General features: G+C 44.1%; 3 protein-coding genes, 1 long non-coding RNA gene and 9 other non-coding genes across 19 annotated transcripts in view; 3 read left to right on the top strand and 10 right to left on the bottom strand.

Moving 5' to 3' along the window:
- The window catches only part of TULP2 (TUB like protein 2), a 49,985-nt gene extending 20,288 nt beyond the window's left edge, over nt 1–29,697 (top strand). For 4 of the 6 annotated variants that reach the window (XM_072110207.1, XM_072110206.1, XM_072110209.1 and 1 more), the window contains 12 exons: nt 3,075–3,228; nt 3,876–3,998; nt 4,364–4,477; nt 11,076–11,189; nt 13,116–13,277; nt 13,833–13,960; nt 14,052–14,228; nt 17,857–17,969; nt 19,970–20,084; nt 25,499–25,597; nt 26,269–26,440; nt 28,634–29,697. In XM_072110207.1, the coding sequence (XP_071966308.1) occupies nt 3,075–3,228; nt 3,876–3,998; nt 4,364–4,477; nt 11,076–11,189; nt 13,116–13,277; nt 13,833–13,960; nt 14,052–14,228; nt 17,857–17,969; nt 19,970–20,084; nt 25,499–25,597; nt 26,269–26,440; nt 28,634–28,767 (1,605 nt within the window). In that variant the 3' untranslated portion in view covers nt 28,768–29,697. The remainder of the gene's footprint in view (nt 1–3,074; nt 3,229–3,875; nt 3,999–4,363; nt 4,478–11,075; nt 11,190–13,115; nt 13,278–13,832; nt 13,961–14,051; nt 14,229–17,856; nt 17,970–19,969; nt 20,085–25,498; nt 25,598–26,268; nt 26,441–28,633) is intronic. The other 2 variants (XM_072110208.1, XM_072110211.1) reach the window with 2 other exon arrangements.
- Nucleotides 28,767–40,346, top strand: LOC140063926 (trans-1,2-dihydrobenzene-1,2-diol dehydrogenase-like). 2 transcript variants are annotated; one of them, XM_072110214.1, is made up of 8 exons: nt 28,767–28,849; nt 31,346–31,482; nt 36,827–36,938; nt 37,356–37,519; nt 38,678–38,930; nt 39,007–39,131; nt 39,535–39,685; nt 39,773–40,346. In XM_072110214.1, the coding sequence occupies exons 2-8, from the start codon at nt 31,432–31,434 to the stop codon at nt 39,880–39,882; spliced, it is 966 nt and encodes a 321-aa protein (XP_071966315.1). In that variant the 5' UTR covers nt 28,767–28,849; nt 31,346–31,431; the 3' UTR covers nt 39,883–40,346. The 2 variants fall into 2 exon arrangements, with proteins under 2 accessions (XP_071966315.1, XP_071966314.1); XM_072110213.1 differs by lacking the exons at nt 28,767–28,849; nt 31,346–31,482 and adding an exon at nt 31,551–32,067.
- Nucleotides 40,347–63,545: 23,199 nt separating this feature from the next.
- On the top strand, nt 63,546–109,351 carry LOC140063922 (trans-1,2-dihydrobenzene-1,2-diol dehydrogenase-like). Its single transcript, XM_072110205.1, has 8 exons — nt 63,546–63,708; nt 72,938–73,049; nt 97,638–97,782; nt 98,197–98,215; nt 99,204–99,456; nt 106,511–106,635; nt 107,338–107,488; nt 109,104–109,351. The coding sequence occupies exons 1-8, from the start codon at nt 63,619–63,621 to the stop codon at nt 109,190–109,192; spliced, it is 984 nt and encodes a 327-aa protein (XP_071966306.1). The 5' UTR covers nt 63,546–63,618; the 3' UTR covers nt 109,193–109,351.
- Nucleotides 109,352–114,551: 5,200 nt separating this feature from the next.
- On the bottom strand, nt 114,552–123,427 carry LOC140063921 (uncharacterized). Its single transcript, XR_011847663.1, has 10 exons — nt 123,333–123,427; nt 121,758–121,800; nt 121,545–121,595; nt 120,744–120,790; nt 120,499–120,552; nt 118,385–118,408; nt 118,158–118,205; nt 116,368–116,426; nt 114,873–114,903; nt 114,552–114,694 (listed from the first exon to the last, which is right to left on the bottom strand). It is a non-coding gene; the product is annotated as an uncharacterized lncRNA (long non-coding RNA).
- On the bottom strand, nt 114,759–114,834 carry LOC140066576 (small nucleolar RNA SNORD34). The gene has a single exon (XR_011848416.1). It is a non-coding gene; the product is annotated as a small nucleolar RNA SNORD34 (small nucleolar RNA).
- On the bottom strand, nt 116,074–116,142 carry LOC140066590 (small nucleolar RNA SNORD50). Its single transcript, XR_011848429.1, has one exon. It is a non-coding gene; the product is annotated as a small nucleolar RNA SNORD50 (small nucleolar RNA).
- On the bottom strand, nt 116,486–116,569 carry LOC140066586 (small nucleolar RNA SNORD35). The gene has a single exon (XR_011848426.1). It is a non-coding gene; the product is annotated as a small nucleolar RNA SNORD35 (small nucleolar RNA).
- Nucleotides 118,262–118,346, bottom strand: LOC140066581 (small nucleolar RNA SNORD35). Its single transcript, XR_011848420.1, has one exon. It is a non-coding gene; the product is annotated as a small nucleolar RNA SNORD35 (small nucleolar RNA).
- LOC140066593 (small nucleolar RNA SNORD50) lies at nt 118,733–118,801 on the bottom strand. The gene has a single exon (XR_011848432.1). It is a non-coding gene; the product is annotated as a small nucleolar RNA SNORD50 (small nucleolar RNA).
- Nucleotides 120,610–120,696, bottom strand: LOC140066579 (small nucleolar RNA SNORD35). Its single transcript, XR_011848418.1, has one exon. It is a non-coding gene; the product is annotated as a small nucleolar RNA SNORD35 (small nucleolar RNA).
- LOC140066591 (small nucleolar RNA SNORD50) lies at nt 121,352–121,425 on the bottom strand. Its single transcript, XR_011848430.1, has one exon. It is a non-coding gene; the product is annotated as a small nucleolar RNA SNORD50 (small nucleolar RNA).
- On the bottom strand, nt 121,643–121,726 carry LOC140066583 (small nucleolar RNA SNORD35). The gene has a single exon (XR_011848423.1). It is a non-coding gene; the product is annotated as a small nucleolar RNA SNORD35 (small nucleolar RNA).
- Nucleotides 122,000–122,062, bottom strand: LOC140066596 (small nucleolar RNA SNORD50). The gene has a single exon (XR_011848435.1). It is a non-coding gene; the product is annotated as a small nucleolar RNA SNORD50 (small nucleolar RNA).
- Nucleotides 123,428–144,179: the final 20,752 nt, after the last annotated feature.

Below are 144,179 nucleotides of genomic sequence, written 5' to 3'. Positions count from 1 at the left end.
ACGCCGCGGTCAAACATGACCGCGGCGTGTAAGTGTGTTTGAGCTGTGGATCGGATCCCCCGTGCCGCTTACCGGGGGATCCGATCCACTTCTGGGCAGCTCCGAGGACTGGCATGTGCCCCGGAGCTGCCCAGTCTCCATGGCAGCCAGACCCCTTCCGGGTCTGGCTGTAAACTGTCTGAGCATGCGCAAGCTTGCTCAGACAGTTTACACTGCTCTACAATAAAATAGTATTGTAGAGCAGTGTATTGAACTTAAACCAGTGATCAGAGCATCACTGGTTCAAGTTCAAGTATGTATAAGTAAAAATATGCAAAAACACTTAACACTACACATTATAATAAATAAAAAATAAATACATAAAAATATAAGCCCCTAAAATGTCACTTTCCCATAAAAAAAACTTAATAAAGTATAAAAAACATAAAAACACAAAAAAACCCTGCATATTTGGTATTGCCGCGTCCGTAACAATCTGCATAATAAAACAGAATTGTTACTGGACCTGCACGGTAAACGCCGGAGGAAAAAAACGCAAAAAACATTCCGGAAAAAGATAATTTTTAATTAATACCCTATAAAAAATGCTCTAAAAAGTGATTTAAAAAATGTTATGCACTCCAAAATAAGCCCACTAAAAAGAACAACTGTTCTCGCAAAAAAAAAGCCCCTAACAAGATTTATCTGCCAAAAAATAAAAAAGTTATGCATATAAAAAGATGGTGATGCTAAAATGAATAAGATTTTCTCCAAATTAGTTTTTATTCAGTACAATTGAATAAAATACACAAAACCCCCACATATTTGGTATCCCTGCGTCCGTAACAATCTGTATAATAAAACAGAATCGTTATTAGATCCGCAAAGTGAACCCCGTAAAAAACAACCTAAAAAAACTCTCTCTGATAAAGATGATTTTTTATTAATGCCCTTTAAAAATGCTCTAAAAAAGTGATTTTAAAAAGTTACGCAATCTAAAATAAGACCACTAAAAAGAGCTATCATTCTTGCAAAAAATAAGCCCTTAAACAGATTTGTTAGGTGAAAAATAAAAAAGTTATGCATATGAAAGACGGTGATGCTAAAATTAACAACAATTTTGCCAAATTACTTTTTATTCAGTAAAAATGGGAAAAAATAAAAAAAAATATATAAATGAAGTATTTTCATAAACGTGGCGACCCATAGAATAAAAATAATATACTATTTTCATGGTATGGTTAACGGCCAAAAAAAAAAAACACATAAAAATTTTCCTAAAAATTGATGATTTTCATTTCCTCCACCAACAAAGAGTTAATTAAATCTCACCAATTAGCTATAGATGCCCCAAAATTATGTATTAGAAAAGTGCATCTCATGTGGCAAAAGAAATAAGCCCCTATAGGTCCTCAATAAAAAAAAGAAAAAAATTATAGCCTGTACAATGTGACATAGCAAATCTGATCTGGATGGCGCCTCCTTCCTTTCTATGCCCGGCCGTGCGCCCATACAGCAGGTTACCACCACATATAGGATATCGGTGTACTCGGGAGAAATTGGGTATCAAACTTTGTGGAGCCTTTTTTCATTTTATCCATTGTAAATGTTTAATTTTCCACCCAAAATGAGTGTATTGTGAAAAAATATTACAATTTGCAGACTCCACCTCCATTTTGTTTTAACCCCTATAAAACACGTAAAGGGTTAACAAACTTCTTAAAAGTGGTTTTTCATACGTTGAGGGGTGTAGTTTCCACAATGGGGTAATTTACGAGTCTCGCTATTATTTAGGCCTCTCAGTGTCAATTAGAAACTGAGCAGGTCCATCTAAATACGGGTTTTGGCGATTTTACAAAAAATGTGAAAAATGGCACCCAAATTCTGAGCCTCATAACATTCTAGTAAAATATGTGGAATCTGAAAATCCCATGCCAACATAAAGCAGACATTTGGGAAATGTAAGTTATGAATTTATTTGGGTGCTATGACTTTCTGAATCAAAAGTAGAGAATTTAGAACGTTGAAAATAAAGAATTTTTCAAAATTTTTGCCAAATTTTGTTTTTTTTCATAACTAAACGCAAAAGATTTCATCCAAATTTTTAAACTAATTTAAAGTACAATGTGTCACGAGAAAACATTCTCAAAATCCCCTGGATATCTCACAGCGTTCCCACGCTATAACCACTTATAGTGACACAGGCCAGATTTGAAAAATGGGGCCGCGTCCTTTAGGCCAAAAGATGCTGTGTCCCGTAGGGGTTATGGCTAATCGTTTAGCCTTGGTTTGAGCTGTTTTTGGTAAAAATATTTATAGCCTATGTGTATCGAGGATTACAAGGGCAGAGTCCAAAGTTACTTTGAGAATGTTTAGTGAAACGGTACAATAAAGATGCAGACAGAGAGATTTTTTTAAGCCATATAAGGATTGCCCAGCAATAGCAGATTAAAGGGAGTCAGATTTTTTGTTTGTTTTTTTCAAACGGTGGAAATATCATAAAATATCTAAAGATCTGATAATCAAAAGCAGCTCAAGTGTCAAGGTTTCAGGGTTTGTTCACTTGGAAGCAGAAATGACATCCCATCTACCAAGGGCGTAACTACAGTGGTAGCAGCTATACCAGCCGCCGTGGGGCCCGCAGTGTAAGGTGCTCATCCGTCTCAACACCAAGGAATGGAGGATGGGCACCGTATATAGGTATATATAGGTATGTCTGTGTATATGAGTGTAGTATGTATAGTTTTAAGCGTCAAGTGGGCCCCATTCAGAAGTCTGCTATGGGGCCCGCCTCTCATAGTTACGACCCTGCCATTTCTCCAAGTGATAAATGCCAATTATGCAGCCATTGACTTTTACAAGGTAGACAGGAAGTTGTTGCGAGAAGGTAAACAAAGATTTGAATGACCACCGCATCAGCGGCACTATAGTAGCATGGCGTATAAAAAGGTGATTATTGTCTTTGTTACTTTGCAAATTTTCTTCTCTGGCTTATTATTTTTAGAATATTGGATATTGCTTTTGCTATCAATTTTGTACAATCTAAAAATATTATAATCATATCAAGAAAGTTAACATGCGTTTTTTGTTACAAGCGAAATATTCATGAGAAGAAACAGAGGAGGAAGCGCATGGATCCTTTGATGCTTCAAGCCAATCCAGATATGAAAATAAAGCCACGGAGGTCTCCAAAGCCTGAGGAACAAGCACTAATGGTGGAGTCATGCACTGTGTCCAGCATATATACAGGTATGAGAAAGAAAATACACAATTTATTGGCATTAGCTAAATTGTCGCACTTATTGGTTCAATCTAAAGTTGGTGGCCACCCATGTCAGAATTCTATTATACATTTTTCTCTTGGGCTTTTAGCCTCAGCTATCTTTTATATTGTTTTTTGTGTAGACAAAATAAAACTGCAATAAAACATCAATACATGTACCTATTGAGGAAGAAAACCAGATATAAGTACAGGCGGTCCCCTACTTAAGGACACCCGACTTACAGACGACCCCTATTTCCCCCTGTGGTAAAGCTCTCTAAATGCTTTACTATAGTCCTAGATTGCAATTCTCAGCTGTAAGGTGTCTGTAATGAACCTTTATTGATAATCCTTGGTCCCATTACAGAAAAAAAATTTGAAACTCCAATTGTCACTGGGAGAAAAAAAAAATGTGTCTGGAACTACAATTATAAATTATACAGTTTCGACTTACATACAAATTCAATTTAAGAACAGACCTATGGAACCTATCTTGTACATAACCCGGGGACTGCCTGTAAAATACAAATGATGAAGTATGCATGAAAGTATTGGTGTTATAAAGTAGATGGCGTAAACTAATCTGCATTTTTTTTAATATATTTTTTTTAATTTTATCACCAAAAATGTTTAGGTATCACCAATCCTGCCCTATCAGAGGGAACTAATGCAAGTCCCTACCACACTCCTAAGATCTGCTCAAATAATATGAAGACTGCTTCCAAGACAGAGAAGAAAGAAATGGAATGTGATAGAGGTATGCTGGACCTGGGCAATACATCTTATTTGTTTTAATAATCTCCAGGTGGTTTATAATATTCGGTCCCATTGAAGTCACCATGCAAATTATTTCCACTACGGGTTTTTGTATTAATCCCATTTGTATGAATCCCTGCAGTGAAGTCATAAAAATTTTTGCCGTGAATAACCTGCATCACTTATGACTGGTTTGTCCCCGGCCTCAATAGGTTAACCATGCCAAATTCTTCACCCAAATTTTGAATGTGGTTGGCATGAATGTGCAAAACATATTTGCACAAATTCGCCCAAAATGTTGTAGATGTCCTATTTTGAACCTGGAATTCTGGAGAGTGATGGTTAATTGTTGTCAATTGCTTCTAGTAGAAATTTCTGATGATGATTTGGAAGAGACCATACTGGAAGACACCAGGCCCCTAACTAGTAAAAAAGAACAAGTACAAGCAAAACCAAAGCAGAAAACTAAGACAAAGACAGGTGTGTATCATAATCCACTACATAACCCTTTAAAATCCTAGGTGTATGGTAATGTGAATTTTATGTATAAGTTATGTCTCAGGAACCAGGATTAGTGGAGCCACTGGACCACCGCAGAAGATGACTTAAACCGACACCTGGGAGCAGAGTCTAAGTTGCACCTGGTTTTCACCAGAGACTGCCGCATAGTGAGTTGGCATAGTACCACCAGGTTGCTACACAGACGTGACTTTCTTCGCAGTGGTGGCCAAGAGAATCACAAGGCAGGCACTGAGTCGAGATCAGGCAGAAGGTCAGGACAGGGAGCACGGGATCAAAGTTGGGGACATAGCAGAAGGTCAGGGCTGGCAGTGTCACGGGTGCTCCCGCGATCCATGTTGCGGATCGCGGGTACACCCATGCTCTGCTGCCGCGGTCCCGCTCCCCCAGCCCTCACTTACCTCTCCTGGCTCCTGTCTGTGCTCCAGCTCCCGGTGTGTAGGCCGCAGGCCTCCTTGCCTGCAGTCGCACGCTCTCACCACTAGAGGGCGCGTGCGCGGACTTCTCAAGCCTTAAAGGGCCAGCGTCCTCCTGATTGGCTCCTGCTAATCGGCTCGCCCTTATAATCCGGCACCTCCCTTCACTCCCTGCCGGATCTTCTCCTAGGATTCCCTATGGTTTCCAAGCCAGGCTTCCCTAAGCCATTCCTGTGAAGAGAAAGCCCTTTAGCGTTTCCAGACGCTTTCCTGTTTTTCCTTTGTGTCTCCAGCGTTCCCATACGCTTCCTGCTGTGCCTTCCAGGGTTCCAGTCCAGCTGTGTCTGCAGTCCGTGCCAGCGTTACCAGTGTTCCTCAGTGTTGCTGCTGTCATTCCAGGCTTGGACTGTTTCCTGCACTTCCCTGTACCTTGGCTGCCACCGCAGGCCTCACACCATCTCCCGCGGTGGTCCAGAGGGTCCACTGGTCCACAGACTCCTCCCTCCGGACTCTTCCCATAGAGACTTTTAGTTCTGTTGTCTGTGTGACCCGTTACAGTAAGATCCGGCCATGGACCCCGCCAAGGCCATGGATCCCATCAAGGACATGGACTGTTCTAATGACTCAGACCAATTGCTGGCAGAGGTCCTCACCCAGCAGTCCCAACTGATTTTTTCTTGGAGAAAGGATCTGAGCGGGGTTACCACCCTGCTCCGACAGCTGCTAGACTCCCGGATACCGCAGACTCTTCTTCCGCAGCTTCCCAGTGCTGCTCCGGCTTTCCAAGAGCCACTCCAGCCTGCCTCCATGCCTCTGCAGCTGTTTGATTGCCAGCAACCTCAAGTTCGGCTTCCATGTCGGCCTCGCTTGGCTCCGGTGTTCCAAAAGCCACCCGCCGTGCTTCCTCAGCTTCCAAGCTCTCCACCGGCCTTCCCAGAGGTCGCTCCAGTGTCTCCACCGGCCTTCCCAGAGGTCGCTCCAGTGTCTCCACCGGCCTTCCCAGAGGTCGCTCCAGTGTCTCCACCGGCCTTCCCAGAGGTCGCTCCAGTGTCTCCACCGGCCTTCCCAGAGGTCGCTCCAGTGTCTCCACCGGCCTTCCCAGAGGTCGCTCCAGTGTCTCCACCGGCCTTCCCAGAGGTCGCTCCAGTGTCTCCACCGGCCTTCCCAGAGGTCGCTCCAGTGTCTCCACCGGCTTTCCCAGAGGTCGCTCCAGTGTCTCCACCGGCCTTCCCAGTGACCTCTCCAGATTCTCCGGCTTTCCTAGAAGCTATTCCGGCCTCCGGCTTCCAAGAGCCGCTCCAGCCTCCGCAGCTTCCTAAAGCTATTCCAGCTTTCCAAGAGCCGCTCCTGCCTCCGCAGCTTCCCAGTGCTGCTCCGGCCTCCGAAGAGCCACTTCAGCCTCTGGTTGTACTGCTTGCAGAGGAGTCTATGCAAGTTTGTCCTGTTTCTGCTTTTCTCCTTAGGTGTCCCGTCACCGAGATGAATTGGAGGAGGCGAAAGAAGAGGCTGAAGAAGAAGAGAAGAGGGGCCCTAAAGGGGGGGGTACTGTCACGGGTGCTCCCGCGATCCATGTTGCGGATCGCGGGTACACCCATGCTCTGCTGCCGCGGTCCCGCTCCCCCAGCCCTCACTTACCTCTCCTGGCTCCTGTCTGTGCTCCAGCTCCCGGTGTGTAGGCCGCAGGCCTCCTTGCCTGCAGTCGCACGCTCTCACCACTAGAGGGCGCGTGCGCGGACTTCTCAAGCCTTAAAGGGCCAGCGTCCTCCTGATTGGCTCCTGCTAATCGGCTCGCCCTTATAATCCGGCACCTCCCTTCACTCCCTGCCGGATCTTCTCCTAGGATTCCCTATGGTTTCCAAGCCAGGCTTCCCTAAGCCATTCCTGTGAAGAGAAAGCCCTTTAGCGTTTCCAGACGCTTTCCTGTTTTTCCTTTGTGTCTCCAGCGTTCCCATACGCTTCCTGCTGTGCCTTCCAGGGTTCCAGTCCAGCTGTGTCTGCAGTCCGTGCCAGCGTTACCAGTGTTCCTCAGTGTTGCTGCTGTCATTCCAGGCTTGGACTGTTTCCTGCACTTCCCTGTACCTTGGCTGCCACCGCAGGCCTCACACCATCTCCCGCGGTGGTCCAGAGGGTCCACTGGTCCACAGACTCCTCCCTCCGGACTCTTCCCATAGAGACTTTTAGTTCTGTTGTCTGTGTGACCCGTTACAGGCAGCAATGGAGCAAAGACAGGAATGGAGCCGAGGTCACAACAAAAAATCACTATAAAGGGCATAAGTGAAGAGGCTGGCTCTTTATTAAGTTACCAGGTGGACAGTGCCAATTAGTGGGGGGCTGGCCCTTTAAATCTCTGACAGCCTGCGTGTGCATGCCCTAAGAGGCGGGGACGTGCTCACTGGAGCGAGGAGACATCATTGAAGTGCAGCAAGGTAAGAGGATCTGCTGAGCTCCGGGGGGCACAGAGAGTGCACCTGCGACTCGGAACATGGGTCGCAGGGGGCACCCGTCACAGTACCCCCTTTCTGCCTCCCCCTCTTCTTGGTCTGGAGGAACCTCTGCAACAGACCACGGTCCATGATGTTGTCTTCGGGTTCACAAGACCTCTCCTCCGGCCCAAACCCCCTCCCGTTGACAAGAAAGAACAGCTTCCCTCTAACAGACTTCATATCAAGGACCTCTTCTACTTCATAGATGTCGGAGGAATCGATCTCAGGAGCAGGCTTCAGAAGAGAGACGTGGAATGAGTTCGGGATGGAGACAGAGCCTATAAAGGTTGATGCGCTTTAGCACCTCAAATGGACCCAGGAAATGTGGGCCAAGCTTGTAGCTGGGGATCTTCAGCCGGACATACCTGGAGGACAGCCATACTTTCTCCCCAGGAGCAAAGGTCGGAGGGGACCTGCGTCTTTTGTCGGCCTGGGTCTTGGTTAGAGCAGACGCCCGGAGCAAGGAGAGTCGAGGTTGCTCCCAGATAGACTTCAGATCCTGGGTCAACTCTTCCATGGCAGAAACATCTGGAGGCACAGAAAGAGGAAGGCGTGGGTGCTGTCCACAGACAATAAAGAAGGGAGCAGAGCCAGCAGATTCCAAGGAATTGCACACTGCACACGGCCTGTCGGACAGAGACAAAATTACGGAGACAGCAGCCCAGGGTCTGGTTAACTCTCTCCACTTGTCCATTTGACTGTGGATGGTATGCAGAAGAGAAGTCCAGTTTTACTTGAAGTTGACCGTACAGAGCATGCCAGAACCTGGAAACAAACTGAACTCCACGGTCTGAGACAATGGGGGTCATTTACTAAGGGGCGAATTAATGTTTTCCCTACCTTAGTGAATCCCAGCCGGACCCGAATCCACCTCAGAGAATGCACCACTGGATCGCGAACGGACCGGGTAAGTAAATCTGCCCCATTGTGCTGAGGAAGCCCATGATGCCGTAAGATGTGGAGTAAGAACAGGCAGGAAAGACGTGAAGCTGATGGCAGACGTGGCAGAGGCACAAAGTGTGATATCTTGGAGAACCGGTCTGTTACCACCCAGATGATGGTATTACCAGAGGAATACGGAAGATCTGTGATAAAGTCCATAGCCATGTGTGTCCACAGGCAACTGGGTATTGGTAATGGCAGGAGTAGACAATCTGGTTTGAGATGATTTGACTTGTTTCGGGCACAGAAGTGCAGGAACCCACCAAATCCTGTACATCCTTGAACAAATCTTGCCACCAGTAGAAACGGGAAATGAGAGTGACAGAGCATTACACCCCAGGGTGCCTACCCACACAAGAGCAATGGTCCCAAGATAAAATCTTCTTCCGAAGAGCAGGTCGGACGTAGGTCTTGCCAGGAGGAAGCTGCCGAAGGTCCACTAGAGCGGCAACAACCAGTTGATCAGGAGGAATGACATGCTGAGAAGCCGGTTCTTCCCAAATAAAATCACAGGTACGAAAGGGCATCAGCCTTGATGTTGTTTTATGCTGGACCAATGTGAATCAGGAAGTTGAAGCGAGAAAAGAACAGGGACCAGTGAGCTTGTCGTGGGTTGAGGTGCTGAGCAGTCTGGAGATATAGGAGGTTCTTGTGATCTCTTGTTCTTGTGATCTCTCCGCAGCAGAGATTGTCTTAGAGAAGAACCCACAGGTGAGAGTTCGGCTTTTGGGCCCTTTCTGGGTTTGCAGCGATCCAGCTCCCACAGAGGAGGCATCAAGCTCCAGCGGGAATGGGTTCTCTGTATCAGGCCGTGTGAGAACAGGAGCAGAGGCAAAGGTGAACTTCAGCTTGGAGAAAGCCTCTTCTGCCCTGGAGGCCAGAGTTTAGGATTAGCATCTTATTTTGTGAATGCCGCAATGGGAGAGACAAGAGAGGAGAAATGTGGTATAAATTGCCGGTAATAATAAGCGGAGCCCAGGAATCTCTGTGTAGCATGAAGTCCTACTGGGCAAGGCCATTGAAGCACTGCAGGATCCATCTGTAGACCCCTGTCGGAGATGATAAATCAAAGGAACGGAAGACTCTTCTGGTGGAACTAGCACTTCTCGAGTCAGGAATGGAGGCGAGGTCACAACAGGAAATCACCATAAACACAAGGGACATCAGGAGCAAGGTTTCTTTAAGGCACAAGGCATGAAGATCTGGGGACCCAAAAGGGAAGAGGCTGGCTATTTATTAAGCCACTAGGTGGCCAGCGCCAATTAGCTGTGCACAGGCCCTTTAAATCTCAGACAACCGACGCGCCCAAGGAGGCGGGGACGCGCGTGCCAGGTAGAGGAGACCGTCGCTGGAGCGTGGCAAGGTAAGAGGAGCCACTGAGCTCCGGGGGCACAGAGAGGCACACAGGTAGGCCTGTGACCCATAGGTCGCTGGGGCACTCGTAACATTATGTACTTGCTGTATATCCATAACACAACTTATAATACAAATTATTTCCAGAGTTATTTCCCAACTCTGTTGATTTCCCCATAATTGTTCAGTAACTTTAGTTGTTAATATTTAATGATTCTAGTTTACACATTGGTGTAAAAAACCTTCCATGCCACTTTCTAGAATTTGTCAATGGGCAAATTGTGCAAGAAAAGTTATTTGAAGCTTTCCAAAGCATAATTTCCTTCTGTATATTATGTTTAGCCAGAATATATGTTTCTTATATTGACAGTTTGCAGGCAGATAAAATATAGTGTTTGGTTGTTTAGTTTTAGTAAACATAGTGTAAGCAGTTTAGAATCACTGGGCCACATTTACTTACCTGGTCCTGTGGAGATCACGAAAGTGCATTGTCCATGTATAATGCACTCTGCCACGATTCACTAAGATCGTGCGCCCAATTACAGCACAAACCCCTGTTAAAACTGTGCAAATCGTGAAAACCGTGAACAGTCCGACGAAAGTACGATCCGCAACCCTTAGTAAATAAGCCCCACAGTCTTAAAATTCCCCCAGTCAGCGGTCCTGCGATTCTGTTCACAAAGAGGCACTTACAAATTGGGATTCATTTGGTTTCTCTCCGACAGAAAACGGGGGGAGAATCCATAATAAATTTCCCCCAATTTGTCAATTTTTGGACATGTTGGGGCTTGTTTACTAAGGGTCTGCAGATCGCATCAGGTTTTCCGACGTTTTCAGGGATCGTGCCACTGGGACAGATATTTAGCATGCGATTGTGTCACACACAATCGGATTTTACCGCAATCGCGCCGGCTTTCATGCGACGCAAATTGGGGGGACGGGCCGCCAGACAATCACAGATTCGGACAAACCATGGGATTTAACTTAAATATTCGCAAGACATGCACTTACATACACCGGGAGAAAGATGGTGAACTTCGGCGGACCTGAGCGGTTAAGCGACACATTCATGATATCGGGCTCACAATCTTATTGAATCGCGGCACTGCACTTTCGGGAACTCCTCCGGACCGGGTAAGTAAATGTGCCCCGTTGATTTATGATCCTAACTTTTTCATTTGTTTTGTAAAATATACAGTAGATAGTCATGAATTAGTTAAAGTAAATGAAAATTATCATTAAATTAAAGTTATGAAAATTACTATTCTCATCATGTGCTTTCTTTTTTTTGAGAAACATTTTTATATGAAAAGTATATCCAAATTGAGTATTTTTAATATATTTTTTTTTTTTTACTTTATCCAGGAAAACATGAAGTAAAAGAACTCAGGAAAATATCACCCAAGGTTTTAAAGAATCGTAGAGCATCAGCTTCACTCACTCATGACTGTGAGAAGGAAAACACACCCCAGAACAAAGGTAGCAACCTCACAAGAATATTTGTTGAGACCCTCAGCAGCTCCTAGTGCTAAAACAAACACAGCAGTTTTACAATGATAGCGTTATTGGAAACCTCCAATAATGCTACCTAAGACCGCTGCGGAGAGAGCGGTCCGGCGTATTCAGGAGGGGACGGTCCGAGGAGCTGCCTCTTCCCTAGACTACCCCGCTTGCTCCATAGCTTGGCGGTGACTGCAGAGTGTCATGCGTAGTCACCGCCCCTAATCCCGCCCCCTCATGAATCCGCCGGACCGCTTTGAGAACAGTCCGGCGTTTCTCTTGTACTCCGCAGTGTTTTAGATAGCGTTATCAGAGGTTTCCGATAATGCTATCATTGTAACACTGCTGCATTTGTTTTACACTTCCAAATGTCTGGATGACAGGTCCTCTTTAAAGGGATCACACATTTTTACCTAATGACAGGTTCCCAGGGCCTTTGTAATACTATTTCCCAATCTCTTTCTCTGCCCCCTTCCCACATGATGTCATAAGGCCTCTTGTAGGTCATGCTTAATATTTATGGAGCTGCCTTTCAGGTGGTGGTTTTCCTTATCCCATCCTGGAAAACGTTGCATATTTTCCCAGAATCCCCCTAGTGGAGCATCCATCCACAAGGCATACACGTCGAGCTTCATTGCCAGTCTGCGTAAGGAGAACTTTTACTTTCCTACCCTAATCACAAGCCTCTCACTCAGCCAAACCAGTTCCCTACGCTGTACTGAGGAGACCCAACCAGGTCAAAACATCGCTGTCTACAGTTGGGAGTCTGTTCCTTCTGGATTAGATATACTGGTTTGGTTTTAATCCCGCATCATGTTATAAGGTCATTCTAGATGTCAAGGGAGCTGCCTTACAAGGAGCTAAAAGAGGCATGGTTTTCCTTAACCCATCCTGGAAAACTTTGCATATTTTTCCTTCCCTCCTGCAGATGTGAGCTGATTTGCATGGAGCAAGGGGTCAGCTATTGGCTGCATGAGGGATGGGTGAGGGAGGGAGGAAGGAAGGATGGAGGAAGAAAGCTAGCAGAGCAGAGCAGAGCAGAAAACTGATAATACGTTTGCAAATGTTTGGACCCCTTTGGTCCCAGCGAATTGGGGTACCACAATTTATACAACATGTGAAGGAGGTCCATGGAGGGGAGACAAAATGTTTGCAGTATTCTCAAAGGTTAAAGTAGGGGGAGGGTTATTAAATATTACTGAAACTGAGGCAGTGTTTACCCATTCTGAAAGATAAGTAAGGTGAAGTGCTGGTTCTATGTTTCTCTCTGTGTTTAAAATTTAAAGGGGTTATCCGGGTTTAAAAAAATTCTTATGGCCGGGCTGGGGAGGGCTATTTAAACACAATAAACATGTACTTACTTCCTCCGGTGCTGCCGATGTCCCGCGCCGCGGCCGGTCTTCTCTGTGCGCCGGCTTCATTACACCGGCGCACAGGGAGCTTCCGGCCGGCCTGATGCTCCCATGCGCACCATCTCCCAGCGCTTACAACGCTGAGAGAAAGGGACGGATGGGAGGAGCCGTCCACAACGCGGACTGGAAGCTCCCTGTGCGCGGCTTCCGTGCCCCTGTAAACAAACAGGGGCACGGATGGAAGGGACCGCGGCGCCGGACATCAGCGGCGCCGGACGAGGTAAGTCCATGTTTATTATGTTTAACTAGCCCTCCCCAGCCCGGCCATAAAAATTTTTTTAAACCTGGATAACCCCTTTAATGGGGAAAGAGGTCAAAACATGTGTGACAGAGGCATATTTCTTTCAGCCCTCTTGAGGAAACATGCACACTTGGAAATGTATTGGGCATGCAGAAGAAATAGCATCTTCAGTTGTCTGCTACTTCATGGGAATGACAGGGCTGTGACCAATATATAAAGATTATGGGATACCTCATTGGTATTTTTGTGCAGGCGATGATATACAACCTCAAGATGTCATCCAAGAAATTACATCAGATAAGATGGTTGCCTTTAAGAATTCCAGCGATGAAGAAAATTCAATGAGCGTTGGGGACCGAACAGTTCCTCCTGCACCCATCAAACAACGCCATAAAAAGAAGCAACAGAAAACAGGTATATGTCAGTATATACATGTATCACTTTAACTCCCCTATTATAAGTGAGCTAGGTAAGAGGCCTAATTATAAAAGCTGTATATTAACCTGGATTGCTAAACAACAATAAAGTGTTGTAGTCCTTCTGTCCATATGAAGTCATGTTTGAAATGTTTGATTAACCTAGTTAGCTTAGGGTGGATAGGCAAGATTTTGTGTGAGCAAATATTTAAAAGACAATATAAAGCTGCTTTTTGAATCTTTGCTCCATCCAGTAACAATGTTTAATGTGAGTGGAATAAAAACATCTTTGCGGTGATATACAATGTTGTGGCAACTCTGTCTCTCTTTATAAAGACCCAGCTTTATAGAATCTCAATGGTCCATGGGAAAATCTATGCAGATTTATTCTCTTTCAAAAGGAAAAATGTCTTGCTAGTGCATCTTATTGAAGGTATATAAAAATCATCCCTACTTGAGTTTATATGTTCACTGTAAAGTCGGGATATTCATCAAAATGAACTATACATTGAAACCACTAAATGCTCTTCATTCTATTTTATAATGACCTCAGTGAAATCTAGAAAAAGACAGGATTCCAATGAAGGGGACACCAATGGGACAGAAGACAATGACTTTGATGAAGATTCAGATATCCTTAGTAGTGTTGTATATACAAGACCGATTTCATCTTCGAGTAAGGTAAATTGTGAAGATAGACCAATCCACTGTAGGAAAAACATAAGGATGTAAAAGCCAAACCTGAAGCCTAATCCTCTTCATGTTACATTAGGAAGAAGACTCTCAGATTGCTGCACCCCTTGAAATTGATGACCTGAAAGATTTTGCATTACGACCAGCGCCTCGTAGTATAATGTTTCAGTGCCGCATCACTAGGGACAAGAAGGGAGTAGATAGAGGACTCTACCCTACCTACTATCTTCATCTAGAGAGAGATGATGGGAAAAGAGTAAGTAAAGAGATAATTATTGGCTTTCTGTGCTCTTCTATCTTTGAGCTCTTAACCATAGTTATATTAGATAAAACACTTATTAACACTTATTTTTACATCTGTGTTATTTATGAGTATGATGAGCAGATGCCCTATGTTTGTATACACTATGTATAATGGATTGTGTTCCTAAACATATATTTTATTCATCACATGACTGAACACACTATTCGTAAGACTTCCCCCGTCTCCTGAATAAATTATAGCATCTACAGAATCTACAGCACCCATAATTTATTTTACTGTATATACCAAACCCCTTGAACTGTATAACCCTGCTAATTTAAATATATACCTGTTTAATTTATATACAGTTCCCCTCAGGGCCGATTCTAGCCTTTCTGCTGCCTGAGGCGAAAATGGAAATGGCGCCCCCCTCCCTTGCAACGGACCCCTGATCCCTGCTACATTCCGGTCACCAAATTTATTGACACAGATCAGTGGCATCTAGTACCTCTATTAATCTATTCCATCATACAGAGGAATTCATTACAATTTCTCCGTCCTATGGTTTATCACTGCTGTGTTAATCAACAGTTGTGTTTAGCTCCGTGCAGCACATTTACGCACTGTGCATCCAAATATACCACAGTCAATTACAGTATAATGTCCCCTGGATAATACACCCCAAACAACAAAACTGACAACACAAGTAAAACATCCTATATATCACCTAATTAAAAAATAGATAGTATATACAGCCATACCCCCTCACAGATATGTATATACATGCAAGACCACTCCCCAATTAAAGTATATACAGGCAGGCGCCCCTCATAGATAGTATATAGAGGCAGGTGCCCCTCATAAATAGTATATAGAGGCAGGCACCCCTCATAAATAGTATATACAGGCAGGATCACCACCACATATAGTATATACAGGCAAGGCCCCCATAGATAGTATATACAGGCAGGCGCCCCTCATAAATAATATATACAGGCAGGATCACCACCACATATAGTATATACAGGCAAGGCCCCCATAGATAGTATATACAGGCAGGCGTCTCTCACAAATAGTATATACAGAGAAGACCCCCATAGATTGTATACATAGGCAGGAACCCCACCATAGACAGTAAATACAGGTAAGTTCCCCAAAGATAGTATTCACATGCAGGACAACTCCCCAATTATAGTATATACAGGCAAGACCCCCATAGGTAATATATACAGGCAGGCGCCCCCTCATACATAGTATAAACAGGCAGGATCTGCACCATAGACAGTAAATACAGGTAAGATCCCCATAGATAGTATTTACATGCAGGACACACCCTATATACAAACATACAGTATATACACACATTTTATATAGTATATGTACATTATAAACACTGCATATACATAGAAATACAGTATATACACACCCTATATACAAACATACACAGTATAAACATTTCAATATAAACAATGCATATACATAAATATAGAATATACACATATATACAGTATATAGACATCATACACAAATATATATAGTATACACACATATAGCATATATACAGCATACACACACATATATACAGAATATATACTTACCAGATTTGTAGTCTTCGTCTGCACCATGCTCCACTCGTAGATGTTGCCCTGCAGGTCAGTTCATGTGACCAGACGGCGGGCAAACGAGGTGGGCAGAGATCCGGGCGGGAACGGATGAGGGGAGAACATCACTGGAGGCCTGGGCAGGGACAGACTATGCTCCCTCCTCCTCTCTGCAAGGGGGGGAGGGGTTGTGGGAGTGCCCGGGCAGCCTAACAGGAATAAACCTCCTCCTCTCCGACAGCGGATGCCGGGGGCGGGACCGGATGCGTGGGAGGTGGTTGTGGAGGGGTTTGATGCTCGGCGGGGCCGGAACGTGACAATGGATGGGCCTTGTGGGTGGAGACTCCTCTTCTCTACTGTCAGCTTTCCGCGGCCGCCGGCGACGCTGTTTGGGACCGAGCAGCTGTGGTGTTCATGACCATTAGGTGAGCGGCGATTGGTCTACGTGCCGCTTCTTAAAGGGCTCAGTAATCTGCCGCCTGAGGCAGGATTTTCATCCCGCCTCATGGCAGATGCGGCCCTGGTTCCCCTAATTTAACAGCCCCTGTATATTTACTCCCAAATTAAATTATATACAGTACTCCATACAAGACCACCCAGATTAATTAAAATACTGCCCCTAGATAGTATATAGCGCCGCACACAGTATACACAGCCTTACCCAGCAGTACACAGTCTCCCCCAGAAGCATACACAACCTCCTCCATTATACACAGCCGCCTCCCAGTATACCCACCCTCCCCCAGTATACACAGCCTCCCCCAGTATACACAGCCTCTCCCAAGTATACACAGCCACCTCCATTAGACACAGCCTCCCCCCAGGACACACAGCCACCTCCAGTATACAAAGCTTCCCTCCAGTATACACAGCTGCCCCCAGTATATACACAACCTCCCCCCAGTATATACATACAGCCTACCTAGTATACACAGCCTCACCCCAGTAATACAGTATATAGAGAACATGACACTTTTAATACAGTATATAGAGAACATGACATTTTTTAAAAACTTGTACTTACCTCCAGGCTCCAGCCCCAGCACTCCCCCCGCAGCTAATCGTTCTCTCCCGCTGGCAGCTACGTTCTGTGTGTATAGACACAGGCCCGGCGTGCTTGATGATGTTACACCAGCCTTTGTGCTGCAAAGCGGTGCACAAAGACGGAATGTGCTGCACCGCTCTGCCTGTCAATTACATTGGTGCCTTAAAGGCGCCGATGTAATTGCTTTTTCATGTAGTACGGACTTACCAGCCTTTGGTCAGTCCGTACTACCGGCAGCAATCCGCTGCCCCCAAAAGGGTCCGCAATCTGCCACCTGAGGAGGAGTTCAGGAGGTTATCATAAAACAAGCATTTGCTTGACAGCTATTTATTGTATATGACCAGCCTTTAATATTGAGGACCAATTTCATTAACTTAACAGCATATTTTTGGAGTGTGAAAAGAACAGAATCGAGAGCAAACCCACTCATACATAAGGTTATTAAACAAGCTCCACGCATCTGTTGCCCTTATTGGGATTCCAAACTAGGAATTGCGCTTCTCCAAATAGAATCCAACCCCACTAATCATAATAGGCAACTAAACATAGTAGTTACAGACATTACGAATGAACCTATGGAACCTTAGTTTGTACCAGGTTTTGTCATACACTTGTTTTTGATGCAATGCAGATCATCACAGGAAGAATGAAGAAACAACAAGAAGCAAATAAATGTAGTGCAAAATCAATCAACACAATTTGAAAGTTAAATCCCGCTGTTTGTCTGAATCATTCGGGTTGTCTGAAGGCCCGCCCCCCGATTTGGGTCGCATGAAAGCCGGAGCCAATGCGCCAAAATCCGATGGGGTGCGCCAAAAACCCCTGTTAAATGCGGTGCAAGTCGGAAATAGTCGGGAAACCCAACCCGACTTAGTAAATGTGCCCCAATATGTTTGTTGTGACAGCTGCTTGGTTTGTATGCCATTTACTTTAGGTGTATGGCATTTTGCTGCTCCTTTCTCATTTAGAATAAATTATGTTAACTCCCAAATAGCTTTTTCTCATGGCGGGAAGGAAGAGAAAGAAAAGCAAAACCTCCAATTATCTCATCTCAGTGGACCCCACAGACCTCTCACGAGGAGGAGAAAGTGTGATTGGAAAAGTCAGGTATCTGAATATCTGTAACATTTGATTATGTGTGTAGTGTTAGTTGGTCACCTGGCCCCCCAGATGAAAGCTACTTTTTATTCAGGACATTGGGGGAGATTTATCAGAAGTGTCTCAGAGAAGAACTGTTCTAGTTTCCCATAGCAACCAATCAGAGCTCGTCTTTCATTTTTCCATAGCTGTCTTGTAATGATTTCCACCCAGTCTAGTGGAAATCAATCAAGCCCCAAGGGCTTATCCTAATTAGAAGCTAGTTCCAGCATTAGGATGAGCATTCATGTCCTGGTGATCGCGCTGGCACTGTGAATATGCCAACCAAATTAGCAGCAGGAGAACAGCTGTTATACACAGCCTGGTCCCTGCAGCATCTGCCCCTGATCAAGGCCTCCATATCTACCATGGAAACCTATTATTCCCTGCCAAAGGCTCGGTCTGTCATTAAAAAACTGACAGTTACAATACAATGCAGTACAGATACCCCACAAAATGGCTAGCGCCGTATCTGTAACAACCTTGGCTAGGAGGTTGTTATGTTATTATAGTGGTACATGAAAATAAAGGGCATAAAACAATAAACAATTGCAAAATTGTCATTTTAGTGCTCCCTCTCAAAAATTGTAATATAAAGCAATTAAAAATTGTAATGTACCCCAAAATAATGAAATAATGATCTTATCTTATCTTGGAATAAACACCCTTAAACACCCAATAAAGCCCTTATAATAAAATTATAGCTCTTAGAATATGAAATTAAATAAACAACTGAGGTTTCCCTTAAAGGGAACCTGTCACCACTATTTTCACAAATACAGGTAGTGACAGGTTCCTACAGAGCTCTAGTAACTATCTGACACCCTTCTTGTAGCAAAAATTATTCCCCTGAGATTCCCATATATTCAACTTTATAGTTTTATCTGGTCACTAAGCATGGCTACAGCGAGTCCAGGTGGGCGTGGCCTCCTCGGGCTGAATCCATCAGCTCCTCCCCATCCTATATCTGTATGCTGCTATAATGTCATGTGACCAGGGTGACATCATCGCAGGTCCTATAGCTTTTGTAGCATTAGGAACTGTACACTAAGCATATATGTCATGAAATCACAGCATATTTTATCACATGAAATCACAGCAGGCTGCATGGAGAGGAGTAGAAGTCCATGGAGGCTGCTGTGATGGTTTTATGTGGTCAGATATGTACATGGGGTATAGTTTTCATATTAAGTAGCTCAAGGACCTTTGATGATGTCACCCTGGTCACATGAAATTAGGCCACGCCCCCCATGGACTCGTTCCAAAGCTGCATAGATACCAGGCAAGATTATAACTCTGATTTTATGGGGATCTGAGGGGAACAATTTTTAGCTAAAAGAAGGGTGTCAGATAGTTACTAGGGCTCTATAGGAACTTGCCACTACCTGTATTTTTGAAAATAGTGGTGACGGGTTCCCTTTAAAATGTGTTCTTATGTGCTAAAGTAGTAATACATAAAACAATCTGTACACTTTTGGTATATCCTTAATTGCACTAACTTACAGCATATTGTTTTATCCTTTTTTATATTGTCGGGTTAACTGTGTAGCCATTTTAATAAAAAAAGAAGTAGTGAAATATTTGTTTTATTCTGTTCTACCACAGGATACATCATTAAAAAACTAGCCCTCAAATGTCTATGTCAGATAAAAAAAAATTAAAAGTTTAGGTCTTCTGGAAATTGAGTATGGAAAAGCGAAATAAAGAAGTGCTCCTTCCTGTGCTCTATCCTGATAAAATAAGCCTTGACCTTAAGTGGTTAAAGATCTTTTAAAAATGTTTTTGTTTAACACCGAATTTCCAGAAAAGGACATTCTTTTGACCCGGGCACTATCCTAGATAACAGCTTAGTTTCTGATTGTAGTTTCTGATTGTTCAGCAAGTTTGTGGGAAGAAATAGCCTTAAAAACCTGCTAAGCTCCTGGACAGTTTTTTGCCCTTTTTGAATCCAGACACAATTTTTTTCATAGATCAAACATGCTTGGAACCAAGTTCACAGTATTTGACAGTGGCGTGAACCCTGAAAAAGAGCCCTTCGTGCAGGAGAGGGAATCCCTTCGGCAGGAATTGGTATCTATATCTTATGTAAGTGACAAGAGATATACATTTTTAATTTCAGAAATAACTGGAAAAAGGGTTCAACTATAACTGTGAATACATTGTCAAGATATGTGCTTGGCAACATGACAAATGAAGATGAATGAGATGAATGACTAATAATTGACCAAATATCCATAATCTGTTAACTCAGAAAATACTATTTTCAGATAACACTCTGTACATCACATTTTTAATTTATCAACATCAAAATATTAATAGGATGGCCTTGCTCATCCTGCCTGATGCCTTATGTCCATATCAATAGGAGCTGAGTAGGTACGCCACCTTGTGGCTTCTATACAGAAAGAACCAACAACCAGCCCCTTTTTTGTTTTTGCATTTTTCACTCCCAACTTCAAAAATGTACACATTTTTAATTTTTCCATGTAATGAGCTGCTTGAGGGCTTGTTTTCTGCGTAAAAAAATTACACTTCATAGTGACGGTTTCTAATATTTCATGCCCTGGAAGCGGTAAAAAAAAGTTCCAAATTACTTTTTAATTATGTATTTATTACTATTTTTCAGACCCCAATAGTTCTTTAACCCTAGGTTGTTTAATTGATCCTACCATATGCTGCCATACTACAGTATGATTTTCCAAAACATCTTTTACAATGTGCAAATCGCAAGTCTTTTTTATGACCTAAGGCTGTCATGGTCAGATCGCTGCTCCCTGATGATGTCACGACAAACTACAATCGAAACCAATATGGTGTCACCTACACACCGCCTAGCACCAGTCGATTGTGTTGCTGGTGGGTATTTGCTGTAATATGCAGCAAACACCCACCTTAAATGGAGAGGGATCAGTCCGTGAGCACTTTCCATACACCTGGAGCCGACATGTGACGTACTAATACGTCACACGTTGGTAAGTGGTTAATGAGACCCTGTCACCACTTATGACATGCTGTAGTATTAATCCCTTAATGCCACCACCTGTATTGACATTTTTATGAGTGGTAAAATGACAAAAAAAAACTTTAAAAGCTACATTTTATTCATGGGGGGTTATTTGCTTTCTCTGCATAGTTAGAATCTCTGCTTTTCCTCAGCATGTGAGCCCTCCATATACAGCCTTAACAATGCTTCACTATGCTATAAGTTGTTAGGGGTTATATGATTGCACTTTTCATTAAGTCACAATGTTGGATTGTAGTGCTCCACAATAGCATCATGTTTCTACAGTTCCCGATGTGCAGAACCCACAATCCCCCGTACTAGTAACACACACTTGGCTAAATTGAATTAGAAGGGGACTATAATGTGAAAGGGGGGTTATAATGTAAAGGGGTGGGGTTCAGAAATGAGGAGGGGCAAACAGAAATGGGGATATTATGAGGAGGAGTCTACAGAAAAAAGTGATGTACAATGTCCTCTCACTGGGGCCTCACCTTATGGCTTGGGGGCAGCTGGATTCCCCTGGTACCCCAGACACCTGTTAAATAACTGTCCAAGCCTGCAGACCCTGATAAAGGTGCAAAGTCTGACAAAAGTGCAGCGCAACCGTTATTAAATGAGCCACACAATTCCTTTATTCCAGAACATCAACACAGCAACATTAACAGACTGAGGTAGAAGTCATATCTGCCAAGGTCCTAGGTAGCTGGATGGATTCAGTCTGGTGTTATAGCTTACAGCCCAGATCCAGGAATATAGGGCTGGAGAAGGTAGAAGCTGCTTTGAAAGCAATGTTAGAGGAGGTTCTGGAAGGTAGAGTCCTACAGCAGGCGTGATGGTGTGACAGCAGCAGCAGGCTTGTTGTCCACAGGCTGTGTGTCCTCTCAAGACTCTCTAGGAACAAGCGGGAAGAACTCTCCAGAACTTCCAGCCAGAGGGGTCTAGATAAACTTCCCTCAGGCTGGAGTTTCCAGGTCTCCGCCAATAGCAAACCTCGAGACAGATCAAGGACTTACATCAATAACACAACAGTTCTGATTGGTTAACCCCTTAATGACCGCCCTATTGGCTTTTTACGGCGGTCATTAAAGGTACTTCTTCTGACTCTACCCCTTTCTACGGCGGCACTTCTGAAGAAGATTTCGGGACAACAGGTCCTGCAAGTGCCAGTGTCGGGCTGTGACATCACAGACCAGACCCGGCACTAACACCCGGGATTGGAAAAACGCAGATCACGGTTTTTAACCAGTTACATGCTTACACACAAGCATGACCGCAGCATGTAAGTTTGCCTCCCGGTGAGCTTACAAGGGATCCGATCCTGTCTGCCGCAGCTCTGGGGTAAGGCAAAGCTGCCGACTCCTCTTCGCGCCGGGTTTGTCCTCCTGGCAGGACCCGGCTGTAAGTAACTGAGCTTGAACAAGCAAATAAATGACACAAAAACACAAAAAAGCATACATATTTGGTATCACCGCGTCCGTATTAATATGTACAATAAATCTCAATCAATATTGAACCCGCTCAGTAAAAAACGTAAAAAAAAACACAAAAAACTTCCCGTAATGTACAATTTTTCATCACATACCATCACAAAAAAAGTTATAAAAAGAATGCTATTTTCTCCAATAGTGGTTTTGATCAGTAAAATTGAGCAAACATAAGAAAAACTATATAAACGAGTTAGCATCATAATCGTAGTGAACAAGAGAATAAAGATAAAATATAATTTTTCTGTTATGAAAAAAAGTGCTAAAAATCCCAAATAAAAATTGATGATTTTGAAATTTTACAACTAACATGAAGTACAATGTGTCACGAGAAAACAATCTCAAAATCACCTGGATATGTTAAAGCGTTCTGCAGTCTTAATCAATTATTGTGACTCATATCAGATTAAGCGTTGGTGATAAGGGGTTAATGATCAAACCCTCCCTTTCCAGGCAGATATAATACGGTTTATAACGGCTACATTGGCAGGGCCACTACAGAATTAATGCAGGGCTATAGATTGGGTGGATCATGTATGGAGGCTTCTTACTCATGCAGCTCAGACAGAGATTCCCCAGGCCACTCTTATGTGTTGTCATTCTTTTTATTCATTTTATGCTTCCATTTTTAGAAGAAATATGCATATAAATATGTTCACCCAAGTAGGAAAAGACAAGAAATGGCGGCACTCGCCCAAATAAGAGAATCTTCTTTATTCAAAGCGGTACATGGGAAAGGGAGGTGCTACACGCTGCAAACTCTAGCGAAACGGTCCGTTGCCGGAGTTTGCAGCGTGTAGCAGCTCCCTGTCCTATGTACCGCTTTGAATAAAGAAGTACAGAAAAGAGCAAATGCACAGTCAAAGAAAAAGGATTGTTATTAAAGGATATCTCTGACTACAGGAATATTATGTTAATCACAGGGTGAAGGACACTAATAGTTGCTGTTGTGGGGAATTGCTCTGGTAGTTGACAGGTAGCAGTGCAGGAAGCAGTGACACACGCAGGTTTAAAAGTCCAACTTAAGTGTTTATTCACACTTGCAAAACAGAACACAAATTCAGCCTTGGCTTAGGCACATGCAAAAACATTATAAAAGTAATTCCTGCCCGGCTAGGCGCTGTCTAATACATTTTGAGGACCCTAGCTATCCGGGTACCAGGCTGCCTGGCACACGCTCTTGGCCAGCAGCAAGACAGGAGATCCTCAGTTACCTTTGCTGTGAGAATGCAATCTCGCTTTCAGCTCTCCAGGTAGGGCCTCTCCTACTGCTTCTGGCCTGCAGACTAAATCAGGCCCTAACGAGGCCTGTGACCTGCACCTGTGGGCTATACAAAAGCCCAGGACCGAAGCCCGGGTGGAGTAGGAGTCCCACTACCAGCCTACCCCTACTCCATAATAAGCAGGCCCAGTACGGACATTACCAATGTGTCTGTGTTAGCTAGGCCAACACAGACAAAACAGACTATTCCTGCTTATCATGTCTGCATTAACCCTTGGGTTACTGCAGACAAACCCAGGGCTTTTACCACCAGCATTTCATCTGCCTGTAAGACAGATAGCGGTTTTCCCACACAACACCTCTCACTTTCTCACACTGTATATAAGTGAATGATATAGCTAACATCCAATGTGCACACATAAAATATAAAACGGTATTTCTTTAAAGCTGGTTATTTATTAATATCAGCACTATTAACTGGTTTATAGCACAATTGTCAGCATTGTTAAATCAACCGTAAAGTGCCCTTTACACCATGCCCATCACCAATTGTGTTTTTTATATCAAAGGTTGTCAAGAAGAATTGAGAAAGCGTTTAAAAATGTGCTGATCACACATCACATTGGTGAAATATTACACCCTCAGGCCCCTTCTCCACTGGCGTTTTTCACGCGCGAGTTCTGCGCGTGCATTTGACGCTCAGAACTCGCATTGCACTCTGTCCCATTGTATTCAATGGGTCTTTCTCCATTAGCGTGGTTTTTAACGCGCGTGCTTGCGTTCGTTTGCACGCGCGTCAAAATCGCAGCATGCTCTATTTTTGCGGGTCACGCGCGTTTTTCACGCCCCATTCAAGTCTATGGAGATGCATCAAGAACGCATTGCACTCGCAATCATTGCAAGTGCAATGCGAGTGCAATGCGTTTTAAACGTAAGGGTTGCTAGGTGACCAGAATAACATTATTTCCCCTGCTCGCGATCGAGCATTTAATTAAAAAAACACAATGAAGAACAGTGAAGAATAGAATAAAAACATTGTACACAGTGAACACAGTGAACACAGGATCATTTAAGATAAAACACAGTGCAGAACACAGTGCAGAATAGATTACAGATGTTCGGCACATCTGCTTACTTGTCGGGAGATACGCGCGGAACGGTGCGAACAAAATAGCATGTGAAGAACAATATATATGTGTGAAGAAGACATTGCAGATGTATTTAAACATCTGCAATTTGTTCTTCACACACATATATATTGTTCTTCACATGCTATTTTGTTCGCGCCGTTCCGCGCGTATCTCCCGACAAGTAAGCAGATGTGCCGAACATCTGTAATCTATTCTGCACTGTGTTCTGCACTGTGTTTTTATCTTAAATGATCCTGTGTTCACTGTGTTCACTGTGTACAATGTTTTTATTCTATTCTTCACTGTTCTTCACATCTGCTAAATTGTCGGGAGATAATATACGCGCGGAACAGTGAAGAATAGATCGCCGATGTTTGCAAATTATCAGAAGACATTATTTTTCAATTAAATAACACATTTTAATCCCAAACCATGGTCCCTTTGAAATATGCTCGAGTCTCCCATTGAATCGCGCGTCAAAAATGCGCCGAAAACGCAAAAAAAACGCAAATTACTCCAAGGAAAAATGGAACAAAAACGCAGCCAAAACGTCAGTTTTTCACGCATTGCACCCGCACGTGAAACGCAACGCTAGTGTGCAAGAGGCCTAAGACTAACGATAGCCAACATTGAATCTCCCTGTCTTATTTATCAAATAGGAAACCAATGTTTTGGGATTCCGGGGACCCCGAAAAATGACTGTCATTATTCCAGGGATGAACCAGGATTGTGAGAGAGTATGCATAAGGCCTCGCAATGTGGGTAAAAATGATCACTAATGGAATTGTATTATTGCTATAGTAAAAGCTTATTTGTCTGTCTATTTTGTTATTACATTATTGGGTAGATCCATTGTTATTAATCCATTATAAAAGGGGTTGTCCTGGAGGTGACCTGTACATACCTCCTCCAGCGCTCCAGGCCTCCTGCACCCCAGTTTGTTACAGCCTTGCCCCTGTTTGTAGCCACCTGGCACGCCAACCTGTTCCCTGTCCCCACGCAGGCCCTCCCCAGGCCACCTCAAGGGTGCGGTCACACGTTTCAAGAACGCATCGCAACAGCTGGAAAAAGATTAGCATATTTAAAAAGCTGTTAACATTTTTGTTTACAAAACACAACAGTTAACACGTGTTTACAAACATATTTGTATTTATTAACACTAGTGTTTTGTAAACACAAGTTAACATCTGTTGAATTATGCAAATCTCTCTTAAGATATTGCAATGTGTTTTGACATGCATGTGTTAAATGCCACGCGTGAGTGCACCCCAAAACAGTTTTTTAAAAAGATGGACAACATCTTTTAGCATCTATTCTATGCATTTGTTATCATTATTTTTAACTTACCCTTTAAAGATGCTTTTTAACCTAATTATTAGTAGATCATGTTCATATGTACTGTTGTGCTCTCTCTCTTCTCTATGTGAAGGAACATGAGACCCTCTCAGCTCGACTACAGAATGGGAATATGGAGAATATTTCAGTTCTTCACAACAAAGCACCATCATGGAATGAGGAAACTCAGTCTTATGTTCTGAACTTCCATGGACGTGTCACCCAGGCCTCTGTGAAGAACTTTCAGATAATAAATTCTGATGACCGTAAGTTTATACTGAAATTTAAAATGTGTATAGCATGGAAAACATATCACTTTAGTAATGTGTCTTCACTGTCAATTCTCAGCTGATTCTGGCTCTTCTTAGTGAGCTGGCTCCTTAAGCTCCACTCACTAAGAAGAGCCAGCTCTTCTTGCTCCTTGTATCAGGTTAAAGGTAAAAGTCTGATCCACTGTTAAATGCGGCGCAAAACAGAAATCGTTGGGAAACCTGACGAAAATGCGCTACGCGGACCCTTAGTAAATGAGCCCCATTGTATCTTCTTACAAACTGTGGTAGCCAATGAGGAAGAGAGCAAGGGGTGGGGAAATAATCAAGCACCCATTTGCAGTGTAGTGTTTCATACAAAATCATCCAATTCAATGCAATGTATGACTTATCTTACAGGTAGGTTTATCTTTGAGGTCTGTGGTGATAAGATTTCACTGGTCCAAGATTTACCCAGGAAAATATTCTAAGCATTATGGTTATACATGATGCAGGGTGTCCCTGTGCTGTTGTGCTGCCGTCTCTGCCACGTCTCCGTTAGTGTATACAGGCTGGCGCTGCCCTGTTGGTCTGTGTTATTATATACAGGCGGGCGCTGCCCTGGTCTTTGTTAGTATATAAAGGCTGGTGGTCCACTGTTAAGAGGAGGGGACCCTATATGACAGTAGAAGGGCACAGTATGAGAGGCGGAAGTCACAGTATGAGAGGAGGGGGCCACTATCAGGGATGGCTCCAGGTTTCAGTAGGCCCCTGGGCGACAGAGCCTCAATGGGCCCCTTTGCAGTAAACTCACATGGCAGCATTAAAAATTCAGAAACTAAAAAATCCTGCTCTCTAAAATATCCCCTCAACCCCATGGATTCCTTATGTACAGCCTTATGTGACCCCGCAGCTCTGGGCCCTGGAGGGGGCCAACGTATGAGAGAAAGGGGGCACAGTATGAGAGGAGGGGGCCAAAGTATGAGGGCCACTGTATGAGAGGAGGAAGGAAACTGTGTGAGAGGAGGAGGCCACTGTATGAGAGGAGGAGGCCCCTGTGTGAGAGGAGGAGGCCACTGTATGAGAGGAGGAAGGAAACTGTGTGAGAGGAGGAGGCCACTGTGTGAGAGGAGGAGGCCCCTGTGTGAGAGGAGGAGGCCCCTGTGTGAGAGAAGGAGGCCACTGTGTGAGAGGAGGAGGCCACTGTGTGAGAGGAGGAGGCCCCTTTGTGAGAGGAGGAGGCCACTGTGTGAGAGGAGGAGGCCCCTGTGTGAGAGGAGGAGGCCACTGTGTGAGAGGAGGAGGCCCCTGTGTGAGAGGAGGAGGCCCCTGTGTGAGAGGAGGAGGCCCCTGTGTGAGAGGAGGAGGCCACTGTGTGAGAGGAGGAGGCCACTGTGTGAGAGGAGGAGGCCACTGTGTGAGAGGAGGAGGCCCCTGTGTGAGAGGAGGAGGCCACTGTGTGAGAGGAGGAGGCCACTGTGTGAGAGGAGGAGACCCCTGTGTGAGAGGAGGAGGCCACTGTGTGAGAGGAGGAGGCCACTGTGTGAGAGGAGGAGGCCCCTGTGTGAGAGGAGGAGGCCACTGTGTGAGAGGAGGAGGCCACTGTGTGAGAGGAGGAGGCCCCTGTGTGAGAGGAGGAGGCCCCTGTGTGAGAGGAGGAGGCCACTGTGTGAGAGGAGGAAGGCAACTGTGTGAGAGGAGGAGGCCACTGTGTGAGAGGAGGAGGCCACTGTGTGAGAGGAGGAGGCCACTGTGTGAGAGGAGGAGGCCACTGTGTGAGAGGAGGAGGCCACTGTGTGAGAGGAGGAGGCCACTGTGTGAGAGGAGGAGGCCACTGTGTAAGAGGAGGCCACTGTGTGAGAGGAGGAGGCCACTGTGTGAGAGGAGGAGGCCACTGTGTGAGAGGAGGAGGCCACTGTATGAGAGGAGGAGGCCACTGTGTGAGAGAGGACATTGCGCCGCCATATGAGAGGAGGGGGCCACTATGTGAGATGAGGGCCATAGCTCACAATCCCCTTTTGATAATGGTTACTCTATGTAGCCTTATAGGTGTAACTTTGGTTCTATTACTCATCATGTGGTAAAGCAGGATGTGCGACATAACATGCAATTCAGTCATACCTTTCGCCATGTGTAAAGTAATGATGAATTCTGTATTGTATCCGCATCTGAGTAAGAAGTGTTACTTAATGAGTGTCTTTTCTCCTGCAGCTGAGCACATTGTGATGCAGTTTGGTCGCGTTGCAGAAGATGTTTTTACCATGGATTTCAGCTATCCATTGTGCGCTTTACAAGCCTTTTGCATCTGTCTGTCTAGTTTTGACAGCAAACTTGCCTGTGAATAGTTTGGATGAAACATGAAACTAAAGTATCAATGCAGATGGAAATTGAAGAGGAGCTGTGAGTCTTCCTGGCATTTCAATTAAAGTAAATGAATAAACTTTACAGATTATCGTCTGCTCCTCCTGGTACTTTATCCACAGTTGGATGTTACCATATTATCTAGCTTGTGTCTTTACATAGGTAAACATTGTACCTTATATAAACCAGGTACTATAAAACCCAATTGTCAATATCAATTTCAAAAAGATTAAACAAAGTAATGCCTCAAAGCAGAAGAAAGTTTTATTTAAAAAAAACTTATAAACTTTGGAAAAAAAATTATAAAAAAGAAATGGAAGTAGAACACTGTAAGGCTTATAATTTTTTTTTGGAAAAGTATATCTATGACTCGTAAGTTATAAATAACAATAATAATAAAAATGTATTTATATATAACACCATCATATTCAGTAGTGCTGTAAATATCATGGGGCACATATATAATTAAACCAAGACATGACAGAGTAATAACATAATCAGATGAAACCATAGGAGCGAGGGCCCTGCTCGCCAGAGTTTACAATCTATGAGGATAAAGGGGTAACATATAAGGAGACTTGTACTACAGTCCATCCGTTTTTTAGGGAATGAATAATGAAATACATAAATAGATAAATCATGGTTGTTGTCATCACTGTACATTGGGGGTTAATAGTCACCGTATCATAACATGTTTGTAGGGTTACAGAAGTACCCCTTCATATTAAACCCACACTGATACTGATTATTGTTATCACTGCACATTGAGGGGTTAATAGTCACCTTATCATAACGTGATTGTAGGATTACAGAAATACCCCTTTAAGCTGCAGTGCCATATTCTGTGTACAGTATTCTGGCAGTATAATGTTACATTTTGTAAATAAATCAATAAAGTTTATTCATATATTGTACTGGTCGGAAAGGAGATTCTCCAGAATTTAGGTGTGATTGTATGGTATTGTGGTGACCTAATTGGATACATAAAGTCACATGTGTATGTACTGTATTATATATTAGTAATAGGGGGATGGGCAAAAAATAAAGAGCCATTAAGCCATGAGTTCATGTAGCCCTTGGGCAGTGGCGTAACTAGGAGTGGCAGGGCCCCATCGCAGGATTCTGCATGTGGCCCCCCTTCCCACATAAAAATTATACATATTTTGTATACTCACACATGCAAGTTACAATCACACATTTATACACTTGCTCATATAGCGCATATACACACATGCAGTATATGCAGACACCATATACACATACAACATATGCACATCACAGATGCAGCATATATACATCACATATATGTTTTATACATATTATGCAGTACAATGTGCAGCATAATATGGATATAATGATGCACATCCTCTGCTCTTTAGTGTGTCAGGTCGAATGCTGGGGCCCCCTGACACTGCAAGCCCCATAGCGGCTGCTATGGCTGCTACCACTGTAGTTACGCCCCTGCCCTTGGGTTAACATCAGCAACAATAGTATTGCAAGGTGAATAATTGCATTGTGCCATTTAACCAATTTTGGTGAAGAAGGGAAATTAAAATGTGACTGACTGCAATTCGGCATCTTTAAACAGTAACAGCCCCACTCCATGCGAGCAATAATAGATCACATAAACAATAAAGACAAATGCACCAAAGAACATTTTATATTGATGCCATAACATTAACAGTTATTATTTAATAAAATTCCATATTCATATGAATAGTTTTGCACTTTTTTCGGGGATTGCTCAGCTCGGACAGGTATTTGACAGGTGTTTGCACTGGGATTGTGTGGCACACGATCGTTTTTGTGGTGCAGCTTCACTGGCTTCCATGTGACACAAATTGGGGGCGTGGCGTCAGATGATCCAACTAATTTGGACTGAGCGTGGGATTTATCTTTCAAATTGTGTTGCAAGACAATGCACTTACATGCCCTACGAAGAAGAAGGTGAACTCCATCGGACCTGAGTGGGGAAGCGCACAATCTTAGCATTATCGTCGGACAGTGCACTTTTGGTGAACTCCCCGGATGGGGTAAGTAAATGTGCCCCTTTGTGTGAACCTTTTTTTTTTTTGCACATTCTGCAGGATATGATCTATTACCATGTTATCATGCAAAGTTGCCCTGGATTTTTGAAGGAACTCCAATATATTTTTATAAATATTATAAAGAGAATACAGTATATTATTCATTGAGAACATATATCATACAGTATTTCAACTGTATATCGTATATTCTATGTATACTGTCCGTATGTGATTCTGAGGGCCCACCTACTGCTACATGGAAATGTTACCTATGCATTCCCAGGATGGATTCATACAATGCGCTTTCATCATGTTTTAAAATGCAATTCAAGGGCATTGTGAAAACATGGAATTAGTGTCCAGCATTAGGTAGTACTTCCTTTAAAAGCAATCTGTGCCTCTGCCAGCTCTACCTAATATTGTGGCTCCTTCCCCCCCTCCCCCACATATTGTCTCCCACATCTCCCTCTCTTGTTGTGTCCCCTTAACTTTCCCTCATATTGTGGTCCCATCTCATCTTCTTTCTCTGCTTCAGATGTGTGTAGTGATGTCGGCGGATGTGATGACACGATTACATTGCGTCTGCGGGCCACTGCAAACAGCTGCAGCGGGGGAGCAGTAATGATGCAGGGCCGAGCCAAAAGCTATGCAGGCCGACCAGTCGTTTCACCAGTAAGTACACCAGTGGGATCAATCTTACCCTGCTTGTATTCACTAGTTATCTTTCAAAACTTTTAGTGTATCTCTTAACATTATAAAGACACAAAGAGCTCTATTTTTTTCCATGAGTGTACCTATGAGTATAGCTAGCATCTTTTGATTCCTGTTAGAACACTAGTCATGAATTCAAAGACAAGAGGAAGTGTCAAAGAGATTACCGGAATTACCCAATAGGTAACGGCTGAGAAAAAAACCCTTAGGTTTGCAATTATGAGGATTTGATTTCAGTGCCAACAAATTCAGGAAAGTTGGCAAAGGGAAGTACAAGTCACAGATCTACATAACACAGTGAAACTATTTACCTACTGCCCAAGTGTCAATGTCAGCAAAATGTTACCAGTGACAAACAAGACGCTCCCACCTTCCAGCTAGTATAAAGCTAGGTTATCAGATCAATAGATCAGAGATCTTTGATGGATCTGAAGAGCTGAAGTTTCTTCTACAGCAATGGCCACAAGATGGGGCATCTGCTCTGCAGGGAAGATAAGCAATGATTTCATGGTAGCTTTGCAGACCCTGCCTGCTCAGGATCACAAGGTGAGTTCTAATAAAACAGGCAAAGTGGATGTTTCTTGGAAAAATAAACAATGACAAAGTTCTTATGGTGACTTAAGCCCTGTCACACTGCAGCCCTTTTAGTTGTTTTTTTAAATAATTAATAATAATTCTTTTATTTTTATAGCGAACACAGGTACAGTATTTCTACTTTGCACCGGTTGGTGCACAGGAACAAAAAAAAAAATGACCGCAAAAAAATTGGCGCAAAAGCAATAATAAATGCCTCACCCCTTATATATTTTTTGGTTTATTTATTTATTTATATTGTGCTCTAGAAAATGGATGTTTTAAACCCAGGGGGTCTCATCTGCTGTTTATCACCAGGAAGTGATCCCCCTATGTATACTTTTACCAACAGAATGATGTAAAAGTAAGCCATGCAAGGAAGGGGTTAATGATTATATTTGTATATAGCAGAATTTATTTTGATTTCTACAGTTTAAAATGATAACTAATTTCAGAATAATGTGTGCATTGATGAAACATGACTTTACATTTCCATGTACATGCACTTGCATGCATATACTCACTAATTTACACCTGCACCAACTAGCACATTCACTTGTACTGTACACTCACTAATGCACTTAATCATAGAATAACTACAATAGGGCCATTTTATTTTTCTTTAAAAAGTAAAATAGTTTGAATTCCAGAAGTATCTATTACTGTAGATAAAAGGAAGAATGATGTTCATGAAGGTACCAAATATATCTAAAGTTTGAAAGCACTGGCAAACTGCGTACTGAGCTGGAGAAAATGCTTAGTGCATTGTAAGTTGTAGTCGGAAGCACAGGCAAGCGAGAAGCCTTCTTAGCGGATGCCAACTTTGTCTACAACGGTGAAACAGAGAGCAGGCTTTTTTAATAATTATCATTATTTATATAGTGCCATCAGGTTCAGTAGTGCTTTACATTACGGGGAACGTATACAAATAAAGTAAGAAATTACAGAGTAACAACAGTCATATGAGACAATAGGATTGAGGGGCCTGCTCCCTAGAGCTTACAGTCTATGAGGATGAGAGGGGAGGGTGACAAAAGAGGTATAAGAGCTTGTATAATGGTCCAGCCAATTACTTTATTTATTTTTTTTTTTATAAAGGAATGGAATAAAAATAAATAAAAATAAAGGTTGCTGCTCGAACCAGCCATCAGCCTCCATCCTATATACATTTTTCAGATAACAGACAGGGGGAGTACCCAGAATAGGTTAATAAAGAGTTAAAGTTGCATGCAGTTAGCGGGTGTGATAGGCCTGTCTAAATAAATGGGTTTTTAAAACATGTTTGACGCATTGGGGGTTGGGTATTAGTCTGATAGAGCGGGGTAGGGCATTCCAGAGAAATGGTACAGCTCTGGAGAAGTCCTAGAGACGTACGTGGGAAGTTTGAATTAAGGAAGAGGATAATCTAAGATCCCTGGCAGATCGGAGAGCACGGGTTGGACAATAGACTGAGATGAGATAGGAGAGGTAGGGGGGTGCAGAGATAGGAGGAAAACCAAGAGAATGCAGTGTCCTTCAGGCCAATGGAGATAAGCATCCTAAGGAGGTGCTGGTTGTCCACCGTATTGCACACGTCAAGAGATCCAGAAGAACGAGGAGAGAATAGTGCCCTTTGGATTTTGCAGGGAGGAGATCATTGGAGACTTTAGAAAGAGCAGTTTCAGTGGAATGCATGGAGAGGAAACCAGATTGTAGGGATCAAGGAAGGAGTTGCTCCAGCAGTTTGGAGATGGAAGGGAGATTAGAGACTGGTCTGTACTTAGCAACACTGGATGGATCCAAGGATGCTTTCTTTGGTAGTGGTTGTAGATTCTCTTTAAGGAAAATCTACCATCAAAATTAAGCATGATAAACCAGGAGCACTTACTCATAGATCCACGCACTGGCCTTATGCAATAAGGGAACCATATATAGTTAGAATCTTGAATATGTAATAAATTGCCATAGAGTAATTTTAATAGTCTATAAAAGTGGTTGTCTAAAAAGGAACCTGTCACCAGGGTCCTCAGTTTCACTAAAGAAAGGTTGTAAAAGTCCATTACAGCTGGATTGCAAATATGCCCTCCTGCCTTTTTTATGCATTTGCATTGCAATATAATTGTGTGCTTTAACTTACCTTGCACCCTGACAGAATCCTGTGCCAAGTCCCAAGTTTGTTTTGGTTCGGCTGCCTTAAAAAAAACATGTGACTTGTCTGTGCTGCTTACTCACTCCTCATCTCTCAGCCCTCAACTTTCTGCTCCTGTACAGCTGCTCCTGTACACCTGCTCTTTCACTCAGACAAGGACAGAGCTCCCAGAGCGGTGAGCTGACATCAGTGGGGGAGAGAGGAGCTGTAAAGGAGTACAAAGGTGGGGGCAGAGAGCTGAGAAGTGATTGAGCAGCACAGACAAGTCAAATGTTTTTTTTAAATGCTGCCAAACCAAAACAAACTTGGAACTCAGAACAGGATTCTGTCAGAGTGCAAGGTAATAGCACGGTAATGAGACTCTTAAGCCATCGTGACATTGGGGAATGTCAGGGTGAGCTTCTGTTTGCGCCACCATGACATTCCCCAATGTCATGTGGATCGCAGGAGGCCGGCTATACATGACAGCAGAGCCTCTGCACAAGCAACCAGGATCACATGTGGGATATAAATACACTTACACGACCCAGAGCAAATATTTTCTAAAAAACATCTGTGGTGGTAAAAAGCTTAATATCAATGTAGATAAATTCTCTGGGTGGTTTAGTTTCCAAAATAGGATCATTTATTGGGGAAATTCATTGTTCTCATAGCTCAGGAACTTTTCAAATATATAATGGCACCTGAAAACAACGTCATCAAAATCTGCCCTTTAACAACACAATGGGTCTTATTTACTAAGGGTCCGCGGATCGCACTTTTGACGGATTTTCAAAGTTTTCGGGATTTGCGCTGCCAGAACAGATATTTAACTGGTGATTGTGTCTCACGTGGTCAGATTTTGGTGCGGCTGTGGTGGCTTTCATGCAACAGAAATCGGGGGGCGTGCCATCGGACGATCCGACTGATTCGTACTGAGCGCGTGATTTAACATTCAATTTGTATTGCAAGACAATGCACTTTTATGCACCCGAAACAAGAAGGTGAACTCTGGCTGACCTGAGCGGGGAAGCGACACATGCAGGATATCTGGTGCATGATCTTCATGAATCGCGGCATTTTATTGTCAAAATGTAAAAATTCCAAATAGAACCTCTATTTTGTTTTAATTCTTGTAAGAAGCTTAAAGGGTTAACAAGCTTACTAAAGGATGTTTTTAATAAATTGAGGAGTGCAGTTTTAAAAATGGGGCGATTTGTGGGGCATTTCTAATAAATAGAATTTTGAAAACCCTTAGATGAATTGTTTTAAAAAAATATTGAATCTGAAATGTAATTGAAAATCGCTGTTCAACCTGTAAGCCTCCTAACTTCCTAATAAAATAAATTGACATATAAAAAGTATAAAGCAGACATATGGTTAATGTTAGTTAGCAACCAATTTGGCTGGTTAGACTAACTGTATAATGAATATAACATTTAGAAATCAGAAAAATTATAACATTTTCACCAAATTTCCATTATTTTTCAAATGAGTGCAATATATTTCAACTAAAATATAGAATTAATGTGAAGTGCACCATGTCATGAAAAAACTGTCTGAAAATAAACTTGGTAAGATAAATCGTTCCAAAGTTATAACTGCATATCGTGACACAGGCAGCTTTGCAAAATCGAGGGTGAAAATGAGCTGTATCCTTAAGGGGTAAAACACACCATTATATTGTAATGCAAGTGCACAGAAAAGGCAGAATGGCATATTTGCACTGCACGTGTAATGGGGACAGGTTCCCTTTACGACAACAATCCTTGTCCATTTTCTGTATTACAGAGTATACATACATTGAGGAAGGATACCCATTGAAAATTACTCTGTAAATTTAAACTATTTAAACTAATTTAAACTATGCCCCATTTTATCTTTGTATAAGTGAACCTGCAGCAGTAATGTGGCACCTTAGAAAAGAACCATAAAGAGTCATGAGTTTAATTTACCAAATATATTTTAATTTACTTTAATCTACTTCCTGGTGTGCAATTAAAGATTCCCTATCACATTGAACTATAGTTGATCACAGCAAAGAAATTGGCTATGTGTCCATCTGTTTGTTGCTAGTTGATAAACTTTTTAGAAATAATGTATGATAATATGAGCAGCTGTATAAGCCAATTTGCCAATGCTGAACTGCAATTGTTCAAGCAGCAACTTCTACCTATTAGATAACTATCATCTCATGTTAGTGGGACTTTCCAACTGCTTATTCCAGTTGTTCTCCATTTATTACACATACACTTTTATCCCAGCCAATAGTATAAAGGAGGTGGAGGGGTGACCGTTGGCTGACGTTTGGGGTCTGAAGGATACATGGACACACCTAGGACTGAAGAAGAAATGTATGTGATCTTTGTATGTGATCACTGACTTATTCACTGCAATTGGCGAGTTGGGTTCATGCATATGAACTAACATACATAAATAAAAAAACATTGCGAGTGTGTAGTCTAATGAATATTGCAACTTTAAGACTGATTCATCAGCTTCTTCATTAGATTGTGAGACCTATTGGGGAACTAGATCGATTTGGCAAGCTCTGTGTAGCACTGCGTAATCTGTTATCTAAATAAAGGAATTATTATAATTATTATTATTCTTTGTTCTCTTTAGGCTGTGGCTGTTGCAGCTAAAGATCTGAAACGTGCTAAAGAATTTGCCCAAACTCACAATATACCAAAGGTTTATGGCTCTTATGAGGAACTTGCCAAAGACCCAAATATTGGTGAGGAACATCCCTAACATAGAAGTAACCAAATACTTAGCTACTAACACTATTTGTACTTTTTTAGGGGTGTGCCTGATGTTGACGTCTAAAAGGAAGCAGTGAAAAAGTAATGATTTCCTTCTTTTAATAGATAACTGTACTTGACAGAAAGGGGACATGGCTTTACAGGAAACGGCAGTTTTTCAACAATTATTCAAATGTGCCAACATTATTTGGGTAGTTTTCTGGTGTAACGTAGGCCAACTAACAGATTGTACAGAGTACCACTCGACAGTTTTAAACTTTGCCAGATGTACCATGTAGTATCAGACACAGTGATGAATCTGCTGTAGCAGAGGACTGTCTTGCCTATCTGTGCACTGCTCTAAGACACATTTGATAAATCATATTGGCTATGTGTGTTATATGTTGCAGATATCATCTATGTTGGTGTCTTGCATATAGTGCATCGAGAAGTTGTGATGATGTTCCTGCAGAACAAGAAAAACGTCATGTGTGAAAAACCTCTGGCCATGAACTCATCAGAGGTTAAAGAGATGATTGCAGCCGCAAGGAAGAACAGCGTCTTTTTCATGGAGGTGCGCTATGCAAATTTTCTAAAGATAATGAGCCCGTAGTTACAATTTTGTGAATGCACCTAGTTATGTTAATTTGGTTTAGGTTTGTGAATGATAGCTTACTGTCAAATAAACATTTTTCTTGTATTGTTTATTTCTTCTTTGTTGTCAGGAAGCTTCTCACTGACAGCAGGATATGCTCCCCCTCCTCTCAACTCTTGCACTTATCCAGAGATGTCTATAAATATTATCATTTTTAGAATGTGTCCAAGATGGGATTTTAAGTCAATACCCATGGTACTAGAGGCAGTAGTAGAGTATTGAGCCACAAGCCCCCTGATATTACCTTATGCTAGTATTTTCTGAAAAAGATGATAAAATACGACTTTAGATACAGGTGAGCTTGTGGCACTATGTTGCTTTCTCTGATCATGTTTATATCAGGTTTATAAGAATCTCAGTGTGAGTGCTGAGAGAATACTGTCCCTAGTGTAAAAAGGGAGTAAGAGCATCTCCTGCTGTGTAAGAGAGAAACTTCCTGTCAAGAAATAATACTATTTATTTGGTAGAAAGCTAGTATTTTCCACCAGATCTTTTTGCTGGACAAGCCTTTTAAATGTCATCCTTGACAGTGAGACTTGGTGTTTCAACTCATTTTCATGATCCAGTGAATTGTTCTATACAGTATTTTTTGCTAATTGTGTTAAACGGAACCTACCACCACAAATCTACCTATAAAGGTAGATCGGGTGGTAGGTGGATCAATGGGACGTGAGGATAGCCCTTTTAAGGGCTAATCCTCACGTCCCTGCACTTTTTTTAGTAACTTTTATTTGACTTTTATGCTAATTTTCTTATGCGGCTACTGGGGCGTGGAGTAGCCGCATCTGACGTTACACGAGGCGGCTACTCCACGCCCCGGTAGCCACTTTACCTTAATTGTAGAGAAACACAATTGTTCACTGTGGGGCAGATTTATCAAGTGTCTGAAAGTCAGAATATTTCCAATTGTGCATGGCAACCAATGACAGCTCCCCTTTAAAATATTCATGAGCACTGGTGAAATGAAAGCTGAGCTGTGATTGGTTGCCATGGGCAACTGGAAATATTCTGACTTTCAGACTGCTTGATAAATCTGCCCCTGTGTGTTTGATTTCAAGGTTTCCTATTAATTCACAGGCAATGTGGAGTCGCTTCTTTCCTGTCTATGATCAGATTCGCACTCTGCTATCCCAGAAGGCCATAGGAGATATTAAAGTTGTGAGAGCAGAATTTGGCTCCAACCAATATCATGTTCCTCGAGCAGTTGGAAGGGAGCTGGGTGGTGGAGCTCTGATGGACATCGGTTGTTACTGTATCCAATTTGCATTGATGGTATTCAATGGTGAAAAGCCAGAGTCTGTGACAGCTAAAGGCTTTCTTTATGAAACCGGTAAGTCTGGACAGAACATTAATTCATTACTTTTAAAAAACTGCTAGCTATTGCTTATTGCTTTTTTATCTTCTAGGGGTTGATGAAACTGTAACTATTATACTACAATACCCCGGGAAAAGGCAGGCCATCATCACCTGCACTATGATGGTTGGAATGCCAAACCAGGCTGCCATTTGTGGTTCTACGGGCATGATTCAGGTATTGCCAGCTTAGTTATGGATAGAAGGTCTGCTTCAAAGTTCTTTAAAAATAGGTTTCTAGCTCAGAAAATTCTAGAAATGTAACCATATGTAACATGGAAATTTCAGATTTCTTTCATGTAATCATCATTGTAGAACATAGACTGAAAAATGTATCTCCTTCATCCTCCAGATACCAGTAAGTGGTTCATCCATTCCATAACTTTTATCAGAGTTTGTTGTATAAGATGAAGTCTATTGCCATAATAAGTCATTTTGTGAATATTTCTTACATTTATAGTATTACCGTGGAGGTTATCATAGGAAATTTTGAGAAAAACACATGTATTTATGCTCTGCTTATTGAATGAACCCTAAAAAAACTAAAAATGAACAAAACTCAAATCATCCTGTCTCCTCAGGTTCCCTCATGCATGTGGTGCCCAACTTCGGTCATCTTTAATGCGAAAGAAACCAAATACCCTCTCCCTCACTCTACAAAATCTATGCATTTTACAAACAGCACAGGTCTGAGCTATGAGGCTGAACATGTCCGCCAGTGTCTGCTTAAAGGTAATGTCTGCAAGCATGTACAATTATACACTGACTGTAAGTCTAATATATGGTCCTCTGCTCTAACGTCCTCTTCTGGTGTTACAGGATCGAAGGAAAGCCCACTTATGCCCTTGGCTGATAGTGAATTATTGGCTACAATTATGGAGGAGGTCCGCAAACAACTTGGAGTGAAATTTCCCCAAGACAAAGTCTAAAACAACTACATTTTAATGGATAAAAATATTAAAGTTTAAGTAAAAATATAACATTATAAATGAAACCAATTGTCTTTAATTATTTTGACTAATTTAGCAGGAGAGGAGAGTTTTATTTTTGTGTGCTTGCCGTTGCCAAGAACTGCTCTATTAGAGGACAAGTAAGGAATCTATAAAATGATAGTGCCCCTGGCTAATGCTGGATGAGAGAGCCCTTATGGTATAATGCGAACATGAACTTTCTCTACTTAAATTCTTCCATAGGCATTATAAAGGAATTATTTAAAAATTGTTTGTGGCAGTCGGCACCACTAGAATTATATTCAATATGTCTGCTAGCAGTATTCCTTGATGATCTGTTTTCCAGGTTGCTTATACTTCGATACTTAGATTTCCTATAAGAATGAAACACTGTCTTTTGAATCAGATATATTGTTATAAATATGTAACTTTTGTTCGAATAAACTGGAATCATGTTGAAAAACACCAGAGAGTGTGATTTCTGTATTGGCTTTCTGAGTTTCTTGTCATTGTGACACCTTTTAATGTGTCTAGAGAGGGGTGTAACTAGGAGAAGCTGGATGCCATAGCAGACTTCTGAATGAGGACCCATTTCATCCAAACAGACAAAAAATATATTTACGGTATATACACATTTATACACTCATACATACTTTCCTACCTTTATACACATGGCAGTAGGGACATCTAGGTACTCACATGTGGCATGTTTTCTCAGGATGTTGGTAATTTACTGTACTTTAGCCCTAGGTTACAATGATCAGCTGTAACAATTATCACTGGTGTCTGTAATGGAGCTTTATTGTCAATCCTGGTTCTTATAGCAATGATATTCTTGTACATAGAGGGTGGTATTATAGTAGTTATATTCCTGTACTTAGGGGGCAGTATTATAGTAGTTATAGTCTTGTATATAGGAGGCAGTATTATAGTACTTATATTCTTGTACATAGAGGGCAGTATTATAGTAGTTATATTCCTGTACTTAGGGGGCAGTATTATAGTAGTTATAGTCTTGTATATAGGAGGCAGTATTATAGTACTTATATTCTTGTACATAGAGGGAAGTATTATAGTAGTTTTATTCCTGTACTTAGGGGGCAGTATTATAGTAGTTATAGTCTTGTACATAGGAGGCAGTATTATAGTAGTTATATTCTTGTACATAGGGGGCAGTATTATAGTAGTTATATTCTTGTACATAGGGGGCAGTATTATAGTAGTTATATTCTTGTACATAGGGGGCAGTATTATAGTAGTTATATTCTTGTACATAGGGGGCAGTATTATAGTAGTTATATTCTTGTACATAGGGGCAGTATTATAGTAGTTCTATTCTTGTACATAGGGGGCATTATTATAGTAGTTCTATTCTTGTACATAGGGACAGTATTATAGTAGTTATATTCCTGTACAAAGCGGGCAGTATTATAGTAGTTGTATTCTTGTACATAGGGGAAAGTATAATAGTAGTTATATTCTTGTACATAGGGGGCAGTATTATAGTAATTATATTCTTATACATTGCGGGCAGTATTATAGTGGTTATGTTCTTGTTTATCAGAGAAGGTATTGTAGTACTTTCTGTATATATAAGGCAGTATTAAGTTGTGTTCTTTTTCAGGGTCGGAAAGGGGGGCCAAGGGCCCACCGGTGAAATTGATTCTGGGGGCCCACCTTCTGCTACATGGACGTGTGAATTATAGGGCATCTTACAAATACAACTCTCTTGGCTGAAAAATATGTCTACTTTCTTCTGAAAACAGTGACAAACCTGACCATAGGTTGTACTTGGTATTGCAATCAAGCTCCATTAATTTCAAATATGGTAAGCTATTGTGTCACCCCCTTCATCCTCATAGACTGTAAGCTCTTGTGTTACCCCCTCATCCTCATAGACTGTAAGCTCTTGTGTCACCCCTCATCCTCATAGACTGTAAGCTCTTGTGTCACCCCCTTCATCCTCATAGACTGTAAGCTCTTGTGTCACCCCCTCATCCTCATAGACTGTAAGCTCTTGTGTCACCTCCTTATCCTCATAGACTGTAAGCTCTTGTGTCATCCCCTTCATCCTCATAGACTGTAAGCTCTTGTGTCACCCCCTCATCCTCATAGACTGTAAGCTCTTGTGTCACCTCCTCATAGACTGTAAGCTCTTGTGTCACCCCTTCATCCTCATAGACTGTAAGCTCTTGTGTCACTCCCTCATCCTCATAGACTGTAAGCTCTTGTGTCACCCCCTCATCCTCATAGATTGTAAGCTCTTGTGTCACCCCCTCATAGACTGTAAGCTCTTGTGTCATCCCCTCATAGTAATTCCTTTATTTATAGAGCACACACAGATTACACAGCGCTGCACAGAATTTGTCAAATCAGTCCCTGTCCCCAATGGGGCTCACAATCTAATCAACCTATCAGTATATTTTTGGAGTGTGGGAGGAAACCGGTGGACCCGAAGGAAACCCACGAAACCACGGAGAGAACATACAAACTCTTTGCAGATGTTGACCCTAGAACATATGTCCCGTATGATTTCTAAAAAGCTACGGAATAGGATGGCGCTATATATACAGAAGAAAGTGCTTGAGCAGAGGGGGAGGATGGGACAGTGTAACTGGCTGTGAAGCTGCAGCACAGAAGGGCTTGGGTAACACCTCAGGAGAACTTCTGGAACGTTAGCATAATTTTAAACATTGATTTTAGAAGGAACAAGGCCACAAATAACAAATAAAAGAAGAATACCACTTCGTCTCAGTGCCTGGATCTATTATTAAGGCTACATTCACACGAACATACGTCCCTCGTAGTCATCTGTCGTGCCTGAGCTTTGAGCCATGGTGCCAAAAAAGATAGAACATTCTCTAACTTTGTCTGTAGGAATGGCCGTGCGGCGCTATTCTCTATGGAGAAGTGAGCAGCGCTCATCCATTCTTCTCTCTAGCGCAGTGATTTTCAACCTGTGTGCCATGGCACACTAGTGTGCCGCGACACATGGTTGAGTGTGCCGCGGGGAAAGATCCCCGAACTATGGTGCCCCCCGGGCCGGCGCCAGCACCCGGCAAACCCGGGCAAGTGCTGCTGGGAGGGCCCACTCGTGGCCAGATCTCATTTCCCTGCAGACGGCCCGTGCCGGGTGCTGGCACCACAAAGTGGTGCTCCGCTTGCCGAAAGACGCTGCGTGGTGTAACCCCCATCCCCAGCAGCCTGGCTGTGCCGGGTGCTAGCGCCGTAAAGTGGCGCGTGGTATGCTGCAGGATGCTGCGTGTGAAGCGTTGTGCGTCTGCCGGCAGGAGGAGGAAGCTCCGGATCTGAGTAGAAGACTTAGGTGAGTACTATTCTTTTATTTTAAAAGTCACATTTACTAGTCCATGGGGATGAGAAGGAGCTGTATATAATGAATGGGGGGGGGGGCGTGAGGAGTGGGCCACATATAATGAACAGGGGGAGGTGTTTGAGGAGGTGGCCACATATAGTGAACGGGGGGCGTGAGGAGCGGGCCACATATAATGAATGGGGGGGGACTATGAGGAGAGGACTGTATATAATGAAATGGGGGGAATGAGGAGGGGGCTGTATATAATGAATGAGGGATGAAGAGAGGACTGTATATTTTGAATGGGGGGTGCATGCAGGGGGCTGCATGTAATGTTCGGGAGAAAAGGAGGGGGCTGCATATAATGGGCGATGAGGGGGATGCATATAATCCATGTGGGGATGCATATAATTAAACTATGGGTGGTGAGAGGGGCCTAGGCTGTATATAATTAATTCATGGGGGGCTGCATATAATTAAACTATGGGTGGTGAGAGGGGCCTGGGCTGTATATAATTAATTCATGGGGGCTGCATATAATTAAACTATGGGTGGTGAGAGGGGCCTGGGCTGTATATAATTAATTCATGGGGGGCTGCATATAATTAAACTATGGGTGGTGAGAGGGGCCTGGGCTGTATATAATTAATTCATGGGGGGTGCATATAATTAATTTATGAGGGTGAAGAGGCTGTATAAAATGAATCCATGCCGCTACGCCAGTTTACTGCAAAGGGGCACACTGAGGCTTTTTTTTTTGCCCAAGGGCCCACTGAAACCTGGAGCCGGCCCTGGGTGCCCCTGTGTGGATGTGCCGCCGCTAGGGGCTTTTTATCAGGAAAGCGAGGCCGCTAGGGGCTTTTTATTAGTAAAGGGAGGCCGTTAGGGGCTTTTTATTAGTAAAGAGAGGCCCTAGGGGCTTTTTACTAGTAAAGGGAGGCCGCTAGGGACTTTTTATTAGTAAAGAGAGGCCCTAGGGCAGTGATGGCGAACCTTTTAGGCACTGAGTGCCAAAACTACAAGCAAAAAAAAGAGATATTTTCACAAAGTGCCAAATGCCAATTTAAATATTTTCACAAAGTGCCAAATGCCAAAGTAACTCACAGGTTTCAAACGTATTGGCGCCCTGATTACACCAATACAAGAGAAAGAAGGAGAAATTTGGATTGTAGTTTCCCTCTAAAGTCCTCTTAACAGGATGAATCATGGGTCCGGAGAAGAGGCTACAATGATAATCAAGCTCTGTCCACACCTCCTTGATTCAGGTTTTGAGTCCTGAATGTTGAGCTTTGTACTGGGCAATGCCCTGGGTGCCCAAAGAGAGGGCTCTGAGTGCCACCTCTGGCACCCGTGCCATAGGTTCACCACCACTGCCCTAGGGGCTTTTTATTAGTAAAGGGAGGCTGCTAGGGACCTTTTATTAGTAAAGAGAGGCCCTAGGGGCTTTTTATTAGTAAAGGGAGGCAGCTAGGGGCTTTTCATCAGGAAAGGGAGGCCGCTAGGGGCGTTTTATCAGGAAATGGAGGTCGCTAGGGGCTTTTTATTAGTAAAGGGAGGCAGCTAGGAGCTTTTTTATCAGGAAAGGGAGGATATCCCTTTTGTGTTCATCAAAACAGGCCCAGGTTTCACACTGAGTGATTAAAATAAATTAAGAATCTATATTATTAACTATATGTATAATATGACTGTTTTAGTGTCATTTTGTGCTATTTTGGTTGGTGGTGTGCCCCAGGATTTTCTAAGTAGAAAAAGTGTGCCGCGGCTCAAAAAAGGTTGAAAATCACTGCTCTAGCGTGCTGACGCGTGACTGCCCGGCCGTAGCCAAGTGGGAATCCTTTACATTGACACTTGCATTCCCATAGAAACCTGTGGCAATATAAAAACTATGAATGCTACACTGGTGTCATTTAACATCATTGTAAACACAGCAGCGCCATTTTTAATTCTTCATAGGACACTTCCCCTTTCTTTTATTGGTCAGTACGATCAGGGTGATATACATTTTTTTACTTCCAAACAATAAAAAAGTATTTTATATCATCATCAACACCTGTATTTTATACTGTAGTGAGTTAAGATCATTTTTGTGGGACAAAGTAACATTTGTATTTATAACATTTTGTGTAATGTACATCTTTTTATTTACTTTTTATTCAAGTATTTGCTGAAATGATGGAAAATACGCCTTTAAGGCTACATTTACATGACCGTTGGTTGACTTATATATAGCCGCAATCTTATGACCATATATACGTCCCCCGTAGGCTGGCAATCAGCGCACGGAGATGTACAGTGCAGCACATGTGCAGAGTACAACTTGGTACCCATGGAAAAGATAGGACATGTCCTATCTCTCCCCATATTAAGGCGCCGTGCGTTTCTCTATGGAGAGGGGCGAGAAGCGCTCACCCCTTCCTCCTCTCCCGTGCGGGAAAGAAGGGGTTAAAGTAAAGCTCTAGAAAGTCAGAGTGGGCTGAAGAACTACAACTCTCAGCAGTTCTTTCAGCTGCTGGGAGTTGTAGTTCCAAGATGTGTAATTACTAATATTGATTGTAGTGCACTTATACTGCTGTACATACCTAGTGCTGGGTGCAGGAGGCCATTACTTGCAGCTTTCTCTCCCTTATGGAGGTCCCTCCGCCGCGCACAGCAGGGTTAGGAGGGACGTGCTGAGAGCAGGCGGTGCTGAAACATCAGGCCCCTTCTCATTGGTGAGTGCAGATGCCTGTCAGGACCGGGGGGTGGGCCCAGCCTCTGCTCAGAAGTTCCAGGGCTGGGAATACTTTAGCCCGGTTGCTCCGTGCAGGACATTAACTCTTTGTTTACCTGCTGGAGCAGAGCCAGGAGTCTCTCATCTTCCCCTGCACTCGGGCAGTGAGGTGTGTAAAGGTCTCCCAGCTTCTCTCTGTGCCCCAGCGTTGTGTGAAGATGAGAGACTCTGCAGCTGAAGGTGCTGCCTGCTCTCTGACCCCCTGCACTCCCGAGGCAGAGGCTGTAATCGCTGACAGTCCTGCTGGGGTCACTGTCCCTGCCTGCTCTCATCTCATGAGCCGCCCAGACCCAGAGCAGCTCACTGATAAATGCCTGAAGCACTAAAGTGTTCGGCATATGATAATGAGGGGGCGGGACCATAAGCAGTCAGGACCCACCGGGGGTTTTCCGGCTTCCAGGTGGCCCAGTCCGAGTCTGTTCTTTTTCAAAAAGAAGCTTTATTTTTTTTTTGCAGTATAATTCTCTTTCGCTGCACGGTACATGTTGATTTAGACCATCATATACTGTTAAGGAGGTCGCACTGGTTTCGGACACCATCTTGACTACTCTCCGCCATCTTAGATACAGTGGCCATGTTCCCTGACCATTGTCAAGTTAATGTCATGATCAGGGTCGGACTGGGGTGCCAATTCTGGGGGCCCACCAGCTGCTTCATCGATACGTGCGAGCCACCCCCATGTATATTTTCATTGCTGCAAATGCAAGGTGTGAATGCAGCCTGTGGCCATGTTCACACATTCCGTTTTTTGTTGCTTTTTCAACGCTTTGTAAAGAAGATCTGTTCCTCTTCCTCTTTTTGCAAAAAAAACGTAATGTGTGAACGCAGCCCAGGCTTTCTGCACACTACACTTGTGCAGTTCTTGGGATGCAAACAATGGTCCCATGGAATGTTGTTTGAGAGTTGCTTGTCATCGGGATGCAAGTACATAATAATAGCCTGAACATGGTTAGGACCTGCTCTGTCTATTGCAGCTCAGGCAGTTGGCTCATACACAGCTGTGATATTCATGAATGAGGACGTGTACAACAATCCTGCAGAAAACAGGCCTCAGGCCCCGTGCACACTTTGTTTTTTGATGAGTTTTAACTGCATTGGAAATCGCAAAAGGTAGGGGCTTTGTCAGAACACATATGTTTTTCTACTGAAACAATTTTGTTCTGGAATGAGCCCCTCCCAGTTGCGTTTTTAAATGGAATTAAAACAGATCAAGAACTGCAACGTGTGAATGGGGCCTGAGGCTTGTTATCTGTCGGACTGTTTAAATCAGTATTTAACATCTATCACCATGATGAAGGATTGTAAACCAAACATACTGGTGTGTGCCCCCTCTGGCAGGATCTTCTCTTTTTTAAGGTGGTTATGCCCCTGTTTTTAATTTTAAAAAAGGGCTTTTAAAAAATTATGCAAATTAGTCTGAGGGGCTCCAGGTTCCATTAACCTGGAGGCTTATTTGCATAATTTTAAAAGACTTTTTTTTTTAAAACCAGGGAATAAGAAGCTAAAAGAAGAGCAGATCCTGCCAGAGGGGGCGCACACCAGCATGTAAGTGTGCTTGGTTTACAATCCTTCATCCTGGTGATAGATGTCCTTTAACCCCTTAACGCTCTGTGCCGTAGCTCTACGGCGCAGAGGTATAGGGAATGTATAAAGAGGGCTCATGGGCTGAGTCCTCTTCATACAGAGGGGGGGGGCATATTGCAGCAAACCCCAACCGCTAATAGCCGCGGTCGGTGCTTGCACCGATCGCGGCTATCAACCCGTCCGTTGCCGCCGGCAAAGTCGCCGGCGGCATTTAAAATACGGCAGCACGCGGGCGCCGTCATCTTTATTCCGATCGCCGCGCCCCCGAACGTCATAGGGGGGGGGGGCGGGGATCGGTTGCCATGGTAGCCTCGGGTCTTCGTTTGACCCGAGGCTTAATGGCTTCTGCAGATTCGTTACAATGAGCCAGTGGCTCATTGTAATGAATGAGCTGCAAAAATGCCATATATTGCAATACAGAAGCAGGGGCGCACCTGCCATGAGGCGAGTTGAGAATCTCGCCTCAGGCGGCGCGCCACCTGCTGGACGAGGGGCGGCATTGTGCGCCCGGCCGTCCATGCTACCACCCGCCAGTCTGCCTATGCTGCCGCTGGAACCCCCACCCGTGCTGCCGCCAACCGGACCTTGCTGCCGCCCGCCGGCCTGTCCTGCCGTCCACCTGACCACCATCCCAGGCTGACACCCCCCCCCCCGCTCTGTTCCGCGCCGCTCCCCACCTCTCCTCCACTCTGCTCCGTTCCGCTCCCTCTGTCCCGTTCATATCCGCTCTCCCCCTCCTCTGCTCCGCCCCCCTTCTCCTCCACTCTGCTCCGCTCCTTCTGTCCCTTTCATCTCCGCTTCCTCCACTATGCTCCGCTCCGTCCTCCTCCGCTCAGTCCTCCCCCTCTCCTCCACTCTGCTCCGCTCCCGGCCTCCTCCGCTCGGCCCCCCCTTCTCCTCCACTCTGCTCCGCTCCCGGCCTCCTCCGCTCCGCTCGGCCCCCCCTTCTCCTCCACTCTGCTCCGCTCCCGGCCTCCTCCGCTCCGCTCGGCCCCCCTCCTCCTCCACTCTGCTCCGCTCCCGGCCTCCTCCGCTCCGCTCGGCCCTCCTCCTCCGCTGGCCCCCCCCCCTTCTCCTCCACTCTGCTCCGCTCCCGGCCTCCTCCGCTCCGCTCGGCCCTCCTCCTCCGCTCGGCCCCCCCTTCTCCTCCACATTGCTCCGCTCCCGGCCTCCTCCGCTCCGCTCGGCCCCCCTCCTCCGCTCGGCCCCCCCTTCTCCTCCACTCTGCTCCGCTCCCGGCCTCCTCCGCTCCGCTCCCCCCCTCCTCCGCTCGGCCCCCCCTTCTCCTCCACTCTGCTCCGCTCCAGGCCTCCTCCGCTCGGCCCCCCCTTCTCCTCCACTCTGCTCCGCTCCCCCCCTCCTCCGCTCGGCCCCCCCTTCTCCTCCACTCTGCTCCGCTCCCGGCCTCCTCCGCTCCGCTCCGCTCCCCCCCCCCTCCTCCGCTCCGCTCCGCTCCCCCCCCCCCCTCCTCCACTCGGCTCCCCCCCCCCCTTGTACGCCCAAGCCCCCCCTCCCCCGCTCCTGGAGAACCTTCCTGGAAAATACAAGAAAATAAAGTAAGTTTATCTGTTTATATGTATGTGATGTGTGTATGTATGTGTGTATATGTGTATATGTATGTGATGTGTCTATGTATGTGTGTATATGTGTATATGTATGTGATGTGTGTATGTAATGTATATATGTATATGTATATGTTTGTGTACATGTATGTGTGTATATGTGTATATGTATGTGATTTGTGTATGTAATGTGTATATGTATGTGATTTGTATGTGTATATGTATGTGATGTGTATGTGTATATGTACGTGTTTATTTGTGTATATATGTATTCCGTATGCATTTTATACTACATGGTGGCACGTTGTATGCGGTTTATTCTACATGGCGATACACTACATGCATTTTATACTATGTGGCGATATGCTGTATGTATTTTATACTACATGGTAGTAAGCTGTATCCATTTTATTCTACATGGTGGTACGTTGTATCCATTTTATACTACATGGCGATATGCTGTATGTATTATATACCACATGGCAGTATTCTGTATTCATTTTATACTACATGGCGATATTCTGTATGCATTATATAGTACATGGCGATATTCTGTATGCATTTTATACCACATGGCGATACGCTGTATGCATTTTATACTACATGGCAATATTCTGTATGTATTTTTTACTACATGCCGTATACGCTGTATGCATTTTACACTACATAGCAATATGATGTATGTATTTTATACTACATGGGGGGGATGCTGTATGCATTTTATACTACATGGGGGGACGCTGTATGTATTTTATACCACATGGCAATATTCTGTATGCATTTAATACTACATGGCGGTATGCTGTATGCATTTTATACTACATGGTGGTATGCTGTATGCATTTTATACTACATGGTGGTATGCTGTATGCATTTTATACTACATGGCGATATTCTGTATGCATTTTATACTACATGGCGGCATGCTGGATGCATTAAATACTACAGGGCGGTACTCTGTATGCATTTTTGCATTGCTTTATTTTCACACCAAACCAATATGATGGATCTGGTCCTGACACTCCCTGAAATATTACATATATGGGCGGGGGGGGGGGCGTCTCTCTATGGCTCGCCTCAGGCAGCAGACAGGCTTGGTACACCCCTGTACAGAAGTATTGCAGTATATGGTAGGAACGATCTGACTATCTAGGGTTAATGTACCCTAGATGGTCTAAGATATAGTGAAAAAAAAAAAGTTTAAAAAAAAGTTTAAAAAATTAAAAAAATTAATAAAATATTAAAAATTCAAATCACCCCCTTTCGCTAGAACCGATATAAAACATAATAAACAGTAAAAATCACAGACACATTAGGTATCACCGCGTCCCAAAATGCCCGATCTATCAAAATGTAAAAACGGTTACGGCCGGCGGTGACCTCCGAGACGGGAAATGGCGCCCAAATGTCCGAAATGCGACTTTTACACATTTTACATCACATATAAAAAGGAATAAAAAATGATCAAAATGTCGCACAGACTTCAAAATGGTAGCAATGAAAACGTTGGATCATTTCGCAAAAAATGACACCTCATAAAGCTCCATGCGCCAAAGTATGAAAAAGTTATTAGCTTCATAAGATGGCAAAAATTTTTTTTTTTTTTGTACACATTCGTTTAATTTTTGAAAATGTATTAAAACACAATAAAACCTATATAAATTCTGTAACACCGCGATCGCACCGAACCAAAGAATAAAGCTGAGGTGTTATTTGGAGCGCACAGTCAAAGTCGTAAAAACTGAGCCCACAAGAACGTGACGCACATGCCGATATTCTGTATGCATTATATAGTACATGGCGATATTCTGTATGCATTTTATACCACATGGCGATATGATGTATACATTTTATACTACATGGTGGTACACTGTATGTATTTTACACTACATGGCGATACGCTGTATGCATTTTATACTACATGGCAATATTCTGTATGTATTTTTTACTACATGCCGTATACGCTGTATGCATTTTACACTACATAGCAATATGATGTATGTATTTTATACTACATGGGGGGGATGCTGTATGCATTTTATACTACATGGGGGGACGCTGTATGTATTTTATACCACATGGCAATATTCTGTATGCATTTAATACTACATGGCGGTATGCTGTATGCATTTTATACTACATGGTGGTATGCTGTATGCATTTTATACTACATGGTGGTATGCTGTATGCATTTTATACTACATGGCGATATTCTGTATGCATTTTATACTACATGGCGGCATGCTGGATGCATTAAATACTACAGGGCGGTACTCTGTATGCATTTTTGCATTGCTTTATTTTCACACCAAACCAATATGATGGATCTGGTCCTGACACTCCCTGAAATATTACATATATGGGCGGGGGGGGGGGGGGGCGTCTCTCTATGGCTCGCCTCAGGCAGCAGACAGGCTTGGTACACCCCTGTACAGAAGTATTGCAGTATATGGTAGGAACGATCTGACTATCTAGGGTTAATGTACCCTAGATGGTCTAAGATATAGTGAAAAAAAAAAAGTTTAAAAAAAAGTTTAAAAAATTAAAAAAATTAATAAAATATTAAAAATTCAAATCACCCCCTTTCGCTAGAACCGATATAAAACATAATAAACAGTAAAAATCACAGACACATTAGGTATCACCGCGTCCCAAAATGCCCGATCTATCAAAATGTAAAAACGGTTACGGCCGGCGGTGACCTCCGAGACGGGAAATGGCGCCCAAATGTCCGAAATGCGACTTTTACACATTTTACATCACATATAAAAAGGAATAAAAAATGATCAAAATGTCGCACAGACTTCAAAATGGTAGCAATGAAAACGTTGGATCATTTCGCAAAAAATGACACCTCATAAAGCTCCATGCGCCAAAGTATGAAAAAGTTATTAGCTTCATAAGATGGCAAAAATTTTTTTTTTTTTTTTTGTACACATTCGTTTAATTTTTGAAAATGTATTAAAACACAATAAAACCTATATAAATTCTGTAACACCGCGATCGCACCGAACCAAAGAATAAAGCTGAGGTGTTATTTGGAGCGCACAGTCAAAGTCGTAAAAACTGAGCCCACAAGAACGTGACGCACATGCCGTTTTTTTAAATTTTTCCACATTTGGAATTTTTTTTCAGCTTCGCAGTACACGGCATGTTAAAATAAATAACATTACGGGAAATTAAAATTTGTTACGCACAAAATAAGCCCTCACACAGGTCTGTACACGTAAAAATGAAAAAGTTATGGATTTTTAAAGGTGGAGAGCGAGAAATGAGCGAAAAAACCCTGCGTCCTTAAAGGACACCTGTCATCAGGTCTCTGCCACTAACTAGTCCTGTCACCTCTACCTGTTGGAGCAGCTCACAAGGATCCCATCCCAGCCTTTATCTAGTTATTTCATACATTATTCATTGTAAAATCACATATTTTTTATCAAGTAAATGAGGCTGGTCACATGGTCAGAGGCAGTGATGTCACCCCTGTCCCCCCTCCCCTCTCCTCCCCCTGCTCATGTCTGTGTGTAATGTATAGTAAAGTATTGCTGGTATCAGTGCTGCATCTGCTGACATGCTGCATCCTCCTAATACACAGGTGAGAGACACAGACATCAGCTACACATGAATCTGACATGTTCTGCTGTAACATGGCTGCCTGGAGCTGCTGTATCCCTCCTAAACACACACACATGCACACACAGGCTGCAGGGGGTGTGGCCACCAGCACCAGGAAGCACATCATTATACAGGCTGTCAGTCAAGCACTGGGGGTGTGGCTGTACCTCCCACTCATGAATAGAGTGGACAGCTTGAATATGCTAATGATTCTTTGGACATTTCTCAGGTCATTTGCATACAGCTTTAGGACCTCATTGCTTAAGTTTACAGGTATGTAGAAGGACAATGAAGGGATAGAGGCAATGCTCTCTAATGGCAGTTTATGAAAATATATTTAGTTTAGGGGGGTTATTTTGCATGACGGGTTCTCTTTAAGGGGTTAAGGACTGCACATGGTACATGTATGTCCTTAACAGGTTTCAGGTACAGGTGGTCCCCTACTAAAGGACACCCGACTTACAGAAAACCCTGGATTTCTGGACTTCTGGATTTTACTTTAGTGCCAGACTGTAATGATCGGCTGTAAGGTGTCTGTAATGAAGCTTTATTGATAATCTTCGGTTTCATTACAGCAAAAAATTTAGAAAATTTAATTGTCATTGGGATAAAAAAATTTTTTGTCTGGATCTACAATCATAAAATATACATTTCCTACTTACATACAAATTCAACTTAAGTACAAACCTAAGGAACCTATCTGGTAAATAACCCAGGGACTGCCTGTATATGAAGAAGATTCACAGGCTGGGTCCTCTTCATACACACCGGGCGGGGGCTCCGGGCTCCATTAACAACTGTGGAGGAGCCTGGAGCCCCTCGGGCTCATTTGCATAAGGCTTTCATCCAGGTGGCCACATATTGCGATGCAGCTATATTGCTGTAATTAGTAGGAACAAGAAGCCTGTATGGTCTGCAAATACAATAAAAAAAGATCAGTCGGACCCCTCGTTTTCGCAATCTGCACTGAGACCCCGCTGATCAGTAAGTTATGCCCTATCCCGTGGATAGGGCCTAACTTGTCTTCGTGGGAAAACTCCTTTAAGACTTTTTTTTTGTACCAAAGGTTCATTTTTTTTAATATAAAAACTGAATAAAAGCTTTATGAATTTGGTGTTCTCGTGATCACACTTACCCAAGGAATTAAGGGGAGGTATGATTTGGAACATACAGTGAAAGCCCACAAAAAATGGCATAAGTAAGTTTTTTTTGTCAATTTTACCCCATTGGGATTTTTTCCCGCTTTCCAGTACATGGCATAGAATATTAAATACCATCACTAGGAAGTACAATTTGTTATGCAGAAAACAAGCCTCATACAGCTCTGTACATGGAAATAACACAGTTACGGATTTTTAAAGACACAGAAGTAAAAATGTAAAATCAAAGATGAAAATGGTCGGGCCTTTAACCCTTTAAGGGTTAATATTCCGTGCATTGTACTAGGAAGCTGGAGAAAAATTCCAAATGTGGTATAAATGACAAAAAAAAGTTGCATTATTTTTATTACAGGCTCGGTTTCACACACCTCTTACTTTTTTAAACTTTAATGTACGTATGTAAACTTTTTTTTTAAACTTTAATAACGCGGGGTATGCTGGTAATACTGAGGCTGTGGTCACACGTAATGCACGGTATGCTGGTAATACTGAGGCTGCGGTCACACGTAACGCAGGGTTTACTGGTAATACTGAGGCTGTGGTCACATGTAATGCGTGGTATACTGGTAATACTGAGACTTCGGTCACACGTAACGCGGGGTATACTGGTAATACCGAGGCTGCAGTCACACATAACGCGGGGTATGCTGGTAATACTGATGCTGCGGTCACATGTAATGCGTGGTATACTGGTAATACTGAGACTGCGGTCACATGTAACGCGGGGTATACTGGTAATACCGAGGCTGCAGTCACACGTAACGCAGGGTATGCTGGTAATACTGAGGCTGCGGTCACACGTAACGCGGGGTATGCTGGTAATACTGAGGCTGCGGTCACACGTAACGAGCGGTATGCTGGTAATACTGAGCCTGCGGTCACACGTAACGAGGGGTATGCTGGTAATACTGAGGCTGTGGTCACACGTAACACAGGGTATGCTGGTAATACTGAGCCTGCGGTCACACGTAACGCAGGGTATGCTGGTAATACTGAGGCTGCGGTCACACGTAACGCGGGGTATGCTGGTAATACTGAGCCTGCGGTCACACGTAACGCAGGGTATGCTGGTAATACTGAGGCTGCGGTCACACGTAACGCGGGGTATGCTGGTAATACTGAGCCTGCAGTCACACGTAACGAGGGGTATGCTGGTAATACTGAGGCTGCGGTCACACGTAACGCGGGGTATGCTGGTAATACTGAGGTGGCGGTCACACGCAACGCATTGATTCCTTCAGCCCTTGCATTTGGACAATACAAGACACCAGGTGGGGGTTACCGATCGCATGCGTCTGGATAGAAGCGCATCCTGCCCCCGTGCGCTTTGATTCCAATTCTAAACAGAGTCAGTGCAACATGTGACATCACTCCTTATTCTACATCAATACTTAAAGGGGTATTCCGGGAATATGAACGTCTGACACAAAAACCCATGATGATATAAATGAATATGAATACAACAATACTCAATGTCATTAGTCACAAAACGTAGCTTAAATAATTTGATTTTATGATTTACAAAATTTATGGCCTCTCTAAAGTAGGTGGAGTTATCACAAAGATGGCTGCCACTGGAAACTACAAGTTCCATGATCCCTTAGTTCTCAGTAACTCCTCCTACCACTTATGCTCTGCTCCCAGTGATGATGTAAAAGACTTTCTTGCTCTGTTACCATAGTAATGATGTGTAACTGCCATCACCACAACACTGACCATACTGGATGCACTGCAACCAACTGACTACAGCCACATGTGACCAGCAGCCATTTTCTGTCCTGCAACGGACCGCGCGGAGGAAATTTACGGACTGATTAAAGGGCCAGTAGCATTTTAATTCTTCATTACAGTCTATGCCATCAGCATTTTTCTGCTAAGGGAAGCAAAATTTTAAATTACAACTAATTACACATTAGCTTATATTTTGAGTGCCCACATGTATATGAATTATGCTGATTCCTGGAATACCCCTTTAATACAGTCAATCAAAGTACTACAACTTTCAGCATCTCATTCAACTGCTGGGAGTTGTAGTTCATGAGCCCACTGTTATTCTCTATGTATGTACACATTGCAGGGATGTAATGAGCTGCACTGTGTGTGTAAATGTGATGCACTTGTATTTTGTACCTTTTTCTTGTGCTGGAAGCCATCATGTGGTGAGCAGCAGCTCCTCATCCATCCTGAGCTCCTGCACATGAGTGCAGCCTGTGCTGTGCCAGGGGAGGACACTTCAGCAGCAGCTGCTAGCTGATTGGTGGCCCCTGATATCTGTCAAGACCAGGAGGAAGGGGGCCCACTGTGACAACTAGGGGGCCCATGTCTTCTGGTCTGTAATTAGTGACAGCTCACTGTCTGCTCCTCCAGTGAATCAGGGGCCATGTTCTCCTGCAGTGACTCAGGGGCTGAGGTGCTCAGTGCAGGGAGGAGGATATGTCTTACTACCTGCCCCAGCGCTGCACAGGCAGGAGATGGTGACCTGTTTGCTCGCCTGTCAGCTAATACCCTTTCATACATCCCAACATTTGTGAAAACGAAAGAGGGACAAAATGGCGGCACCCTAAGCCACACCCCCAATCACTCCCTGGCCACGCCCCAAATTTTAGCCATATTAAAATAATCAAAATCATCTCAATAAAAAAAAAAAAATATATCCTCATTGGAATTTGAACCCAGAACCTGCAGTGTCCATGTGCAATAATAACACAGTGCCTTAACCCTCTGAGCTATAGCCTCTGTGATTAACAAGGTGGAGAATTTTGGTAACTAAGAACTATATACTGCTTTGGTATATAGGGAGGGATCTTCTCAGATTATTGTAATTATTGAGACTATTATTATTATTATGGAGATTATTATTATTATTATTGAGATGATTATTATTATTTTTACCATTATTAATAATCATCTCCATAATAACAAAATTTATAATAATAATAATAATAATAATAATAATAATAGTCTCAATAATTACAATAATAACCTCTGAGAAGATCCCTCTCTATATATCAGTGCATTAGTCTATATCACAATGTAACACTGGCAGATAACACTTCTTACTTACCAGAAATCTTCAGCTCTGTATCACTGGGCTTATAGCTCAGTTAGTTAAGCTCCTGTCTGCAGTGCAGAGGGTCCCAGGTTTGAATCTCAGCCTGGGCAAAACTTTATTTAATTTAATTATATAAAGAGCTTGTGTCTGGGGAATCCCTGGAGACCATAAATGGAAAGATGCTGATCTGACCTGATGACGTGGTCCCTGCTCTCTCAGCTAAGCCGACACTTCTCTGAGAAGGATTCCCTCCTGATGTCTGCTCTGGGGAACCCTAGGAGATGCAGTGACCATATATGGACAGATGCTGATCTGAAGCTGATGACGTGGTCTCTGCTCTCTCCGCTAAGCCCGACACTTCTCTGAAAAGGATTCCCTCCCGATGTCTGTAGAAGCCATTCTGTACTGTGAGTTCAGACTTTCAAAGTATTTACTATGCGGACACAGCGCCGGGACACAGCGGGACCTGGGGGGAGAATCCGTGACAATATCATAGCTGCCCGTGACGCGGGGCAGAGGTACGAAAAACGGGAAAGTCCCGTCAAAATCGGGACGGTTGGGAGCTATGCCCTTTGACATTTAATGAGAAGCCAGTCTGTCCTTGATGCTGCATAATAATATGATTCTGGAGTCCACTTATCTTATTTTATTCTTCTCAGCATTAGTATAAACAATATATTTTTTTTTTCCCAGAATGTGCTGATGACCAATAATTTTTTAGTATACTATTCACGCCCCTTTATTGATTCTTCTGTCTGTGATATTATACATTTTGAGATATTAAACGGGAGAAGATCTTGACATACACTAAGAGACTGACGTGTGTCTTAGTTTTTATGTTCAATCATGAAAGGGTTAATTAGGACTCACCTTACAAAAGTCAAGAGGGCTGTTGGGGCCCTGCATAAAAATCCCTATCATATACTCCACCCACATTACATGTGCAACACCCTCGCCGATGCAAGGCAGAGGAGTGGTTGCGAATACGTCCCACCATGTAGCTTGCAGCCTGTGTAGGGTCTAGTCAGCCCCACAGCATGTCACTACATCACACTACATAGTCCTTATAGGACACAGGGGAACATTGCAGTGGGAGACCCTGCCTGGTAAGGCAGGAGTTAATTGTTTTATGTGATGTCATATGTGTCAGCCAATCAGGTGTTATACTTTGTCTCTGTGAGCTGAGATGTGAGCTGAGATGTAATTGGAGGAGCAGGAAACTTCCAGAAGAAGTCAGTTCTCTCAGAAGAGAGTAGAGAGCAGTCAGACCCAGGAGTCTGCAGAAGCAGACTGGAGTTACTCCAGTACAGACTCTGTACAGCTAGCATACCAGACCAGAGCAGGAAGAGCCTTGCCCCTGCCTGAAGAGTGGAACTAATAGCTAGTATAGTGAGGAAAGGGGTATCATCCTACCTTTAAGGGTGATACCTGAAGCAACCCAGGACAAGCTGAAGCATCCTTCCAGGACACAGCTACCTCCCAGCCTGCCCTCTGCATCCAGGCTGGCGATCTACATCCTGTGGCTCCCTCCAACTGCATCTCAGCACTTCACTATTCTGTTAAAGGCACGTTGCTGCGGTTCCTGTCGGTTCCAATAAAGAACTGTAAGTTGTTTTTGTTCAACCTCTGCCTCTGTCTGGTCCCTGCTACTACGGCTGTCACCATCACGGGCACCCTGTCCACCACACAGAGACCCATACTCTAGACACCAAAGGGTTGCCCCAGGGAGATCCGCTATAGCAGCCTCTCCCTCATAATTTCTTGCCAACACCACTCTGCTGGAGACCTGCCAGGCTGTAGGACAGCCCTCCGGTTCCCCATACCAAGCACCGTGACACTAGCGTGCCTAGGCTGCAACCACCAGCCACTCAGGTACTGCGGGCCCCGGCTGACTCCAGGCCCCGAGAAAAGGCTAGGCCTCAGTGGGGGATGTTGCAAGTGGCGTCACGAACAGGATTTATACTTCTGTGCCTTATTCTGGCACTAGAGACTATCCTTTATTGAAAAACTACTGTGCTGCCTAACCCTGCTACCATTCGGGTTTAGGCCCAAGTGATTGTGCGTTTCTGAATTGAACTGTATTACTGCTGCCACGTGCTGTCGAGCATCGCTCCAGCACTGAAGAGGTTAAACCCTGCAAAGAACTTTGTCAGCTCTGCTACATCCGGCGCTGCCGCGCCTGAAGCATTTTACCTCACGAAACTGTGGCGCAGCAAGTAATTCCAGCCTGCCAAAACCTTCACTGGCGGGAAAACCCAGAGGCATCGCTAAGCTCCGCCCCCTGCGCGTATGGCGCGAATCCTGCCTCAGCGCGCTGTGGTGCAGCAGAAAATTCAGCCCGCCACAGCTCCTGGCGGGAAAGACTCAAGCTCCGCCCTCTGGCGCAAAACTCTCCCGCGCTGCAACGCCAGTGAGAGCCCACGAGGTACCTCAGAGTCAGCGCAGCCGCCATCCAGCATCAGAGAGGTTAATCGGCCATCTTGGATTTCTCCACGTGCTGTCTCCTGTCCTGCCAACATGCTGTACAGCCGCCGAAATGAGGAACCAAGTGTCACATGGTCTGTCCCCGAGCCTCGGGCACCTTCATCTGCTGCACCGCTTACTGCTGTCTCCTGTACGCAGTCTCCAATGGCGGATTCTCCACAGCGGCTGCCTCCTCCGATTCCAGACCTCCAGAGGACCACCGCGGATGTGAGTACCGTGGCCCCCAGGGCCTATATTACAGTGACTGTCACTATATCTCCCTTAGCCCCGGCTACAAAAGGGACTCTCTTAAAGGGGCCTGACCCCTTATCTAATGCTGCTGATCGTCCTGCGGAGTATCCCGGACCACCTGCTAAGAGGCCCAGGCTGTCCGGTGAGAACGACATGCCAGCTACAGAGGTTACCAGTGCCAGCGCAACAGCGCCCCCAAGAGCTACAGGTCAGTCCAGGAACAACAATCCTTCAGCTGTCAGCAGTGAAGAAGTTACAGCTCCTGCAGTCATCATCATGCGCTCCACAGCGCCCCCAGCTACAGAAGGTCAGCCAGAGAAGTGTCTGACTCCTTCCTTTGCTGAAATGCTTGCCGCTGCAGATGACCTTCCTGCTGTTCCAGCTCCAGCTTCTGGGTGTTCCATGTCAGCAGTTCCAGTTTCTACCACCAGATGTCTTCAGGTGACAGATCTCAACACTGCTTTCTTCACCCAGGCTGATGATGTCCCTGCTGAAGTTCCTGCTCCCATGCCTGCAGCCATTGCTCTTGAGCAGCAAGATTAACCCCTGAAGGACTGTAGCCCACTTCAGGTACTGTGAATATTGTAAATATTATTTCTGCTATCCCAGTTGGGCTGAATACCCACCTACCCTATAGAGCCAGAAACTGTCCTGAGACTCTCACCCTTATTTATCTCAATCAAGTGATACTCCTAGAACTGCCCACTGTCATGTTCTATGATAGCACCCTTCCTCTGCCCCAGCAGAGATTCCTTCAAAGGACTCTGTCCCTCTACACAAAGAGGAGACCCTTTGCTTCTTTTATGGCACTTTTCCCCACATCAAGGGCTGTACCCAGAAGATGGACTTTGCCATTAGAGACCTTCTGTGAGACTTTTGCCAGATACTACCAGGGAAAAGTTGCTATTGACTTCTTATATTGCACTTAATGCCTTCCTTTTTAGGTATGGACATTATGCCTGCACTTTTATGCCTTTTCCTTTTCAGGTAAAGAGACATTTTATTCTGCTACCCTGAGTAGCCTACCTCTGTAACGTTTGTAAGGTTTAAGATGTGTACCCATTGGGCTCCTAAGCCAATGTGAGTTTACAAAATGTTTGCACACTGTCAATTTATGCCAGTAGTTTGCACTAACCTTTTATAGGCTTTTCAGATTGTAGTGTGGCTGTGTCGGACCGTCTCTATGTAAAACCCTGACCGCTATCTTATGCCTCAAACCGAAGTTTGTAAGTGGGGGTAGTCCGTAAACTGCGGGTCCTTAGGGGACCGGGGGTGTTACAGAGATAGCACCTGGATGCCACTCATACAAGGGTAAGAATGTCAGTCGGCAGGTACTTATACATTTGTATAATGTCTTATTGTGTCACATATGCCAATGTAATGCATATACACACACTATATATTTGTCGCTAGGGAAGAAGTGTTTATATAACAAATATACAGGCCCTGGTGCAAGGAGTGGATTACAGTACATGACACCACACCTTTCCTATTGTACAGTTTGGTTTAATGGCGTTAGCGACCAACTGTCATACTTCGCATTTACATGTCCTTGTCTTAGTCCGACACCAACCCAGGTGCCTGTCTCCAGGACCATGGGCGGTTTGTCCCTACAGATCACGTAGCCTGCACTTCACAGAAGTGCCCCTATCTACCTCTGTGCCTCAATCAGTCTGTAGTCGAGCCGAGGGCGGCTCTTTCAATTGCCCCGGGGGTATGCAACACCCTCGCCGATGCAAGGCAGAGGAGTGGTTGCGAATACGTCCCACTATGTAGCTTGCAGCCTGTGTAGGGTCTAGTCAGCCCCACAGCATGTCACTACATCACACTACATAGTCCTTATAGGACACAGGGGAACATTGCAGTGGTAGACCCTGCCTGGTAAGGCAGGAGTTAATTGTTTTATGTGATGTCATATGTGTCAGCCAATCACAGGTGTTATACTTTGTCTCTGTGAGCTGAGATGTGAGCTGAGATGTAATTGGAGGAGCAGCCACCACCTGACCAGGGGAGTAACAAGACCCTGTCAGGAAACTTCCAGAAGAAGTAAGTTCTCTCAGAAGAGAGCAGAGAGCAGTCAGACCCAGGAGTCTGCAGAAGCAGACTGGAGTTACTCCAGTACAGACTTTGTACAGCTAGCATACCAGACCAGAGCAGGAAGAGCCTTGCCCCTGCCTGAAGAGTGGAACTAATAGCTAGTATAGTGAGGAAAGGGGTATCATCCTACCTTTAAGGGTGATACCTGTAGCAACCCAGGACAATCTGAAGCATCCTTCCAGGACACAGCTACCTCCCAGCCTGCCCTCTGCATCCAGGCTGGCGATCTACATCCTGTGGCTCCCTCCAACTGCATCTCAGCACTCCACTATTCTGTTAAAGGCACGTTGCTGCGGTTCCTGACGGTTCCAATAAAGAACTGTAAGTTGTTTTTGTTCAACCTCTGCCTCCGTCTGGTCCCTGCTACTACGGCTGTCACCATCACGGGCACCCTGTCCACCCCACAGAGACCCATACTCTAGACACCAAAGGGTTGCCCCAGGGAGATCCGCTATAGCAGCCTCTCCCTCATAATTTCTTGCCAACACCACTCTGCTGGAGACCTGCCAGGCTGTAGGACAGCCCTCCGGTTCCCCATACCAAGCACCATGACATTAGCGTGCCTAGGCTGCAACCGCCAGCCACTCAGGTACTGCGGGCCCCGGCTGACTCCAGGCCCCGAGAAAAGGCTAGGCCCCGGTGGGGGATGTTGCACATGGTCAAGCCTATGTCTGTGCAAAGTATATATAGTATATGTGTATTCTGAAGAATAACATGCGGTATGGGGCCAGCAGCGAGGGTTTAGGTATATGGGGTCCACTGGGGCCCACTGGGGTCTTGTTATGCGACTGGTGACCATGCTGTGGCCCCTACATATATCATATAAAGTAATGTATACTCAGGGGAGATTCTAGCCTTTAGGAAAAATTCAAATGCTGCCCCCCTTTCCCAGCAGCCTGCCCCACATCCCCGTCATATTTCTTCCCCTGAATTTACACATGAATTTTTTAAATTATTTTTTTTTAACTATTTTTCAGACCCCCTTGGTTACTTTAACCCTAGATTGTGCGATTGATCCTACCATATGCTGCCATACTACATATATGGGGATTTTCCTCCTCATTCATTTCAACGTGCGAATCGCACATTGTAATGAATAGTTTAATACCAATGACGTCACGGGGAGCGACAATCTTCATCCAGATTTTCACCAAGCTTCAGTTGCACATCCGTTGGTTTTGTCTCTGTTGTATCTCCATTTGTATCTTCAGTTTTTTTTCTCAGTGACACATCTATTTTGTCTCCGGGTCCGCAAAAAACTGAAGGTTTAAAATTGGTCTGCAAACATCACACCTGGTTTTTCAGCCTCATCAGTGAAAAAAAAAGGATGTTACTTCCGTGATCCGCATCAGGAAAAAAAAATAGGACATGTTTCATAACTTTCTCCAAGGACAACAGATCAGTTAATATAAAAGCCAATGTGAAAACACCCATAGACATCTATGGCTTTGCGATGCATCCGTGGAGCTCACTGAACCACGGATGTGAAAAAAAACGCCAATGTTAAAGAGCCCTTACATAGAGTTGTTTTCGAGACCTGTACTTGTATTTGTTCAAGTTCCATGTGGGTGAATTTAACTGATTGTTAATCACATAAAATAAAACAAAAACTGCACTTACGAGAGCATGCACGTCCCCTGGCTTATGAATGTTATTAATGTAACAAAGCCTTATGTAATTCTACAGCAGTTGGGGAAGCTAACAGCATAACACAGGTCACATGACAAGCTGAATTTTTGGCTTGGTTTCAGCACAATGTGTGACACTCCCCTACGACTGCCCCATAAATTGCAGACGCAGCCTTTTTTCCATTCCTCTAACAGAACCCAGAATTAGTCAGTGAGTCAACTATGGCAACTAGATGGGGTATCTGCTCTGCTGGCAGAATAAGCAATGATTTTGTGGTGGCTCTGCAGACTCTGCCTGCTCAGGATCACCAGGTGAGTGAACACCTACAGCTCAACACTGACAGCACAATAAGCAGTAATGTAGTATGCATTCATCCGAGCTAATGTGAACAATAAACTTTGCTCAGCAGTGATCTCTCTGCAAAATACAACATGACTGGTAATGCAACCTTTAGTAGCTGCCATTCTCCAAATCTATTGATTCCACTTGCAGAGCAAACAGTACTATATATGATGAGGTTAATTTGAAAATAATGTGCATTAGTTGAGAATATACACAATGAAATTCTAGCCTTTTTGCTGCCTGAGACCAAATTCACATGACACCCACCCTTCCCCCTGTAGCATAACCCTGATCCTTTGCTACATTTGGCTCACTGAATATGTACACAAATGTTTTAAAAGCGACCACACCATGACAAACTTTACTAACAATTGATAACATCCCCACTGTACTGGTGGCGTCTAGTAACTGTGGGGATTTGGCCCAGTAGAGACCGTGGTAGCGTGGTGCTGGGATGCAGTTCAAGACAGGGACACCAGGGTACAGTCCAAACAGGTCTCGCCTGCGTTTATTGCAGCAAAATAAAACCAGCCTTTACATTCAGGTATTTGAATAAACAAAAGAAAACCTACCCGTCAGGGTGCTAACTATACAAATAGTCCACTAGCTCACACTAAACAAAGATCACGTGGCTGCTCCAGACACACAGGTCAGAGCTGTGTCCTCTCAGCCTCCTTCCACAGAGAGACAACCCACTCAACTCTGCTGAGTCATTTTATCCAGGCTAATTAGGCTGTTCCCATCACCTGTGTCCAAGGTGCTGGACAAACCCACCTCAGCACTAAGGCCTTGCATAGAAGCAAAACCTAGGGGAAACATACCGCCCATCCACAGTTAACCCCTTCAGTGTCTCACATACCCTCCCCCTCTGTTTGACCCTGTGGGGACGAACACTTTTGGCCATCAGACAGTGGGTACGGGATAGGGCATCGGCATTCCCATGCAATTTTCCTGCTCGATGTTCCACCGTGAATTTAAAATTCTGGAGCATTAGGAACCACCTTGTGACCCTGGCGTTCCTCTCCTTGGCCTGACTCATCCAGGTTAGGGGAGAGTGATCGGTCACCAGTGTAAACTGCCGCCCTACCAAATAATACCTCAGGGATTCCAGAGCCCATTTGATCGCCTCTACTTAATTTACTTGGGGTTTGATGACCCCTCGCCCAATACGGTACCCCAGGTAACGGGCCTCTTCCAGACCCAGTGCACATTTTTGGGGGTTCGCTGTCAGCCCTGCTGCCCTCAGGGAGTCTACTACTGCTTGTACTTTGGCTAGATGACTCTCCCAGTCGTTACTATAGACTATAATGTCATCTAAGTAGGCCGAGGCATAACTCCGGTGAGGTTTTAGCACGAGATCCATTAACCTCTGGAATGTGGCGGGAGCCCCATGTAGCCCAAAGGGGAGTACCACGTACTGAAAAAGCCCATCAGGGGTAACAAAAGCGGTCTTCTCTTTAGCCCTGTCAGTCAGGGGTACCTGCCAATACCCTTTCGTCAGGTCAAGGGTGGAGAAGAACCTAGCCTGTCCAAGTCGTTCTATCAACTCGTCAACCCTGGGCATGGGATAGGAATCAAATTTGGACACCTCGTTCAACTTCCTAAAATCATTGCAGAACCGTAGGGAACCATCAGGTTTGGGAATCAACACAATAGGACTCGACCAGTCACTTTTAGACTCCTCGATAACCCCCAGGTCTAACATCTGCCTGACTTCTTCGGATATGGCAAGCCGGCGCGCTTCAGGGACCCGGTAAGGTTTTTGGTGTACCCGGATGTGGGGTTCGGTTATGATGTCATGCTTGATGACTGAAGTACGTCCCGGTAACTTAGAGAACACCTCCATATTTCGGAGCACAAACTCCTTCGCTTCCTGAATCTGGGCCCTGGAGAGGGACTCCGAGATCCGTACTTCAGGCACCTTGGCATCGGGTACACCTACCTCCGGTGTCCCCTTCTTGGAGACAGACGCCTTCTCTACTCCCATAGCCATCAGGGACTCTCTTTCCCTCCATGGCTTTAGGAGGTTCACGTGGTATATCTGTTCGGGTTTCCTCCTCCCCGGCTGAGATACCTTGTAGGTTACCTTCCCCACTCTCTCCATGACCTCATATGGCCCTTGCCATTTGGCCAAGAACTTGCTCTCCACGGTGGGCACCAGAACTAGCACTCTGTCGCCTGGGTTAAAGGTCCTGAGTCTGGCTGACCTATTGTAGACCCTAGACTGGGCCTCTTGTGCCCTTGTTATGTGTTCCTTTACAAGGGGCATTACCGCCGCTATGCGGTCCTGCATAAGGGAGACGTGTTCTATCACACTACGGTGGGGGGTCCTCTCCTGCTCCCAGGTCTCCTTGGCTACATCCAAAAGCCCACGTGGGGAACGGCCATATAACAGCTCAAAGGGTGAGAAACCCGTGGAGGACTGGGGAACTTCACGTATGGCAAACATCAAATAGGGCAACAAACAATCCCAGTCCTTCCCATCTTTGCTGACCACCCTCTTAAGCATCCCCTTCAAGGTCTTATTAAACCTCTCGACCAGGCCATCTGTCTGAGGATGATACACAGAGGTGCGGAGCTGTTTTACCTGTAGTAACTTGCACATCTCCTTCATTACCCTAGACATGAATGGGGTACCCTGGTCAGTCAAGATTTCCTTGGGGAGGCCTGTGCGTGTGAACAGCTGGAACAGCTCCCTAGCAATATTTTTGGAGGAGGTGTTCCTTAACGGAATCGCCTCGGGATACCGTGTAGCGTAGTCCAGGATAACTAGGATGTATTGGTGCCCCCTGGAGGATTTGACTATGGGGCCAACCAGATCCATTGCAATCCGTTCAAAGGGCACTTCTATGATCGGAAGCGGGACCAAAGGACTCCTGAAGTGGGAGACCGGGGCAGTAAGTTGACACTCAGGGCAGGAGCTACAATACCGGTTTACCTCCTCCCATACCCCGGGCCAGAAAAATCGCTGCAGGATCCTCTCTCGGGTCTTCTCAGCACCTAAGTGCCCTCCCAGCACATGTTTGTGTGCCAACTCTAGCACCAGCCTACGGTGAGATTGGGGTACTACAAGTTGCTCAACCTCCTCACCCCGTATCTGGTCGACCCTGTACAACAGTTCCCCAATAATCACCATTCGGGGGTATATTTTATCAGCCCCTGGTATTTGGAGTACCCCATTTATCACCTTGACATTCTCCCGTGCTTTAACCAAGGTAGGGTCCTGTAGCTGTGCAGCCCCAAAATTGTCACGGGAAATCTAAAGGTCCAGCATGTCGGCCACCCCCTCGTGGCCCTCGACCTCACCAGCTAGGACCTCTAGGGGAGAGAATTCATCACATGGGGTCACCCCTACTGCTGGTGTGTGTACATCGGCCTCAAAGGGTTCAGGGGCCAAGGCCGGACATACCTGATGTCCATTATCTGCAACAGCACCTGAGGTGGGTCTTCGTCTCCAGAGGTCCCAAAACACCGGTAAGTCTCTGCCGATAATAGCCTCATGAAAAAGGGTCCCCACCACCCCCACTTCATGGGTAACAGTACCACAAGGGGTATGTAGGTTGATGACAGCAGTGGGATATTCGCGAGTGTCCCCATGTATACACAACACTCCCACTCTCCGCCCACTGTATAGTCCAGGATCAACCAAAGTTCCCCGCACCAGGGTGACCAGACTCCCTGAGTCTAGCAAGGCTTCCACTGTGTGACCACCGATTGTGACCATGCATACTTGGGGTTCTGCATCCGTGACTGACTCTGCCGCCAGAACTGGCCGGGCAAACAGTGACACTCGCCGGGTCTGGTTGCAGTCCATTGGCTCCACTGACAGTGGACAGTTGGCAGCAATATGGCCCATTTCATGGCACCGCCAGCACTGGATACGGCCATGACCTCTGTCACGAGCCTCACTGGGTTTCTGGGTATCCACGCCCCCCAATGAACCCCCTCCCAACCTGACATGTCTCCCCTTTTCCGCAGTAGCAGTCTTACCAGCTGGTTTGGTGACCCTGTCACTGGCACTGCTTCGTGTGGGAGAGGTAAGTAGAAGGTCCTCCGTAGCCCGATACCTCTCTACAAGGGACACAAGCTCCTCAGCTTTTGTGGGACCGGCCTGTCCAACCCACCGCTGGAGCCGAGAGGGCAGAGAACGGGTGAACTTGTCGAGGACCACTCTCTCTACCATCTGTGCTGGGGTGCAGTCCTCTGGTTGTAGCCACTTCCGGACAAGATGGATCAGGTCATGCATTTGGGAGCATGGGGGTAATTTTTCTGAGTAAGCCCACTGGTGGACCCGGCTGGAGCGAACTTGAACGGTGACCCCAAGACGAGCCAGAATCTCCGCCTTTAGCTGGGGGTACTTACGGGCCTCCGTTTCACTCAGGTCGTAGTAAGCCTTCTGCGACTCGCCGGTCAGGAACGGTGCCAGGACATCTGCCCACTGCTCAGCCGGTAACTCCTCTCGCTCAGCTACTCGCTCGAACACAGTGAGATACGCCTCCACGTCGTCGGTCGTCGCCATTTTTTGTAAAGCCTTTTGTACTGCAGCCCGTGCGGAATGCTGGACAACCGGGTACCCTTGCAGACCAGTATGGGACCCCTCAGTAGTCGTCGCTTGCGGTGCTGCCATCATGCCAGAAAACTTCTCCATCATCAGCTGGAACATGGCTCGGGATTCTTCCTGCTGCTGGCGGGACCTCTCCTCCTGCAGCTGAAACATGGCTTGCTGCTGGCGGGACCTCTCCTCCTGCTGCTGGCGGGACCTCTCCTCCTGCAGCTGGAACATGGCTTGCTGCTGACGGGACCTCTCCTCCTGCTGCTGGAGCATGGCTTGCTGCAGCTGCCGATTAGCCTGGGACTCTTCCTGCTGCTGCTGCCGATTAGCTCTGGCCTCCTCTTGCAGGTATTTAATAAAGTCCTCCATCTTGGCTGTATCCTGCAATTTGCCTGCTGCTTTCACCCAGGCCATGCAATGTTGCAGGATGTAGCGAGCCTTTCAGGTGTATGTCTTTTTGAACTGCCCGCAATCCGAAGCACCATATGTGGGGATTTGGCCCAGTAGAGACCGTGGTAGCGTGGTGCTGGGATGCAGTTCAAGACAGGGACACCAGGGTACAGTCCAAACAGGTCTGGCCTGCGTTTATTGCAGCAAAATAAAACCAGCCTTTACATTCAGGTATTTGAATAAACAAAAGAAAACCTACCCGTCAGGGTGCTAACTATACAAATAGTCCACTAACTCACACTAAACAAAGATCACGTGGCTGCTCCAGACACACAGGTCAGAGCTGTGTCCTCTCAGCCTCCTTCCACAGAGAGACAACCCACTCAACTCTGCTGAGTCATTTTATCCAGGCTAATTAGGCTGTTCCCATCACCTGTGTCCAAGGTGCTGGACAAACCCACCTCAGCACTAAGGCCTTGCATAGAAGCAAAACCTAGGGGAAACATACCGCCCATCCACAGTTAACCCCTTCAGTGTCTCACATAACTTATAGATGACAATCTGCTCCATCAGGAAGAGGACTTCATAAAGAGTTCTTCCAGCCATGGTTCATCACTGTTAAATTAGCCACCAGATGTCTTCAGCTCCATGCAGCACATCCCCCACACTGTGCCTGTAAAAATACTGTGCTCCTAAATAATATACAACTCTCACAACAAATAACCACACTGCCCCTCACTTATAAAACATTCACTTAATTATCCTATTTATTATCCACTGAGCAGCACCCCCATTTTATTATATATACTGCACCTCCAAGCACTGATTACATACAGAACCCCTTAATTAATCAATATAGAGCCCTTTCATGACTGGGTTCACATGATGCATTTGTATTGTGTTTTGAAACCCAGTGTAATTACATCAGGCGAAACTTATCAGCAAAAGCCTATCTATACGTTTTTTTATGTTGCGAAAACATGTTTTTTGCCTTTTAACATTACTAATAATGATTAACAATATAATCACAGGCTGCTAATTATAAAACTCATTTTGCCTGATGCATTTCAAAACATGCATCATATGAATGTAGCCTCAATAATATAGTACATTCTATAATAAACATATGCCACTATATATAATCCAGGCACTGACTGTAGTAATCTTCTTAGATTTGTTATCCATTACCTCCTTCATCCTAAAATTAACTTTTAAAATTATGCTAATGAGCTTGAAGGGCCTTTTCATGTCTGGCTTCAGAGTCTGTCTTCCCTCTTTGATCCCTCTATACTTCCACCACCCTCTGTTAGATGTAATCTCAGAATCTATACTTGATATCTTCCACTTAGTTGAAATTATTATTGTTATCCATGGCTTCCTTCATTCAAAAATCAACTTTTAAAATTATGCTAAGGAGCCAGAGGTGCTATGAGGGGCATTACCTGAGCACCTCCGTGCTGTAGCTTCACAGGTTGTTACATAGTGCAGAGACACAATTCACTTTGCCCCCTGCTCCCTCAGGACCCTCAGAGGAAGTTTCAGCACATGGTGGGAGGAGGAAGTGATCTGGATTCAGGTAACACCATCCCCCAGCTTAATTACATACTATACTACACCTATGGCACGGGTGCCAGAGGTGGCACTCAGAGCCATTTCTGTGGGCACTCAGGTCGTCGCCCCAGGACAGAGTTCACCAAACAGGACCAAAATCCACCAAATCTTCCTGCAGTCCAAGGCAACTTAAGAGAAGCTGCTCTCCATAATATTTAAAGCAACACTTCATTGGCTGTTTGGAACTGCAGTTAAAATTAGTAGGTGTGGACTGATCTGCATTATCTTAGGAGGTCATCCTGCTGGATCCACTATTCTTCCTGTACAGAGAGACCCTGGTGAGAAGCTACAATGATAGTCTGAATTTGTAGAAGACAGAAGAAAAGCATGCCGCACCAGATGAAGATAAAACGTAATTCTTTAATTCCAATTCTTCCAATAAAAATAGTGGTAGCAATAAACATATAGGACAAAGCTGTAGTTTTGCATCCTGGTTGACCAAAAAAGTACCAATAAAAATAAGGCAGTATAGCCTACGCGTCTCGGACGCGTCACACGTCCTTACTCATGGCTGAGTAAGGACGTGTGACGCGTCCGAAACGTGTAGGCTATACTGCCTTATTTTTATTGATACTTTTTTGGTCAACCAGGATGCAAAACACGTTTCGGACGCGTCACACGTCCTTACTCATGGCTGAGTAAGGACGTGTGACGCGTCCAAAACGCGTAGGCTATACTGCCTTATTTTTATTGGTACTTTTTTGGTCAACCAGGATGCAAAACTACAGCTTTGTCCTATATGTTTATTGCTACCACTATTTTTATTGGAAGAATTGGAATTAAAGAATTACGTTTTATCTTCATCTGGTGCGGCATGCGTTTCTTCTGTCTTCTATTTGTTCCATGCTCGTGGTCCCTGAGCAGCAGCCAGCACAGAGACTGACAAGTTGAGGTGAGTGGTCAACTCTTTTTCTCTTGTACTTTTGTGAGTCAGAATTTGACCTCCTTCTTTCAACTGTATTGGCAGCTTCAGGGGGCCCGATACGATTGAAAGATGTGGAAGAACAGGTAGCAATAAGTTACTGCTAAAAATGCCATGTTGGCACTTCATGGTAAATAAGTGGATTTTGGTTGTAGTTTGGGCACTCGGTCTCTAAAAGGGTCGCCATCACTGCTATACCCCATATACAGCCACCCACTAGCTTAATTAAAATCTGTCCCCTATTTAACGCCCCCACTTATATTATAAACAGCCTGCCATATAGTCCACCCCCCAGATTAATTACTATCTGGGCCCCATATATAGATCCCCCCATCCAATTTAATTATATACAGACTATCATATTTATATATAAAAACTTTAGTAAAGTGAGAAAAACTCACAAACTAGACCACAGCGCACCTTGGTGGGGTTTTCCCATGAAAGAAAACTGTCACATGTCTATCCCCTAGTGATGTTTGTAAAATCCAAGGGTGTGGGCGGGGACTCTCTAAGCAGACCCATTATGCCCCATATAGTTCTGTAGGGTGACATTGTGGTTAGATTATCTGGGTACAGGGTGTATATGCACTTTCATCTGGGTTCTGACATTGTATTAACACACTGACACATAGAAAGAGTGATGAGCTCTACTACATCTCACAGATATGTGCCTGTCTCCCCCTTTCTCCAGATCACTTATCTCCTCTTAGAGTTTTGTAGAACCTCAATAAACTTTAGCCTTTATGACACACAGTTTTTCTTCTGTCTTAGAAACAATGGGGCATATTTATCCTACACTGGCGCTCGTGCGCCAGCGTATGATAGCCCCGCCGCTGCATGTTCGCAGCCCGAGGCTTCCGTGACCTTTCACATATGAAAAGTTGCCGGCAGCAGCGAGTGCGCAGGCGCGGGGACAGTAACGCCCCGCGCCGGCCCACTCCCGGCTGGCCACGCCCCCCCGACTAAGGCTCATGTGAGCCAAAACGCGCGTTGGGGCTGGAGTCACCCTGGACCTGGGAACCTGCAAAGCTAATTCATGGGTAAGATAATCTGTTCACTTTGAATATATTCGGGGCAAGTGCAATATGATTATATACATGTACTAACACTACAATACACTTATGTTGGCACTTTGTCTCAAATAAGCCAGAGCCCTAGATAACATATCACACATGGTTTTTTCCTCTGTGTCCAAGTCAACTCCCTTGTCTGCGTACCACCATCTGTGGCTGCACATTTTTAATCAGTATTAATTGTATGTTTCTTTTGTTTCTTGTATGTTGTTATCAATAAAGTACCATTTTACCATATTAGAATTATGTGTTTGATGTCCTGGGCTCGTCCTCTCTTCTGGGTGGACAAAATAGGTTTATAAATATTTATCCTACGCTGGCGCTCGTGCGCCTGCGTAGGATAGCCCCGCCGCTGCATGTTCGCAGCCAGAGGCTTCCGCGACCTTTCACATATGAAAAGTTGCCGGCAGCAGCGAGTACGCAGGCGCAGGGACAGTAACGCCCCGCGCTGGCCCACTCCCTGCCGGCCGCGCCCCCCCAATAAGCTAGCATTTGTGATTATTTAAGGCGTGGCGCAGAGGTCCTGATAAATGTACCCCAATAAGTTTATCGCTGGCCAAATTGAATAAACTAATTGAATCACATAAAATTAATAATGCAATTTTTTTATTGATTTGTCTAAATAGTTCATTTGGCTTTAAACTTTTTAGGCAACTGCGGTCGCTGCCAGAGATCTGAAGCGTGCTACAGAATTTGCCCAAAGCCTTAACATTCCTAAAGCTTTCGGTACATATGAGGAACTTGCCAAAGATCCAGACATTGGTAAGTAATAAAACAGTGAGTGGTAAGTTGTAAAATAAGAGATTTTAGTATTTCTTTTGTATTGGCTGTAGATGTGAGTGTAGATGCAAGTACGCGCCCAATTCTATGAGGGACAAGTGTTACCAGATACACAATAATTACTCAATGAAGTAAACTCTGGGTCTAAAACTGTTAACAGTATAACTTGTGAATACTTGCTATCTGCAGAGGAACCCAGTAGTAAGTATACAATGTTGACTACATAGAGCTGCAAATAGTGTTTGGTATCAGCCCTAGAGATCTGTGTAGCCCCACCTTTGTGTATTTTGTTAATAACAGCAGGATTGTAGCTAAACTTGTAGCAATGTGGTGCACTGGTGTATGACATCTCTTCACTGCACACAGCACAGCCATTACCCCTTTGCACAATTGTGTATGAATATTTCAACAATAACTCAGGGGTAGCTGTGCTGTGCTCATTGAAGAGATCTCAATGTACCAGACTACAAACAGAAGTTTCACGGTCCTGCTGCTATTTAAGGAAATCTACCATCAAAATCAAGCATGATTAACTAGGAATACTTACTGATAGAGCTAGGCACAGTAACCGTGGTAATCTTCTTATATTTGTTATCCATGGCCTCCTTCCTTCTTAAATCAATTTTTAAAATTATGCCAATGAGCTAGGAGGGCCCTGGGGGCATTACCAGAGCCCCTCCATGCTCTGGTTTCACAGGCTGATACACTCTCCCTCCCCCTGTTCCCTCAACACTTCCTCCTCCTGTAATCTCATGGCAGCAGAGGACGTTTCAGCACACAGTAGGAGAGGAGTGTAGCCTGTAAAGCTACAGCATGGAGGGGCTCTGGTTATGCCCCCAAAGCCCTTCTGGCTCATTAGCATTATTTTAAAAGTTTCCTTTTTTAAGATTTTGTTTAGCAACACACACAGAGGTATGATTACACAGCTCTCTGTATGGTCAAACATACTGTATAACAGAATCCACACAGTGCAGAATATAATATAATTTTTAAGTTCCTTGCAAAAGTATTCGCTTCCCCTTTGAAGTTTTCTACCTTTTACAACATTTCAGGCTTCAAACATGAAAACTGAAAAGAGGGACATGCAATATTATTTGGCCCCCTTACGTTAATACTTTGTAGCGTCACCTTTTGCTGTGATTACAGCTGCAAGTTGCTCGGGGTATGTTTCTATTAGTTTTGTACATCGAAAAAACTGAAATTCTTGCCCATACTTCCTTGGAAAACGGCACAGGCTCAGTGAGGTTAAACGGAGAGAGTTTGTGAACAGCAGTTTTCAGTTCTTTCCACAGATTCTCAATTGGTTTCAGATCTGGACTGTGACTTCTAACACCTGGACACGTTTATTTGTGAACCTTCCCTTGAAGATTTTGCTTTATGTTTGGGATCATTGGGGGACATTTACTATGGTGTTTCCGCCAGTTTTGTGGCGCTCTCACCACATGTTCTGCTCTCAGACCTATTTATTAGCTGTCGGGGACAGAAAAAATGACTTTTTCCGTCTGCTCCGACTCTTCTCCGAAAAGGGGCGTGGCTTTGGCGGAGCAGAAACTCAGACACAATTAATATGTGTCACAGCCATTTTTGGGCGCTGTAAACTGGCGGAAAGTAGACCAAAAGAAAACTGGTCTAGCAGGGACTGTTGGACATATTTCTGGTGCTCGGGACAGATTTTGGTCCCAGGGACAGAAAATGGTCTCAGGGACAGAAAATGGTCTCGGCGCCAGAAACGTCTCTGCACAGCTCTACAATATTAAATGTGTGTCTTCTTTCTGAGAGCAGGTCGGTAACACAGCCAATGCAGACACCGACACTTTAAGTAAATGTCCCCCATTGTCTTGTTGGAAGATACATCTCCGTCAGGTCTTTTGCAGACTCCAACAGGTTAAGAGAGATTTGCCTAATTAAACAGCTGTTAACTAGAGATGAGCGAACATACTCGTCCGAGCTTGATGCTCGATCGAGCATTAGCGTACTCGTAACTGCTCGTTGCTCGGACGAGTATTTCGCCCGCTCGAGAAAATGGCAGCTCCCGCCGTTTTGCTTTTTGGCGGCCAGAAACAGAGCCAATCACAAGCCAGGAGACTCTGCACTCCACCCAGCATGACGTGGTACCCTTACACGTAGATAGCAGTGGTTGGCTGGCCAGATCAGGTGACCCTGGGATAGACTAGCCGCTGCCCGCGCTGCTCGGATCATTCTGTGTCTGGATGCCGCTAGGGAGAGAGCTGCTGCTGGTCAGGGAAAGCGTTAGGGTGTTCTATTAGCTTACTGTTAGGCAGGAGTGATTCTAAAAGAACCCAACAGCCCTTCTTAGGGCTACAATAACGTTATAATTTTTTTTTTTTTTTATTTGCAGCTAGTACCATATTGTGAGGAATTAGCAGGGGGACTTGCTACCGTTGTGTTTAGCTCTTAGTGACACACATATCCACCTCAAACACCAAAGTGGGAAAATTTATTAGGGGTTTGAGTAGAATTAGGCACAGTCTGCCAGTTTCTTTTTATTTTACGTTTATTTTTTGCATAACTCAGCGTCATCTCATCTGGCATAGTAGTGTGCTGTAATACTTGGCTAGAAAATAGCCATAGGAGAATACAAACGTCTTAATTACGCCTACAGTAGCGTTATATATATTTGATTTCTGGTTGATCTGCTGGTGGCTGTACTTGCTGCAGTGCATCTACTATCAAATTGGGAGCAATTTGGAGTCAGACTTGCGACCACTGTGTTTTAGTGACGCACATATCCATCGCAAAGACCGAAGTGGGAAAATTTATTAGGGCCCGGGGTTGTATTTCAATTAGGCACAGTCTGCCAGTTTCTTTTTATTTTACGTTTATTTTTTTCATAACTCAGCGTCATCTCATCTGGCATAGTAGTGTGCTGTAATACTTGGCTAGAAAATAGCCATAGGAGAATACAAACGTCTTAATTACGCCTACAGTAGCGTTATATATATTTGATTTCTGGTTGATCTGCTGGTGGCTGTACTTGCTGCAGTGCATCTACTATCAAATTGGGAGCAATTTGGAGTCAGACTTGCGACCACTGTGTTTTAGTGACGCACATATCCATCGCAAAGACCGAAGTGGGAAAATTTATTAGGGCCCGGGGTTGTATTTCAATTAGGCACAGTCTGCCAGTTTCTTTTTATTTTACGTTTATTTTTTTCATAACTCAGCGTCATCTCATCTGGCATAGTAGTGTGCTGTAATACTTGGCTAGAAAATAGCCATAGGAGAATACAAACGTCTTAATTACGCCTACAGTAGCGTTATATATATTTGATTTCTGGTTGATCTGCTGGTGGCTGTACTTGCTGCAGTGCATCTACTATCAAATTGGGAGCAATTTGGAGTCAGACTTGCGACCACTGTGTTTTAGTGACGCACATATCCATCGCAAAGACCGAAGTGGGAAAATTTATTAGGGCCCGGGGTTGTATTTCAATTAGGCACAGTCTGCCAGTTTCTTTTTATTTTACGTTTATTTTTTTCATAACTCAGCGTCATCTCATCTGGCATAGTAGTGTGCTGTAATACTTGGCTAGAAAATAGCCATAGGAGAATACAAACGTCTTAATTACGCCTACAGTAGCGTTATATATATTTGATTTCTGGTTGATCTGCTGGTGGCTGTACTTGCTGCAGTGCATCTACTATCAAATTGGGAGCAATTTGGAGTCAGACTTGCGACCACTGTGTTTTAGTGACGCACATATCCATCGCAAAGACCGAAGTGGGAAAATTTATTAGGGCCCGGGGTTGTATTTCAATTAGGCACAGTCTGCCAGTTTCTTTTTATTTTACGTTTATTTTTTTCATAACTCAGCGTCATCTCATCTGGCATAGTAGTGTGCTGTAATACTTGGCTAGAAAATAGCCATAGGAGAATACAAACGTCTTAATTACGCCTACAGTAGCGTTATATATATTTGATTTCTGGTTGATCTGCTGGTGGCTGTACTTGCTGCAGTGCATCTACTATCAAATTGGGAGCAATTTGGAGTCAGACTTGCGACCACTGTGTTTTAGTGACGCACATATCCATCGCAAAGACCGAAGTGGGAAAATTTATTAGGGCCCGGGGTTGTATTTCAACTAGGCACAGTCTGCCATTTCCTTTTTTATTTTACGTTTATTTTTTTCATAACTCAGCGTCATCTCATCTGGCATAGTAGTGTGCTGTAATACTTGGCTAGAAAATAGCCATAGGAGAATACAAACGTCTTAATTACGCCTACAGTAGCGTTATATATATTTGATTTCTGGTTGATCTGCTGGTGGCTGTACTTGCTGCAGTGCATCTACTATCAAATTGGGAGCAATTTGGAGTCAGACTTGCGACCACTGTGTTTTAGTGACGCACATATCCATCGCAAAGACCGAAGTGGGAAAATTTATTAGGGCCCGGGGTTGTATTTCAACTAGGCACAGTCTGCCATTTCCTTTTTTATTTTACGTTTATTTTTTTCATAACTCAGCGTCATCTCATCTGGCATAGTAGTGTGCTGTAATACTTGGCTAGAAAATAGCCATAGCAATAGGATAGCATCGTTTGGTTTTAAAAACTAAAAAACACAAAAAAAAAAAAAAAAAAAAAAAAAAGTTAAAAAAAAAATACAAGTTATAACTCTCATTTTCAAAATGTTTAACCCGAGGGCTAGGGGTAGAGGACGAGGGCGGGGACGTGGGCGTCCAACTACTGCAGGGGTCAGAGGCCGTGGTCCTGGGCGGGGTGAGACACCACCTGCTTATGAGGGAGCAGGGGAACGCCGCAGAGCTACACTCCCTAGGTTCATGTCTGAAGTTACTGGGAATCGTGGTAGAGCACTGTTGAGGCCAGAACAGTGCGAACAGGTGATGTCGTGGATTGCCGACAATGCTTCGAGCAATTTGTCCACCAGTCAGTCTTCCACGCAGTCCACCCATGTCACCGAAATCGGCACTCCTCCAGCTCCTGCACCTCAGCCTCCTCCCCCCCAGTCTGCCCCCTCCCAGCAAAATTTGCCATTTGAACCGGCATACTCTGAGGAACTGTTTTCTGGACCCTTCCCACAGTCACAAACCACTTGTCCGGTTGCTGATGAGCAATTTTCCGATGCCCAGGTTTTCCACCAGTCGCAGTCTGTGGGTGATGATGACCTTGTTGACGTAGTGGAAGAAGTGTGTAAAGAGGTGTCCGACGATGAGGAGACACGGTTGTCAGACAGTGGGGAAGTTGTTGTCAGGGCTGGAAGTCCGAGGGGGGAGCAGACTGAGGGATCGGAGGATGATGAGGTGACAGACCCAAGCTGGGTTGAGAGGCCGGGTGAACACAGTGCTTCTGAGACGGAGGAGAGTCCTCGACCAGAACAGGTTGGAAGAGGCAGTGGTGGGGCCAGACGGAGAGGCAGGGCCAGAGCTGGTGCATCAGCGCCAAATGTGTCAACTAGTGAAGCTCCCGTGGCGAGGGCTCCTGCGGCGAGGGCTAGATTTTCAGAAGTCTGGAGGTTCTTTAAGGAAACACCGGATGACCGACGGACTGTGGTGTGCCACATTTGCCAAACCAGGATCAGCAGGGGTTCCACCACTACTAGCTTAACTACCACCAGTATGCGCAGGCATATGAATGCTAAACACCCCACTCAGTGGCAACAAGCGCGTTCACCTCCGGCCGTGCACACCACTGCTCCTTCCCCTGTGTCAGCTGATAGTCAGCCCCCTGCCCAGGACCCTGCCACAAAAACCCCATCGTCACCTCCACGATCCTCCACAGCATCCACCAGCGTTCAGCTCTCCATACCCCAGACGCTGGAGCGGAAACGCAAATATAGTGCAACCCACCCGCACGCCCAAGCCCTTAATGTGCACATCTCCAGATTGCTAAGCCTGGAGATGCTGCCCTATAGGCTAGTAGAGACCGAGGCCTTTCGCAGCCTCATGGCGGCGGCCGCCCCTCGGTATTCGGTCCCCAGCCGCCACTACTTTTCCCGATGTGCCGTCCCAGCCCTGCACCAGCACGTGTCAGACAACATAATCCGTGCCCTGACCAACGCCGTTTCTGACAAGGTCCACCTGACCACGGACACGTGGACGAGTGCTGCCGGGCAGGGCCACTATATATCTCTGACGGCACATTGGGTTAACTTGGTGGAGGCTGGGACCTAGTGTGACCCTGCGGCTGGTCATATACTGCCGACGCCGAGGATTGCGGGGCCTACCTCGGTCCAGGTGTTTGAGGCCTACTATGCCTCCTCCTCCTCCCACCCCTCCTCCACCTCCTCCTCCGAACGACCATCCGTGGGCATGGCGCCATCAGTCGGTAGCTCTAGGCACAGCAGCAGTGCCGTCGCTAAGCGACAGCAGGCGGTGCTCAAACTGCTGAGCCTAGGCGATAAAAGGCACACCGCCCAAGAACTATTACAGGGCATCACGGCGCAGACTGATCTGTGGCTGGCACCGCTGAACCTGAAGCCAGGCATGGTTGTGTGTGACAACGGCCGTAACCTGGTGGCGGCTCTGCAACTCGGCAGACTGACACATGTGCCATGCCTGGCCCATGTGTTAAATCTGATAGTTCAGCGTTTCCTCAAGACATACCCCAATCTGTCTGATTTGCTCACGAAGGTGCGCCGCATCTGTGCGCATTTCAGGAAGTCCAGCACAGATGCTGCCACTCTCAGGGCAGCGCAGCGCCGCCTCCAACTGCCCGCTCACCGACTGTTGTGCGACGTGCCCACGAGGTGGAATTCAGCACTGACCATGTTATCCAGAGTTTACCAGCAGCGCCGAGCGATTGTAGACTGCCAGATGTCAACTTCCACCAGAACTGGTAGTCAGGTCAGTCAGCTTCCTCAAGTCTACAATGAGGAGTGGACGTGGATGTCTGATATCTGTCAGGTGCTGAGTAACTTTGAGGAGTCAACACAGATGGTCAGTGGCGATGCCGCCATCATCAGCCTCACCATCCCGCTGCTTGGCCTGTTGAAAAACTCTCTGGTCAGCATGAAGTCGGAAGCTTTGCGCTCCTCACAAGAGACAGGGGAAGAAGATTCCCTTGTTGATAGCCAAAGCACCCTTAGGTCTGTTTCTCAGCGCATATCGGAGGAGGTGGAGGTGGAGGAGGATGAGGAGGAAGAGGAGGAGAATGTTGGCGAGACACAAGAGGGGACCATTGTTGAGTCCTACACTGTTGAGCGTGTATGGGCAGAAGAAGAGGAGTTGGAGGAGTTGGAGGAGGAGGAAATGGACAGTCAGGCCAGTGAGGGGAGTGAATTCTTACGCGTTGGTACTCTGGCGCATATGGCAGATTTCATGCTAGGCTGCCTATCCCGTGACCCTCGCGTTCAAAGAATTTATTCCAGCACCGATTACTGGGTGTTCACTCTCCTGGACCCACGGTACAAGCAAAATCTTTCCACTCTCATCCCTGGAGAGGAAAGGAGTGTGAGAATGCATGAATACCAGCAGGCCCTGGTGCACAAGCTGAAACAGTATTTCCCTTCTGACAGCGCTAGCGGCAGAGTGCGTAGTTCTGCGGGACAAGTAGCGAGGGAGAGTAGGCGAGCAGGCAGCTTGTCCAGCACTGGCAAGGGTACGCTTTACAAGGCTTTTGCCAGCTTTATGTCACCCCAGCAAGACACTGTCACCTGTCCCCAGTCTCGGCAGAGTAGGGCTGATCTTTACAGAAAGATGGTGAGGGAGTACGTAGCTGACCATACCATCGTCCTAAATGATCACACAGCTCCCTACAACTACTGGGTTTCAAAGCTGGACATGTGGCACGAACTGGCGCTCTACGCCTTGGAGGTTCTTGCCTGCCCTGCCGCTAGCGTCTTGTCAGAGCGGGTTTTCAGTGCAGCTGGTGGCATCATCACCGATAAGCGTACACGCCTGTCGACTGACAGCGCTGACAGGCTGACGCTTATCAAGATGAATAAAGCATGGATTTCTCCTAATTTCAAATCTCCAGCAGGTGAAGGAAGCTCAACCTGAATAATTTATCCACTCCTCCTCCTCCTCATTTTGCTCCTTCTCCTCCTCTTTCTACAGTAAAGCAGAGGAAACTGGCTGTTTTTTGACAGGGCCCACTGGCTCTAGGTATAGTACTTTATGCATTTAATTTTTCTGGAGGGCCACCGACACGGTCCTCTGTTTTAAACAATTTTTGGGAGTGCCACATACAGGCACTCAATCTATTCAATTTTTCTGGAGGGCCACCTTTCCGGTCCTCTGTTTTAAACAATTTTTTGGGACTGCCACATACAGGCACTCAATCTATTCCATTTTTCTGGAGGGCCACCTACCTGCTCCTCTGGTTTAAAAACTTTTTTGGACTGCCACATACAGGCACTCAATCTATTCCATTTTTCTGGAGGGCCACCTACCTGCTCCTCTGGTTTGAAAAATTTTTTGGACTGCCACATACAGGCACTATCCAAATTGAATTGTCTCCATAGCAGCCTCCACACGTTGTCTCCATTGCTACCTCCAAAAGTCGTCCATATAGCTGCCTCCATACATCGTCCCTTTATCAAACGAGGTTTGTCAGGCCGAAATTTGGGTTGTTTTCATGGATTCCACATCAAAGTTGTTAACTTTGTCGCCACCCTGCTGTGTTATCCACAAAATACACTGGCAAACTTTTACCATTTACGGATATTATTTCAGCGCTTCTTGCGCATCTGTTTACATTCCCCTCACCCGCCATATCCTAAACTTATAAGAACGCTACTACACTTGATCTTATACAAAAGGTTCTTAGAAGTGCTGTTTGGGGAGTAGCCTAGAGACAGGGGCTTGGATTGGCGAAAGCTCGCCTAGCAGCGGAGCGCCAGCTCCATGCGCATCATGCGCTTCTTGCGCATCTGTTTACATTCCCCTCACCCGCCATATCCCAAACTTATAAGAACGCTACTACACTTAACTTGGTGCAGGCTGGGACCGAGTCTGACCCTGGGGCTGGTCATATACTGCCGACGCAGAGGATTGCGGGGCCTACCTCGGTCCAGGTCTCAAAGGCCTACTATACCTCCAAATCCTCCCACCCCTCCTCCACCTCCTCCTCCTCCGAATTACCATCCGTGGGCATGGCGCCATCAGTCGGTAGCTCTAGGCACAGCAGCAGTGCCGTTGCTAAGCGACAGCAGGCGGTGCTCAAACTGCTGAGCCTAGGTGATAAAAGGCACACCGCCCAAGAGCTATTGCAGGGCATTCCACATCAAACTTGTTAACTTTGTCGCCACCCTGCTGTGTAAGCCACAAAATATACTGGAAAACTTTTTTCATTTACGGATATTATTTCAGCGCTTCTTGCGCAGATGTTTACATTCCCCTCACCCGCCATATCCCAAACTTATAAGAACGCTACTACACTTGATCTTATCCGAAAGGTTCTTAGAAGTGCTGTTTGGGGAGTAGCCTAGAGACAGGGGCTTGGATTGGCGAAAGCTCGCCTGGCAGCGGAGCGCCAGCTCCATGCCAAGAACCAACTAACATAGTTTTAACTGCAGCACCTTTAATCTACTACTAGTTCACTGCCTCCATACATCGTCCCCTTATCAAACGAGCTGTGTAAGGCAGAATTTTCAGGTGTTTCACCAGATACATAGTGTCAGGCAGAATTTTGGATTGTTTTCATGGCTTCCATGTTAACTTTGTCGCCACCCTGCTGTGTAATCCACAAAATATACTGGCAAACTTTTATCATGTACCAATATTATTTGAGCGCTTCTTGCTCACCTCCTTTGGTTCCTCTCTGCTACCCATTGGTTTGAAGCCTGAGTCCATTTAGGGTATGTCGCCATGCCACTCTCTAGCCTTCCGCTGCTGCCGCTGCCTCTGCATGCCGTCCCCTATAGTGTCAGGGTCAATTATTGGATGTTTTAGATGCTATCTAGCTTCATTCTGTCACTCTGTCATGGCCATGCTGTTGCCCATAATTTTGGCATAATGGTGCATTTAAGCAGCCTCAGAGGCATCCATGCATGCTGCCCCTGCTGTTTCCTGTCCATTTCCGTGGTGTTTCCATCCTTTTCTGAGGTTCCCAGGTGTTTGGCCAAGCTTCCCTGTGCAGAGCCTTGGTCCCCTTGAAAAATGCTCGAGTCTCCCATTGACTTCAATGGGGCTCGTTACTCGAAACGAGCACTCGAGCATCGGGAAAAGTTCGTCTCGAATAACGAGTACCCGAGCATTTTAGTGCTCGCTCATCTCTACTGTTAACCCTTCCTTTAACATGAGCATTAACATTGTGTTAAAAAACACATGCATTGTTTACACATGTGTTAACAATGCATTAATTGTTGCGTTTTGTAAACACAAGTGTTAATAGCTGTTTAATTAGGCAAATCTCTCTTCAGCTGTTGCAATGCGTTTTTAAACGCATACCTTAAACGCAGCATGTGGCCGCACTATCACTGAACTTCTGGAGTCAGTTTGTTGCTCTGAAAGTAAAGGGTCCAATAATATTGCACGCCCCATTTTTCAGTTTATTATTTTTTTTACAAAACTTTAAAATATTCAATACATTTTGTTCCACTTCACAATTGTGTCCGACTTGTTGTTGATTCTTTACTAAAAAATTAAAATTTTATATCTTTATGTTTGAAGCCTGAAATGTGACAAAAAGTAGAAAAGTTCAAGGGGGCCGAATACTTTCGCAAGGCACTCTGCATGTCTCCTATGATTTGTAAAGTGCTGCGGAATTTGATGGCGGTTTATAAATAAAGATTATTATTATTGGGGAGATTCCCAGCTGGCTGACTTGTCTGGGGCTGATCCAGGCAGGTCTCCCCTCTTCTGGCAGCTGCTCCTGCAATTTTATTGCAATAAAACACATGTGCATTGTGCACACACTAGTTATGCGGGACTTTGAATGACATCATTCAAGGGCGCGTTCACACGTTGCGTTTTGGTTGCATTTTCATTGCGTTTGAAACGCATATACAACAGCTGATGTGAGGTATGCGTTAACATCGCGTTTACGATGCGTTTTGTAAACGGAAACATTAACAGTGATGTAACTAGGCAAATCACCCCTCCTCAGCTGTTGTATATGCGTTTCAAACGCAATGAAAACACAGGTGAAAACACAACGTATGAACGCGCCCTCAAGGTCTCGCTGCAGTTGTCGCTTTAGCAGCTGTATTTCTATGTAGAAATACGGCTCCTACAGCTTGCCGGCTAAAGGACCTATGATGATGTAATCATCATATGACCCTCCGCCTTCTCAATTATTCAGCAGCCAAGTAACTGCTGACAGTGAGGAGGGGGTCAAGGATAGAGGACTAGAGCTGTGGGGATCCTGGGTAAGTCCTGCCGGGGGGACTCTGTGTTATACAGAGGGGTGGGACAGATCTTGAAGGGGGGGGATTCTTTGTTGTGTATGGGGGCAGATTTGGAGAGGGGGGGGGAGTGTTCTGTATTGTGGAGGTGGGCTTCAAGACCTGGGGGGAGGAAATTCTGTTTGAGGAGGGTAGGGGAAAGACCTGGGGGGGGGGACGCAGCCTATGTGAGGAGAAAGAAAAGACGGGGGAGACTAGTTGTCTTGGGGGCTGCGGTGTTATTGTTTTATCTTTCTTTACACTGTATATGTTAATTAAGACCATCTATGAACAGTATGTGTAGAGTTTAACCCATTCACAACCCGTGACGTAATAGCACGTCACGGGTCGGCCGCGGGTGCAAGGAGAGGACTCACGCGCTGAGCCCTCTCCATAGCTGGTAAGTCTTTGCTGCATATTTTAAGGAGAGATTCCAGAATGTGTCTTTCTATACTGATCTCTCTTGCAAGGTGGTTAGACTTTCAGGAGGTTGCGAAAATTCTACGCGAGCATGGAATACCTTATAGATGGGGCTTCTCAGTTTAATTTATAATTTCTAAAGATGCCAGAACCAGCTTTTACAAGAATGACATCTAGCAATGAAAGGTGAGTCGTCCAAGTCATCACGTAAAAAAGAAATCAGTAGCTTGCTTGAATCCAGAATGGGAAGAAGTGTTGAAGTAGCAGGTCTCTCTCTCACAAAGGTGGCACAATTTATTAGTATATGGGTTTTTCTTTTTGAGGTGTGGACCCATGCTGAGTACAAATGTGGCTAGCATGTAAGATTCTATCTCCCCAAGTTCCCGTTATCGAGATACCAAAAGGTTGGTGACATACAATCTCACGCTTGTTTATCAGTTTTTAGTTCATGTTTTTGGAACAACAGAGATGAGGATTAATATACTGTGGTATGCTCTATATATTGCGCCACTTACTGTCTTCCCGGGCTATGGCCTCTGCTTTGCTTGATCAGTTTTGGTAATTAAAATCTGTAAACGCTAAAGATCTCGATAGCCCATACAAGAGTTTTCGTCTTTGAAAAGAAGTACGGTTAACATCCACCTTCAGAAGTCTGCCTCATCCGGCTTCTGAAGCAGCAGAACTAACCTTGTCCAGCCTGAAGCTACATTTATCAGGCTGTGAACATCTTCTGTGTAAATATATACAACCAGTCCACTTGACTCAATTGAAGCTACTGCTGTTTTGGCTGTTGCCGAGTTCCGAATAAAAGAACTGTAAGTTGATTGCTTTACATTCTCTGACTCGGAGTGATCCCTGTGTAAGGTTGTTACCACCAAGGGGACCCCACCAGGGATCACTACATCTACATTGTGGTTGCACCAGGGAGAAAACGTCTACATCTTCAGCCTCTCCCTCCTTTAACCCCTAAATGATGTAGCCATTATATAGCTCAAGGCTCTGCCCCACTTTTTGTATTCTGGCTTGCATCGCTTTATATGGTTATAACTTTTTAACACTGTTCCTTATCAAAGCGATTCTGTGATTGTTTTTTCATCACATGTTGTACTTCATTTTAGTGGTAAATTTTTGCTGATAAGTTTTGTGTTTATTTACAAAAAAAAGAAAACATTATGAATTTTTTGAAAAATTTGACTCTTTCGAAATTATCACCCAAATAAGTTGCTGAATAACATTTCCCATATGTCTACTTTACATTTTCATAATTTTTGCAATGTCTGTATAATTTATTTTGATGTCACGCCAAGCCAAAAGTTTGATACATGTATCCCAATATGTAGATTTTAGTACACACAAGCATTAGATACAAATGGAAAACGAGGTTGCAATGGTTGCAAGAACATTTATTACAAAAACAAACACCAAACCACAGGAAAATAGAGCAAAAGCATCAAAAACAGAATACTGCATACAAAAACCTGAAAAGCGAAGTTTAAAGGCGGGCCGGAAGGGAAGCTTGTACACATGCTTGCTGCCAGAGAGTCATGACAGAGGTCTTTGCTAAAAATCCCTTGTGTGTGCGGATTCTTTACTTAAAACTATGGCCGCTAGCATTCTAGTCTGCGATTCATTAGCTATAGCTTTAAAGGGGTTTTCCCATGAACAAAAGTTAGGCCCTATCCACGGGATAGACCTAACTTGCTGATGAGTGGGGGGTCTCAGTACTGAGACCCCCACAGATCACGAAAACAAGGGGTCCGATGGGGTCCGAAGTACCTCCATCGGATCCCTCGTCGCTCCGTCAGACAGATTGCCGAGCGCAGTGCTCCCCAGATCTCCGTCAGCTCCATAGAGATTAATGGAGCAGAACGGTCAGTCCGCTTCATTAGTCTGACAGAGTGACGAGGGATCCGACGGAGGTACGTGAGACCCCAACGGATTCCTCGTTTTGGTGATCTGTTGAGGTCCCAGCACTGAGACTTGCACTGATCAGCAGGTTATGCCCTATCCCGTGGATAGGGCCTAACTGTTGTTCATGGGTAAACCCCTTTAAGTAGGTTTTTTCATTTCTTTTTAATTCTTTTCCCGATCTCGAGGTTAAAAGTTGGATACAACAAAGTGTTACCAGCATATCAGTGATATGGAACAAAAACATCTCATTTCATCTGAAGAAATTAGTAAAAAGTTTAATACTCCTCATTGTGATATCTCAGAATTAGACATTTTATAACTACCATACATACTCGTGTATAAGCCGAGTTTTTCAGCACAATAAATGTGCTGAAAAACGTCCCCTCGGCTTATACACGAGTCAATACTTGTAAAAAATAATTAAAGATGGACTAAAAAAAAAAAAAACTTATTTACTCACCCTCCGGTGGCCCCGATGCGCAGCACTGCTCCCCCGATGTCATCGCGGCTCCTCTTCTTGCTTCCGCGCCGTCTTCTGTCTTCTTTAACATCGTGCTGGGCGCCGCCATTGTTCTTCTCCCGTGCGGCGCCTAGTATGACGTCAGCAGCGGCGTGTCATACTAGGCGCCGCACGGGAGAGAACAGTGGCGGCGCCCAACACGATGTTAGAGAAGACAGAAGACGGCGCGGAAGCAAGAAGAGGAGCCGGGAAGCCAGAAGAAGAGCCGCAATGACATCGGGGGAGCAGCGCTGCGCATCGGGGCCACCGGGGGTGATTAAAGTTTTTTTTTTTTATTCTGGGCTGACTGTATACTACTGGGGGCACGCTGTATACTACTGGGGGGGCAGGCTGGGGTGGCTGTATTCTATTGGGAGCAGGCAGGGCTGGCTGTATACTACTGGGGGCAGGCTGGGCTGGCAGTATAGGGATGGTATCCTACCCTCTTTTGATCAAAACATTTTTATTAAAGTTTTTGTTTTTTGTTTTCAACAACACATTACAGACATACTGTTGCACAAAAGACCAAAACAATAAGAACATCCCTCTTCCCCCTCCCCCCACCCAACATTCCCCACAGCAGACAGATAAAGACCATCCTTGCTAATTATTCCCATGGACCAGTTGATCACCCTTCACATATCATACCTGAAAAGTCATAGGGTCTTCTATCCCATAGGCAGGTATTTGCAGCAATCAATTTCCCTTTAAGACATAAATATCTCATCCAGTCACCGTCATCAACTGGTAGTGAGAGCTATTACGTATATCAATCAGGGCCCTATTTGGAAGTCCAGTCGTGTCCAACCATCTTCTCCATAGTTTATCAAATTTTTTGGGGCATTTTCTTTTTAGATATACTCCCCACTCCATCCTAATTACACTATTGACCTTATTTATGAATTCCTGTATTGTAGGTGCCGATGTTTGAATCCAGCGTGCCGCTACTGACTTGCGTGCCATATACAGTAATTTTTGTATACATAGCATAGTGGTCCCATTCATACTCTCATTTTCTATCAATCCTAGCAAGCAGATCCTAGGATCCGGCTCTAGGTCCACTGATAGCACCTTCCGAATAATATGCAAAACTTGTTTCCAGAATTCCTCCAACTCCATGCATTCCCATAGCATATGCATCAGTTTGGCATCTGAGGACGAGCACCTAGGACAGCAAGAGTTAGGTCGCACCCCTATCCTATGAAGTAGGCTTGGTGTCTTATACACCCTATGCAGAAGATAAATTTGGGACAATCTTTGGGCCTCTGATGGAGACAATAAGGGTGTCCTTTCTAAGATTTCTTCCCATTGGGAATCTGGGATTTCCCCTACCTCTGCTTCCCATTTCTCTTTGATCGTGAGGGGATGACCTTTCAGGTATTCTCCCAGGAGGCTAGAGTAAATATTAGATATCATTCCCCTATTCGGGCCCTTTCCCGCTATCAGTTTCAATATGCTATGGCTCGATAATTGAAGCCTACCTTCTTTGACCGTTTTCTCATAAGCATGCCTTAATTGCAGAAATTTATAAAATTGTGTATTAGGCAGATTGAAGGTTTCCCTTAGTTGATCAAAGGATTTAAAATTATCTCCATCTAGTAGTTGCCGTACGGACCATATTCCTTTACCCTCCCACGGCGAGAAACCCTCTAATTTAAACATTTCCGGGAGCCGGGGATTATGCCATATAGGAAGGTACTCACTATGACCCTGAATCCCCACCATATCCTTGATCTTGGCCCATGTCTTGGACATTAGAGCCAGAGTCGGGCATCTCAATCCTCCATTTGTTCCTGTGCTTCCCACTTCTATTGCCGCTATTGGCGGTGTCATGCCCGTTATAGATGCCACTAGCCTCCCGCTGGGTCCTGAGCTATCCCCATCTTGTTCCCATCCTCTTAAATGTTGTGCCTGTGCTGCTAAGAAATAAACCCAGGGGTTTGGAATAGCCAGCCCTCCCCTATCCTTGGCTCTCTGCAGGGTTTCGATTTTAATCCTAGGATGCCCCTTTTTCCAAAGCAATTCACGGAACATACTCTGTATATTATAAAATACCCTGAATGGTATCCATATAGGCGTGTTATGAAGGATATAACGCAGTTGGGGCATAAGTACCATTTTTATTAAGTTGCCCCTACCTATCACAGATAAGGGGAGTTTGCACCATGTGTTGACTTTATTCCTACACCTATTCATTAGGGGCGTTAGATTATCCTCAATATAATCCCTGAGGTTTGGGGATACCATAACCCCAAGGTATTTGAATTTTTGGACTACCCGAAGAGGTAGTGCATGAACCGGGGAGTCCGGCGAGAGTGCCGCTAATGGGAGGATGGAAGACTTATCCCAATTAATTCTCAAGCCTGATCTATCCCCAAACTGTTTGATCACCTCCATAGCTGGGCTGATAGAGTTGTCTACATCCCCTAAATATAGCAGGGCATCATCGGCATATAGTGAGATGCGCTCCTCTCTAGAGCCTATAGGGAAACCCTGTATATTCGGCGAGTTTCTTATCAAACTAGCCAAAGGCTCTATAGCTATCGCAAAAAGGAGGGGGGAAAGCGGGCAGCCCTGTCTCGTGCCCCTTCCTAACTGGAATGCATCTGAAAGACATCCATTCGCCCTAACTCTTGCACTTGGCCGCGAGTATAAGAGACGCACCCATGTCATGAATTGTGAACCAAAGCCCATTTTCTTCATCACCACCCATAAATATTCCCACTCGACGCTGTCAAAAGCCTTGGCAGCGTCGAGTGAGACCACCGCAGGAATACCCTGACACTCCACCCCCCTCTGAATATTTAGATATAGGCGTCTAAGATTAACAGCTGTAGACCTCTCCGGCATGAAGCCTGACTGGTCCTCATGGATCAGAGCCGAAATCACCGGCAACAGGCGCCTAGCTAACACCTTCGCCAATAGTTTAACATCGACTGTCAATAAGGATATGGGTCTATATGAGTCAGGGTCTGTACTTTCCTTCCCTGGCTTCAATATCAGTACAATCATGGCCTCTCTCATTGATCTTGGTAAGCATCCCGTGTTAAACGCCTCCCTAAAGACCTCAACTAATGGCGGCAGCAAAAGGTCCTTATGCAGCTTGTACAATGCTACCGGCAGTCCATCACACCCTGGTGCCTTATCATTAGCTAAGTCTGCCAAAGCCTCCTCCAACTCCTCTAGCGTAACCTGACCCTCCAATTGATTCCTGATCTCTGGAGTGAGCCTTGGTAATGATACACCCGATACATATGCCTCCAACTCCTCTCTGGATGCTGTCAACTGGGATTGGTAAATTCCTTTATAATACTCATAAAATCTATTAGCTATGTCAACGTCTGAAGTCAGCGCAGTACCATCTCCACCTTTCAGTGCCGCTATATGAGATGTACCCTGTTGGGATCGTATAATCGTTGCCAGTAAATGGCCTGCACTCTCCCCTTCCACAAAATATTTTTGTTTGGAAAAAAACCGTTTGTTTTCTGCCATTAGCCGGATATGCTCTGTATAATGCTCTTGAGCATCAATCCACCTTTTTTCATTATCTGTAGTCGGATCTGTTACATATATTGACTCTGCTAAAACTACTGCTTGAGATAGGGATTTAGTGAGAGCGGCACTAGCCGCCTTATGTGCGCATACCTTATGGAAGTAGTGGTCTCGCAACATCCCTTTTAGACATTCCCACACCGCTTCTTGCGATGCCGAGGTATTGTTAAGACTTATAAATTCTTCTATAATTTTTGCCGTGCCCGCAGTTCCCTCCACTAGTTGTAACCAAAAGGGATTCAACCGCCATAGTAGATTGTGCCTTGTCTCCCTCTCTCCCATTCTTAGGCTCACCTTTAATGGACTATGGTCAGATACACTACGTGGGAGGTACTCCACCGTTCCCTGAGCATTAAACAGATGATCAGACCCAACTGCCAAATCTATTCTTGACAACGATCTATAGGATCTCGAATAACACGAGTATTGCTTTGTTGAGGGATTGCGCATCCTCCAAATATCACTGAGACCACATTCTTGTAACAATCTCGCTAACATTGTGGGAGGAGCATCTGACGGTATTGACCCTGTATGATGTTTATCCAAATAAGGATTTAAGTAATTATTAAAATCCCCCACTATTAGAACCGGAAGATCAGGAGACGCTGCCATAAAAGATAGTACCCTTTTCAAGATAACACTAGAGAAAGGGGGAGGGATGTATATTGCAGTAAGGAACATTAGTGTCCCATATAACTTACACTTAAGACACACGAAGCGTCCTTCCGAGTCAATCAATTTATCCAAGCAAGTAAATGGAATGGAGCGATGTATCAATATACTGACCCCTCGAGAGTGCGTGGTATATGTAGAATGAAATTCGTGAGACATCCATGCTTTATGAACAGTGGACACATTGTCCTTAACTAAATGGGTTTCTGCTAAGCACCAGACTGCAGGTTGGTATCGTTGCAGTGTGGAAAATACCGAGCATCTCTTAGCAGCGTCTCCTAGTCCTCGTACATTCCAAAATAACACATTAAGTACGTTCGTCATTTTCCCACATGTATAGATAACATTGAAGCATCCCACTTTTTCCCCCACAGGTAGACAACCGATCCATAGGCATAGAAATCTTGTACATACTTCTAGTCCCTCTGTCTGCTTTAAACTTTGCCCCCCCCGCTAACTAAACTTGTACTAACAAACATAGAAACATAGATACACATACACATTCTAGACATTTCCCCCCGTAAGAGGGAATGGGGTATTGATTGTGCCTAGAAACCTGAAGCCGAATTTCAGTTCCGCAACCAAAGTCTCGGGGTCTCCAAGTAACGTATCCACAAGTAATTTCTTCTCCCGAACATATCGTAGTCCCTGGGTATTCAACAGCAGATCCCGTATTGAACAAAGAACTGTAAGTCAACTTGTTCCAACATCCTCATGCTCCTTTCCTTTATTTTGTTTAAAAAGCAACAAGATAGAAGGAGTGTTATATCCGTATTGTCCAGCAGGGGTCACCAAAGTCCTTACTCAGGATCTCTATGTCTCAATCTGTTCTCATTATTATCCAGCCAATTCAGCGCATCCTCTGGTGTATTAAACATATGCGTTTCTCCCAAAGCTACAACTCTCAGACGTGCCGGATACAACATAGCATAGGGTAGTTGTAGCCCTCTCATCCGCTTCTTGATATCCAAATACTGTGCCCTCTTCTTCTGGACCTCCGCTGAGAAATCCGGAAATATTGACACACGATGCCCATCAATTTTTAGATCAGGATTATCTCTAGCTGCCCGCAAAATTATATCTCTATCTCGATAATGGAGGAGCCGTAGAATAAGTGGCCGTGGGGGGGCACCAGCAGGAGGTGCACGGGCCGGAACCCTATGAGCTCTTTCAATGGCGAATAGAGGGGTCAAGGTATCTTTGCCAAACTGGGTAACAAACCACTTCTCTAAGAACTCAGCAGGTCGCTGCCCCTCTGCTTTTTCAGGTATTCCAATCAGACGCAAATTATTCCTCCGTAAACGATTTTCCAAATCATCTGTTTTGGACTGTAAATTAGCAAGCTTATTCACCACTCTGCTCATATCACGATGCATTGGCGGTATCTTATTCTCCAGGACTCCCACACGGTCCTCCACCTCACGCACTCTTTCATTAACTTTCCGTAAATCATGCCTAATATGGCCCACATCTTCAGATAATCCACCAATCTGGGTGACCAAGGCACTTATAGCAGCCCCACTCTGTGTGACTACCTCAAATATGTCCTGCAATGAGGGACCCTCAGGCAAGATGGCGGCTGCTGCAGCTTCTCTCCCCTTCATACCTGCTCCTGCAGTGCTGGTTGTGGAGGATGATCCTGCTCCTGCCGCTCTGGTGGACATCTGCGGCGGAGCTCCAGCTGGGGGGTCCGAGGACGTGCCAGGTGCATTATGCACCGTCCTGGCATATTTCTCAAGGCGCGCTGCCACCGCTTGTAACTGACCCGCGGCAGCGGCGCCATGTTTTTTAGCTGGTGCGGCCGGCGCGCTCTCCTGCTCCTCACCACCCCTACTCTTCTGCCGGCTCGGCATGATGATGTACGCCCGCCTGCCGGTCCTAGGATGTTCCTCCGACTCTCCGTTGCTTTCAGGGCTGCAGTAGATCACCCGGGCAGGATAACGTCAGGATGGTGAGTCGGGAGCTCACTCACATGCGGCCGCTCACATCGCGCGTCAGGCCACGCCCCCCGGTATCCTACCGTCTTAGTGATAGATTTCATACTACAACATCAGTAATTACACTTATAGTTGTGACGATCTACTTTGGTACCCTCATTTGCAGAACTCTATCAGAATAAACAAAAATTGTGTATTGTAGAGATCTACGGCGTTTAATGAAGGGAAAAAGTTTATACGTGTTGGGATGAAAGGATATCCTCATGCTATTACCGAGGATCTTTGAGTCATCCTCAAGAGTTATCAGCTACATAGACCGCAATAGGACATCTACCACCAGGATGAAGGATTGTAAACCAAGCACACTTACATAATGGTGTGTGCCCCTTCTGGCAGGATATGCTCTCCTTTTAGCTTCTTATGCCCTATTTTTTACAGGTCCATTATTGCAGCAGGTAAAGTTGTGAATAAACTTTTTACCTTGTGGAACAACCTTGTACGTTAAAGGGGTTTGCCCATGAATGAAAATTCTCAAATTTCAATCCACTAGTGATGTTTACACAATAAAGATCATTTTAACCCCTTACTTTACAATTTTACTCAGTTGTATTGCTATTTTAGCTCCTATCACTCCCTAGGCTGGGCAGTGTAAAATTCCAGGGTGTTGGAAGCACTATGATCCTTCTAGCACTATGAGATGCTGTGTGCTGACAATGTGGTTAGATTATCAGGTTACAAGGTTTATATACACTTTTATTTACCTTCTGAACTTTGTACTAGTATCTGACACATAGAAAGAGAGATGAGACAGATCAGAGATGAGATCCATGAAATGCATATAACATTCTCAACTCTTCTACATCTCAACCACAGCATACTGTCAGATCTGATGTGCCTCCCCCCTTCCTTGGATAAAGACATTATCTGTCTTTAATGTCAAGGGTGGGGGTTAGAGGCAGAGAGAAGCTCAGTGCAGCATCAGACAGGAGAAAAATATGTCTTCCCAACCCTAAAGTCAGAAGATTAACGATCAGATCCAGGGGCAGCTGAAATTGTGTATTTTTGCTAATAACAGTGAATCAAAGAACGTGTTATTTTGTTATCCTTAGTATATTTAAGAATCTTGAAAGGTTGGATTTTCATTGAATGAAGTCATTACTGATAAGCTTATTCCAAATGGGCTAAAGTCTGATCAACTGTATTGTAATATATTGTAGATATACTGCTTCTATACTACAGTCTGTCTCAGACAAACTGTAATATACATATGAAAGTTGTATAGCAGTAGTGGTTAAAGATGCTCTGTGAAGCCAATCTCTGCTGTAATTCCTGGTAAAAACAATATGGAAGTGGCAGCATAAGACAACATTTTCTGGATTTTAGACAATCTTAATTAGGGGTGGGCATTTAATTTTCCCATGGGGCAATATTAGAAATTACAATAGTTTTAAAGTGGTTGTACGAGTTTTGATTAAAAAATATATGTGGCCGGGAGCGGGCTGACTAAAACAATAAAGCTGTACTTACCTCCCGGTGCCCTCCCGTATCCAGCGCTGCTGTCGCTCCGGTCCGGGCGCCATGCAAACAAACATGGCCGCCGGAGCAGCGCTGCATTCAGCTTCCGGCCGGACACGACAACCTTCCGGCCCCCATACACAATGCTGTGTATAGGGACGGATAGGCGTACCCGGCCACGGCCGGCCGGAAGCTGAACGCAGCACTGCTCCGGCGGCCATGTTTGTTTACATGGCGCCCGGACCGGAGCGACAGCAGCGCTGGATACGGGAGGGCACCGGAAGGTAAGTACAGCTTTATTATTTTAGTCAGCCTGCTCCCGGCCACATATATATATGTATTTTTTTTAACTCGGACAACCCCTTTAAGGGCCAGACTAATATTTCTAAAATAATTCTACCTAATACCTATATACTGTATTCACATTTATCCCTACATAAAAACTGTAAATAAAACATTAAAAAGATTCAATGAAAATATGGAGGACCTAATTGCATAATTAATAACCCCTTAAGGATGTTTTTGCTCATTCTTTGCTCTCCACCTTCAAAAATCTATAACTTTTTTTCCGTATACAGAGCAATTTGAGGACTTATTTTCTGCATAACAAATTTTACTTCTTAGTGATATTACTTATTATTCCATGCCATGTACTGGGAAGCTGGAAAAAATTCCAAATTTGCAGTTACCGTATATACTCGAGTATAAGCCGACCCGAGTATAAGCCGAGACCCCTAATTTTACCACCAAAAACTGGGAAAACATAGTAGTATACAGCACGGCCCCCAGTAGTATACAGCACTGCCCCCAGTAGTATACAGCACTGCCCCCAGTAGTATACAGCACTGCCCTCAGTAGAGTACAGCACTGCCCCCAGTAGTGTACAGCACTGCCCCCAGTAGTGTACAGCACTGCCCCCAGTAGTGTACAGCACTGCCCCCAGTAGTATACAGCACCTTAGCCTGCCCCGTGTGGTATACAGCCTGTCCCAATTAGTATACAGCCCTGCCCAGCCTTCCCCCGGTAGTATACACCTGCCCCCGGCAGTATACAGCTTGCCCCAGCATTAAAAAAAATAATAAACGTATATACTCACCTTCCGGTGGCCCCGATGTGCAGCGCTGCTCCCCCGATGTCCGCGCGGCTCGTCTTCAGGCTTCCGCGCCCGTCTTCTTTCTTCTGCCGGGCGCCGCCATTGCTCTCTCTCTCGGCTTCCGCCTAGTATGACGCGCCGCTGCTGACGTCATACTAGGCGCCGCCCAGGAGAAGAACAATGGCGGTGCCCTGCAGAAGAAAGAAGACGGGCGCGGAAGCCTGAAGACGAGCCGCGCGGACATCGGGGAGCAGCGCTGCACATCGGGGCCACCGGAGGGTGAGTATATACGTTTATTATTTTTTAAGTATTTTTAACTTCCTATATGACTCGTGTATAAGCCGAGGAGACGTTTTTCAGCACATTTTTTGTGCTGAAAAACTCGGCTTATACACGAATATATACGGTACTTCACTTTCTTGTGGGCTCAGTTTTTAGGACTTTCACTGTGCGCTCCAAATAACACCTCTGCTTTATTCCTTGATGCCAAATTTATATAAGTTTAAATGTGTTTCAATACATTTTAAAACAGTAAATGTGTAACAACTTTTTCATACTAGGGTGTACAGAGCTGTGTGAGGTGTAATTTTTTGCAGATGAGCTGACGTTTTCAATGCTATCATTTTGAGGATTATGCAACCTTTTGATCACATTTTACTACATTTTTATGTGATGTAAAATGGTAAATGGTGTTTTGGACTTTTGGCCACTTATGGGGTTCACCAACCGCAATAACTGTTATTATATTTTGATAGATCTTACATTTGAAGATACCTAACGTGTTTGTGATTTTTACTGTTTATTACGTTTTATATCAGTTATATGAAAGGGGGGTAATTTGAATTTTTAAACTTTTTTTTTTACTATTTTTTAGACCCTTTAAGGTACTTTAACCCTAGATGGTATGATTGTTCCTACCATATACTGCAATAGTACTGTGGTGTAGTATGTTGCATTATTAGACAGTATTCATTACAATGAGCCACTGGCTCATTGAAACAAAACTGCAGAAAACAGACAGCCTTGGGTCTGACGGAGACGCGCGCCATTGCAGCTGTTTGTCGCTCCCCGAAACGTCAGGTAGTTGCAATGATAGGCGTGACAACAAAGATGCCGGCACATAGAGGCCATCTTTTAAATGCTGCCAAGGGCTTAGGCAAGGCAACAATAGTGGGTATTAGCTGTGTGTGTTTGCAGCAATATACAGTAAACCAAATCTCTGTATAAAGAGCGCTCATCCCGTGAGCCCTGTTCATATAGTCTCCTCACCAATGTGAAGGGGTTAATGATGAGGAGCTCACAGTTTTCAATGATATCAGGTGGTCAGCAGACCAAACCAAGGTGCCTAGGTCTCATCTTAATGATACCAATCATTTATTTGAAGCATATTCAGGTAGCAACCAATACAGTACCAGCTCCAGTGTCTAGAAAAACATTGGCACTATTTTCCATGACCACTGCTGCACCTGTCCATAGGTTATGTCTAGAATACCAATAATATGCAAGTTGCTGAACTGTAATATTACACAAAACCTGTTAACAAGTTAAGCATTGGTTTTGAAAGAAAACATTTTCACTAATACTTCATGATTATTACATACATTAAAATAATCACCATTAAACAAATGCTCTGTCACTTTTATTTTGCATATAACAATTTTCTAGATATTATTTATGTTGGGGCCATCCACCCTGTCCACAGGGATTTGGTTCTTATGTTCATTAAGCATGGAAAAAATGTCCTTTGTGAAAAACCTATGGCCATGAACCTAGCAGAAGTTAAGGAGCTTATCTCAGCTGCAAAGGAACACAATGGGGCACATTTACTTACCCGGCCCATTCGCGATCCAGCGGCGCGTTCTCTGCACAGGATTCGGGTCCGGCTGGGATTTAAGATGGTAGTTCCTCCGCCGTCCACCAGGTGGCGCTGCAGCGCCGAAAATAATCTTAACGCCCCGGAATGCACCATCCCATAGAAGGTGAAGGTGAGCGCTCCCCAAGCGACACAGTTTCGGTTTTTAAATGCGGCGGTTTTTCCGAATACGTCGGGTTTTCGTTCGGCCACGCCCCCCCGATTTCTGTCGCGCGCATGCCGGCCCCGATGCGCCACAATCCGATCGCGTGCGCCAAAAACCCGGGGCAATTCATGTACAAGCGGCGCAAATCGGAAATATTCGGGTAACACGTCGGGAAAACGCGAATCGGGCCCTTAGTAAATGACCCCCAATGTGTTCTTAATGGAGGTAAGTTTTTTGATTTACTTAGCTTCACTATGACCATGGCAAACTTCTTGCATTGACAAATTGTTGAGCTTCACCATTTAAAATATACCATCATCCCAGTCATAGAAAAACCAAACATATGGCCTTGTCCTGGTGAGAATATGTCCAGAGTATATTTGACCTCCGTCTGCGTCCGGGAATCAGGCAGTAACCTATATGCCCCTGCTTTCGCTATTCTACTTATGTTCATGTTGTGTATTCATTCAGAAATGGAAAAATGTAAGGCTCTGTTTATCTCTGCTTTAATAAAAAAAAGTTCTGATAAAAAAAACCCAAAACATATGGCCTTGTAGGTGAAGTTCACCACATACTGTTTTAAATTAAAGGGAACCTGTCGGGGTGATTTGGGAAACTAAAACTACACTTAATTAGTGGTTAAGTGTCCCAAATTACCCTTTAGCTAGCCCCTTTTTGTGCTTGCGTTGATTTATAAAGAATAAAAATCACCATTTCAGACAAATTTTACTACATCTCAAAATTATAAATCAGACAGTTTTACTACCCAAATTAGTTACTAATTAACATTTCCCATTTGTCTGCTTTTCCGTATTTTAGATTTGAATCTATTGGGGATCATTTTTGTTTTGAGCAAGTTTGAAATATATAATATATAAACCCCCAAATGAGTCACCCCATTTTCAAATCTACTCCCCTCAAACTATTAGAGTTGTTTGATATCACGTTCCCCATAAAGTGACCAATCTCTTTAATTGCCCTGCATCTTACTGGACCTCATGGCCATGGTGAACCTACCCTGAATATTTGCATTCACGTGGAAATAAAGATGAAGAAAGGTTAGTTTTGTTATGCAGGGCACTTACCAGGTAATATATTTAGTGTGACCAGGGAACTAACCGTGTTCCTTTAAAGAACAGCACATCACAGACATACCACAGCTATTTCCACTTGAAAGTAAGTTCTGCATTGTGGTATTTCTCCCAATAAATAGGCCTTCTGGAGCCGCTTTTTTCCAGTCTATGAAAAGATTCGTTCCCTTCTGCAACAGAATGCAATTGGAGAGGTTAAAATTGTACGGGCAGAGTTTGGTGCAAACTTGCTTAGTGTTCCACGGGTTGTGGAACAGGAACTTGGTGGAGGAGCAGTTTTGGACATTGGTTGCTACACCATACAGTTTGCCTCAATGGTCTTTAATGGAGAAAAGCCAGAGTCTGTGACTGCCAAAGGATTTCTGCATGACAATGGTAAGATTAGCGTGCAATCCAAGATTTTCATGAAAATTAGAGTTTGTCATTTTTGTTTTCATGTTAATAGATGATAAACAATAGTCTATGGGTCCATGGAGAAAAATAAACCTGACTGTCAGTTATTTACTGTAATGGTGCTATGGAACCATGTGTTCAAATTAGTTTGACTTCAAATTAATGTGATGTGAAAAAAACAAAACAGATGCCATATGGACATAAAAAAACCAGATGCGGTTGTAAAACAAACAAAATACAAAACATATCCATTACATAAACCCTTCGTTCACTAGGACGTAATAGTACGTCCCTGCTGGAAAAGACTTCCCACACCAGGATGTTCTATTACAGCCCGCTCACGAACGAAGACGACACCAGAAGCAGCAGCTGCCGGCTGTATATTACAGCTGACACCATTCTCTAACAATCGCAGCAAGTGTTAGGGTCAAGCTGGCAACTATGACCATAGCGTGTAAGGTCTTCCCCTAAGGATAGGACGCCTATGCCACTTACTGGGGGATCCGATACTCTTCTGGGCAGCCCTGAGGTGCCTGGTGTTCCTGGCCGTTAGACTGCAAACTGTCTGCACATGTGTGAGGACTGCCAGACAGTTTACACTGCTCTACAATGAATTAGTATTGTAGAGCAGTGTATTGGACTTGAACAAGCAATCAGAGCATCGCTGGTTCATATTTGTATAAGTAAAAAAAAGTTTAAATAAGTTTAAAACATTAAAACAAATAAAAATAAAAGCCCCTAAAATTTCACTTTCCCGTACAAACATTTAATAGAAAACACAAGTACACAACCCCCCCCCCCCCCACACACACACACACACATATTTGGTATTGCTGGGTCTGTAACAATATGTATAATAAAACAGAATCGTTACTGGACCCGCACGGTATGGGGCCGTGTCCTAGAGGCCAAAAAAGGCAGCCCTGAAGGGCTTAATGGACGACCAATGGTCATGTCTGTATGAATTAGCCCTAACTTTCGTTTAAAGTAAAAGCAAAAGAACAGTTCTCCCTTGTGGAGATTGGGGAACTTGTTTTTAAAAATATTAAAATTTAATTCCTCCACCTTTCCATAAAACATGAAAAGAAACAAACAAAAGAACTGTCGAATTTCTTGCTCCTTAGAGAGAACACTATAATGTTTGATAATATTTATTTTCACATAGTATTTGTTTTCATTATTATTTCAAAACTATTAAAAATTACCTTAACTGCATTTTTGCTGTTTGCAGTTTTGGCCACCCATAAAAATTTGAATAAAAATTAGTTAAGAGGTCGTACTTCAACGGCATCAATGATAATTACAGCTGTTCCGACTGTAAACATGAACCCATCCATACATGAATCCATACAATAAAGTATAACCAAAAATCTGACAGTGACAGTATAGTGAGATAAAAGATGTAATAACACAAACAGTTAAAATATGTTACCGCCAGCTTAGACGCACAGGGTGGAGCATGTGAGCGGATGTCCGGTCCGCCGCCCCCGCCCCCCGTGCCCTGGCACCTAGACGGCCTCGCTGGGATGCATCATCTCTAGCCTGCACTGGACCCCTAGAGACACATGAGCACCATAGGGAGAGGCACGTGGCAATACGTTTGATCTGCTAACAAGGAGTGGGCTGCAGAGCGAGGAGCACAGACTACCATCGTTTTCTCCTGTGGACGAAGGGCGTTCGTTTTCTTACCTGGTTGGAGCTGTTGGCTGGTTTGCATGTCCCTAAGGGGAGGTGTGGAACCTGGAAGAGGAGCCTGCCCTGGTGGAGCGAATGCCGATGTCTGCATAGAAGTTGAGGAAGTTTCCTGTTGCTATAGCTCGACTGGATGCAGTTAAGTGTCTGCTGAATTCCCTCCTGTTCCTGGGCTATACATCTTCCTAGGAAGCGCCACAGTTGTCGTCTCGGGTATTTACAGCTGGAAGGTGTTAAGTATCTCGCTTTGTGCTAAGCGTTCTTCCTAACCTTCTAATAACTATGTGCCGGCTATTTAACTTTGCTTCATTCTAACGTGACTGTCCTCCCTGTCTGCATGACTTTGCCATTATCACACGGCAGCAGCTGTGAAGTCGCTTACTGTTTGTTGAACCCTACGTTGTTGGCTGGCCGATTTACGCGTTAGGAGGTGACAAGGCTGTTGTTTGCATTTTACATTTGGATTCCACTCTCTGTTCAGTCTTGTGTTATGCACCTCTAACCCTGTTAACACACATGTGTCAGCGTTACAAATCTGCCTCAAGTGCTTTGCTAATGTGACTGCTCTTTATGTTTGAATGTCCATCTCGGCATTGCAAGAAAGTATCTGTGGAACTGTCTAACGCATATTTAACTTTTTTTTGGCTTCAATACCTGGTATAAGGCGCTACAGCTACTGCCATTGGGGTTTTCATATGGAAGCCCTGTATTGTGTTATGTGTTTCTCTTAATCCACTAATCCACAGGTGCTATTGCTTTAAAACTGTCTCCAAGTTTACTAACGTGCTATTGCTTTAAAACTGTCTCCAAGTTTACTAACGTGCTATAGCTTTAAAACTGTCTCCAAGTTTACTAACGTGCTATAGCTTTAAAACTGTCTCCAAGTTTACTAACGTGCTATAGCTTTAAAACTGTCTCCAAGTTTACTAACGTGCTATAGCTTTAAAACTGTCTCCAAGTTTACTAACGTGCTATAGCTTTAAAACTGTCTCCAAGTTTACTAACGTGCTACAGCTTTAAAACTGTCTCCAAGTTTACTAACGTGCTATAGCTTTAAAACTGTCTCCAAGTTTACTAACGTGCTATAGCTTTAAAACTGTCTCCAAGTTTACTAACGTGCTATTGTTTTAAAACTGTCTCTAAGTTTACTAACGAGACTGCTTTTGCTTAAATGCATGTCTAATCTTCGCATGCTTCCTGTCTTCATATTGGTTATAGGGAGCGGTTGCTATTCCTACAGGGTTCTATAATTGGAAGCCACTAACTGTTCTGTATAGTCGTACTGTTTATTTATGTGATTGATCCTCCTGCCGACTATCGTGGTATCAGAGGAAACATGCCAAATAATAAGAAACTGGTAAAAGGGGGGGCGAGTACCATGGCTACTACCCCAAAAGAGCAAAGAAAAGCCGCAGAAAAGGCTAGGGAAAATGCTAAATCTAAATTGAATAAATACGCCCTTTCCCCGAAAATTCCACAGCAGAGCAGGCTTTCCCTGGGGGGAAGTGAGAAGGTGAATGAGGATAAGGAGGATGGGTCCCAGGCTGGTCTATCTGCCCACTCTGATGAATCATTGGGAGAGATAACGTCAGATACTTCAGTGAATAACATCTCTGCAGTTAGTATGGCTGAGACCATACCGGGGAAAGATAGTAATGGTCATAGCCCCTTAAGTAATCGTCAAGAAAAAATACAGGGGAAACAACATACAGATATTCCATCCTTAAACCAGATCTATGAAGCAATCTTGAATTGTAGGGGTGACATTAGGATGCTAACAACAGAGGTCACACAGGTGAACAAGGAAGTGTCTCAACTCAGGATCGATATTTCAAAAATGGGGCAGCGGTTGGATGAGGCGGAAGGTCGAATCTCTGACGTTGAGGATAAACTTGTAAAAGTAGAGACAGAAATTAAATATTTAAAATCTGAATTGACGATACAAAACAAAAAAATAGTGGACCTAGAAAATCGGTCCAGACGTGCAAATATCCGATGTATGGGTTTCCCGGAAAAATCGGAGGGTGGAGATGTTGTTTCTTTTATGCAAGAATGGTTAAAAACAACTTTAGGCCCCGAAATTGCTTCTTTTCCATCCTTCATCGAGAGGGCTCATAGAATCCCCAGCCGCAATCCTATCCCGGGGGGCCTTTCTAGACCAATTTTGATAAAATTATTTTCCTCGAGAGATAGAGACATGATTATGCGCAAGGCCCGGGAAAAAGGGAAAATAGAGTACAATGGGCAAACCATTCGTCTGTTTCCAGACTTCGCTAAGGAGACGAGAAATAGGCGTAAAGATTTTTTTGAAGTAAAGCAAAAACTACGCCAAGCTGGTATCCAGTATTCTATGCTGTTCCCGGCTAAATTAAGGGTTATGTGGAAAGAAAAAAGTGTGTTCTTTGAGGATCCAGATGATGCACTGGAATGGTTTATAAGAAGATGATGTGTCATTATTAGTTGATGAATAAGCTGGAGATGACCGGCGAGGTCGTTGGGGTGTCGGTATGGGGGGGAGGGAGGGATGATGCGAGGTTTAGAGGTTAGGGCTGCCCCGAGGTCTTTGGTTTTGGGACGGTCCCTTGGCCATCTGGAGGTTGGGAGAGGTGAAGGGTGGGTTTGGGCGGGGGGGGAGGGGGGGTGGGGAGGGGGGGTGGGTGGCCATATCTCTAGAGTATTCACACAGTTTTTTGTTTTGTTTTGTTTTGTTTTTTTTTCTTTTTCTCTTTTTCTTTTTCTCCTTTCTCTCCCCTCTTCCTGCTGCATTTTATTGGTGGTCAGCTCTCGGTTCGAGTGGTCAGTCCCCCTAATAAGTTTTGGTCGACTTGAGAGCACTGAATGAAAGTTTTGTCATGGAATATTAGGGGGCTGGGCCCCAGGAACAAACAAGTTGCGATTTTTGATTTGATCAATAAACACCGTCCTGATATTGTTGCATTACAGGAAACCCATTTGACCACTGAATCAGCGGTCAAAATTGGAAAAAAATGGATTGGATGGATGTATCATTCTTTTTTCTCCTCATATTCGAGAGGGGTAACATTAATTTTTCGGCGGGATTTGGAGTACCAGGAGATTCAAGTAAAGGTGGATCCCGAGGGGAAATACATCTTTGTGTATTGTATTATAGAGGGTAAATCATGGGTTATTGGTAATATATATGTCCCACCCCCATTTTCCACAGGCGTAATAGTAGAATTTTTCACCTTTTGCACAAAGATGGGAGGATTATACACGCTATTAATAGGGGACTTCAACACAATTTTGGACATAGAGGCGGATGTTGCACAGTTGGGGCCGGCTAAGCGTTCCTATCACAAACCTCATATGCTTAAAAATTTATTGGAGTCATTCGGATGGTATGAGACATGGCGGGAATTAAATAAAGGAAAAAGGGGTTTTTCATATTTCTCTAAAACTCACAATGTTTTTTCACGGTTAGATATGGCACTCATTAATGCTAGTACTTTGTCCCTCTGCACGTCATGCACTTATGGGACTAGAGGGGTCTCTGATCATACACCTTTAATATGTAATTTTAATTTAGGGAAAAAGATAAATACTAGGTGGTTTAAAATCACCCCATCATGGATAAACACATTAGGGAAAAGTGATTGGGTGGTAAATCAAATTAATGAATTTTTTTTGTTTAATAAGGGGATCTCCCCATTAGATTTAGTATGGGACACGGCCAAGTCTTTTATTAGAGGTATATTTAAGGCACAAATACTTAGGCATAAGAAGGAAACACAGAAAGATACACAGGTTTTGGAAAATAAAATACAATTACTTGAGGAAAAATATATGTCAGACCCCTCGGAACAAAATAGAATCAATTGGGAAGAAACACAAAATTTACATTCTGACCTTATCCAGGCCCAAGTAAATAAGAAAATGGGGGACCATGCCAGAAAGGGTTATATAGAAGCCAACCTCCCTGGGAGAATGTTAGCAAATTTAATTAAAGAGGAGAAAAAGCGGGTGATAATTAAATCTATAGAGGGGTCAGGAAATGGGACTCTCCATCGGCCGGAAGACATCCAGAAGGCCTTTGTGGAATATTATGAGGAACTTTTTGAGTCCAAGAGTACAATGACGGGCGATCAGTTAAGGAAATATCTTTCGCAGATTCCATTACCGCACCTATCAGGGGAGGAGAGAGCACTGTTGGAGGCCCCTATAACCCATGAGGAAATATTGAAAGTCCTCTCACACACGGCGCGGGGCAGCTCCCCCGGTTTGGACGGGATCCCGTTTGAACTGTACGAGTTATATAAAGATGAACTAATATCCCATTTATTGGAAGTATGGAATCACGCGATTACCAAGAGGGAGCTTCCTCCATCCATGAGGGAAGCCCTCATAACTTTGATCCCAAAAATAGGGAAAGACAGTAATAAGCTGGACTCATATCGGCCAATCTCCCTGATCAACACAGATAATAAGCTGTTCGCTAAACTATTGGCTGAGAGACTGAAGAGATGTATTAGGAGTGTGGTCCACGTGGACCAGTGTGGCTTTATGCCGGGCTGCTCCACGATGGACAATCTTAGGAGACTGTTTCTTAATCTCCAGTTGATAACTAAAAAGAAAAAAAAGAAGAAAAAAAAAAAAAAAAAAAAAAAAAAAATATGTTACCGCCATAATCGTACTGGCTCAAAGAATAAAGGAAAGTGTTATTTAGACTGCACAGTGAAAGCCTTGAAAACCAAAGCAAATACCAAAACCATGTTTTTTGACAATGCCACCAAATTTGGAAATTCGTTTCATTTTCTCATTACAGTGCTCAGACATCTACCATCATAAATCTAGGAAACGGCAACATTTTATTTCCAGGAATGGACGAAATTGTTTATAAAATTCTTTATAAAAATATGCAGATGAGCCACGGGCTCTGGCTACGTCACCGGAGCACCTCTAGGCTCCGTCCTCTGATTATTTATACACGCCCCACTCTGTACTTTGCGGCCGAGTCGTGCCACTTGATTGTGATGTCACCGGATGTCTATGGTTGTGACAGATGAGACCAGGTTGCATAGAGTGGGGGTGTGCATAAATAATCAGATGGCGGAGCTCGGAGGTCTGCAGCTCATCTGACAACTTTGGCCATTCCTAGAGATAAGACGCTGCCATCCCCTAAAGTAGAGAATGGGCAAGTAAGTTTGGACAGTCTACCATTAAAACAGAAATGCAAAATAGGGAAAAGATCTAGTTCTTCTACTGTTTAAAATGCAAGAAATGTATCAATGGCTGATGCTAACTGAAAAATCTAGTGCTCTGTAAAACTGTCTAGTCTAAACTGTAACACCCATGATGAAGCTTCATGTTTTAATAAAATTATTAGGTGTTGCAGAAGCGGCAACGGTTATACTGCAGTATCCTGGGAACCGGCAGGCTATTCTGACCTGCACTATGGCGACGGAATTGCCAAATCAAGCAGTTATCTCTGGCACCAAAGGAATAATTCAGGTATCTATCCAGCTGTAGATTAAACAATAGAAAAATGTCATTCTTGTTATGGATAAATCGGTTAATTTTTTAACTTGCAGCCTTGTATTCATTCTTGTGAAAACTATTAATAATTTGTGTACTATATTTATATTAACTAGTGGTCAAAATAAGCAATGTCCCAAACCATATTCAGAACCTATGCCCACAAACCCCAACAATACTTATCCTAAGCATAAAAAAGATGTGTACGAGAAACCATAAAAATCTCAAAATACAACTTCTCACCAACCTGTATCATGTAAACCACCAATGTGCCCTAATCTTCCCGAAAGCCCACAATGCCCACACTAAGGACAAATGGTACTCAATTTAACGGGGTTGTTTGAGACATTTCATTATTTTTTGGCTAACCAACGTGTGAAAAAATAAAATAGAAGTAAAAGGTACACAAATCTTTTCCAATTCCTGCACCGTTTCATGCGTCTGCCGCAGCCAAATAAACAGTTGATATTACCGTTGCAGCTCAACAGTGTCGCCCTCTACGATTGATGTCCCTTTAGACAACCACATTTTGTTAAAATGTTTCTCATAAGATAAATTCTTTCAGCTGATGTGTTTCCAGTTGGTATTAATAATGATTAAGAATCTAGACCCCTTTCTGAAAATAGCCTTGGCCAGAATTTTACATGCATATTCTTAAATTCATACAATTCTCTCTAGATACCTTCTTACATGTGGTCACCAACATCCCTAATAGTAAATGGAAAAGAAACTAAATACACCCTGCCTCCAACTACGAAACATCTCTGCTTTAATAACAGCACCGGACTGAGCTATGAAGCAGAACATGTGCGCCAGTGTCTGCTGAAAGGTAATGGGAACCCACCTCTTAATACAATTTCAAATGGCACAAAAAACAGAGTAGACAATTAAGAGTGTGGTTGGACTTTGCTGGTGGAGGAAGGGGTAGCCCACACTATTACTTCAAATAAGTAAAGGTTATATTAAAAATATAGAATACAGCTGCGCTGTCCTAGTAAAATAAATGATAGCTAACGTGGTACATGTGATGAAGCATGAAAACTTCCAGATAGTAATTGTATCCAGTCCAGTTTTTATTTACTATATACTTTTTTCATCTAGATTAGGATGTACATTTAGATAAATACACACTTTTTATATTGTTGAGGGCATCAGATGAGTTTTTGCTCAGGGAATCTCCCCGAGGTACACAATGGATACCAGCAATGTTTGCAGTTACCAAATCCTATATAAAAAGGATCGTTATGGTGTGGCACACAAACCTCTCATTCCTGACGAAGAAAGCCGTGACTTTGGACAACCCGCAGATTGAGTGACTCCAACGGAACTGTTTAGCGGGTTGCAGCCACCGGCCGGGGCTGCTCCGCATTATTGCTGACTTATTCAAAGTGTACCACTTGTAGAACCTCAGCTATATAGCAATTTCTTGGGTGCAGAAACCTCTTTGGACCATTCAGGTGAATAACAGGAATTTGGACTGGATACAATTACCATCTGGAAGTTTCATGCTCCATCACAGGTACCACGTTAGCTAGCATTTATATTACTAGAACAGTGAAGGTGTATTCTATATTTTTAACCCACCTCTTGTCCATTTACTGGCTGCTCTGAGTGCAAATAACTTAGAAATTGAAGCTGAAGATAAGCTGCCACAAGTTTGAGGTCCCTAAAGCAGCAGCATGTCTCTACAATACTGAGGCAGGGGGCCCAAAACAGCATATTTTAGGACCTCCTATGCCAAATATCCACAATGAAAAGTAGAATTCTCTCTTCTCCATATAGCCTTATTCTCACTAGATTGGGTTGTAAAATTAGGTTGTGTATATTAAAACTCAATATTGAAGTGAACAGGGCTTAGCTGAAATTGCTCCAAAACTGGACAATGACAGCACCCATGTTTTCATTCTGTACATCATCTAAAGTTTTCCTACTTTAGACACTCATGTGAGTTTATCAGTGCCTCTACGCCAGTTTTGTGGGCAGCCTACTCTGCCAAGGCCACAGAGCGCCAGCATATATCTCTACAAGGTGTCTAATGGTTGAGGCCTTAAGCAATCACAAACCAAGAACAGCAAGAGATTTATGTAAATTGTGCAGTTTTGGGGTTACTGTTTTATTCACTTCCAAGGGACTTCTCAGACACTTCCCATATAAGTAAATAGAACGGTGGTCAAACGTGTACATAGAGCATCTGAAAGTCTCCATTCTCCTGAGCACTGGATGACCATAAACTGAATTGTTAAAAAGGAAGTCCACAGGCACCACCATTCCATCTGAAAATAGGGAAGATATTTCTGTTTTCCACTAATTCTGAGATGTTTGTGAAATGATACATGGGTCACCCACGTTTATATATAGATGTGAGACAAAATTCACGTCTCACTTAAAAAGTTAATATAAATGTTTGCAGCTTCCCCAGTTAACCTATTTATGACTTCTTTCAGGACTGAAAGAAAGCCCAATAATGAGCTTAGCTGAGAGTGAGCTGCTGGCCAGTATCATGCAGGAGGTTCATATTCAACTTGGCATCTAGAAGGAGTGAATGACAGAAGCTAGACATGACTATATGTACTGCGTATATTGAAGATGTGTCATTGTAAGGTTCACTCATGGATCAAGTTCTCATGAAGTCTTAACATACAAGGCTTATTTGATCAATCGTGACAGAATAAATATTAACACCAATCAGAAACAGTGGTCCCTCTTATGCTTCATTTCATACATGCACAGAAAGCAGCTAGCTGGCATCTAGCAACACAATGAGTGGGGAGGAATTAGGCAGACAACTTGCCTGGATCACAAATTAAGGAGCAGGTACTATTCTGTGTGTTGTGGGCCGAGGCAGTCTTTCCGTTTTGCAACCACTAAGTGAGGAAGGCCAAGTAACTCCTAATCAATCCAATTAGGCACAGTTAGTTGAAGAGCCTTTTCATCCAGGCAGGTGCATTAAACCAAAACCCCCGGTGAAGTAACATGTAGTCAAAAGAATGGCAATTCTAAATAAAATCCAAGAGTTTATTCGCATGTAGTAATAGCCCACGTTTCCGGTTAATAATCATTACTAACACTAATACATGCAGAAATTGTATTTAACACACAAATGGACCACACATGGTTCAGCAACAATATTACATATCCTGACAAACAATTTAACAGCAAAAGACAAAAATGTCAAATTAGAAAGTTATTCAAGTGGATATCAAGTATTAAGCTTCTAAATACAAGCTCTTCATTTCCACCACATATAGGATGATCAACTCATCCTGACATCCCATACCTTTCATTTACAAGGGGTGATAACCATGTATACAAGTTTACATCATTGTGACAGATCATGCAGGTTATGTCATAGAATGTACATGTTTATTAAATGTTTTGCATGTACCATTTGTAACATTAAAATTTGTTAGGGAGAATATTTGACAAGAAAAAAAAAACACTAGGATGTCAGAAGTGTCAAAACATTTTGTTGAGAAACATTCACACAAGTTAGCAACCCTCCGTCTAAGTAAGAGTTAAACAGCCTATACATGGGGGAGATTGGGAGAAGCTTGCAAGAATGTGAATTGTATTTTGAAACTTCATATCCACTCTGAATGAATTTTAGAAATCTAATAGTTGTATGCGAGAAACTTTTTTTGTAAGTTCTCACTGTTGGGATATTGTTATTGGATCATGATCGGTCCAATTGTGTTTTCTTGTATCGTTAGCCATGATTAAAGGGATTATATTCTGTAAAAAATAAACCTCCAATTCACCATTAACAAAAATACAGCATTTCATAGATTTAATTCCAAATTTATCAGTCCTGGTGTTAACAATTTTGGTTGCCTGTGGATCCGACTGTAAATCTTTTGACTATGGTCGGATTCATAAATAGATTCTGTTGTCTGCACACTGCAGCTCTGTCTCCCCCCTGAATTACAAAACTAACTCAGACCCTTCCTGCCAGCAGGTAGCAGTGTGCAAAGATTCTTGTTGTAGAGCTGACCGCTATAGGGGAGTTAGCAGAGCTGAGTAATTTTTGTTGTATATCCATCTCTTTTCTATGTGCCAGATACTACCTGTAGTCCAAAGTTCAGAAGCAACATACGAGTAGATAAACTGCTGTGTAACCTAAGCACATCGTCAGCTCACAGCATTTCATAGCACAGAGGAATCATGACATGCCTGCTTGGAGTCCGTCCACACAGGAACTCGTTTACACTGACCATTGCTGATTTAAAAAAAAAAAAAACCCATTTACTCCCTTTATAGATGGTATTGGCAATGTCCTGACATGAATTTAGAGGTCTCAAACAGGACACCACCTAGTCCAACCCCCCCCCCCCCCCAAAAACAAATAAACAGATAGTGACATTAGTCAAGAGGTTCAAACAGACCCACTAGCCCTGCATGTCATCCCAAATGACAAGGCCTTGAATTGAAAATGAAGTATTTTTCCCCCCGGGGAACGAACTGTGAATCTGAGATATTTTTGCTGATCCTGACAGATAGGGACGTGATAGTATGCGTCTTTCAGATCTATAGTACATAAAAGATAATTTTGACCTATTAGGGGGGTTGCTGACTTTATCGATTCCATTTTGAAGTGTTTGTATTTTATAAACCTGTTTAATTTTTTCAGATTTATAATTAGACGGTAAGACCCATTGGGTTTTTTTTAACCAAAAATAGAGGGGAATAAAATCCTTCCCCTATTTCTGTCTCCGGGACTGGAACAATCACATCCATTTGAAGTAACTGTTGGATGTTGGTCCAGAGATGGAGAATTTGTTTTTCTGGAAGTTTTGGTGGGATCTGAAAATGTTGTGGGGGAATATGGAGAAACTCTACCCTGTAACCTGACTGGATGGTCTGGAGTATCCAAGGGTTTGGGCAGATTTTTTCCCATTCGAGCCCGAAATGGGAAAGTCTCCCTCCCACCTGCAAGTCATTGTTTTCTCTGTTTGTGGTCGGGGTTAGAGAAAAACCCACAGCCTGCCCCTCCTTTTGCGTAGCTCCATCTCCCTGTTTTTCCTTTGCCTCTAAAGGGAGTTTTCTCTTCCCTGGAAGTACGAAAGGGAAAGGAGGGTTTTTTAGGGGGAAGTCTATTAACCGGAAACCCCTTTTTTCTGTCTGCAGCTTTCTCTAGTATAGAGTCTAATTCGCTGCCAAACAAAAATTCACCCTGGTAGGGTATACCACAAAGCATAGACTTAGATTTTGTATCACCACCCCACTGTTTTAACCAGAGAGATCTCCGGACAGAGTTGGTCAAGGCCGCCTCTTTGGCCGAAAATCTTAGAGCCTCCGCCGAAGCATCCGCTAGAAATGCTGTGGCGGATTTGAGGAGGGGTAAAGACTCTATAATGGATTCTCTTGAGGTCTTATTTACAAGGTGGGATTCTAATTCTGATAACCAGAAATATAGAGTCCTGGCGACAAAAGTGGAGGCAATGTTGTCTTTAAATATTAAAACCGTCTCCCAAGCCCTCTTTAGCAAGGCATCAGATTTACGATCAAGGGGGTCTTTTAATTGGGCACTATCTTCAAATGGGAGATCTGTTTTTTTAACCTTAGCGACCTGAATGTCAACTTTAGGTATTTCGTCCCATAGTGTATTATCCTCAAATTGCAACCCGTTTCGGAATTCTTTGGGGATTGAAATTCTTTTTTCTGGTTCTTTCCACTCTGATAACACTAAATCTTTTAATGTGTCGACTACTGGAAAGAAACTTTTCTTTATATATTTAAGTCCCCCAAAGAGGTCATTCTGAACTGAAGTGGGTTCTGACACATCTATTTCTAATGTGTTTCTCAGGGCTTTTAATAAGTTGTCTAGATCTTCGGACGCAAACAAGTATTTTGTGTGCCCCTGATCCTTAGAATGTACCTCCTCTAAGTCTTCTTCCAATCTTTCATTCATAGAACAGGAAGGAAAATCTGAATCCTGATCAGAAGAGGATGACTGAATATATCTAGGTTTTTTCCTAGGTGGTTCGGGTAAGTGAGGAGCAATAGAGCAGGATACTTCCTCCTTTATTGCGGACCTAATTTCGTCCATTAATGACAATCTTTCCTCCTTTAGAATTTTAGCTAGACAGTCTGGACACTTTCTATAATCCTCGGATAATTTAGAATTACACAAGCCACATCTTTTAGAGGGTTTTTTTAAGGGGTTTCTCTCTTTCTTTAGAGGAGGTGTTTTTGTTTCCATCCACTCGGTTGTGGAGGCGGAACTCAGCAAAAAATAAAAGAAAAAGTAAAAATATCTTGTGTCTCCATAAGGTGATTCTCGCATCCTATATCCCGTAGGGACAGGAAGACACTGGTGTTGGGTGCTAGGGAGGAGCTTTTAATCTCTTGCACTTCCTGTCCCTACAGGATTTAGGAGCATCCTCCAGGTGGGGGCCATCATGGAACGTGGTGGAAAAAACTGTCATATTTTGGTGCAACTAGCTGTAATCTTCATCAGGAAGGTATGATATTCGTTATTAGGAAATTAGGTATTATAACATCCTTATTTAGGATAAAATATCTGACCAGCCAGTCATTTGAATGTTTCAGCAGGATGTGGGCCCATAAAAATGCAAGTTCCACGCTATCCAAATTGTAGGTCTGCAATTAAATGGTTGTGCAATTTAAAGGAAACCTACCACTTAGTATGGCAGGGGTAAGCTGTAAGTACCGAGCACCAGCTCAGGGTGAGCTGGTGCCGGTACTTACTTTCGTTAGTGTTAAAACCGCGGTATCGCGGTTTTAACACTTTTTAAACTTAAGGGCGCGGTCCCACGTTGCGTTTGCAAACGCAGACGCAGACCAAACCGCGCCCACCGGGCGGTCCGCGGTCCAATCGCATCGGCGTTTTCAAGAGAAACGCCGATGCGATTGGACCGCGGACCGCCCGGTGGGCGCGGTTTGGTCTGCGTCTGCGTTTGCAAACGCAACGTGGGACCGCGCCCTTAGAGCATTAGACACTTCGGCGCTGCGTGCGCACGATCGTGCGCGCGCCTCCATAGGAAATAGCGGAGATGTTGCGCGCGCACGGTCGCGCGCAGCGCCGAAGCCCCTTCTGCCCTAAAGTTTAAAAAGTGTTTAAAACCGCAAAACCGCGGTTTTAACACTAACGAAAGTAAGTACCGGCACCAGCTCACCCTGAGCTGGTGCTCGGTACTTACAGCTTACCCCTGCCATACTAAGTGGTAGGTTTCCTTTAAACACTTACGGTACATGCCCCAGTGTAGTGCCCTACCAGCACATTCACATCTATGAATCTTTAAATGCACATGTCACAGGAATTAAGTTTAAAGTCGCCAGTAAATTGACATGTTTGTTGCACAATTCTCACCCTGCAGTACATAAACCCAAATGGGGGACATTTACAAATTCTTTGCGCTCTGTACTGCTCTGAAATATTAGGTGGTGCCACAAGGGGAAAAACAAACAACCACACATTTCCACCTGCTCCAACTAAGATAACAATCTTGCATGTTTAGATCAGGCAGCAATTACTAGTCTGGTGGTATTGAAGTGGGCTGGAGGATTGGGCGATTTTCATGCCTTTACCAGAAAGCTGTTGAAGGCATAGTCCCCCCCCCTCTATTGTCATTTAAATAACAGAACTGTAGAGTTTGATCTGGACATTCAGTAACCAATTGGTAGAGAAGTGTTCACACAAGCATTATGAGCTGAATGGCATCTTTACTTGTACCGATACCCTGCATACATGGAATATACTTCTGTTGAGAAGGTTCCCATTGCAAGACATTTGTGCTATAAGAACCAAATGAATCTCAGCCTAGTTTTATAACAAACACCTAGTCATCCAAGGTAACTGAGATAAGATGTCCCAATTTTATTTGGCCTGTAAACACATCACCCATTTTGAGAGGAAAGAGACAGACAACATGTTACAGTATTACATTTTATTCAACCTCAGCAGGTGACAGAAATAGAAGAAGTACTGAATACAAAGGTGTTCTCAGCTCTATCCATGTACTGGCTTGCTGCATTGACACATAATCCAGATGTACAATTGCTTCAGTCCAAAATCCTGTTGAAGTAGAATTACAAGTTAGATGAAAACACTTGGCTACTTCTCTCCTACCACTAGTAGAGTCTGTCTCAGTGTAGAAGGTTGTTCTCACAGAAAGTCAAGCAATGTAGGTAAAATACAAAGCATCATTGACAGACCATACAAGTTATTGTACAAGTTAACTGCTGTAACTTACCTGGTTTGGCAGGTTTCTTAATCCAAGTAAACTATAAAAAAAAAAAAGTAGAAAATAGTGATTCAACAGCTGTCAAGATTTTTTTTTTTATCATGGGATGCACTTTACAAACCCTTCTTGAACAAGACATTGCTCTTCAGCTTCAAACAGTTGGTGCTCTAGAGCAGTTTGATGCAATATTGTACAGCATCCCTACTTGGGGTGGATGTGGAAACTGCAGTGATGGGTGTACACGAAGAGCTTATAATGCAGTTCAAGAGAGAAAAGCTGTGCCATTAAGATATCCCAACTATCTTGAAGGCTAAACAATGATGATGATCTACCAACACTTAACAAATCCACTGTTAATGTCCTGCTCCAACTGTTATGACAGGGAGACAATCCAAAAATGCCAAATCGTTCAGCAAAATAAACATGCTGAAGAATGGCCCTCCTTAGCAAGGTTTCCGGGAGACTAGTCATGTGAACTGTTCAAAAAGGTGCTGTTCCTGCATCCAGAGAGCTATAACTCTAGATCTTGTTCCTCTGAAAGGAGAATCTGTCATATGAACCGAAAATTGTGTTTCTAGGTGACAGGGAACCAGAGACATTTACACTGTTTAGTGATATACACAAAAATCACATAACTTAAGTTAGTATCTTTATTTCAGACCAAGCTCCAGTATTTACACTGGAGCTGTGGATGATTATTTTACTGTGCAGCAAATACAGTGCACATTTAAAAATTACTTGTTCCTAATTAGCTTGGTTTATGAATACTTTGTTTTTCTGTTTAGGTTACCATTGTGCATGGGAGCAAGCATGTTCCCTTTGACAAATACACATGTGGGGCATTTATAAATCCAGGCAAATGTTAAGATGTGCATAAACCTTACAAAATGTAGAATTTTTATGCAATTGGCATTTTATCATTTGCAAATGAATTCAAAAGTTACATATACATTGTAGATGGGGCTTTCTGAAAAGTAAAATTGACAGAATAGGAGCCTTTAAAAATAGAAAAGGCACACCGTTAAACACAAGTTTGGACTACAACCAAATATTGCATAGTTTAAGCACTTTGTGTAGTGGTATATATAAATCTGCTCATTGTTTTAAGATCCCAATTGCATTCCAGAACAAGCACAGACTTCCTGCTAGCCAATGGAGTGTAAATCTAAAAAGGGATATACAATCAATTTATGTTTGAACAATTTGTTAGAACTCAGCTGTCAGATCTGTAATAAAGTGTCATCATACACTCAGGTTTGGGATAGACTCCTCATAGTTCATATTAGGCACGTGTTATGCATGTAATCTACAGGGAAGATCAAGAGTGTCAGATAAAAACTGACAACTGAGCTGTAATTGGCTGCCTTGAGAACTAAAGTTTTGCTCCGACACTTCCTAGAACACAGGGGAAGAGTAATTTTAGAGTAATCACATGCTGCTAAAGTATGAAATTAAGGGTTATCAAGGAACAGACCACAGAGGAGTGAGATAGCATTTAACATACCCGAGTATCCTTGCCTCCCAAAAGTAGGCAGTTTGCAAAATCTTTTACCATTCCAAGACCTAGAAGTAAAACCAAAAGTCAGCTGCCATTCAACAAGCAACTCAAACACTACATTGCAGCGCAGGCATCAGCAATGCCAATCGGCATCATCGTCAGCGCCTCCTCAGAGACTTGGAAGACCATCGTGATTAAGACATTTGCGTTCAAGCTATAGAACCGATTCCACCCCTTCCTGCTCAAGTAGAGTCAAAATTACCTTAAGCATTCCCCTTCCAAATGTATTCAAAATACAGTTAAATGGAACCTACCATCACAGATTTACCTATAAAAGGTAGATTGGGTGGTAGGTGCATCTATAGGACACGAGGATAGCCCTTTTAAGGGCTAATCCTCATGCCCCTGCAATCTTTGACTAACTTGATTCCCTAATGTGTAAAATTTTCTAAAAAGGCTGATGGGGCATGGAGTAGCTGGAGCAGAGGCTACATGGTGTGGCTACTCCATGTCCCAGTAGCCCCTTTGATCCTCTGACCAGAAATCTGCGTGCAGCTCCTCATAGCCTCAGGCTACTGGGGCATGGAGTAGCCAGAGCTCTTTAGAAAACGTACACATTAGAAATTAAAAGTTAGTAAGAGATTGCAGGGATGCGAGGATTACTAATTACCATCACTAATATATATCCCTACAAATATACCTTTATAGGTAGTTCCATGGTGGTAGGTTCCCTATAAACAGTTATAACTCTAGGAATGCAAATGTACATGGTATGTGCATTGGATGGTTTCTATTGATGGCCCTTGAATATAGATCTTTTGCATGGTAGCTCCAGGTTTATACAGGCATATGATTATTAGAAGGGTTAATGAGATTATAGGTTATAATTGAACTATTTAAATGAAACAAGCTTTGGGGGCATCACAAGTGCTGTTCCAGCTCAGTGCCCCCCAAAAGCATTTGTGGTTGCCTTCTTCAGTGCCAAGTCTTGTGCAAGTAGTGAGCATTACTCAGATTTTGGCAGTCATTGGATATGGCTGGTGATAACTTTAAGGGGTTTGTCCATGGAAAAAGGTCTAAAATTTTAATCCACTAGTGTTGTTCACAAACATTGTAACCCCTTCACTTGACAATCACTGAGTTGTACAACTCCAGAGTGTGGGTGGGGATTCTAAGACTCTTCATGATCTGTCTGCTAGGAGATGCTGTGTGCTGATAATGCAGGTACAGGTTATCTACACTTATTTAGCTTCTGAACATTCTAGACCAAAATACAAGACTGCTCAGATAAAGTGACTCAGCTATGCTATATGCTCACAAATAAGCCCTTTGTCTGTAGCTAGTATAGCAAATCTGTGTACAGTGTTCATTGCCAGCAGGAAGCGCCCGTGTATGAGCTGGTCTTTTGAAGCAGGAGGCAGACAGCAATGCAGTGAGAAGACAAGGCAATTCACTAGAATAAGGTTGCCATGAGACCATAATCCAAAGATTTACATCAGATCCTGGTACAACTAATATTATAAACACCAGGTTTACCAGGTTGGAATTATATCTGAAATGCTGCATTTGTCATTCTGAGTATATTTAAGAATCTTTTCTGCATGGTTATACCCTTTTAAATGGGAGAATTTCCATTTAATAACTAATTCATCTTATTTATGGGTTTATTAAACTTGTGCTTATTTTCATGTTTCATGGGAGCTACTCAGCACAATGAATAGTAAATTTAAACCCCTATGGCAGATATACAATAACTATTGGTGGTCCTTAACAGAATTATGTACGTTTCTACATACCTGTAAGTGATCCAGATCAGAACATCATTCAGGACACCTTGTGACAACCTGAAACACAGCCATAATTACAACACGAATTTCATGTCTATGACCTCAGTAACGCACATAGAGCATCAGTAAAGCCAATAGGCATTGTCGTCAGAGCCTCCAAGACTCGGAAGACCATCGTGAGAATGAACATCATGTGCAGTCACATCAGAATCAAGCCATATAATCCACCATCTTACCTCAAATGATGGCTGGGAGCTCATCTGAAAAAAAGAACAAGTTAAATGTATAGATTGAGATTGCATCACCAGTCACAGCTTTCAACTTTGGGGTAGTTTTTCTAAGCAATCTTGAAATTATCTACTTCTAAGAGCTTAGAATGCTAAATATTACAACACATTCTGCTGATAAGAGTCATTAGCCAAGACAGACATTACAATAAGACTGGTCTCTGAATAAGTTAACCATGTGCCTTGTGGCGTCCAGAATGACGCTTCATACGGCAAAGTACAATACGATTCAAGTAAACTAAAGGGCCTTCAAAACCTGCACCCATTAGAACAGTTTTGCATAGTATTGCTACAGTGAACTCAGCTGTCAGATCCATAATAAAGTTGTCATCAGACAGGTCAGGTTCAGGATAAGACTCATAGTTCAAGATGAAAAGCAGGAAACTAGTGTAAGGAAGAAAACGTTCCAGCAACCATATTAGAACCACAAAACGTTTACTACATTAGTGGTTTCTCAAATGCCAGGCTGAAGCCCAAGACTAGGCCTGCACTTGCAGGAAGCTGATGAAAGCAGCCAAGGACAATTAGTGGTGGGGAGGCTGCTGGACATCTTATTAAATAAGCAGTTTTAGTTCCTACCCTAGGCTTATACTCTAGACCAGGGGTAGGGAACCTATGGCTCGGGAGCCAGATGTGGCTCTTTTGTTGGCTGCATCTGGCTCTCGGACATATCTTTAATAAATAGTGATGGCTGCTGTGCGTCTCTTAGACTGATCACTGGACACACGCAGCGATGTTACTGCTTCCCAAGTCCCTTTTATGACCCAGGTGCCATCGCTTCCATCATCTAAGCCTGGGTCAAAGAGAAGAGCGTGGGAGCGATGAGGAACTGGCTGCAGGGAGCGCTGGTAAGTGAATATTCTTTTTTTTTTTTGCTGTGGCTACCTATATACTGGGAGGCATGTGCTGTGGCTACCTATATACTGGGAGGCATGTGCTGTGGCTACCTATATACTGGGAGGCATGTGCTGTGGCTACCTATTTACTTGGGGGCATGTGCTGTGGCTACCTATTTACTAGGAGTATGTGCTTTAGCTACCTATCTACTGGGAGTATTTACTGGGGCTACCCATCTACAGGGAGGCATGTGGTGGGTGTCAGGATTTGGAGTAGTGAACCCCCTGGACCACCGTGGATGATGATGTAAGCAGACACCTGGGACTGGAACATAAGTGGCAACCGGTCTTCACCAGAGCCTGCCGCAGAGCAGGATGGTCTTGCTGCAGCGTGGTACCACCAGGTCGTTCCAAGTCGCGACTTGTCCACGAGGGCAGCCAATGTTGAGGATCACTAGGCAGTCTCGTGGTCAGGAACAGGAAGACAGTCAAGGCAGGTGGCAATGATGCGAGGTCGGCGACGGAGCAAGAGGTCAGGGCTGGCAGCGAAGGAGCACAATCGGGAACAGTTCCGGGGTCACAACGGGAGGTCAACACTTGGGAAGGAAACACTGTGGAAAGCTTTCTCATAGGCATGAAGCACTAAGATCCGTCGGGGAATGCTAGGAGCCGGCGGTCTTTATAGAAACCCGGGAAGTGGGTAGCGGTAATCAGCGGTGCGCTGGCCCTTTAAATCTGCGTTGGCCAGCCGGGACGGAAGCAGGAACGTGGAGAGGTGAGTGAGCTTGGAGAGGGGCGCCACCACAGAGAGGGGCACGGGTGTGCCTGCGATCCGAGACATAGATAGGGACTACCTATCTACTTGGGGGCATGTGCACATTGTAGGGCTCTTACAGAATAACATTTTAAAATTTGTTGCGTTCACGGCTCTCTCAGCCAAAAAGGTTCCTGACCCCTGCTCTAGACCAATTTTCCCACTGTGGTAAAATGAGTTGCCTTGGCTTCAACTTGCATTTACGTGGAATGTATCATTTTGTGAAAAGACCAAAAAGATATTGGCATGTGTGGATATCTTCATTTCTGTAACCCCCTTATCAAAACCTTAAAAGGCACTATAGAAAGGCGCTTTTAAGACCAGGGGCTGCAGTAAATTGGACATTATGTCGGTTAAGGTTGAAGCAGCAGATGTATTATTACCAGATTTTAAGCTCTTCCTGCATACTGTACCTGTGGATGATGTTACTTGACATTAATGCCCCTCTTCAGGTTCTTGCAGGTAACCTAAAACAAAGCTACAGTTACACAGGGGACTTGTCATTCATGACACATTCAGCATCATGTTAGGCATCAGTAAAGCCAGTAGGCATTGTCGTCAGGACCTCAACAAGGCTTGGAAGACCATCGTGAGAATGAACATCACTTGCCCAAGCATTTTGTATCTGCGAATGCAAATTGCATGCTGTACAACTTACCTCTCAAAACCATTCTAAAGATTCAGGTTGTACTGCCAAGGCACTACCTAGATAACAAAAAAACAAACAAAAAACAAAAACCAAGATTATATCAGCTAAACTCAAGCCACCAAACTAAGAGTGAAATCAAACATTGCCATGATTTCAGTCTAGTCCATCTATCAGAGACCATGGCTTTAGCCCAAAAAAAACCACAAAGAGGACCTGTCACCTAAATTTTCGTCACTAGGAGCTGCTTACTAAAGTAAGCAGCTCCTAGTGCTTGATTAAACGCCGCAGTGGTAGAGTGATAGCGTTACCGGAAACCTCCGGCGGGGTACAGTGTAATCATCGGACAGCTTGCAAAGCTGTCTGATGTATTCATGAGGGGGGCGGTCTGAGGCGCTGCCTCTTCCCCGAACCACCCCGCTAGCTCCATAGGCCTAGACAGACCCCAACCCCGCCCCCTCATGAATACGTCGGACAGCTATGCGAGCTGTCCGACAATTACATTGTACCCCGCTGCAGTGTTTGATAGCGTTACGGGAGGTCACTACAGCGTTTGATCAAGCACTAGGAGCTGCTTACTTACTAAATACAAGCTTGTTTTGAGCACTCTAGTAACCATGAACTCAGCCGTCAGATCCGTAATAAGGTTGTCATCAGACAGGTCAGGTTCGGGACAACGGACTCATCATAGTTCAAGCTGTAGACAGGCCTATCTTATCCAACCATTGAGGTTGCAAAAAAAAAAAAAAAAAAAATCACTAATGAGATAATCTTAGTAATTCATAGATAATAAGCTCTTCCTGCATACTGTACCTGTAAGTGATGTTACATGACAATGATGCTCTTCAGGTCACATGACTGAACCTAAAAACCAAAGATACAGTTACACAGGATTTATCACCTCAGCATCATGTTAGGCATCAGTAAAGCCAGTAGGCATTGTCAGGACCTCAATAAGGCTTGGAAGACCATTGTGAGAATGAACATCACCTGCCCTTACATGAGGGGACATAATGAACAGCTTACCTCCACAGCCAGTCTGCATCAGGTTCTGCTGCCATGGCAATGCCTGGATAAAAAAAAAAAACCCAAACATTTCTGCTGAACATCAGTAACAGTAGTATATCGAGTGATAAAGAATTATGCAGGTCATGTAAAGTAACCAAATTTAGAACATGCAAAACACCAGGTACAGAATATATCAATTGTTTCTGTAAAGAACCAGATGTAGTATATAAGCTTGCAGTGAATGCTCTTTTAACCCCATGAACTCAGCAGTCAATAAAGCTGTCATCAGACAGGTCAGGTTCGGGATAGACTCATCATAGTTCAGGGGCTTCATAGGGCACATTATGGAAGGATGGATTGCCCTGACAGCACACACCACGTCACAAGTGACCCATTTTCCCCACAGCTATGGATAGGTGTGGTTTGAGCACAATGTTTATTTCTTCATCGCATGGTAATGTACATTACATCCTCCCAACTATAATTGATACAGAACCTGCAGAGAAATGATAAATATATCTCCTATACGGGAATCTGTATTGGTACACTGATCTACATATACATAGATCAAGAGGAGGAACACAAGGCTGAATTCACACTACTGTTCAATGGGATTTTAAATTGACATGTTAAACCTCAGTTATTTCCTTTTTTAAAAACAGCGTACAGAGGAATAGAGGTTTGAACTTAGACTAAGGACACCATCACTCGCAGGGTGGGCCATTTCTATGGATACACCTAAATAAAATGCAAAAGGTTTGAGATAAGCTTCCTTTGTTGTCCATTAATATGGGAGGAAGAAACTTTTCAAGAAGGGCGTTGACCATGGTGGCCATTCTGGAGCCAACTTTATTTTTTCCAACGGGAAAGTCATGTAACAAACTTATTGAGAATGCCACAGGAAAAACAAGAGCGAGTTTGGCTTTATCGCAACTTTTTTCTGTCACAAGTTCTGTCATAAGTGGTTACAAGTGACCACTTCTAAAAAGGTGTTTAAAGTGCTGCCCAATTTGTTTTGCCCATTCTTCGATCTAAGTGCACTGATCTGGGTCACTCAGTTTGTAAGGATGCTGTGGGCTCTTGCTGTATAAAGCTAGGACTGCTACTGATGTTTCAACATTTGTAAGTTCTCCTGCATCCATTTTTGGCAAATCAGGCACCGAACTCGTTTCAGAAAGTTTGGCAAGCAGATTGCCAACTGTAGAAAGGGAGATGGGTTGTCTTGTAGGGTGTGCTGCATTGCAATCTGCTGCAATGACCGAGGTGCTGCATTCAGACAACACAATTTCTATCCACTTCTCACCTACTGGTCATACTTCACTACTACATGGTATGGCTGCAGACAGAGGTAGTCATACTACACTGCCCCACACTACAACATGGTTGGACATATAACACTGCCCGGCACTGCTGCATGGTGTGGCTGCAGGCAGAGCTTGACATATCATAGCCGTGCATTTCTAGCCAATTAGGATAACCCCCAACCTTAACTTCGCACATCGTGCACAGCATGCAGGGTTATGCACATGACCGGTGTCCCGCATACACAACCTCATCCGCACAGACAGACCACGGAGCCCAGCCCGCACTCACCTCACCGTGGAGCACGCTGCAAGGAAAGAGAACCTCCCACTGCTATGGGGCTGCCTAAAAAGCGTCCACGGGGCGGAAATGAGGTCTTCACCCGGGCAGCGGGCGTGTCTTCTGCGCTTACTGCTATGGGAAGAAGCTCGGACGGGTGCGGCCATGTTTGGAGATTGTGGGCGGTAACTCGGAACTGAGCTCATTCTAAACGCTAGAGGATTAGAGTTCTGCCGTTCATGTCTGTAGTGACTGCCATGTTTGTGAAGGCCAAGCAGCCCTCCGGCCTTTGTATAAGGTGCAGTTTTACAAGTTACATTGCGCCCTATTACCCGCATTCATGAAGCTCATAATACACTGGCTCCAACTCCTCTTACTGGGGATATCTAAGATAAGTCTACTATAATTTGAAGAGTGGTGTTGTTTCAGGAGGTGGAGGGGCTGCATAATTGGTAGGGTTACTGTGGAATGACAAACCTTTAAAAACCAAATATACTGTATCATTGACATGACTATAGACCCAAGTTATCACAAATATTCCAACAGAAGCCGGATGGACGCCACCATAGTAAATGGGTATCATTGGTGCCCTTTCTGCCCAAGCCGTGTTCACATGATACACTTGATTTGCATTTTGAAGCACATTTTGACTGCATTCAAGACCAGGAAGTGCTCTTTATGGATAGCGCTCCTGTTTCTCTATGTGACTGTAGCTGCTATGTGCAGAACATGCAATTTACACACCTGTTCATTTTCTGTTCTCTCCCCCTTTATCACTGCAGCTTCTATCCTCTCCTGGGAGCAAGGGCTGATGACATGGGAGAAGCAGAAACTGCTCCAGGGGGTCGACGGGCTGCTCATGCCTGTGTTGGGGGATGCAAAGAATTCCTTATATTTTCTCTCTGTACAGAAAGCAGAACGCTGTCTTCTTTTGACTTGATTTATGCTGATAAAGATAACCAGTGTCCTCTGCCGCCTGCCCTGACCTATTGCTACTTGCCTGTCCCCAACTAAGAGATTGGCTGCCTTTCCTGTACCCCGACCATGGCTGCCACCACTGACAAGTCGCGCCTGACCTGGTGGTACCACGCCGCAGCAAGTCCAACCCGCTTTGCGGCAGGCTCTGGTGAAAACCGGGTACCACTTAGACTCTGGTCCCAGGTGTCAGCTTGTGACATCGTCCGCAATGGTTCAGAGGATCTACTACCTCTCAGCCTGACAAAGAGAGATGAGACAGATCAGAGATGAGATGATGAGGTCCACAAGATGCATACTTAACACAATGACAGTGTCAGCTCTGCTACATCTAAGGTACACACACACTATTAGATCTGCTGTGCCCCCCCTTCCTCCTCGGATAAAGAACTTAGTAGTTTTCCTCTTACTGCTGTTGTTAGCTGGCAGGAAGTCAGTGTATAACAGTTCTCTGCAGAGAGCAGAGAACAGCTCAGCTCCACAGCGTCAGATAAGATGGCTGCCGACCCTAAAGTCACAAGATGCAGGGTCGGAAACCAGGGAAAAATGAAATTGTGTACACCAGGACTCATAGAGACAGGTTTGAATTAGAGAATGTGTTATTTTGTTATCCTGAGTATATTTAAGAAACTTGTCTTTATGGGAATACCCCTTTAAGCACTGGGGGAAAAGTTCAAGGATTACCTTGACTTAAGAACTTCGTATGTGAGTCAACTTCAAGGGATTAGGGCTTTGGCCCAACCTGGAACAAAAGAAGAAGTCTATATACATTTCACAGTACCTTTTATTGGCATCAGCCCATCAGGGGATTAATCAGTGCTTGATGCTGAAGCAGGGTCTCCAGCAGTGACAACAGCGGCCTGGAGGTAGTCAACAGTACCAGTCCAAATAGTAGATCCTGGAGACTTGAGTGCGCTTAAAGGCAGCTAGCTGGAGACACCTGAATGTGGAAACTGGAACTGCAGATGTAGATGCAGGAACAGTTGGGATGTCATCTAATGCTGTAGCAAGGATGGAGGATGCAGGGGGCGGAGCTAAGACCGCGATGTGAGAGGACGTGCGGCAAGCGAGCTCCCGCTGCTACCCCGATATATCGCCGTGCCCAGCCTGAACCCCGGTGTTAAGCACCGCTATTTTTGTACCCCAGACAGGGGAGACCACCCTGCAGCCGCTGGAGCCCCTGGGATTGCTGGGCTGGTCCCAATTACTATTCCCCTGGGAGAGCAGCAGCAGCCTGGGGCCGTTTTGGAGAGGAGGAGATGTCTGAGACAGTAGGGGCCAGAGGAGGAACAAACCACCAGCCGTTCACCTAATACCCAGCATGATAACTCTCCCTCTGATTCAGAAGAACCCACACTTAAGGACATTCTCAAGGCTGTTTCACAATGCAATAAGTCACTGGCAGCTCTCAACTTTAACCCCTTAAGGACGCAGCCATTTTGTAGCTTAAGGCTCAGCCCGATTTTTTGGATTCTGACCTGCGTCGCTTTATATGGTTATAACTTTTGAACACTGTTACTTATCAAAGCGATTCTGAGATTGTTTTTTCCCCACATGTTGTACTTCATTTTAGTGGTAAATTTTGGCTGATAAGTTTTGCGTTTATTTACAAAAAAAAAGAAAATATGACACATTTTTTGAAAAATTTGCCATTTTCGAAATTCTAAATCATTGCGTTTTCAGGCAGATAGATTTACCACCTAAATAAGTTGCTGAATAACATTTCCCATTTGTCTACTTTACATTTTCATAATTTCTGAAATGTCTGGATAATTTATTTTGATGTCACGCGGCTTACAAAAAGAATATCGCTTTTCCGGATTTTTAGAATTGACTATTTTGGGGATAAATACAGTTTTGAATGAAATTTTACATATTTAGCATCAAAACCCCCTATATAACCAACCCATTTTCAAATCTGCACCCCTCAAGCTATCAGGAACCGCTTTTACAAAGATTGTTAACCCCTTGAGATCTTCATAGTAATTGAATCAAAATGGAGGTGAAATTTAGAATGGTCAAATTGTTCCGGTTATACGTTCATTTAGCACTAAAATTTACACATTTCCAAAATATAAAAAGAGAAAACCCACCATACAATTTGTTCTGCAATTGTACAAAGACCCCCCACATGTGGCCGTGACTTGTTTTATGGGCGCACAGCGAGACGCAGAAGGGAAGGAGAGCCCTGCAACTGCCAGGATTTTAGTTTCCTCATTGGCCCCCTTTGAAGGCTATAAAATTTTCGCTTTTACGTTATTTGGGCCATGTGATGCCATTTTTTTTGCGCGATGAGATGCTTTTTCCATTGTTACCATTTTGGGGTTGGTATCACCTATTGTTGAAAATTTAGGAACTTTTTTTGAGGGCAGGAGTAGAAAAGCATCAATTCTGTACTGGATTTTTTACTTTTTTTTTTTTTTCGTGTTCACCGTATAGCCTAATAATCATGTTATCTTTATTCTATGGGTTGATACGATTACGGGGATACCAGACATGAATATATTTTCTTACGTTTTACTAAATTTGTCAAACAAAACCCTAATGTGGGGAAAAATCTATCATTTATGTATTGCCGTCTTCCAAGTGGCATAACATTGTTACTTTTTTGGCTACGGAGCTGGTTGATGGCTTGTTTTTTGCGGGACATGTTGTACTTTGCACCAGTATCATGTCTGAGTACATATGGTTTTTTGATCGCATTTTATAGCATTTTTTGTGGGATTGAAAAGGTAAAAATCATAATTTTTGGAGGGTTTATACCAGTTTTTTTTTTACGGCGTTTATCGTGGGGGTTCAATAATGATTTACTTTTATTCTACGGGTTGTTACGGACGCGGTGATACTATATATGTGGGGTTTGTGTTATGATTTAGACTTTTTTTGAGTTATATGTCTCTTTATATGTTTTGGGAGTTTGGGGCATTTTTAGTGATTTATGACTTTATTTTTTTTATTTTTTTTTTTACTTTTTCACTTTTATACCATGGGACATGAAGAAGCAATCTTCTGATTGCTTCTTCATGATAATATTCTGCAATACTGATGTATTGCAGAGTATTATCAGTGTCAGCCTATGCACTTGCATAGGCTGGCACTGTGCCAGTAAGATGACGTCACAGACGCCATCTTACTGGCAATTCTTGCAGGTAACTCTGGGGTTCGGGGGGGCCGATCGTGGGGGAAAGACCCCCCAGAGGCATGTTAGATGCCGCGGTCGCGCTGACCGCGGCATTTAACGGGTTAAGCACCCGCGATTGGAGTCAACTCTGATCGCGGGTGTTACACTGGGGTGCCGGCTATAGTTACAGCCGGCACCCCGTGTTTCCCAATGCCGGTTCGGCTCAGATCTTGAGCTGAACCGGCATGGGCTCAGCGTCCGATATATCGGACGCTGAGCGCTAAGTCATTGAGCTCAGCGTCCGATATATCGGACGCTGAGCGTTAACAGGTTAAAGTGGGCTCTATGGCGGAAGATATGTCTATAATGCGCCATGACATTAAAAAGCTCTCAGAGCGTACTACGGCTTTGGAAGACAGAACATCCAGAGGGATGTTCAAACACACTCTAGAGCTGTAGACGCTATCCTAGTCAAACAGGACGATCTGGATAACCGCCTAAGGCGAAATAATGTCCGCTTGGTAGGAGTGCCTGAAAAAGTAGAGGGGACACGACTGAATTCTTTGAAGAGTGGCTGTTGGAGAAATTCGGCAAGGACATTCTAACCCCGCTGTTTGCAGTGAAACGGGCCCATAGGGTCCCTACTAGGCCATTTCCTCCCGGCGGCCCCCCCAGACCTGTGCCAGTTAAAGTTCTACACTATCGTGACCGTGACATCATACTACACAAGGCCAGAGATATGGAGGGGCTGTCAATTGATGGTCAACGAATATCCTTCTTCCCAGACTACTCAGCAGAGGTACAGAAAAGAAGAGCGAAGTTCCTGGATATTAAGAGACGTCTGCGAAATCTACAAGTTTCCCACTCCATGATGTATCCGGCTCGCTTACGTGTTGCTGCTCTGAGCACCACTCACTTCTTAAATTCCCCCCAAGATGCGCTCAGTTGGCTTGACACGCATGAACGACAGTTAAGAGATGACAACAACGGCGCAGACCAGCAACAGGAATAATCCGAACTTTCACTACTGTATGGTCTGGCATATGGTTGTGGTCTATACCTGGACACTTTGTACTTAACACACAGAGGGGTAATACGACATATATGTTATTAGGGTTATGCACAGCGGTTTGCTCACCGCTATTTTTGAAGAGTTTTTATTTCTATTGTAGAAAGTTCTAATTCAAAGTGTATTGTGTTGTTAAGTTCCGCTCCCACTCTATCTAAGTAGCCTTGGGGGATGAGGAGAGCTGTGGAGTAGATCTCCCCATTCCCAGGGGCGCACCTACCCAGCGCCTCCTGGTGGACGGAGGGGCGGCATCAGGTAGGTCACTCACCGCAGCCCGGCTGTGAACGTCCTGGCCGCCCCTCCTGCAGCCGCCTCCCGAACCGCCTCTCCAGGACCCTCAGCCCGCCTCTCCTGTCCGCGCGGCCTGCCTCTTGCAGCCATCCGACCCGCCTCTCCTGTCCGCGGCCCGCCTTTCCTGTTCGTGGCCCGCCTCTTGCAGCCAACCAGCCCGGCTCTCCTGTCCGCGGCCCGCCTCTCGCAGCCACCCGGCCTGCCTCTCCCGTCCGCGGCCCGCCTCTCGCAGCCATCTGGCCCGCCTCTCCCGTCCGCAGCCCGCCTCTCCCGTCCGCGACCTGCCTCTCGCAGCCAGTCGGCCCGCCCTTTGCAGCCACCCGGCCCGCCACTCCCGTCCGCGGCCCGCCACTCCCAGCCACCCGGCCCGCCTCTCCCGTCCACGGCCCGCCACTCCCAGCCACCTGACCCACCTCTCCCGTCCGCGGCCCGCCACTCCCAGCCACCCGGCCCGCCTCTCCCGTCCGCGGCCCGCCACTCCCAGCCACCTGACCCACCTCTCCCGTCCGCGGCCCGCCACTCCCAGCCACCCGGCCCGCCTCTCCCGTCCGCGGCCCGCCACTCCCAGCCACCTGACCCACCTCTCCCGTCCGCGGTCCGCCTCACCTATCTGCGGCCCACCTTTCCCACTCGCCCGCCGTCCACGTAAGTATGTATCTATTTTATAGTAAGATGTGTGGGTATATATATATATATGTTTATATTCATCTGTATATACTGTATGGTGAGTGTGTGTGTATGTATACTGTATGACTGTATAGAAGTGTGTGTATACTGTATGTGTGTAGCGAGTGTGTGTGTTTATGCATGCTATATGAGTGTATATGCTGCATATTTGCTGTATATATGTGTACATGCTGTATGACTGTGTGTGTATATCTACATATACTGCCATATAGTATATTTTACATGGTGGTACACTGAATGTATCTATATTGCATGGCGGAACGCTGTATATAATATATGGTATATGGCGGCATGGTGTATGTATTATAGGCAAACAAAGGAAAAATGTAGTAAATCAGCTCACCCTTCTGTGGTCATGCATCAGGCGCCGGTGCACGGATATGCTGAGCCGGATCAGTGTATCGTAGCAAAAAAAGGAACGTTTATCCAGCAACCAGGCTTTTAAATCTTGTAGTAAAACTTCTATTTATTTCATCATAAGGATAAAAAGGTTAAAAGGGGTACCATGGAGCAGACATCTGACGCGTTTCGAACTCTCAAGAGTTCTTAGTCATAGACAAAAAAACGTTCCTTTTTTTGCTATGTATTATATGGTATATGGTGGCACAGTGTATGTATTATATGGTATATGGCGGCACAGTGTATGTATTATATGGTATATGGGGGCACGCTGTATGTATTATATGGTGGCACAGTGTATGTATTATATGGTATATGGCGGCACAGTGTATGTATTATATGGTATATGGGGGCACGCTGTATGTATTATATGGTGGCACAGTGTATGTATTATATGGTATATGACGACACAGTGTATGTATTATATGGTATATGGCGGCACGCTGTATGTATTATATGGTATATGGTAGCACGCTGTATGTATTATATGGTATATGGGGTTACGCTGTATGTATTATATGGTATATGGCGGCACGCTGTATGTATTATATGGTATATGGCGGCACACTGTATGTATTATATGGTATATGGTGGCACAGTGTATGTATTATATGGTATATGACGACACAGTGTATGTATTATATGGTAGATGGCGGCACGCTGTATGTATTATATGGTATATGGTAGCACGCTGTATGTATTATATGGTGTATGGCTGCACAGTGTATGTATTATATGGTATATGGCGGCACAGTGTATGTATTATATGGTATATGGCGGCACCCTGTATGTATTATATGGTATATGGCGGCACGCTGTATGTATTATATGGTATATGGCGGCACGCTGTATGTATTATATGGTATATGGCGGCACGCTGTATATATTATATGGTATATGGGGGCACGCTGTATGTATTATATGGTATATGGGGGCACGCTGTATGTATTATATGGTATATGGCGGCACAGTGTATGTATTATATGGTATATGGCGGCACGCTGTATGTATTATATGGTATATGGGGGCACGCTGTATGTATTATATGGTGGCACAGTGTATGTATTATATGGTATATGGTGGCACAGTGTATGTATTATATGGTATATGGCGGCACAGTGTATGTATTATATGGTATATGGCGGTACACTATATGTATTATATGGTATATGGCGGCACGCTGTATGTATTATATGGTGGCACAGTGTATGTATTATATGGTATATGGCGGCACAGTGTAAGTATTATATGGTATATGGCGGCATGGTGTATGTATTATGTGGTATATGGCGGCACAGTGTATGTATTATATGGTATATGGCGGCACGCTGTATGTATTATATGGTATATGGCGGCACAGTGTATGTATTATATGGTATATGGCGGCACAGTGTATGTATTATATGGTATATGGGGGCACGCTGTATGTATTATATGGTGGCACAGTGTATGTATTATATGGTATATGGCGGCACAGTGTATGTATTATATGGTATATGGGGGCACGCTGTATGTATTATATGGTGGCACAGTGTATGTATTATATGGTATATGACGACACAGTGTATGTATTATATGGTATATGGCGGCACGCTGTATGTATTATATGGTATATGGTAGCACGCTGTATGTATTATATGGTATATGGGGTCACGCTGTATGTATTATATGGTATATGGCGGCACGCTGTATGTATTATATGGTATATGGCGGCACACTGTATGTATTATATGGTATATGGTGGCACAGTGTATGTATTATATGGTATATGACGACACAGTGTATGTATTATATGGTAGATGGCGGCACGCTGTATGTATTATATGGTATATGGTAGCACGCTGTATGTATTATATGGTGTATGGCTGCACAGTGTATGTATTATATGGTATACGGCGGCACAGTGTATGTATTATATGGTATATGGCGGCACCCTGTATGTATTATATGGTATATGGCGGCACGCTGTATGTATTATATGGTATATGGCGGCACGCTGTATGTATTATATGGTATATGGCGGCACGCTGTATGTATTATATGGTATATGGGGGCACGCTGTATGTATTATATGGTATATGGGGGCACGCTGTATGTATTATATGGTATATGGCGGCACAGTGTATGTATTATATGGTATATGGCGGCACGCTGTATGTATTATATGGTGGCACGCTGTATGTATTATATGGTATATGGCGGCACGCTGTATGTATTATATGGTGGCACAGTGTATGTATTATATGGTATATGGTGGCACAGTGTATGTATTATATGGTATATGGCGGCACAGTGTATGTATTATATGGTATATGGCGGTACACTATATGTATTATATGGTATATGGCGGCACGCTGTATGTATTATATGGTGGCACAGTGTATGTATTATATGGTATATGGCGGCACAGTGTAAGTATTATATGGTATATGGCGGCATGGTGTATGTATTATGTGGTATATGGCGGCACAGTGTATGTATTATATGGTATATGGCGGCACGCTGTATGTATTATATGGTATATGGCGGCACAGTGTATGTATTATATGGTATATGGCGGCACAGTGTATGTATTATATGGTATATGGGGGCACGCTGTATGTATTATATAGTGGCACAGTGTATGTATTATATGGTATATGGCGGCACAGTGTATGTATTATATGGTATATGGGGGCACGCTGTATGTATTATATGGTGGCACAGTGTATGTATTATATGGTATATGACGACACAGTGTATGTATTATATCAGGGGTCCCCAAACTTTTTACATAGGGGGCCGTTCATTGTCTCTCTCAGACCATTGGAGGGCCGGATAAAAAGCGGTACATGTGACCACATCTGTAATACACTGCCCCCCCCCCCAATTAATTATTTAATATACTGCACCACCTTGTGAACTATTTTATATATTGGCCCAATGAATTAATTAATTGGGTCAATTAATTATTAAATATGCTGCCCCCCCCCCCTATTAATTACTAGACTGGCCCTTAAAATTAATTATTTCCTATGCTGCCCCTTCACCATTAGTTATTTTATGTGCCCCCCCACCCACCATTAGTTATTTTATGTGCCCCCCCACCCACCATTAGTTCTTTTATGTGCCCCCACCCACCATTAGTTCTTTTATGTGCCCCCCACCCACCATTAGTTATTTTATATGCCCTCCACCCACCATTAGTTCTTTTATGTGCCCCCCACCCACCATTAGTTATTTTATATGCCCCCCCCCACCCACCATTAGTTATTTTATGTGCCCCCCACCCACCATTAGTTATTTTATATGCCCCCCACCCACCATTAGTTATTTTATGTGCCCCCCACCCACCCACCATTAGTTATTTTATATGCCCCCCCTCCCACCATTAGTTATTTTATATGCCCCCCCTCCCACCATTAGTTATTTTATATGCCCCCCCTCCCACCATTAGTTATTTTATGTGCCCCCACCCACCATTAGTTATTTTATATGCCCCCCCACCCACCATTAGTTATTTTATATGCCCCCCCCCCCCACCATTAGTTATTTTATATGCCCCCCCCACCCACCATTAGTTATTTTATATGCCCCCCCACCCACCATTAGTTATTTTATATGCCCCCCCACCCACCATTAGTTATTTTATATGCCCCCCCTCCCACCATTAGTTATTTTATATGCCCCCCCCCACCATTAGTTATTTTATATGCCCCCACCACCCACCATTAGTTATTTTATGTGCCCCCCCCCCACCACCACCACCATTAGTTCTTTTATATGCTCCCACCACCCACCGACCATGAATTGTTTCATTATTAGGGCCCCCCAGCCGGCACAATGTTTTAACTGCTGTTTAAAAAAATTAAAAAATCCTATACTTACCTCTGGCTCCTGCGTCTTCTTTCTTCTTGTGCCTGCCGGACAGGAAAAGGTGCGCGGCCGCGTGATGACGTCATCACGCGGCCGCGCATGCAGGTTCAAAGAGCGATGTGCGCCGGGGTTGTTTTCCGGCCACATCGCTCCACCTGCAGTAATAGTGCTCGAGCGGCCGATTCCGACCGCATCGAGCACTATGTTGTGACTGGCAGGAGCTTCCTGTCCGGACGGACGGAGGCTCCTGCCCGACTGCCGAAGTTTGCGGTCCGATGCGACGGGGGCCGCATAGAAACGGTCCGCGGTCCGCATGTGGCCCGCGGGCCGTAGTTTGGGGACCCCTGTATTATATGGTATATGGGGTCACGCTGTATGTATTATATGGTATATGGTAGCACGCTGTATGTATTATATGGTATATGGGGTCACGCTGTATGTATTATATGGTATATGGCGGCACGCTGTATGTATTATATGGTATATGGCGGCACACTGTATGTATTATATGGTATATGGTGGCACAGTGTATGTATTATATGGTATATGACGACACAGTGTATGTATTATATGGTAGATGGCGGCACGCTGTATGTATTATATGGTATATGGTAGCACGCTGTATGTATTATATGGTATATGGCTGCACAGTGTATGTATTATATGGTATATGGCGGCACAGTGTATGTATTATATGGTATATGGCGGCACCCTGTATGTATTATATGGTATATGGCGGCACGCTGTATGTATTATATGGTATATGGCGGCACGCTGTATGTATTATATGGTATATGGCGGCACGCTGTATGTATTATATGGTATATGGCGGCACGCTGTATATATTATATGGTATATGGCAGCACGCTGTATGTATTATATGGTATATGGTAGCACGCTGTATGTATTATATGGTATATGGGGTCACGCTGTATGTATTATATGGTATATGGCGGCACGCTGTATGTATTATATGGTATATGGCGGCACACTGTATGTATTATATGGTATATGGTGGCACAGTGTATGTATTATATGGTATATGACGACACAGTGTATGTATTATATGGTAGATGGCGGCACGCTGTATGTATTATATGGTATATGGCTGCACAGTGTATGTATTATATGGTATATGGCGGCACAGTGTATGTATTATATGGTATATGGCGGCACCCTGTATGTATTATATGGTATATGGCGGCACGCTGTATGTATTATATGGTATATGGCGGCACGCTGTATGTATTATATGGTATATGGCGGCACGCTGTATGTATTATATGGTATATGGTGGCACAGTGTATGTATTATATGGTATATGGCGGCACAGTGTATGTATTATATGGTATATGGCGGCACGCTGTATGTATTATATGGTGGCACGCTGTATGTATTATATGGTATATGGCGGCACGCTGTATGTATTATATGGTGGCACAGTGTATGTATTATATGGTATATGGCGGCACAGTGTATGTATTATATGGTATATGGCGGTACACTATATGTATTATATGGTATATGGCGGCACGCTGTATGTATTATATGGTGGCACAGTGTATGTATTATATGGTATATGGCGGCACAGTGTAAGTATTATATGGTATATGGCGGCATGGTGTATGTATTATGTGGTATATGGCGGCACAGTGTATGTATTATATGGTATATGGCGGCACGCTGTATGTATTATATGGTATATGGCGGCACAGTGTATGTATTATATGGTATATGGCGGCACAGTGTATGTATTATATGGTATATGGCGGCATGGTGTATGTATTATGTGGTATATGGCGGCACGCTGTATGTATTATGTGGTATATGGGGCACACTGTATGTAGTATATGGTATATAGCGGCACGCTGTATGTATTATATATTACATGAAGGACGCCGGATGTATTTTATGATATATGGTGGCACGCTGTATTGATTTTATATTATATGGCGGATCGTTTTATGTATTTTGTTCTTTGTGGTAACTTGCTGTGTATATTATATAGTGAACGGTGGCACACTTTATGTATTTTGCATTGCTTTATTTTCATATTAACCCAAAATGATTGGGTCTGGTCCTGACGCTCCTTGATATATTACATATATGGATTGTGGGGGGGGGGGCGTCTTTCTATAGCTCGCCTCAGGCAGCAGAAAGGCTAGGTGCACCCCTGCCCATTCCGCACCATAGTGTCTGCTAGATAGCTTTCCCCCACAAACAACGTAAGCGTAGATACTTCCGCCTGGGGGGTCCCTTGTCACCGGGACCTGTATTTTATTAGGCGACTACGGTTGCACATTGTGTGGGCATATGTGGGATGCTCTTGTTCCAGTTTTGTTAATAGGTTGGGGGGTTGGAAATGGGGGGGGGGGGTTGACGAATGCTTGGTGGGGGTTAGAAAATATCACAAGTGTATTTGGATATGTTTGATAGCTCTGGGCCCTGTTTGTGGAGCGCTGCTGCCCTCTTGTGGGAATAGAGGGTATGTCAGCCTAGACAAGATATATCTTGCTGCATATCCATGGCTTCGCCTATAACAATAATTACGTGGAATATACGGGGAGCTGGCGAACCAAAAAAGAGACAGGCAATTTTGGATACACTTAAAAATTATACCCCGGTAATTTGTTGTTTACAGGAAACGCATCTGATAAAAGACACCACAAAATACTTAAGCCCAAAGTGGGCTGGCCTATGCTACCATTCGGTGCATTCATCTTACACGAGGGGGGTTAGTGTGCTCTTTCATAGGCAGGTACCATTCACTTGCCATGATTCAATGATTGACAAAGAAGGCCGTTTTATATGTTTATATGGGAAACTTTACAGTGTCCGCATTATACTAATAGCAGTGTATATACCTCCACCCTACTCCGCTATAGTCTTACAGAAATTGTTATGTTATGTGGAAAAATATCCGGGTACCCCTCTACTAATGTTGGGAGATTTCAACAATGTACTTGATGCTGCCTTAGATAAACTTGGTAACACCTGCCTTTCATCTGTCTCACACTTGCCCACTCAATTTGGCCGCACAATAACTGATGTTGGATTGGTAGACTTATGGCGCATGTCACACCCCATAGACAAACAGTATTCCTGTCACTCCAGAACACACAATACACTATCCAGGATTGATTTGGCCCTGGGTAATTGACTAATGATCCCTATGATCCTAGAAACTGAATACTTACCAAGACGTCTCTCAGATCACTCCCCACTCTTAGTGCGATTGCGGCCCTTGTTAGAACCAGAGGTGTAGACGCTTCAATCCATTCTGGCTGACAGTGCTATCTGAAAAGGGACGTATAATAGAACTGCAAACTGTACTTATGGACTTCCTTGAACGTAATGAGGGGTCCACATCTCCTCTCCTGGTGTGGGATTGCACTAAAGTCTGCTTTAAGGATAGCCTGGTCAGAGAGGTAGCTGGGGTGAAGCGAAAGTCTAGGGCAGTGATGGCAAACCTTTTAGAGACCGAGTGCCCAAACTACAACAAAGAGCCACTTATTTATCGCAAAGTGCCAAGACAAAAATCTAATTTGTGATTTACACTCCCTTCTCTGTCACAGCTTTCATTTATACCAGCACCTGAGGACACCAATAAAGCATAAAATAGTCCCAGGTAGCACTGTCACTTTAAAATAGCTCTGTGCACAGCAAGTCCTTGGCTGTCTGGGACTGCAAGTAGATATGTGGAGTCATCTCTGGTGATGGCCTGAGTGCCCGCAGAAAGGGCTCTGTGTGCCACCTCTGGCACCCGTGCCATAGGTTAGCCATCACTGGTCTAGGGAATTTGGGGATGTTCTTGGTAAGGCTGTAACGACAACAGAAGAAGCATATATTCTCAATTCATCTGAGACTAACAAATTGTCATGGGAGGGGGCGCAGACCCAGTTCTCTGAGCACCTACTAACTATGGCTGATAATAAGCGTTTCTTTTGTAGGCAACGGTTTTATGAGGAGGGAGAGAAAGCTGGACACCTCTTAGCTATTATGGCCTCTAGTCAGAGGACAGCCACTCATATACCAGCAATCAGAAATTCAGATGGCAAGATAGTCACCCAGGCTCAAGATATACTTAATAGTTTTAAACTTTTTTACTCCTCCCTGTACTCATCTAAGGTCAACCCCACGCAGGAGCAGTTAGACAGCTTTTTGGATGGTCTTAAGCTACCCAAATTAGATAGTGAACAAAGAATGACTCTGGAAGCCCCGTTTACATTAGAAGAGCTAGAACTTGCATTAGATTCTATGACCAATAATAAAGCCCCGGGTGTAGATGGAATCCCAGTGGAACTTTTCAAAACTTTCAAAGACATCCTTCTTCCTCGCCTACTCACTCTATACAATGATGCTTTAGATCTGGGCCACTTGTCACCATCAATGAGAGAGGCGGTTATAGTAATTCTCTTGAAACCAGGGAAAGACCCGCTGGAAATGGACTCCTTTCGCCCTATTTCGCTCCTTACAGTTGACATCAAACTAATGGCCAAAATGCTAGCGACTAGAATGTCCAACGTCATCACATCAGTTATACATACTGACCAAGCAGGATTTATGCTGAATATGTCCACATCTGTCAATCTACGCCGGTTATATCTTAACATTCAAGCCTCCCGTAGCCAATTATCGGATGCAGCGGTCGTGTCTTTCGATGCGGCCAAAGCGTTTGATAGTGTGGAATGGCCATATTTATTTGCAGTACTCCGAAAACTTGGGTTCGGACCGAAATTTTTAGCATGGGTGCGTTTGTTATACTCTTCCCCAATGGCTAGACTACAGATAAACTCACTACTTTCCTCCCCATTTCCATTGCATAGAGGGACCCGTCAGGGGTGTCCACTGTCGCTGCTACTATTTGCGGTTGCAGTGGAACCTCTGGCGGCCGCCCTACGATCGCAGAATCCGTTAAGGGTTTCCAATATGGAAGACATCAAGAGAAAGTTGCATTATATGCTGATGATTTGTTGCTCTTTCTGGATGACTGGACCCCTTCTCTGCATGCGGCAATAGATATGATAACATCTTTTGGGTCCCTATCCGGGTTTACTATTAATTGGACGAAATCAGTAGTAATGCCCCTATCCCCACAGGTGTGTCCTAGACTACTGGCAGAACATGGCCTCTCAATGGTGTCAGTGTTTAAATATCTAGATACAACAACGGAATGTACTCCTAAAAGGTATAAAAAGAGGGATCTGTATGCTGCACATATGCGAATAACACATGAGAAGAGCACGAGAAACATATGTCAAGCAGCCAAAAATAATTGACAATATTTTATTAAAGTACAAATACAAACAGAAAACTCAAATGGACATTTGAGTTTTCTGTTTGTATTTGTACTTTAATAAAATATTCTCAGTGTTTAAATATCTGGGTGTCCAAATATCGGCAGACCCCACTGAATTTCTTGAGCTCAATGTCCTACCCCTGATCTGTAGGTTTCAAACGAAAGTGCAGGACTGGTGTAAACTCCCCTTTGCTGTGATTGGCCGTGCCAATCTTATTAAGATGGTTATGATGCCACAACTATTATATTTCCTTCACAATTCTTTCATGTGGATCCCGGTGAAATTATTCCATAAGGTTAATAGTATTTTTCGGGATTTGCTCTGGAAAAAAGGGATCCCGAGATTAAGATTGTCACCTCACCTTAGGATTGTGTTTTACTGTTTATACTGCTAAATGTTTAAAAAAAATGGAAAACTATGTTGTTGGTTTTCAATAAAAAATTTATTTGATCAAAAAAAAAAAGGATGGAGGATGCAGGAACACGTGCTGATTCAGCTGGGAAGTTATCCTCTGGAACAGAAGCTCTCACCCCCTGGAGGTCATCCACTGCAATAATCGTCTCAGTAAGAGTATCAGGAATGCTGGTTGACTCTGGAACCGTTGACAAAGGACACCCTGAAGCTCTAGCTGTAGCTGTTACAGTATGCGGCAAAGAAGGGAAGCTTTGGAGACTGTGATGATGACAGCAAAAGCTGTAGATTCTAGTCTATTGCTGACTAGTAGAAGATGGTTATTCCTCAACTGACCTGTAGCTGTTGGGGGTGCTGTAGAGCTTACAGTGGCCACCTCTTTAGCTGACAGGGTGCTCTCACCGGACTGCATGGATCCCTTACCAGGTGGTCATAGGTACTCTGTAGGCCCTCTGCAAGGAGGCCGAACAGCACCCCAGCCGTGTCTATAAGGGAGATAGTAACAGTCACTGTAATTTGGGCCCTGGGGGCCATGGTACTCACATTAGTGGTGGTCCTCTCAAGGAATCAGAGCTCCAGTTGCTACTGCTGTGGGGTATCCTCCATTTTAAACAAAGGGCAGGAGATGGCTGCAAGTGGTGTAGCAGATAGAGGTGCCCGGTGCTCCTTGGCAGACCATGTAACACTTGGTTCTTCAATCCAGCGGATGTATGGCATGTCGGCAGGTCAGGAGACAGCACATGGAGAAATCCCAGATTAACCCTCTTCCTTGCTGGATGGCTGCAGCATTGGTCTTCTCCTATGAGGTACTTCATGCCTGTTGGGAGACTGCTGTCTACAGTTGGAAATCTGTTCCTTCTGGAATAAATATACTGATATTAGACTTCTTGTAAGTCATGCTTGGTGTTGAGGGGGGTACCTTTCACGGTAGCAAAAGGAGGCAGTGGGGCACATATACTAAGGGCTTTGCGCCACACTTTTGTCAGACTGTGCACCTTCTTCTATGCTAAAACAGGTATTTAAGAAGTGTCTGCACCGCTATTGTGTTGCATGTGACCCTTTTGTGGCGCAGCTGTGCTGGCCTCTATGCGACTGATTCGGACCGAACACCTTAGTGAATCGCAGCACCCAGCATTATATACGGAAATAGCACTTTTAGTGCAGTTTCCGACTTTCTAAGTTCAATGGTGCACCATTGTTTTCCATTTCCCACAAGAAATTTCCAACTGAGAAATAAATTTTTTTTTACAAAGAAAATAAGCCCTCACAGAGCTGTGTGCATGGAAAAATGAACAATAAAAGGCTGCAACGCAAAGGGGTTAAAAATATCTTTGAAAAAAATGTAAATGTAAATCTTTCAAGATGATTCCAATAACTTTTTTTTTATCAGCTGTGGAAGGTGTCATTATCCGCTAGATGTGCTTATGTTTTCATTGATACTATGTTGGGGACTATACAACCTTTTTCCTGCATATGTCGCTTCCCCGCTCAGGGCCGCCGGAGTTCACCATCTTCTTCCTGGGGCATGTAAGTGCATGACTTGCGACACAATTTTGAATGTTAAATCCTGCGCTTAGTCCGAATCAGTCGAGTTGTCCGACGGCCACACCCCCAATTTGTGTCCCATGAAAGTCGTCACGATTGAGCCAAAATCCAATTGCGTGCGCCAACAACCCCTGTTAAATGCAGGGCAAAACAGAAAAAGTGGGGAAACCCAGCGAAAATGCGGTCTGCGGACCCTTAGTAAATGTGCCCCAGTGTGTCATTAAAGGGGTTGTCCACTTTAGGGGTTGTTTGTGTAATTAAAAGTTATACAATTTTCCAATATTCTTTCTGTATCACTTCCTCCTAGCTTTTTAGTTCTCTGAATGACTGTGGGTTGAATCTACCTGGCATGGCTCTTCCAAATTTTATTTTGAACCTGCAAAGGTTAAGGTTCTCATTCACCGAGCTCCGCCCCTCTAACCTGGAGCCGACTCCCTACTCTAATAAATTCCCCAAGGTTCTTGCTCTGGTTAAAGAACTTCTTTCTCGCTCTCTTGTCTGGAAAACGCGGAGGCAAGCAAGCAAGGTTGTTGGGGGGGCTGGAATTTTAGGGTTCACTGTCATGAGTGTTGTCCCGGAGTCCAGTCTCCATTACATGATGTTTGGATTTCTATGCTCTTAGGTCCACTTCCCATTTCTGTTTAGGTTTCTGTTTTGTTCATTTTAAAAGTGTATCCATTTTTTTTGTAATGGTGTCCATTAGCAACCGTTTTTATATCTTCCTTTAGACATTAGGTTATTTGAGTGAATAGTTGGAATAAAAAATGGATCGGTAGAAAATAATGAAAAGGGAAAGTAACTGAAACTTACAGAAAGCAAGGTGTCAATTAAAAATAAAAAAATATGTTTAAAGTATCGATTAAAAAAATGTATACTTTTCTATTCGAGCATCCCTCCAGACAGATGTTTAAATTACATTCCATGTTTTTTTTAAATATTTTTTTCTTTTTTAGACAAGAAAAAAACCAGTACAAGAGTTATCTTGCTCGCAGGCTGATATATACATAACCAATCTGCTGGTGACCATCACAGGATCAATATGTGCAAAGATAACAGTGTGTTTCAGGCATTACAGACAAGGAGCTGTTATCTGCAGGGCCACCACTAGGAATTTTGGGACCCCCTGACCGGAAAATTTTGTGTCCCCCCCACTCCCACAGAATGACAATCCAGCCCTGTGTGCACAATGAGTTCCCTGCATCTGGGATGTGAGGAGGGTGGTATTTGATTTGGGGGCCCTTCTCCTCCTCGGGGGCCCCCTGAACAAAGTCACACTTAACTCCACCCCCCGATGGCAGCCCTGGTTATTTTTTGTTCTCCTGCCTCCCATCTATAGCAGACCCCTTCCTACTCAAAGACCCCCCCTAAGCCCTACAGACAACTCCCCATCTAGAAAATGAGCCTCAGAGATTTTCCATTGAATTGAGATTGAATGCATAAACTGCTGCGTGTCCCTCCAGACCTCATTTACCACCATTACTGATACTTTTCCAGCTTTTAAGTAGTGCCTCCGCTGCCTCTGAATGTCCTGGTTGTCGCCCAACCTCTGAACTGCACCTCCTTCAGGCCCTTCTGTGAGTTAACACCATTAAACAAGTTTTCTGAGGCCTCCAATCTATTCTGGAAGGCACGTTGTATCTGCGCAAGCTGAAAGAATTGCGATCCCCCCCAGCTGATATTTTGAGATCAGCTCCTCTCTCTCTAGCCACCTATGTTCTTAAGCGTGTATTCAAATGTTTAGGAGCAGCTTCTCACAATGTTATGTTCTCACCCATTATGATCCACACCTGCTTTTTGCTTCAAAAACTCCACCTGAAAAACTGAACGTGTAAAAGCACCTTCAGGGTTCAGCAATTCTCAGACCTTCAAGACTCCCTTATCTTTCCATTTCAAAAAGAGCCTATTTTGCTTGCCTTGAGGGAAACCCAGGTGGTTCCATAAAGGAACGTATTTGTGCACTCTCCAAGATCATTTAAAGCCTTTGCGCAGCGCCCTACAGGCAGCAAAAGTATCCTTAAGTACTGATAGCCCTTTTAACTGTCTGGGTAACAGCTAGTGCCGTTCAGACAGTCTGCTATATGGCGAAATAGGCATGTCTGATTTTAGGATCTAGTATCGGGTAGATTAAGGCCTGTTCTACCCTTGCGAGTTCTACCCGGTTTGCACTGTCCCACCTTTTTCCTTAGGTACCATTAGCTTGCATAGGCCTATCCTAGGAATTGAGACAAAACAAAAAAACCTTCACAAATTTCAAACACAATTGAACCGCTCAGAGGTGTAGCTCGGTCTGATCGGATCTGCTTTCCCAGTAAACCCATTCGATCGGTCACCCGTCATGTTTGCTTGCACACAATACAAAACACCGGGTACTTGTTGCAGATTATATGTGTTTGGAATGCAAGAGATGTCTTTTGGGGTTAAAGGGGTTCTCCGGTCACATAAAGTTAGGTTCTATGATACAGGGTATGACCTAGCTTTCTCAGTGATGTAACCTCAAGGATCATGAGAATTCTTCTGTTAATAACTCCCTCCATTATGGTTATATTCTTGGATATATCTATATAGGGGGGCTATTGAGAGGAATGCCAGTAATATTCCTCCTGGGAAAATTAACTCTCAAGTTTTTAACAAGGTTTTTCTGACCATGGGAATTAAATTATTGTTAAGAGTAATGTGCCCATTACTCATGTATTTTGTAGGGGGAAGCTTGTAGAATTCGATATGGTAACCGTGTAGTAATATATCTAAGACCCAGGGATTTGAAGTGATCTCTGTCCATTTTCCTCTGAACCTTAGCAATCTTCCCCCTACCATGGCATCATTGTTTTTTGTTTCTATTAGGGGCTGTTGGGGTGGAGAGCAGAAACCCTCTCCCTTTACCTCCTTTTGGGTAGCTCCAGCGTCCCCTTTTCCCTTTGTCCTTGTATGAATCCTTTTTAAAGTCCTGAAAGGGCTGTTTCTTGGGTATCGATCTCTCAGGAAAGCCCTTCTTCTTATCTGATGCTCTCTCAAGTATAACATCCAGTTCTGGTCCAAATACGAATTCCCCTGAGAAAAGGAGGCTGCACAACTTCGCTTTCGAACGGATATCTCCGTTCCACTGTTTCAGCCACAGTGCCCTTTGTGTAGAATTAGTGAGCGCCCCCCCTCCTTGGAGGAAAAACAGATTCTCTCAGCTGCGGAATCTGCTAGGAAAGCTGTCGCTG

This window comes from Engystomops pustulosus, chromosome 6 (assembly GCF_040894005.1).
Source record: "Engystomops pustulosus chromosome 6, aEngPut4.maternal, whole genome shotgun sequence".
Lineage (NCBI taxonomy): Eukaryota > Metazoa > Chordata > Amphibia > Anura > Leptodactylidae > Engystomops > Engystomops pustulosus.
This window is presented reverse-complemented; position numbering and strand designations above follow the sequence as displayed.

Bases quoted from the DNA above. Each gene is read 5' to 3' on its own strand.
- LOC140063926 (XM_072110213.1), top strand. From the start codon at position 31,978: ATGGCCACAAGATGGGGCATCTGCTCTGCAGGGAAGATAAGCAATGAT. The intron at 32,068-36,826 runs GTGAGTTCTAAT...TGTTCTCTTTAG, and splicing joins TGCCTGCTCAGGATCACAAG to GCTGTGGCTGTTGCAGCTAA. The intron at 37,520-38,677 runs GTGCGCTATGCA...ATTAATTCACAG, and splicing joins ACAGCGTCTTTTTCATGGAG to GCAATGTGGAGTCGCTTCTT.
- LOC140063922 (XM_072110205.1), top strand. From the start codon at position 63,619: ATGGCAACTAGATGGGGTATCTGCTCTGCTGGCAGAATAAGCAATGAT. The intron at 106,636-107,337 runs GTATCTATCCAG...AATTCTCTCTAG, and splicing joins GCACCAAAGGAATAATTCAG to ATACCTTCTTACATGTGGTC. The intron at 107,489-109,103 runs GTAATGGGAACC...GACTTCTTTCAG, and splicing joins GCGCCAGTGTCTGCTGAAAG to GACTGAAAGAAAGCCCAATA.